Below are 143,642 nucleotides of genomic sequence, written 5' to 3'. Positions count from 1 at the left end.
ATAGAACTTGGATGGGACTCCACCAAGGAACAAAATGTGTTTGAAGGGACTCCCAAAACCACCAATTGGGTATTTCTAGTCTAAGGAAATCCTATGGAATTTTTGGGGTCGCCATACATTTGTAGACGACATGAAGGCACCAGATCCTATCTCATTTGGAAGCTAAGCAGGGCCAACCTTGGATAGGATGGGAGTCCACCAAGGAACACCGAGGCTACAATGAGGAACAATGGCTACAAACTACAGGAAAAGTGAACTTGGATGGGAGTCTACCAAGGAATACCGAGACTAGGACGTGGAACAATGGGTTCAAACTACAGGAAAAGTGATCCACCTGAACATTAGAAAGAACTTCCTGACTGTGAGAGCTGTTCATCAGTGGAACTATCTTCCTTGGAGTGTGGTGGAGACTCATTCTTGGGCAGCTTCTAAACAGAGGTTGAATGGCCATCTTTTGGGGGTGCTTTGAATGTGATTTTCTTGCTTCTTGGCAGAATGGGGTTGGACTGGATGGCCCACGAGGTCTCTTCCAACTCTATGATTCTATGAATGCCTTCACTTGGGTGGTGGGCACTCAAGTGGGCACTAACCAAGGACTTGGATCTGAGGCTGGCACCGAATACAAGAGGAAGTGGCTGGTCAAAACAACTCTTTGCCTAGGAAATGTCCATTAAACATTGTTAACAACTATCTTTTTCCTGAGTTGGACTTCAACTCCCACCATTCCTAACAGCCGGAACTCCGGGAGTTGTAGTTTCACCAAGCCTTTTAGCCTTTTCACCTGAACTACAGTGTATAGGATTTCGTAGTATTGAGCCAGGGCAGTTCAAGGGTCAAGCTGTGTTATGTACTTTCATAGTGTCCACATAGAGAGGGCATTTCCAAGGCGTCCCTCTCGCCCAGTGCCTCCCAGTCTCCTCCAGGTTGCTGCGCATTGCTCAGAGCCACCTGCACAATGGAGGAGAGAGGCGCTTCCTTGCAAGCGCGGCGGTTCTGTCCTTCCCGGGTTGTGTTTAATGATTCCTGACGTCTCGTCAGCCATATTGCGAAGTTCTTCCCCGGCAAGAGAGGAACAGATTGTCTCCCTGACAGCCGAGGGGGAAGGGAGCGGAGAGGGAAATGGCACCACGTCCCCAAAGACGGGTTGTTTGCAACTTCCCTTTCCATTCAGGCTCCCATTTGTTCCTGCGTTCATTTATTCTCCCAATTTGGGAATGAAAGCTAGATGCAAGGGATGCATCCACACGGGTGAATCAGTGAATCGATGCAGGTTGGCACCACTTGATGTGCCACGGCTCAGTGCTACGGAATACCGAGAGATGTAGTTTGAACAAGGCCTTTTAATCCTGCAAAGATGACCATAAAAATGGATTGTTTTTGTGGGGTTTTGTTTGGGTCTCTGACCCTTTGGAAAGGCCCAGGAATGGATGGATAGAAGCAATGATGCTCCTCTAAGCTTTGCCTTTGTTCTGAAAATAGTCCAGAGAAAGAGAAAAAGGCTCCGCTTCCCGGACTTTGCTTGCCACCTTGAGGCCAAGGGAAGAAAACCAGCCATATGATTCCTATATAGTACTTTAAATGCCTTGGCTGCAACTGTGCAGCCCTGGGAGATGTAGTTTGCAGAGACATCAATGCTATCCAGCAGAGAATTCTAAATACATCCCTGCAATTCTACTAATCTATATAAATAAAAATGTAATGTTCGTTTGTGGGATTGACATAACTCAAAAACCACTGGACGAATTGACACCAAATTTGGACACAAGACACCTAACAACCCAATGTATGTCCTTCACTAAATTGATTTTGTCATTTGGGAGTTGCTGTTGCTGGGATTTATAGTTCACCTACAATCGAAGAGCATTCTGAACCCCACCAACGATGGAATTGAACCAAACTTGGTACACAGTTGCCCCATGACCAACAGAAAATGCAGGAAGGGTTTGGTGGGCAGTGTCCTTTGGTTTTGGAGTTGTCGTTCACCTACATCCAGAGAGCACTGTGGACTCAAACAATGATGGATCTGGACCAAACTACACAAATACTCAATATGCCCAAATGTGAACACTGGTGGAGTTCGAGGAAAATCGAATCTTGACATTTGGGAGTTGTAGTTGCTGGGATTTGTAGTTCACCTACAATCACAGAGCATTCCTAACCCCACCAACGATAGAATTGGGCCAAAACTCCCACACAGAACAGCCATGTGGGCCACAGCAACGCGTAGCAGGGGACGGCTAGTCTATATAAATAAAAATGTAATGTTCGTTTGTGGGATTAACATAACTAAAAAATCACTGGACAAATTGACACCAAATTTGGACACAAGACATGTAATAATCCAAGGAGTGACTGGACGAATTTGGACACTATATCCCTAACAAACCAATGAGTGACCATTACTCATAAAACAGCGGAAAGGACTTTAAACCCCAAAAAATCTAAATGATGAAAATCTAAATGATGATACAGAAAAAAAGGGAAGGAAGAGGGAGGGAAGGAAGGGGAGAAAGGAAGGAAGGGAGGAAGGAAGAGAAAGAGGGAGGGGAAGAAGGAAGGAAAGAGAAGGAAGCATGGAAGTAAAGATCGAAGGAAGGGAAGAGGTAGAGAAGGAAGAAAGGAGAGAAAGCAGAAGGAAAAGAAAGTAAGAAGGAAGGACAAGGAAAGGAAAAAGAAAAGGAAGGAAAGAAAGAAAGAGAGCGAAGGAAGGAGGGAAAGAAGGAGAGAAAAAGGGAGGGAAGGAAAGAAGGAAAAAGAGAAGGGAGGATGGAAGCAAAAAGCGAAGGAAGGAAAGAGGTAGAGAAGAAAGAAAGAGAAGAGGGAGGGAAGGAAAGAGAAGGAAGGATGGAAGCAAAAAGCAATGGAAGGAAGGAAAGAGGGAGAGAATGAAGAAAGGAAGGAAAGTAGAAGGAAAAGAAGAGGAGGGAGGAAGGAAAGAGGTAGAGAAGGAAGGAAGGAGAGAAGGGAAGAAGAAAAGGGGGAAGAGGGAGAGAAGGTTGGCCACAGCAACGCGTGGCGGGCACAGCTAGTCTATATAAATAAAAATGTAATGTTCGTTTGTGGGATTAACAGAACTCAAAAACCACTGGACGAATTGACACCAAATTTGGACACAAGACATGTAATAATCCAAGGAGAGACCATCACTAAAAAAAAAATGATTTTGTCATTTGGGAGTTGTAGTTGCTGGGATTTATAGTTCACCTACAATCAAATGATATTCTGAGCTTGACCAACGATGGAATTGAACCAAACTTGGCACACAGGAATTCTATGTGCCAATTTTGGGTATTTGTACAAAATTTGGTCCAGTGAATGAAAATACATCCTGCATATCAGATACGAGGGTTGAATGAAAAGTAATGCCTCCACCTTCGTAACTCCTCAACAGATGGCAGTACTGGTATGTGGCAGGTACTAGCTTGTTCAGTAGACTCTCCTCTACAGTTCCAGGGGGGAAACCTTTACCTTTACCTGAACAGAAGGTAGACTGATGGTTGGGAACTCACCCCAACCCGGGCTTGAACTGTTGACATTTTGAGTGGCAAGATTTTCTGCAGCTGGTGGTTTAACCTGCGGTACTAAAGACTGGGAGAGGAAGAAGGAAGAGGTCAGAATTCAGTTCTAGAGTTTTCATTTTGACCCAACACAAAGACTGAATACTGCCATCCGTCCATCACCCTCCAAGAAGAGATCTACGCTCATCTGCTAAAATCATCCTTATCGGAAATCTTTCTTTTTCATTTTGCTTCTTTTTGGGGTTGAGAGACGCACGCCATCTCCGAATCAAGCACATTGGAGACATCCAACACACACAAAGTCAGCTTTCCGTGCCTGATCGTTTTCCCCCCTCCACAAAACATTATTATTTGCCAAGAAGAGTTAAATCTCTCTCCGAAGTGATGGGCTCACCCCCCGCCGGGTAGCAGACGGCACCCCCTTGCCCTTCCTGATTGGCATTGCGTTGCCCCCAGGTTTCGTGAAAAGAATAAAACCCTCTCCAAATGAAGATATAATCCAATTACGGCACTTGGAACAACATGGGGAGCTATTTGGCGCTAATGGGACTCAGCGCGTTTCCCCTTTGGCAACCCTCTTTTTTTCTCTCTCTGGTTTTCTGCTCCTCCTTTTCCTTTGCCTTTTCTTCCATGACCTGTTCCATGAGAGAAAGAAGGAGGAGGAGGAGAGGAGAAAGTTTGACTCTAGTCTACTTGACCGCCTGTGTAGGATTTCCGCCTCTGTCTGCAAGAAGTTCCTTCCAAGTTGTGAGGTCAGGAGAGGCCCACTCTGGAGACAGATGCTCTCGTGTCAGGAGCCTTTCGAGCCTTCTTCCAAGAGATCTCACACTCTTCCCCACCTTCGCTCTTTCCCTCTGCAACCAGGTCAAGCTATAGCCTCAGGGACTCGACATCTGATGTCCACAGTTGGCAACAGAGACAGCTGCTGCTCACACTGGATTATTGCAGAGGGAAGGAGCCCCCCGTTTTGTCTGGCGTTCCTTCCTGTCAACAAGACAGGTTCAGGGGGAGAGAGGGAAACCGGTGTAGACAATAATCCCCAATGACAGGTTTCAACAAGGTCACGGCCCTGGCGTGGTGGCAAAGTTTGAAGCCCAAATATGACCATGGCATGCCTTGGATTCCAAAGGATTGGCTTCAGATGGACATTGGCATCTTTCTCTTACCCCCCCCCCCCCCAAGGGATATAGGATTGAGCAGTTTTGCGGCATCTGTATTCTCCTGGGGTTGCTCTGAGATTACTGCACAGGTGCATCCCTTGCAAAGTGGTAGAGGGACTGATGCATCATGGCTTAAATGCACCAATGTGCATCGGTTTGTGTCCAGACACTGGATCAGATGTGCTAGACCATAACGGGAGGACTCAATGAGTATCACAAGACACCAAGGTGTCTCCGAAGACTTCAATGAGCATTGGAAGATTCCAATACAAATCACAAGTGTCCAATGAGCATCAAAAGAACCCAGTGCAAATCACAAGTGTTCAATGTTCACCAGAAGACCCCAGTGCAAATCACAAATGTCCAATGTGCATCAGAAGACCCAGTGCAAATCACAAGTGTCCAATGTGCATCAGAAGACCCAGTGCAAATCACAAGTGTCCAATGAGCACCAGAAGACCCCAGTGCAAATCACAAGTGTCCAATAAGTATCAAAAGAACCCAATGCAAATCACAAGTGTCCAATGTGCTCCAGAAGACCCCAATGCAAATCACAAGTGTCCAATGTGCACCAGAAGACCCCACTGCAAATCACAAATGTCCAATGAGCATCAGAAGACCCCACTGCAAATCACAAATGTCCAATGAGCATCAAAAGAACCCAGTGCAAATCACAAGTGTCCAATGTGCACCAGAAGACCCCAGTGCAAATCACAAGTGTCCGGTGAGCGTCAGGAGACCCAGTGCAAATCACAAATGTCCAATGAGCATCAGAAGACCTCAGTGCAAATCACAAGTGTCCAAAGTGCACCAGAAGACCCCAGTGCAAATCACAAGTGTCCAATGAGTATCAAAAGAACCCAATGCAAATCACAAGTGTCCAATGTGCACCAGAAGACCCCACTGCAAATCACAAATGTCCAGTGAGCATCAGAAGACCCAACTGCAAATCACAAATGTCCAATGAGCATCAAAAGAACCCAGTGCAAATCACAAGTGTCCAATGAGTATCAAAAGAACCCAATGCAAATCACAAGTGTCCAATGTGCACCAGAAGATCCTAGTGCAAATCACAAGTGTCCAATGAGTATCAGAAGACCCTGGACAAATCACAAGTGTCCAATGTGCACCAGAAGACTCCAGTGCAAATCACAAGTGTCCAATGAACATCAGAAGACCCCAGTGCAAATCACAAGTGTCCAATGAGCATCAAAAGAACCCAGTGCAAATCACAAGTGTCCAATGTGCACCGGAAGACCCCAATGGACATCAGAAGTGTCCAGCGAGCAACTGAAGATCCCAGTGTAAATCAGAAGTGTCCAATGTGCATCAGAAGTGTCCAGTGAGCATCAGAAGATCCCAATGCAAATCAGAGGTATCCAATGGGCATGAGAAGACCCCGGTGGACATCAGTAGTGTCCTGTGAGCACCAGAAGATCCCAATGTAAATCAGAAGTGTCCAATGTGAATCAAAGACCTCAGTGGTCTTTTGATTCACATTGGACACTTCTGATTTACATTCACTTCTGATTCAATGGATATAGGAATAACTGAAATTGAAGAGGGCTGAGAGGCACTGTATCGGACTTTCCCTCCTGGTATCCAAATATGTGGGACATGCATTTGATCGAGACACCAGGGCTTCAAAACCCCTCCAAGGTGACCTCCCGGCCTAGGCCTTTTGAACGTCTCCGCTCTGGCTAAGCAAGCCTTGGCTTCTTGGTTCAGTGATTCCTCACCAAGGCATTACCGGCTCAGTTGAGCCATTTCGGAAATTGTTACAAGGCCAGGAGTTTAAAAAGCAAGTGTTCTCCGGACGCCCAGGCCATCGCTGGACACTAACAGCCGACGCAATGGCTTGTATGGCGCAGGGAAGCAGCTTGGCGCAAGGACGGCGAGCAGGTTGAACGGCCGGCTTTTATGGCGATGGCTCTGCCGGGGATGCGAGGAGCAGACAGTGGCTTCATTAGAGTCCATTTTCTTTTGGCTCAGGCTCTTGGCCGGCGAGAGCTTTGTCGGTGCCAAGCATAGTTAAGGCAGGAAAGAGCTGGAGCAAAGGCCCTTTCGGCCAAGTATGCATTGAGTTTGATGCTCAGAGTGCATCTCTTCTTGCGCCCTTGGCAAAGGAACTAGCAAAGCTGGAAAGCCGTTTCCCAAAACTTCTTCGAGCCAAATCATACAAGGCACGGGAGATTGGTGAAGTCCATAAAAACCTCCTTAAGAGCCAGTCTGATTCGTTGTTAATGAGAAGGAGGGAAGTCCAGCTTGAGAAAGCGTAACTCCATTCCTTCGCACTTTTTTGGACGCAGCCTCGTTGACCTGGAAAATGCCTGGCCGACTCCAATGCGATGGCAGGAGAGGAGCAAGCCTGCAAATCAGAGATGACAGCGGATCGGAGGCCAATATGGTGACCAGCTGTCTCTTCTTCTTCTTCGTGGGAAGAGGAGGGCACCCACCTCGGGACAGATCCAGACCAAAGAGGCGGAAAGGGAGAAGAACGTGGAAAGGCTGGTGTGGGTGAAAAGGGGTCAGATTATTTCCTTTTCTTGGGTTTCGCCTATAGAATCATAGAGTTGGAAGAGACCTCATGGGCCATCCAGTCCAACCCCATCCTGCCAAGAAGCAGGATAATCGTATTCAAAGCACCCCCAACAGAGGCCATCCAGCTTCTGTTTCAAAGCCTCCAAAGAAGGAGTCTCTACCACACTCTGGGGCAGAGAGTTCCACTACTGAACAGCTCTCACAGTCAGGAAGTTCTTCCTAATGTTCAGGTAGAATCTCTTTTCCTGTTGTTTGTAGCCATTGTTCCTCATCGTAGCCTCGGTGTTCGTTGGTCGACTCCCATCCTATCCAGAACTGGTTCTACTTAGCTTCCAAATGAGATAGGATCTGGTGCCTTCAAGCCATCTACAGATGTATGGCATGGTGTTCCTTGGTGGACTCCTGCCCAAGTCCTATCCAGAACTTGTCCTACTTAGCTTCCAAATGTGATAGGATCTGGTGCTTTCGAGTTGCCTACAGATGTAGGCAACTTAGATCAGAAATGCCCAAGAGATGGTTTTGGGAGTCCCTTCAAACGCATTTTGTTCCTTGGTGGACTCCCATCCAAGGTTGGCCCTGCTTAGCTTCCAAATGAGATAGGATCTGGTGCCTTCAAGCCATCTACAGATGTATGGCGACCCCAAAAATTCCATAGGACTTGCTTAAACCAGATATACCCAAGAGGTGGTTTTGAGAGTCTCCTCAAATAAAGCATGGTGTTCATTGGTGGACTCCTGCCCAAGTCCTATCCAGAACTGGTCCTACTTAGCTTCCAAATGAGATAGGATCTGGTGCCTTCACGCAGTCTACAGAATTATGGCAACCCCAAAAATTCTATAGGATTTCCTTAAACTAGATATACCCAAGAGTTGGTTTTGGGAGTCTCTTCAAATAAAGCATGGTGTTCCTTGGTGGACTCCTGCCCAAGTCCTATCCAAGGTTGGCCCTGCTTATCTTCCAAAGGAGATAGGATCTGGTGTCTTTAAGCCGTCTACAGATGTATGGCAACCCCAAAAATTCCATAGGATTTCATTAAACCAGATATACCCAAGAGGTGGTTTTGGGAGTCTCTTCAAACACATGTTCCTTGGTGGACTCCCATCCAAGTTCACTTTTCCTGTAGTTTGTAGCCATTGTTCCGCATCCTAGTCTCGCTGTTCCTTGGAGGACTCCCATCCTATCCAAGGTTGGCCCTGCTTAGCTTCTAAAAGAGATAGGATCTGGTGCCTTCAAGTTGTCTACAAATGTATGGCGACCCCAAAAATTCCATAGGATTTCCTTAAACCAGATATACCTAAGAGGTGGTTTTGAGAGTCTCTTCAAACACATGTTGTTCCTTGGTGGACTCCCATCCTATACAAGGTTGGCCCTGCTTAGCTTCCAAATGAGATAGGATTCGGTGCCTTCAAGCCATCTACAGATGTATGGCGACCCCAAAAATTCCATAGGATTTCATTAAACCAGATGTACCCAAGAGGTGGTTTTGGGAGTCTCTTCAAATAAAGCATGGTGTTCCTTGGTGAACTCCTGCCCAAGTTCTATCTAGAAGTGGTCCTCCTTAGCTTCCAAATGAGATAGGATCTGGTGCCTTCAAGTTGCCTACAGATGTATGGCGACCCCACAAATTCTATAGAATTTCCTTAGATCAGGAATACCCAAGAGAAGTTTTGGTTTTTGGAGTCCCTTCAAATGCATGTTGCTCCTTGGTGGACTCCCATCCAAGTTCACTTTTCCTGTAGTTTGAAACCATTGTTCCATCACATCCTAGTCTCCAGGGTAGCAGAAAACAAGCCTATTCCCTCCACCCTATGACTTCCCCTCACATATTTATACATGGCCATCATGTCTCCTCTCAGCCTTCTCTTCTGAAGACTAAGCATGCCCAGCTCTTTAAGCTGTTCCTCATAGGGTTTGTTCTCCAGACCCTTGATCATTTTGGTCACCTTCCTCTGGACACATTCCAACTTGTCAACATCTCCCTTCAATTGTGTTGCCCAAAATTGGACACAGTATTCCAGATGTTGTCTAACCAAGGTGTAATAGAGCATGGGGAGCATGACTTCCCTAGATCTAGACACTAGGCTCCTATTGATCCCATTGGGTTTTTTTGCTGTTGCATGACATTGTTGGCTCACGTTTAATTTGTTGTCCACGAGGACTCCAAGATCTTTTTCACATGTACTGCTCTCGAACCAGGCATCCCCCTTTTCATATTTTCTGCCTAAGTGGAGTGCCTAAGTGGAAAAAAAAACACCAAAGTCAACCCCACTGATTTAGTGGGTCCACCCAAGTCTTTATCTTGGGGCCAGAAACTCAGTGCTCCAAACCCACGGATGAGCCGTCGACAAGTTACTTTCCTGAAGGCTCTCAGAGCAGCTGGCCTGTATTGCATTTCCCTTCCTCGCTTGACAGGCGGGCAATGCAGGTGGTTTTCTGCATGACTTGTGATCATCGGGACTTCTAATGAATCCGACGGCTGCTCTGCCCGGCGTCATCCAATCGGGAAAGCTTGCACCAAGCAGGCTGGCACAGGAATTATTAATGTTCTGGAGAGCGGACAGCCGGTTGGGTGGGTTCGCCGAGGGGGAGAGGGCGCAGCAAGTGAAGGTATGGTTACCATGCGCTGCAATGGAAAACTGAAAAGCTGGTTAGCAGCCTTGCAAGCTGGCCTTTGCTTTGGTGGGCAAGGTCGCTGGGAGGCATGGCGGGCAAAGGAAGAGGAAAGCATGCAAGGCCTCGCCATGTCTAGCATAACATGGAATGTTATGTTCATAATATCCTGGTATGATTTAGGAAAAAATGGTCAGGTATGTATATGATCATGGGGAGGGGCAATACTACGCCGTGTCCTCCACAAATGCCCAACACCCATGGAAACACCATTCCATCCAAGATTTTATGTGTTTCCTCCACCACAGACATTCCAGTGTTTCTTACTCTCTCCATTGGTGTTGAATTTTGCATTTGCTGGGCCTTTTCTTGCCCTGGTGAAGGGAGTTGGACTGAATGGCCTTGAGGCAGCATTTCTCAACCTGGGGGTCGGGATCCCGGGGGGGGGGGGTCATGAGGGGGTGTCAGAAGAGTCACCAAAGACCACCAGAAAACACAATATTGTCTGTTGGTCCTGTGGGTTCTGTGTGAGAAGTTTGGCCCAATTCTGTCGTTGACGGGGTTCAGAATACTCTTTCATTGTAGGTGAACTATAAATCTCAGTATCTACAACTACCAAATGTCAAGGTCTATTTACCCCCAAATTCCATCTGTGTTCATATGTGGGCCCATGGAGTATTTGTGCCAGGTTTGGTCCAGATCCTTCATTGTTTGAGTCCACAGTACTTTCTGGATGTTGGTGAACTACAACTCCCAAATTCAAGGTCAATGCCCACCAAACCCTTCTAGTGTTTTCTGCTGGTCATGGGAGTTCAGTGTGCCAAGTTTGGTTCAATTGCATCATTGGTGCAGTTCAGAATGCCCTTTGATTGTAGGTGAACTATCAATCCCAGCAACTACAACTCCCAAATGACAAAATCATTGTTTTTGAGTGATGGTCACTCCTTGGGTTAGTAGGCATCTTGTGACTGTATTTGGCAGCAATTCATCCAGCGGATTTTGAGTTTATGATGTCACTCAAAATGAACAGAACATTTATATATATATATAGATCAGTGGAATTTCATGGACCTCACAACCTCTGAGGATGCTTGCCATAGATGCAGGTGAAATGTCAGAAGAGAATGCTTCTAGAACATGGCCATGTAGCCCAAAAAACCTTCAACAATCATTGTATGGTGGCAAAATTCAACTATGGTCAATCTCTTTTACAGGGATGGAACTTCTCAATACGTTGCCAGCTCAGCTCATGTAAGTAGACCTTGGATCACTCCTGATTTTGAAGGGAGAGAGTGCATTCACGTACGGCAATCTGTATGTCCAAAAACGGCCCTCGGACCCAGCGTGCTTCCCCATCCCCTTAATCGAGCCAATTAATCCATCAACAAGTTGCCACCCTGATCATTATCCTTTTTATTTATGGCCTGCCTTGGGTGCAGAAGGCCCCATTGTTCCTTCCTCCTCGGCGTCATTATCTCAGCCACATTTTTTAATTCCCCATTGCAAGTCCTTTCAATTAGCCGAGCGCAAATATACCCGGCTGGCTTGATGTGTTCATTAGCAAACGAAGCTCGAGTGACGGCTTCAAGGTTCTCCAAGGTGGTGGTAAGGAGAACTTGAGGAAATAACTGGGACCGATGGTGGACGACGAGTCCGATCCAAAGTGAGTGCAAAGTTTTCTCTTCTCTTAAATCCAGATGGTGAGAATGGTCGGATTTCGAGGAAATTTGTGGGTTGTGTACAAGAACCTCCTTAGCAGCTTCAGGAGGTTTTGTGCCCTCAACGAATGTGCAGAGTTGACATTAGTGTGACTACAGTCGGGATGCTTTGTGTTGATATGTGCACACAAAGACACTTTGGAGACGCAAGACAGAGAGTGAGGGTGTGTGTTCAGGCTAAAATCCGGAGCCGTCGCCGTCCGGCCATCTGCCTAGGTGGAATTGCAAGAGCTCAGCATTTGCGGGAGACTCTAGAGACGGCTCCGGAGGCACTTTGCTCCTCATGACTAATGTGCCGAGGCCGACTTTAGAAGGCCAGGGCACTCCCCAGGGCGCCTTTCCCCAAACTTACGAATGCTGAGCCACATATTTTCCTTCTCGTCCTTTTTTTGGTTCGAAAAAGCAAACGTGACGGAAAGCTTGGGAACCGAAGAATTCACCCGTTTCCAAAACAAGCACCAATAAACAGGCCAAACGTGAGACACATGTTCCATGTACATCCATATGAGTATATTTTGATCCTTAGTTAATAGTTTGATTCCAAAATGACATGTTTTCTCTGCCGGATTGTTGTGTTTATGTGCCTCCAAGTCCTTTCCGACCGACGGCGACTCTATTGCCTTCCTTTGAGGCTGAGAAAGTGTGACTTATTGAAAGTCACTCCGTGGGTTTCCGAAGCTGAACAAAGAATCGAACCCTGGTCTCCGGAGTCATAGAATCCTAGAGTTGGAAGAGACCTTGTGGATCATCCAGTCCAACCCCCTGCCAAGGAGCAGGAACATTGCATTCAAAGCACCCCCAACAGATGGCCATCCAGTCTCTGTTTAAAAGTGTCATAGTCCAACATGAATTTTCTAGCATTCAGCAGCTATGGAAGCTTATGCTAGAAACCTCCTACTCAGGGCCCTTCCGCACAGTCATATAATCCAGAATATCAAGGCAGAAAATCACACAATATCTGCTTTGAACTGAGTTATCTGAGTCCACACTCTGATAATGTGGGGTTTTCTGACTTGATATTCTAGGGTATAGGGCTGTGTGGAAGGGCCCTCGGTTGATTACAAAGTTTTAGGAAATGTCAGACGGTGCTTATTGTAAGTCAGAGCACAGTCCAGAGTGACTCCCAGGTATTTGGGTGTTCAACCACTTCAAAGCTTCCTGCTTGAGCGGTGATGGCACGATTGTCAGCATAGATTAAACTCTCTGTCCCTTTTGGAAGTGGCCGCTCATTTGTGTAAATGCTGAACATTGATGTTGCATGCTTCAGAGAGCTTCTGTTCAACCATTTCAAAGCTCCCTGCTTGGGTGGTGATAGCACGATCATCAGCATAGATGAAACTCTGAAGTAAAGATTAAGTACTTTGGCCACATAATAGGCAGTAAGAGCACCTAAAGCTTCAGAGAACTTCTGTTCAACCATTTCAGAGCTCCCTGCTGGAGTGGTGATGGCACGATCGTCAGCATAGATGAAACTCTTTCTCCCTTTTGGAAGTGGCCGATCATTTGTGTAAATGCTGAACATTGATGGAGCAAGCTTCGAAGAACTTCTGTTCAACCACTTCAAAGCTCCCTGCTTGGGCGGTGATGGCACGATCGTCAGCATAGATGAAACTCTCTGTCCCTTCTGGCAGTGGCTGATCATTTGTGTAAATGCTGAACATTGATGGAGCAAGCTTCGGAGAGCTTCTGTTCAACCATTTCAAAGCTCCCTGCTTGAGCTGTGATGGCACGATCGTCAGCGTAAATTAAACTCTCCATCCCTTCTGGCAGTGGCTGATCATTTGTGTAAATGCTGAACTTTGATGGTGCATGCTTCGGAGAGTTTCTGTTCAACCACTTCAAAGCTCCCTGCTTGAGTGGTGATGGCACGATCGTCAGCATAGATGAAACTCTCTCTGTCCCTCTGGCAGTGGCTGATCATTTGTGTAAATGCTGAACATTGATGGAGCAAGCTTTGGAGAGCTTCTGTTCAACCATTTCGAAGCTCCCTGCTTGAGCGGTGATGGCACGATCATCAGCATAGATAAAATGCTCTGTCCCTTCTGACAGCAGCCGATCATTTGTGTAAATGCTGAACATAGATGGCGCATGCTTCAGAGAGCTTCTGTTCAACCATTTCAAAGCTCCCTGCTGGAGTGGTGATGGCACAATCGTCAGCATAGATGAATCTCTCTGTCCCTTCTGGCAGTGACCGATCATTTGTGTAAATGCTGAACATTGATGGAGCAAGCTTTGGAGAGCTTCTGTTCAACCATTTTGAAGCTCCCTGCTTGAGCGGTGATGGCACAATCGTCAGCATAGATGAAACTCTCTGTCCCTTCTGGCAGTGGTTGATCATTTGTGTAAATGCTGAACATTGCTTCCCTGAGGCAAGCTATTCTTCTATCTTTGCCATCTGCTTCTCAAAAAAATAGTTTTACCTGAACCACCTTGACTTAATGCTTTGGAATCCTGGGAATTGTAGTTTGCCGAGCCATTTGGAAGCTCTCTTTGGTGTCTGCCGGTTAAGCAACGGCCAGTCCACCTAATAGTAGATTTGTGGGCCTTTTTTCAGTTTCAGCACGACAACCTTTTGTGCATCTTGAGTGTGTCCCCCAATGTACCCTTTCCCTTCAGAAGCAACCTGCCTTCTCAAATTGACCTCCAGCAAATGCAATTTGCAACGGCTCTCTCACGCCATCTACCGTCTGCGCTCGACTAGGAATATTCACACCATTGGCCTTAAAGGAAACAATTCCTCAAACCTGGAAAGACAGGCCTTGCTTTCCTCACGTTGTGGTGACCCTCAACCATCACATTATTTTCATTGCTACTTCATATCTGTAGTTTGGCCACCGTTATGAATCGTGGTGTAAATATTTGATATGCAGGTTGTATTTTCATTCACTGGTTTGGGGGGGGGGGGCGGATTGATTTTGTCATTTGGGAGTTGTAGTAGCTGGGATTTATAGTTCACCTTCAATCAAAGAGCATTCCGAACTCCACCAATGATGGAATTGAACCAAACTTGGCACACAGAACCCCCACGACCAACAGAAAATACTGGAAGGGTTTGGTGGACATTGACCGTGAGTTTGAGAGTTGTAGTTCACCTACATCCAGAGAGCACTGTGGACTCTTATAGTGATGGATCTGGACCAAACTTGGCACAAATATTCCATATGCCCAAATGTGAACACTGGTGGAGTTTGGGAAGAATAAACCTTGACATTTGGGAGTTGTAGTTTCTGGGATTTATAGTTCACCAACAATCAAAGAGCATTCTGAACCCCACCAATAATATAATTACTGTGTTTTCTGATGGTCTTTGGTGACTCCTCTGACCTCCCAGGGGTCCCAATCCGCAGGTTGAGAAATGCTGACCTAAGGAATATTTCATGGGGTACATAATATTTCTGTTTCTGTTGTTGTTAGATATTTAGCAATGCTAGAAACTCGAGAACCTGAGGAATATTTCTGTTTCTGTTGTTGTTGTTGTTGTTGTTGTGAAGTCGATAGGGACTTTAGAAGGGTCTACCTCAGGAGGAGAGACCCTGCGGCCCCACCAAAGAGGGATCGCTACGTTGGTGAGCAAAGAGAAGCCTAATTTTAAGAAATTTATTTCCCCTAAGTTCCCAAAAATAATCTCACCAAAGATGAAGAAAGCACCACCGAGATGATTTATTAGCGATTCAGCTGAAAAGGATGCAAAGTGGCAATCATTCGCCAAGCTAAGCATACATGTATACAAATAAATGCCATTTTTATAGAAAAAACAGAGTGTGGGGTTTGAATCTCCCACCCCCTGCCCCCCGATCCGCCCGCCTGGCTTGAAGGTGATTGGCTGGTGCCTCAACAGCTGGGAGGAGGCTTGTCTGCCCCTCGAATGCCTGGGCCAATCACAGGGCTTCTGCCGCCTTGGCGCGTCGATGAATCAGGAGGGAGGGAGGTGGGACAAGGGAATACAATGCATTATTGAATGGATTATGGAACTCAGGAAATGTCCATGTGGCTCAGCAAGTCCTAAATGGCTTTCAAGCGAAACCTGTCTATTGTGTTGTGGTTGATCTGAGATAAGCATTGACTACTTAATCTGGGTTTTCCTCTTGCGGTCAAACAGGGGCACAAAAGGGGAAACTTTGGTGAATGTCTTCAATGGAAAGGCTTGAAAGGAAACAGGTCAGAGGAAGGAAGGTCCATAAAGGGAAATATATCCATGAGGGGGAAAGAGAGTCTCTTGTTTGTGAGATGGGGGACCATCACGAGCCCAAGTGTGTCTCAGATGGAAAAAATCAAATACTTTTGTGGCATGATTTTCAGTAATAAATTGGTTACCTTCTGCTATAAACATATGAAAATAGGGCATAAAGCCTTGATTAAATGACACCAAGGCTTAACCCTTATTATCCAGCCTGGTGTCCTTGCCCTTAGCAAAACTATAAGTTACTATCTCTAATTGGGGGGGGGGGGGTCATGTTCAACTTCAGTTGTTGTTGTTGTTATTATATATTTAGCAATGCTAGAAACTCGAGAACCTGAGGAATATTTCTGTTGTTGTCAGATATTTAGCAATGCTAGAACTTGAGAACCTGAGGAATATTTCTGTTTCTGTTGTTGTTACTGGATTTTCAGATTTCATGGGGTACAGATGATGATGGTGTTGTTGTTGTTGTTGTTGTTGATGATGATGATGATTGCCAATATTGGCAAAAGGGCTTGAAATAGCTGTCTAGACAAAGCCTGTCCTTGTCCTTGCCAGGCCTTTAGAAAACCCACTATATAATCTTTCCTTTCTTCATTTCGGAAAGCTGTTTCTCAAACAGCCCCACAAAAAAACGAATTTCCTCCAGTCCCCAAAATGAGCTCATGATTGTAAATTAAAGTGTAATTAGCCTTTATGCTTTTTATATTCATTAACTCTCCTCCGCTAATGATGCGGAGGCTTAGCGAGTGTGAAAAGGCCCCGGCGTTATGGAAAAATTAGAAAGGAAAAAAACCCACATCCAGGAAATAAAACGGCGATTTAGATAATGGCCGGAATGTATGGCTCGCGACTTCGCTCGTAATTACACCAACGCTCCATTTAAACTTGGAAACGTGGACGGATGTTGATGAAACCCCCCCTCCAATCCCCCCCCCCCCCAAACCTGATATGGATCGGTTTGGTTAAACGCTCCGCTGGCAAGAGACGGGCTCATCTGTCAATCCACACCTGCGCCGTGCAGGTGTGAGTGCGAATCCAGGCAAAGGAAACGTGGAAATCCACCTCAACATTACAAAGAACGTCCTGATGGCAAGAACTCTTCCATCACGGAATCTGCAGCCTCCGAGTCCATTGAAGGTTTTCCGACAGGGACTGGATGGCCATCTGTCGGGAGGGATCAAATGGTGCCTCCCTGCCTGGCAAGGAAAACATTGAACGGGATGCCCCTTGGTGTCTCTTCCAATACTATGAACCTGTGATGGTGTCGCCTTCTCCGGATAGCAGGATGGCCATCTTTCGGGAGGAATTGGATTGTGTTTTCCTTTGTGGCAGTTGGAGACTGGATGTCCTTTGAGGTATCCAACTCTAGGAACTTTCAAGATGGAACCAACCAAGATACAGTGAGTGGTAGTGGAGTCCCCCTTCCCTGGAGGTTGGATGGCCATCTTCAGGAGGGATCGGATGGTGCCTTCCTTTGTGGCAGAAAGAAGGGGATTGGACTGGATGGCTCTGGCGGTCCTTCTCATTCCAATCCATCCATCCATCTATCTATCTATCTATCTATCTATCTATCTATCTATCTATCTATCTATCTGCTTATCTGTCTATCTATCTATCTATCTATCTATCTATCTATCTGTCTATCTATATCTATGTCTGGATGGCCATCTGTTGGGAAGGATCGGATGGTGCCTTCCTTTGTAGCAGAAAGAAAGGGGCTGGGCTGGATGGCTCTGGGGGTCCTTCTTATTCCTCTCTCTCTCTCTCTCTCTTTCTCTCTCTCTCTCTCTCTCTCTCATATCTATCTATATCTATTGCTGAATGGCCATCTGTTGAGGGGGATCGGATGGTGGCAGTAAGAAGGGCATCAGACTGGATGGCTCTGGAGGTCCTTCCCATTCATATCTATCTATCTATCTATCTATCTATCTATCTATCTATCTATCTATATCTATGGCTGGATGGCCATCTGTTGGGAAGGGCTGAATGGTGCCTTCCTTTATGGCAGAAAGAAGGTGGTTGAACTGGATAGCTCTGGGGGTCCTTCTCATTCCTCTCTGTCTGTCTGTCTGTCTGTCTATCTATCTATCTATCTATCTATCTATATTGCTGGATGGACATCTGTTGGGAGGGATTGGGTGGTGCCGTCCTTTGTGGCAGTAAGAAGAGCATCAGACTGGATGGCTCTGGAGGTCCTTCCCATTCATCTCTCTCTCTCTCTCTCTCTCTCTCTCTCTCTCTCTCTATGGCTGGATGGCCATCTGTTGGGAAGGATTGGATGGTGCATTCCTTTGTGGCAGAAAGAAGGGGATCTGACTAGATGGCTTTGGAGTCCTTCTCATTCCTGTCTGTCTGTCTATCTGTCTGTCTATCATATTGATGTCCATCTGTCGGGAAGGATCAGATTGTACCTTCCTTTAAGGCAGAAAGAAGGGGGCTAGATTGGATGGCTTTGGGGATCCTTCTCATCCCTATCTATCTATCTATCTATCTATCTATCTATCTATCTATCATATCTATGGCTGGATGGCCATCTTTTGGGAAGGATCGGATGGTGCCTTCCTTTGCAGCAGAAAGAAGGGGGCTGGACTGGATCGCTCTGGGGGTCCTTCTCATTCATATCTATCTCTGTCTATCTCTTTATCTGTGTGTCTATCATGTATATGGCTGGATGACCATCTGTTGGGACGGATCGGATGGTGCCTTCCTTTGACGGGTAGAAAGAAGGGGATTGGGCTGGATGGCTTTGGGGGTCCTTCTCATTCTTATCTATCTATCTATCTATCTATCTATCTATCTATCTATCTATCATGTCTATGGGTGAATGGCCATCTGTTGGGAGGGATCAGATGGTGCCTTCCCTCGTGTCAGAAGTGGGATGGACTGGATGTCCCTGTGGATCCCTTCCAACTCTGGACAAAGATGGAAACATTCCAGATGGAATACAATGACAGTAGTGAGATCTCATTTCCTGGAGGTTTTTCAACAGAGACCGGACAACCATCTGTCGGGAGGGGTTGGATCGTGTCTTCCAGGGGTTGGTCTGGATGGCCTTTGGGATGGAGGCCTTTGCTGCCATGTTCAGCGCTTTTGGAAGAGATTTTCCTCTCGGCTTGTGGATCCAAGTTTCCCGGCGCCCGCCTGTTGTACCCCAGGACTTTGGCGCTTGACCCCGGGGTCAGGGACCCCACCTGGGGAGCAGTCAACGGCCCAGCAAGGGCTGAGACGAGCAGGAGCCCTTAATGGCCGGCCTCATTACGGGGCGGTGGGGGTCCTCCTGAGTGATGAGCGGCCGCCCCTGCCCTCGCTTCCAGCCGCCGCTGCCAATCAAGGCCCCTGCCAGCCACAGACCGCTCCGCAGGGGAAGCGTAGATGGAAGAGGGGAAGAATCGGGAAGCAGATCGATGGCTGAAATAGGCAGGGAAGGCAGGTGAGCCTTCAAAGCTGCATCGGAGGCCAAACTGTAGAATTGGAAGGCCAGGCTGGGAGACAGCATCCGATCCCTCCCGACAGATGGCCATCAAAACTCTGCTGAAAGGCTTCCACAGAATCCTAGAGTTGCAAGGGACTGCAAAGGCTGTCCAATCCCTCCTGACAGATGGCCATCTAGCCTCTGCTTAAAGACTTCTGGAGAATACTAAAGGGGACTCTAAAGCCCATCCAATCCAACCCTATTTTGCCATGGAGGAAAACACACTATCCGATCCCTCCCGACAGATGGCCATCCCGCCTCTGCTTAAAGACTTCCATAGAATTCTAGAGTTCCAAGGGACTCCAGAGGTCATCCAGTCCAACTCTATTCTGCCATGGAGGAAAACACCATCCAATCCCTCCTGACAGATGGCCATCCCGCCTCTGCTTAAAGACTTCCTGAGAATCTTAGAGTCCTAGAGTTGAAAGGGATTTCAAAGGCCATCCAATCCAACCCCATTCTGCTATGTCTCGAAGACACCATCTGATCCCTCCTGACAGATGGCCATTCAACTTCTGCTTAAAGACTTCAAGAGTATCCTAGAGTTTATTTTGCTTATTATTTGATTTGCTTTGTTGTTGTGATGTTATACTTTCTATTGTATTGTGTTTGAGGCTTCGGCCTGTGTAAGCCGCATCGAGTCCTCCGGGAGATGCTAGCGGGGTACAAATAAAGTTAATAATAATAATAATAATAATAATAACCCCAAAGGCCATTCAATCCAACCCTATTCTGCCATGGAGGAAAACACACTATTCGATCCCTCCCGACAGATGGCCATCCAACCTCCGCTTAAAGACTTCTGGAGAATACCAAAGGGGACTCCAAAGGCCATCTAATCCAAACAGCATTGAGTTCCCCTTGGAGTAGATAAAGCGGGATATAAATAAATATAACAACAATAACAACAACAACCCTATTCTATTATGTATTGAAGACACAATCCAATCCCTCCCGACAGGTGGCCATCCAAACATCTGCTTATAAAGACTTCCACAGAACCCTAAAGCTAAAGGGGACTCTGAAGGCCATCCAATCCAACCCTATTCTGCTATGTATTGATGACACCATCTGATCCCTCCTGACAGATGGCCATCCAGCTTCTCCTTAAAGACTTCCGGAGTATCGTAGAGTTGAAAGGGACTCCAAAGGCCATCCAATCCAATCCTATTCTGCTATATATTGGAGACACCATCTGATCCTTCCCAACAGATGGCCATCCAAGCCTCTGTTTAAAGACTTCCACAGAATCCTGGAATTCAAAGAGACTCTAAAGGCCATCCAATCCAACCCTATTCTGCCATGGTGGAAAACACCATCTGATCTCTCCTGACAGATGACCATTCAGCTTCTGCTGGACATCTGGAGTATCATAGAGTTGAAAGGGACTCCAAAGGCCATCCAATCCAACCCTATTCTGCTATGTATTGAAGACACCATCCGATCCTTCCTGACAGATGGCCATCCAGCCTCTGCTTAGACTTCCTTATAATCCTAGTTGGCAAGGAGAGAGATCTCTTTCCCCATTTCCTTGGATAACAAGCAAGAAATAGGAGGAAGAATGTGAAATACTACTAAAATGCCTGCTAAAAGGAATGCTTTTGGGGTGCTTTCCCGATCAAGGACCCCCTCTTCTCCCCCACATTAAAAAAATAAAAATCCACGCTTCCAGGTATGAGACTTAATGGACGGCACAATAAGACCGGGAGACAATTAGAATTTCTGCCTCATTATCATGGTAATCTTATCAGTGGGATAATGAGGTATTAATGGAGATTTAATGTGTCTCTCATAACACAATCCCTTGGAGAAAACACATACGGAAATGGCGGTAAATCCACTTAATGATGGAAAAGGTCCCCAAACGCCGTCTTCCGGGGGATGAAAAATGCCGAAAACGAGGCTCAAGGTCAACGGATGGAAGGGAGGACGAGGAGGAAGGCGAGGGAAAAGGTGTTTTTTTTTTCTCCCCCAAATAAAAATGGCTTTTTTGGGAAAGGTCAGAAAATGTGAATTAGAACAACACAGTTTCTAAAGGAAACCTTGGATGGCCATCTGTTGGGAGGGCTTCGATTGTGTCTCTTGCCTGGCAGAATTGGGTTGGACTGAATGGCCTTTGGAGGTCCCTCCCAACTCAATAATTATATGATTCTAGATGTAAATGCCATAAATGTACAATTCCAAATGCCATTGCTTTTAGCAATTAGACAAAACAGCCATAGCTAGGCATATGTTTGCATTGAGAGTGTATTAAGGCAGTTTGGCCACTAGATGTCACTGTTGGCATGCAAACTCAAGTCAGTCTTGGCCTATATATAGTGTTTGATTTTACTGTTATTGATACTGTTTATTTTGTTATTATATATATATAGAGAGAGAGAGAGAGAGAAAGAGAGAGAGAGAGTTATGATGTATTTCTCTGTGAACACTAGTGAAGTTTGGTGAAAATAGACCTTGACCTTTGGGAGTTGTAGTTACTGGGATTTATAGTTCACCTACAATCAAAGAGTATTCTGAACTCCACTAACAACAGAATTGGGCACCCAGAACCCCCATGACCAACAGAAAATACTGTGTTTTCTGGTGGTCTTTGGTGACCCCTCTGATGCCCCCTCACGACCCCCCCAGGGGTCCCGACCCCCAGGTTGAGAAACGCTGGCATACAGGGAGCGTACAACTCCCCCATTATTTATTTATTTAAAAGTTTTGTATACCGACCTTCTCACCTCTCTTAAGGGACTCAGACCGGTTTCCAACCATAATATCACATACAGTCAATAAAACATCATAATTCATGTTACAATAAAACATTAAAACAGCAGCTACATTCAATAAATACAATGGTCAGTCGTCACACTAAAATCGGTGTTCATCATCCTCCATCCATATCTCAGGGTGTCGGCTCACTCGTCGAATGCCTGTCTCCATAACCACATCTTCACCTGCTTCCTGAATGTCAGGATAGAAGGGGCGGTTCTGATCTCCAGTGGGAGAGAGTTCCACTGGCTTCCATTACGTTAGCTCCACTGGCTTCCAATCTGCTACTGAGCACAATTCCAAATGCTGACTTTAGCCTATAAAGCTCTAAACAGTCCTGGCCCAGCTTATCTGTCCAAACGTGAACCACCATGGAGTTAAAGATCTGGGGAGGCCCTGCTCTTGGGTCCCGCCTCCCTCGCAGGCTCGACTGGTAGGGACGAGAGACAGGGCCTTCACAGTGGTGGCCCCTCAACTGTGGAACTCCCTCCCCAGTGATGTTAGATCACTCCCTCCCATCTGACCTTCTGCAAGAGAGTGAAAACGTGGCTTTGTGACCTAGCCTTTAAAGAACTAGTGCAATAGATGGATTTATATGAAATGACCATTGGAACGGCTCGGATTACGCTTGCGGTTTACATGTTTAACTCTTAATGTATTGCTTTTAAATGTTTTAATTGTTTTAATGTACTTATGAATTCTATTTTTATGTTTATTTAAGTGTACTTTGTGTTTTAGGGCATCGAATTGTTGCCTAGGTTGTAAAGCTGCCTTGAGTCTCATCCGGGGTGAGAAAGGCGGGGTAGGAATGTTGTAAATAAATAAATAAATCAATCCCAGCAACTACAAGGGGTCGCAGCATTAGGAAGGTTGAGAAACACCGCTCTATGACGAACAGCCATCAGGACTTCCTCCTTCCTTTTGGTCACTGGGCGTTTTCTGATCTTTTTCTTTATGGTGTCGTAAAATACCTTCCCCGCTCGTTTTAGCGGTACTTAATTTCTCTACTTGCAGCTCTACGCTGTTTCTGAACCCGCTTAGGTAAACAGTAAGCCGGGCTGACAGTTGGGAGCTTACGCCAACCTGGGGCTTCAAACTGGCAACCTTTCAGTTTGCAGATCTTATCATTGCTGGTGATTTAACAGCTGTGCTAAATCCCGACCCTATCGCGGCATTAGGAAGGTTGCTCTATGACAAAGAGCCATCAGGACTTCCTCATTCCTTTCGGTTATTGGGCGTTTTCTGATCTTTTTCTTTATGGTGTCGTAAAATACCTTCCCCGCTCGTTTTAGCGGTACTTAATTTCTCTACTTGCAGCTCTATGCTGTTTCTGAACCTGCTTAGGTAAACAGTAAGCTGGGCTGACATTTGGGAGCTTTTGCCGACCTGGGGCTTCAAACTGGCAACCTTTCGGTTCGCAGATCTTATAATTGCTGGTGATTTAACAGCTGTGCTAAAGCCCGGCTCAATCGAAGAGATAAAAGTGAGATATAATAATAATAATAATAATATAATTATAATATATAATAATTATAATAATAATAATAATAGAAGGAGGAGGAGGAGGAGAATTGAGTGTACTATGTGATCCTCGATCAAGGAAGACCCATAAAAACACAAAGAACTCAAAACCCCGGCGTATGTATTTTTTTTAATATGAATAATCAAAATATATATTACAGTTTCTGGTTTCAGTGGGGAGACAAAAAATTTCCGTCGAGAGGGAGGAGGAGGTTTGTACAATATACACAGTGTTTTCGGAAGGGAAGAAGAAGAACAAAAAAAAAGATAGCAAGGTATAGATGCATTTTTTTATATTATTAGAACTTTTCGATCCGTCCCGCTTTATAATAAACCCTATTAATGTGCGATCGATGACGACGCCCTTTCCCCCCCTAAACTAAATGCAGAAAAGCCTCCGTGAAAAAAAGCGTTCCAGTTTTTAGTTTCCCGGTAAATACTTTTTTAATAAATACTCGGCCCCGTTTCCCGCTTCCCAAAACAAAACAAAACTTAGCTTAAACTTCCCATAAAGGCCAAAGCCTGGATCCAATGGGGTCTGATACGGAGAGACAAAACAAAAAATAATAATATATAGATGTCGATATGGATGGAGACAAAGGTCCGGCGATTCCCAACATCCTTTTAACAACATGGTCCCTTTTTTTTCTGATTGATGGGAAAGAGGATATATTTTCCTTCAAAATGAGAAGACGACGAAACAATGACGCGCCCCCTAAATTGCTATCAGGATTAGTCTAATTAGTGAAGTCTAATTAGTTGTGTTTTTCTTTAAAATGCCTGGACTCTGTACACTATTTACACCCGGAAGTCTTTTTGCGTCTGGAAGGAAGGGAAAGGAAAGAAAGGAAGGAAGACCGGCAGCATTACATTCTTCGAGGTCCCTTTTTTCCCCCCCGTTTCCTCCAATCACTTGCGCTCGTCAATGGTCTTGATGAACTCCACGGCCGCCGTGAACTGCATCCACCAATAGGACTCCTCTCCGGTCAGGCAGTTGGCGTAGAAGCTGCTGATGTATTGGACCGTGGACAGCAAGCATGGCGGGTTGGCCTGGGCACAAGGAGGCAGAAAGGATTAGCTGCCGACCCCTAGGTATGTATATAGGTGCAGTTCCCAGATGCAACCACAAGAGGGCAGCATATAATTATATATAAATATTATATAATATATAATTATTATATATTCAGAAAGGATTAGCTACTGGTCCCTAGGTATATATAAATGCAGTTCTCAGATGCAACAAGAGGACAGCGTATAATCAGAAAGGATTAGCTACTGACCCCTAGGTATAATTAGATGCAGTTCTCAGATGCAACCATAAGAGGGCAGCATATAATCAGAAAGGATTTGCTCGTGACCCCTAGGTATACACACACACACACACACATATATATATATAGATGCAGTTCTCAGATGCAACCACAAGAGGGCAGCATATAATCAGAAAGGATTAGCTACTGACCCCTAAGTGTGTGTGTGTGTGTGTGTGTATATATATATATATATATATATATATGCAGTTCTCAGATGCAACCACAAGAAGGCAGCATATAATCAGAAAGGATTAGCTACTGACCCCTTGGTGTGCGTGTGTGTGTGTGTATGTATAGATAGATAGATAGATAGATAGATGCAGTTCTCAGATGCAACCCCAAGAGGGCAGCATATAATCGGAAAGAATTAGCTACTGACCCCTAAGTATATATATATATATATATATATAGATGCAGTTCTCAGATGCAACCACAAGAGGACAGCATATAATGTATTCAGTGCTTATATGCAACCACATGGCCAGTAGGCATGTTTGTATTTATCCAGTGCTCAGGTGCAACCACAAGAGAGCAGTATAGAGATAAATCTGGCAAATCCTGAGGCTCAGAACACAACGCTGACTGCCACCATCTGTACCTCCCGCAGCCCTGCCCAACGCCCTCTGTGCAAAAGCCTTCACCTTTATGAGCACGAACACCAGGACCGGGACGAAGTCGTCTGCCCCGGGGACTGAGTCCTCATTCGCCAGGCTCAGCAGGTTCATGATGGTGGAGCACATCCGCAGGACACACTGCAGCTTGTCCCGGGGCGTCTTGTAGGCGCTGATGGTGCGGATCTCAGACTGTGCCGAGGGCCAGGGGGCTTCGCGGAGGTAGACCTGCGGGGAAAGGAAGAGCAGACCTGGCAGCTACAAAAAAGGGCTTTGGAAGTGTTGGGGAAACCTCAGAGATGAACAACACAAACACAGTAACATAGGGTGTGTTTGTGAGGCAGATATGATAAAGAGCTCTGGGCAAGGTGCATACTCTCAGCCTCAAGAGGAAGGCCCTAAAAAATCTGAGAGAGCCCAGTATGCCTATAACTTAATAGGTCTCAGTGAGGTTTCTGTGGAAGAAAGGTCTCAGTGTGAGGTAGGCCTCACTGTTAATTCACCTCAGTGTGAGAGAGGCCTCAGTGGGAGAAATGCCTCAGTGTTAGGAGGCCTCAGTATGAGAAGGCCTGGTGTGAGAAGCTTTGGTGAGAGGAAGTACCAGGTTGAAGGCCACTGTGTGTGAAACGCTACTGTGTGTAAAACTACTGTGTAAAACTGTGTAATTTCAGTGTATATGCATGAGAAAGAAGCCCAGGTTGGAAGCAAAGAAGGAAGTAAAAAGAACTTTATTTACGTGCTGGGTCATGCTGCTGCTAATAACTTACTCTGCTGTGCTTTCATGGGGAGGGTCTTTTGTAAGCCCACTCGCCCAAAAGAAAAGGCCAGTGTGATTCTAGGCTGCACCATTAGTAGTCTAGTGTCACGACTGGGGAAAGCCATAGCACCGCTCTCTTCTGCTTTGATTAGACCTCACCTGGGATAATATTATAAGAACTGAGACATGGATTTGCCCTCAAAGAGGCCAGAGAGCTTACCTCCGGGATCTGAAGCGCTTTATGGTTGGCCGTCACAACTTTCGATAACCTCTGGATGTGATCATGGAGGAGCCTGGGAGGGAGGAACGTGAGCGTTAAGTGAGGCAAGGAGAGGAAATCGTCTTCTGAGTTTCCAAGGGAATCCAACTCACTGATCCCGCAGGATGTCCCCATCCTGGTTGGGGTAGAAGGCCAGCTTGAAGATGCGGTTCATGACGCTGCGCTCGATGGCCAGCTGGGCGTCCTGCAGCTGCTCTTCGCTAGCGTTCTGCCAGATGACGTCCTGCGCCATCGCCCCGTACAGGAACTGCAGGAAGTCCTCCACTTGGGCCGTCTTGTCGTCGGCCGCCGTCAGCTTCTGGAAGTCTTTGTGGATGGAAATAATGTAATTTGTACCTTATCATAATCCCACCGCATGTGTATAAAGGCTCCAATTTCCCCCACATTTATGCCAAACATAGTTTAGATGTGCTTTCTGTCATATGGCCAAGTTGATGTGGGGTTTGATGCCATTTTGTCCACATTTTTCCGTTGTGTTTCCTTACTCTTTAGTTGTTGGATTTTTTAATTGTATTCATCTAATTTGGTTCTCATTATGATTTAATTCCTCTTTCTATACCTCGATCAGTATATGTTTCAAACTATATTGTTTCTCTTTTACGAGTCCTCTTTTTTCCGTCCTTAGGAAGAATTTCCTGATGGTAAGAGGAATAGGTTTCCCCCCAGTCTAATGGAATCTCCTTCACTGGAGGTTTGGAAACAGAAAGAAGGGGGTTGGACTCGATAGCTCTCAGGGTCCTTCCCATTCCTATCTATCGATTTACGTATCTATCTATCTATCTATCTATCTATCTATCTATCTGATCTACGGCTGGATGACCATCTGTTGAGAGGGATCAGATTGTGTCATCCTTTGGGATGGAAAGAAGGGGGCTGGACCGGATGGCTCTGGGGTCCTTTTCATTCATATCTATCTGAACCGCTCCAAGTTGCCTCGGAGAAAGAAAGAAAGAAAGAAAGAAAGAAAGAAAGAAAGAAAGAAAATATATCCATCTATCCTATCTATGGCTGAATGGCCATCTGTCAGGAGAGATTAGGTGGTGCCTTTCTGGCAGAAAGAAGGGGGCTGGGCTGAATGGCTCTGGGGTCCTTCTCATTCCAATTTATCAATATATCCAGCTATCATATTCATGGCTGGATGGCCATCTGTTGGGAGAAATCAGGTGGTGCCTTTGTGGCAGAAAGAAGCGGGCTGAGCTGGATGGCTCTGGGGGGTCCTTCTCCTTCCTATCTATCTTTCTATCATATCAATGACTGGGTGGCCATCTATTGGGAGAGATCGGGTGGTGCCTTTGTGGCAGAAAGAAGGGGGCTGAGCTGAATGGCTCTGGGGTCTTTCTCATTCCTATCTATCTATATATCCATCTATTCTATCAATGGCTGAATGGCCATCTGTTGGGTGAGATCGGGTGGTGCCTTTGCGGCAGAAAGAAGGGGGCTGAGCTGGATGGCTCTGGGGGTCCATCTATCTATCTATCTTTATATTAATCATATCTATGGCTGGATGGACATCCGTCAGGAGCGATTGGATGGTGTCTTCCCATATGACAGAATGGAGTTGGACTTGATGGCTCTTGGGATCTCTTCCAACTAGGGGCTAGATGGCCATCTGCCTGGAGGGGTCCGGGCTGTGTCTTCCTCCAAAGAAGTTGGATTGGATGACCTTTTGGGGTCCCTTCCAACTTGAGAATTTCCTGGAAGTTTGTAAACAAAGACCGATTGGGAGGGGATCTGATGGTGCCTTCCCATATGACAAAACGGGGACGGACTAGATTGCCCTTGGAGGTCCCTTCCGACTCTAAGATTCTCCCCATTCACAGGTGAAGCTGATTTTACAGTCTTATCTTTTCCTTGTTGCAGAGAACGGACACTTCCCATGCAAATCTCCTTCACCCACATATATTGCACAGGGACTTTTACAAAGCAACGTGGGCACCGTCACCTTGAATGAACTCCCGTATCTTGGACTCTTTGCTCTCCAGCAGCAGGCGCACGCAGACGGTGGTGAAGTAGCGGTTGGCCACCTCTTTGTCCCGCAAGACGCGCTGCAACAGCCTTTCCAGGTGGGCCTGGGTGGTCTGCAGACCCTGGCGGCAGCGGGTCAGGTACGCAATGTATGGGGCTCTTTTCCTGGAGGAAAAGAAGGCATATTGGGCATATTATGGCATGCAGAGGGCTGCAAACTGAATCTAGACCAGGCGTGGGCAAGCTTGGGCCCTCCGGGTGTTTTGGAGTTCAACTCCCACAATTCCTAACAGCCGGTAGGCTGTTAGGAATTGTGGGAGTTGAAGTCCAAAACACCCGGAGGGCCCAAGTTTGCCCATAATGCCACATAGTTGACGCCTGCAAACAATCACAATCAAAGGTCTCACCTGTAATCCTCAGCAATGGAGGCCAACAGTTTGCAGCAAGTCCGGTTGTCGAAGCGGCCGACACAACGCATGGTCTCCTGGAGCTGGGCCATCAGGTTCTTGTCCTGGAGGTTGATGGCTTCGGCCAGCTGGACTTTTAGGAAGCACACGATTTCATTGTCTGGTTGGGAGACCCAGAGGAGACAAGATGGCGTGATTATGACACAAATGGAGTCCCAAACTCAAGTAAACTCAACTCAGCTTTTCCCTCTGTCTCTATAATGACAGTGAGAAGGAACGGAATTCATGACCATTCTTCCTTACTAATTCAGACAAGGGAAAGGCGTTATTATTTACCTTCGGGGTCGGTGTGGTCCGGAAGCCCGTTGCGCGTTGAGTGGGACAACATTGGGAAGGCCACGGAGTCGGCCGAACACAGCGCGAGGCGTAGCTTCTTCTTGGCATCCCTGCCAGGAAACAAAGGCTGAGCGGGAATCCGAACCTGTCCAAATTGGACACGTTGGACTTCTTCCCCACAAAAGTTTCCCTCTCCCAGGAGTCTAAGGCCATGTCACATGGATGAGGAAGTTACCGGTAGGAAAAGGCTGAATCCTGCGGCTGAGCAGCCTGGCTGGCCGAGTCCGGAAGGTCATCTGCAGAGATGTTTTGCAAGGCGTCCTCCCGGGGGGAGTCGTGGATGCTCTCTCCGTCTCCGATGGCATCTAAACACATCCGACACAGGGTTAGCACTCCAAGATTACATGTTTACACAGATTACATGTGTTGCCTGGGTTTGCATTTTGTCTTGTGGCTCTTCCTTTCCTCATACATATATGTTATATTATATTATACTATATATTATATATTTATATTACATGTAATATTATGAGAGTTGAATGAAAAGTAATGCCTCCACCTTCGTAACTCAACAGATGGCAGTACTGGTATGCGGCAGGTACTGGCTTGTTCAGTAGACTCTCCTCTACAGTTCCATTTTGGCGAGAAGCCTTAGCATTGAATGGTTGTGTTGTTAAAGTGCGAAGTAGGGAACCCTGTGCAGACTGTTGGTCAATGCAACTTAAGATATGTTCAGTCATTGAATTCTTGACAGCAGAAGGTGTCACCCCAAAGGAGATTCATCAGAGAATGCAAGCTGCTAATGGTGATTGTGTTGATGTGAATACTGTGCGTCGTTGGGCGAGTAAGTTTAAAGATGTTGAGGTGACACCTTCTGCTGTCAAGAATTCAATGACTGCATGTTGCTTAAGTCGCATTGATCGACCATCTGTGCAGGGTTTCATACTTTGCAACGCAACCGTTCAATGCTTAGGCTTCCCGCCAAAATGGAACTGTAGAGGAGAGTCTACTAACAAGCCAGTACCTGCCACATACCTGTTGAGGAGTTACGAAGGTGGAGGAATTACTTTTCATTCAACCCTCGTACTAATAATAGTACAATATAATGGTATAGTACAATATAGTAATATTTAATACTGATATTGTACTATGCTAATAATATAATGTGTGTGTGTGTGTGTGGCTTACAATATATATATATTGTAAGCCGCTCTGAGTCCCTTTCGGGGTGAGAAGGACGGCACATAAATGTCGTAAATAAATAAGTAAATAAGAAATAAATATAGAGGAGGCATGGACAAACTTTGACCCTCTGGGTGTTTTGGACTTCAACTCCCACAATTCCCAACTGTTAGGAATTGTGGGAGTTGAAGTCCAAAAACACCCAGAGGGCTGCAGTTTGCCTCTGCTTGATATAGAGAGAAAATGTTTTGATCTGCCTTTGATTGTTCCTGGTGCATTGAAAGACAGAGGCTCCCACCTGTGTTGTCGTAGCTCACAACGGGGCCCTCGCTGGTACAGGTGCGCTTGATGGCGTTCCGGTATTTGTCCAAGATGTCCTCTGCCGCTTGGGCCTGAGCGCTCAGGCGGGGACCGGAATCATCTGAAACGTAAAGCAAGAAGCTCAGAGGTAGGGAAAGTGTTTTTCATTTATCTACAAAGCTTATAACCTCCCTTCCTTCCTGCGCTCAAAATGCAAAATCACCCTTTTAGCTTCTCAACCATTCTCCACAATTTTTTGCTTCCTGTGTTTCAGATACTGATTTTATTGCATTTGTAAAGTAACAGCCCATATCCATTTCTTTAAGACTAAGAGAGTGAAGTCCCAGTTGATATTATCAAAAGCTTTTTCTGCATCTAGAAATATCAATGCCAGTTCTTTTCTTTTTTTCCAATATTTTTATTAGGATTTTTTTAAACATACGTTTCTTTTGGAGGAGGGGATTATGAGTGTTGGTCATTCCTTGGGTTGGTAGGCATCTTGTGGCCAAATCTGGTGTCATTTTGTCCAGTGGCTTTTGAGTTATGAGGTCCCCACTAACGAACGGAATATTTTAAATCAGTGGTTCTCAACTTGGGGTCCCCAGATGTTTTTGGCCTACAATTCCCAGAAATCACAGCCAGTTTAGCAGCTGTTAGGATTTCTGGGAGTTGAAGGCCAAAAACATCTGGGGACCCCAGGTTGAGAACCACTGTTTTAAATGAATGAGAGACATTAAAATGTCTATGTTCCAACTTACGTTTCTTTTTTTTGGGGGGGGGGGGATTATGAGTGATGGTCACTCCTTGGGTTGGTAGGCATCTTGTGGCCAAATTTGGTGTCATTTTGTCCAGTGTTTTTTTGAGTTATGAGGTCCCCACTAACAAACAGAGCATTTTTATACGAATGAGACTTTAAAATGACCCTGTTCCAATTTACATACAAATTCAACTTAAGTACAAAACTATGGAACCAATATTGTTTGTAACTTGTCTGCTCAGGCGCAGAAACTACCACATCTGCGATTCACAGTTGACCACGATGGGAAAAGAGGGAAGGAATCTGCACTTGCCATACGGATTGAAGCATCAGTTACGTACCTTGAAGAGAACCAAATCTATCAGGCACGAAATCATCTCTGTCCTTGTCTTGTTTCTCTTTTTTCCTAAATGGGATCGGAGCTGCGATCAAAGAGAAGTTGTATTGAGTCACATTTGAACGAAAAAGCAGAACTTCCCTACAACTTAGTTCCTAAATGAATATACGAGATGGAGCAAGAAAACAAATCCCAAAGAGGATATTAAAAGAGAAATATAATATTTGGCATAACACTACTTTTCCTTTTGGAAAGGGGTTGGAAATCACCTCCCAAAATATCAGGAAGTTGAGAGTTCACAGAACATTGACCCCCTTAGAAAACAGAAATTTTTATTTTATTTATTTATTTACGTCATTTTTATCCCGCCCATTTCAGCCCGAAGGTGACTCAGTTAGATGCCGTATATATATATACATACATATCTCAGTTAAAAGCAATTAAATTACATCATAAATACATATAAAAACCATAGAAGCAATAAAAAACTGTATAAATAAACTGAGAAAAGGCAGAAGTCCAAGTTGCATGCGAAGACAAGTAGCGGGAAACATAACATTTCACCTTTGGGCATTGCTGAAACAAAACGTTTCCTCCACCAGGGTTTGTTCCGATCCGATTTTTCATCATCGCTATCCTTCCGGTCCTCCATCTGTTGGAAAGAAAAGCACAACATAGAAAGGACTTTAGACCTGTTTATTACAAAAACCAACTGAGTGTAATGGGACTTACTCAGAGTCAAGTGTGCAATCCTATCAATTCAAATATCATCATGTTGTGCCCACCTCAAGCCAGAAAGTGAGGCAGGTAACTACAAATAGAATTATTATTGTAATTGTGAAAAATCACTTGTTGATTGTGGGATTTCTAGTGGGATTTCGAGATTTCCTCATGGTGTTCACTCTTTGGTTCCCAACATGGGGTAATTTGATTTTTAAGGGGAGCAATTTATGAAAATTATATACATATAATATTTATAATATTACTAGCTGTCCCCTGCCATGTGTTGCTGTGGCCCAGTCTATGTATATGTGTTTTGTGCATGTGTATATTTGTGTATATGTGTGTGTTTGCATGCACGTGTGTGTGTGTGTGTGTGTGTATATATATATATATATATATATATATATATATATATATGGTTCTGCGTATTTGTTGTAATGTATTTTTTCATTTTTTGGCTTTTAAAGTCTCTTCCGCTGTGTTTTTTAGTGTTTTTATGAGTGATGGTCACTTGTTGACCTGATAGGTGTATTGTGTCCAAATTTGGTGTCAATTCATCCAATGATTTTTGAATTATGTTAATTCCACAAATGAACATTACATTTTTCTTTATATAGATAATGTAATGCAATATAATACTAGTACTACTACTACTAATAATATATTATAATTATATATTTATATTACATGTGACGTTACTAATATTACAATATAATGGTATAGTACAATATAGTAATATTTAATACTGATATTGTACTCTGCTAATAATATAATATAATATAATATGATATGATATGATATGATATAATGTGTGTGTGTGTGTGTGTGTGTGTGTGTGTGTGTGTGTATAGTAAGCCACTCTGAGTCCCCTTCAGGGTGAGAAGGGTGGCATATAGGTAGGTATATGTAGATGCAGTTCTCAGATGCAACCACAAGAGGGCAGCATATAATCAGAAAGGATTAGCTACTTGTCCCTAGGTGTGTGTGTGTCTGGGGGTCCCTTCCAACTCTAGGATTCTATAATTCCAGGTTAGGCTGGATGGTCATCGATTGGGGGTGCTTTAATTGTGCATTTTCTGCCTAGCAGAATGGGGTTGGACTGGTTGGCCCTTGGGGTCCCTTCCAATTCTAGGATTCTATATTTCTATGATAGGCTGGATGGTCATCTATTGGGGATGCTTTAATTGTGCTTTTTCTGCCTGGCAGAATGGGGTTGGACTGGATGGCCCTTGGGGTCCCTTCCAACTCTAGGATTCTATAATTCCATGATAGGCTGGATGGTCATCTATTGAGGGTGCTTTAATTGTGCTTTTTCCGCCTGGCAGAATGGGGTTGGACTGGATGACCTCTGGGCTCCCTTCCATAATAACAGATTTCCTCCCACCCTATGATTCTCAGTTGGCTTTAGGGACATCTGGGATTCCTTCCACGAAGACTCATTCTCACCTCACTCCGGCAGGAATCTTTGCTTGGCGAGGAGGAAGAGGACTGTGGGGTCGCGATCAAGGCAGGGCCACCAATGCCAACGGGCGCGGGGAAGTCCCTCTCCCCCTCGTTGCCGGCCCTGCGGTTCCAGCCGGGGTCGCTCATGGGCCTGCGGGCTGACGAGACGATGTCCGAACTGCGGCTCCGCACCAGCCTCTCCGGGTACGAGTAGCGCTGCTTGAAGGCCTCGGCGTCCAGGAGGAGGGCGGCATGGGAGCCGAAGTTGGGCAGCCGGGCCTCGTTGCCCCCTGGCGCCCCTTCCAGGATGGGGGGGTCCGGAGGTGGGTGTGAGGGCCGTGCGTAGTGCACCTTGGGCCGCACCACTGATGGGAAAAGAGCCACTGTGTTGCCGCCGTGCTGCTATATAGTTCAGGCATTGGCCTGGAGGGCCAAAGTTGGCACATGCCCGCCTTATATCGGACCACGTGGATACCTACCTTCATGAGAAGATAAAGGATCGAACATGGCCAGCAATGAATCTGCCTGGGACGGAGGGGAGGTCAGATGGGCAGCATCTGGAACACAAGAGCCGCACGTCATTTTACGAGGGTTGAATGAAAAGTAATGCCTCCACCTTCGTAACTCCTCCACAGATGGCAGTACTGGTATGCGGGAGGTACTGGCTTGTTCAGTAGACTCTCCTCCACTGTTTCATTTTAGCATGAAGCCTTAGCATTGAATGGTTGTGTTGTGAGTGAGAAGTAAGTCGCATTGACCGACCATCTGTGCAGGGTTCCATACTTCACACTTTAGCAACACAACCGTTCAATGCTAAGGCTTCCTGCCAAAATGGAACTGTAGAGGATAGTCTACTGAACAAGCCAGTACCTGCCGCATATCTTGCTTAAGTCTCATTGACCAGCTGTCTGAGCAGGGTTCCACACTTCGCACTTTAACAACACAACCGGTCAATGCTAAGGCTTCCTGCCAAAATGGAACTGTAGGAGAGAGTCTACTGAACAAGCCAGTACCTGCCACATACACTGCTTAAGTCGCATTGACCGACTGTCTGCACAGGGTTCCATACTTTGCACTTTAGCAACACAACCGTTCAATGCTAAGGCTTCCCACCAAAATGGAACTGTAGAGGAGAGTCTACTGAACAAGCCAGTACCTCCTGCATACCAGTACTGCCATCTGTTTAGGAGCTATGAAGGTGGAGGCATTACTTTTCATTCAACCCTCATATATTATTTTATATTATTTTATAATATTATTTTATATTACATGTCATATTACTAATAATATCACAATATAATCGTACAGCACAATATAGTAATATATAATACTGATATTGTGCTATTCTAATAATATAATATATTGTATGTATATATATCTTGTAAGCCGCTCTGAGTCCCTTTCGGGGTGAGAAGGGCGGCATATAAATGTCGTAAATAAATAAATAAAGTCAGAACGTTTCCAAGCCCAAAGCACAATATGTCAGGATTCAGATGATGACTCTGATGCCCTTTATTTATTTACTTCATTTATATACTGCTGTTCTCAGTCCTTGGGCGACTCAAAGTGGTTTGACATCACTTTAGAGCTGCGGTTCTACCAGGTACTGCAATCCTCATAATCCATTACCATTGGCCACGCTGGCTGAGGACAGAGGCGTCGGGAAAGTCTGATTCCCTGATCCCTTCTTAAGCAATATATTTGGCGCCTTACTGTGAGCGGTTTCGTCCATATCGGGGCTGGTGACCGAATCTTTCCCCCCAAAGTCGGAGCTGCACTCGGAGCGGAGGTCTTCGATCTTGTTTGGGATGTCTTCGGAGGTTGCGCTGATCCCTTGGGAAGAGACAAATGGTCACCGAATTAAACAATGTCGGGAATGTAAGTACCTTGGGAAAATATTTTGGCTGAGATTAACCCTGCTGTTATTGACAAGGTGTCTCTTTTTCCCTGGCAGCACAGAAAATCTGGGCAAGATTAAGGACTGATGTTGGGAATGCTTTTGCCTAACTATCGTGTGGTTGCTTAGATTCAAAAGTTCTCTAGTCTTCAATAATATTGCATTTTGAGTCCTGAAGAGTTCCAGTTCTGATGACATGGTCTGCAGCCCCTCCCATAGGTATAAGGATAACTGCACACCAATACACACATATACTATACAATACCCAATCTGAATTATATCCAAATAACTAATGGAGGCTTGAAGAAGGTTGCTATCTCCAACCCAGAATGGAAATGGAGGATAGAAACCCAAAGAAGGAGCGACTGGGAGCCAGACTTACCTGACACGACGCTGAGGCCCGGGGTGCTGGGCCGGGAGCTCACTTCCCGAACGTCGGTGTCGTCCGAAGTGCTTCCCACCCCGGAGCAGCTCTCCAGTTCCTGAAGCCTCTCCTCCTGCTTCAAGTCCGGAGCTTCTAAGACCCAGCGGGGAGGCAAGACACAAACCACAAGTCATCCTTTTTCTAACTTAAACTCAAAGAGTTTTCGAAGCTATTGTTGCACTCTAGGCCAGGACCACCTTTCCACCCAACACCACACAGTCTAGTATTAGCTAACGACAGCGGTTTATTTACAAAAGCATATACAAAAGGAAAAATTTGAATTTCCCAAAAAGCAGCTATGAAATATTAATAGCAATCGTCCAAATACACAAAGATTAATAGTCCAAAATAGCAAGGTATAGGAAATCTATGGAGTCAAGATAGTAAGGTACATGACATCCATGAAGTCAAGAGCTTAAGCATAAATCCATCGGCATGAATACAAAAACATTTCCACGACAAAACTCAAACAGGAATAATGGCAAGCTTGAGAGCTGAACTTGAACTTGATTTTGAGGTAACGTTGTCTGTTCTGGAGAGCCCAGGAAAACAACACTTAATTTAAGCTCAAACCTGACCAAACAGACATGAGATTGGTGGGTTGTTGTAGGTTTTTTGGGCTATATGGCCATGTTCTAGAAGCATTATCTCCTGATGTTTTGCCTGCATCTATGGCACGCATCCTCACAACCTCTGAGGATGCTTGCCATAGATGCAGGCAAAATGTCAGGAGAGAATGCTTCTAGAACACGGCCATATAGTCCGAAAAACCTACAACAACCCAGTGATTCCAGCCATGAAAGCCTTCAACAAGATATGAGATCATCCCTACAGCAGCTGGGTTTAAAGAATTGCTTCTCACCGCGTCTTTCTGACCTTCTAATTAACCTTTCCTTTGCTCTCTCCGAGCAGAGGCCTAATCTCATATCGTGCGGTGACTTCCCATCTTCTGAAGGCTAAGAAGGCCAATTCTCAAGAGAAATGGAATCTCAAAAATTGTCTATCTCTTCTGCAGCTACCGGCCCATCTCTCTGATCTACGTCCTGCATTTCTATGTTTCATCCTAATCAGACATAGGCTCAGTGAAAAATCCATCATTCGCAGAACCCCCAGCATCTTGCTGCTGAGCCACAACACATATCTGCAGACAAACCCTTCCAGGTCTGGATAACACCAAAATAAAACTTTCTGAATTGTCCTTCTCCTCTGTGGGGGATTTCACAGCAACATTAAAAAGCAAAATGGAATTATTTTATGAAATGTCCAAATGCTAATAACATAGGTGCATAGGACAGGGGCGCTGGGATTTCTGAGTTAGTTTCACTGTCCTCTACTGCTATTCTATGACACACTTCTAGAATTCTTCCTATTGGGACTATTAAACAAACAGATACCAAAACAAGAAAGAATCTTCCTTTATATGACAACTGCAGCAAAAATTGAATACGCAAAATTAGGGAAACAACCAAAGATACCAACATCATCAGATTGGACTACAAATGTTTTTGAAATGGCTGAAATGGATAAATTAGCTTTGGCTCTACAAAAAACAAACATATATCCATAAACCAGAAAACAGAAGCTTCTTCCAAGGCAAACCCTTACAGGAACAAAGACACCAACCAGATCAGGCAACTTGAAAGCATAAACAGGAAAATCATCCTGAAAGCAATGTTGTCCCCTCTGAGAGGCTTGAAGCCAAACCACTTAATTTAAGCCCATCCAAGCACCCATGACATCATGCCGAACACACCTGGACTTCACAGTCTTCCCATGGCTTCTGTGAGAACATTTAACTTGTTTGTGTCTTACTCCCTCTGTTCTCAGACCTAATCTAATTTCTCTGGAACTTTCACTTTCCCCTGTTGTCTGGAAACCAGCATCGGAAATCACATCTTCCTCTACCTGAAATTCTCTCCAATCTGACACAGACTCCTCGATTTGGAACCCATCATCCCCCTCATCCTCGGACACATCCTGTGCTACAACACCCTACCTTCTTTATTCTTCTCTCTTCCCCTGACTTTCCCAATTCCCCAATGGAAATATTTTAAAAGCCATTAAAAAGAAAGACTCAAACTTCCTTAGAAGGCTGCGTTTACAATTCCGCCCACATTAGGGAAGCATATAAACGGTGCCTTAAGCTGAGGCTGCCCACCTGAATCGCTGGGCAACACTTCAACGCTCCAGGCTTCGCTGGTGGTTTCAGAGATGGTTGAACCCGTGCAAGGGTCAAAGAGCACCGACCCGGAACCCGGGAGGCACAATAAGGTCCCCAGCATGTTCTCCGCCGCAGCACCTAGAAAGAGGAACCAAAGAAGGAACTGTCAAAGGCAAAGAGATATAAAAGGGAGATCGATCCCACATTCCTCCATCCATCCATCAGAGGTGTTATTGAGGTTGTCGACTCCAGAATTGAGCTTATGGCCTTTTGGAAGCTTCTCAAACTGAGAATTGTGAGACTCCAAAACACCAGGAGGGCCAAGGTTTGCCCATGCCTGGGTTAAAGCCAATTACTGTGCGATTCATGCCTCAAAATATCATCGCAATGGCAAAACCACTTCCTTTTTTCAGACCTTCTTTCTAAGAAGCATAGAAGAAAAGAATGTTTTTTATTGCACCCAGAAGTAACCTGCGATTTCCTGCAAGCGGTCCTCGTCGATGTTCGGGTCGAAGTCGCTCCCCAGGACGTCGGTGCTCCAGGTCTCGCTTACAGTTTCCGAAATGTCCCGGTCTTCCGTCAACCCCATCATGTCCCGGATCTCAAATTTGCGCAGTTTGTCGTCGAGATTATCCTGGGTGGTAGCTGTTAGGGGAAAAAGACGGTGGTTTGATAAAACCCTCTTTGTGAGCCTTGAATGGAATCCACAATCTATTAACAGCTGGAATTTAAACTATATCCGCGTTAACGCGCTGGAGTTTCATCCCAAACCATTTACTCTGCCCTAAGCCTCTGGAAAAAGTGGAATTGACACCAGAAGCTGTGCAACCGCACTATGCAGAGCGATCCAGGATTGCAGCCATATTGTAACAAACCAATCAATTACTTTATGTAACATGATTTTTGCTCTTAGGTTAAAACGTCATTTCCTAATTGGTTCTATCATAAAATCATGGGAAAAAGTTTATTAAACTGCAATAACGTTGTTTCGTGCAGCACATTTTGCTCTAGTTTTTCAAAGAATATCTCATAGAGTCTAGATCAATTCAACATAGGGTTGTTGTGAGTTTTCTGGGCTGTCTGGCCATGTTTCAGAACCACTCTCTTGTTGTTGTTGTTGTTATGGGATTTTCAGCAATGCTAGAAACTTGGGAACCTAGAGAATATTTCATAAGGTAAATAATTTTTCTGTTGTTGCTGTTGGATTTTCAACAATGCTAGTTGCTGTGAGTTTTCCAGACTGTCTGGCCATGTTCCAGAAGGATTCTCTTGTTGTTGTTGTTATTATGGAATTTTCCACAATGCTAGAAACTTGGGAACCTAGAGAATATTTCGTAAGTAAATATTTTTTCTGTTGTTGCTGTTGGATTTTCAACAATGCTAGTTGCTGTGAGTTTTCCAGACTGTCTGGCCATGTTCCAGAAGCATTCTCTTGTTGTTGTTGTTATTATGGGATTTTCCACAATGCTAGAAACTTGAGAACCTAAAGAATATTTCATGGGGTAAATAATTTTTCTGTTGTTCCTGTTGGATTTTCAACAATGCTAGTTGCTGTGAGTTTTCCAGACTGTATGGCCATGTTTCAGAAGCATTCTCTTGTTGTTGTTATTGTTGTTGTGGGATTTTCAGCAATGCTAGAAATTTGAGAACCTAGAGAATATTTCATGGGGTAAATAATTTTTCTGTTGTTGCTGTTGCATTTTCAACAATGCTAGTTGCTGTGAGTTTTCCGGACTGTATGGCCATGTTCCAGAAGCATTCTTTTGTTGTTGTTGTTATGGGATTTTCCACAATTCGAGAAATTTGAGAACCTAAAGAATATTTCATGGGGTAAATAATTTTTCTGTTGTTGCTGTTGGATTTTCGACAGTGTTAGTTGCTGTGAGTTTTCCGGACTGTGTGGCCATGTCTCCAGAAGCATTCTCTTGTTGTTGATGTTGTTGTTGTTGTTGGATTTTCAGCAATGCTAGAAACTAGAGAATATTTCATGGGGTAAATAATGTTTCTGTTGTTGCTGTTGCATTTTCAACAATGCTAGTTGCTGTGAGTTTTCCAGACTGTATGGCCATTTTTCAGAAGCCTTCGACAACACAATTCAACATAAGAATCATAGATTAGAAGAGACCATGTGTGCCATTCAGTCCAACCCCTACCAAGAAGCAGGAAAATCATATTTTGTGACAGCCACAACAACAAAGTTTCTGGGATATAACAACTATTCTCAAAGTAAACAGAAAATAACACTTTCAAAACTAGGAATGGAAGATTTTTCAAATTTTGTGACATTTTGTGACATTCTATGGTCACCAACCTTGTTCGTGTTCGAGCAGTTGCAGGGCTTCCACCCCGTTGCTCCCCGAAGGGCCGGCTCCCAATTCGGAGACAGACTCCCCTTCCAAATCCAAAGAGGACACGGAATTGGAGCGGTTCGACGGACCTGCCGGGGAAGAGATTGTGCCGTTGCTCGAGGATCAAAAACAAGGCCCAATAACAGCAAAGGAAAGCAAAGATCAAATAAAAATAAAGGTGACAGCACGCATACACGCACACACACACACACACACACACAAGGGTTGCTTTTAACAAATTATCGGCCGATGGAATGCGCGGATTATATCACAGCTGGGATTAAATGAGAAATCAAAAAGGCCCGCTACAATGAGCAAAAAGAAGCTCCTTTGAAAACACGGTCTGACAGGCAAGATACTCAAGCGACCCTTCTTCACCTTCAGATATTCCTTCCAGATTATCACTGCAGAGGGAAAAGCGCAAGGTTTTATCAGGTTTACCGTGGAGCTTGGTTTCGTCAACAGGGACGTCTCCTTGCCCGCCCTCAGCAAGCTGCAGGTTTAAAACCTAGGGAAGAGGGGAGAAAAAAGAAGAAAGAAAACAATGCAGTCTGCCATCCACATTCACCAGGTTCTGGGACACAAGATCCCCCCAAAAACACTAGCAACAACAACAACAACAACTATTTAGAGTTGCTGTTAGTCTTCCGGGCTGTATGGTCATGTTCCAGAAGCCTTCTCTCCTGATGTTTCGCCCACATCTATGGCAGGAATCCTCAAGAGCTTGTGAGGTCTGCTGGAAACTATTCAAGTGGGGTTTATATATCTGTGGAATAATGTCCAGGGTGGAAGAAAGAACTCTTGCCTGTTGGAGGCAAATGTTGCCATTGGCCAGCTTGATTAGCCTAGAATGGACTTGCAGCTTCAAAGCAATTCACACATAAGCAATGGCAAAAGTCAATGCCAGTACAAACAATTACAATTGGCCTTGTAGCTTCAAAGCCTGGCTGCTTCCTGCCTGAGGGAATCCTTTGTTGGGAGCTGTTAGCTAGCCCTGACTGTTTCCTGTTTGGATTTCCACTGTTTTCTGTTTCCAGAGAGGAAACAATCAGGGCCAGCTAACAACTCCCAACAAAGGATTCCCCAGGCAGGAAGAAGCCAGGCTTTGAAGCTACAAGGCCAATTGTAATTGTTTGCATTGGCATTGAATTTTGCCATTGCTTATATGTGAATTGCTTTAAGTCCACCTCAGGGTGAGAAAAGCAGTATACAAATACTATAAATAAATAAATAAATAAATAAATAAATAAATGCTAATCAAGGTGGTCAGTTGCACCATTCACACTTGCCTCAAACAGACAAGAGTCCTTTCTTCCACCCTGGACATTATTCCAGAGATATATAAACCTCACCTGTTTAGTTTTCAAAAGGATAGAAACTAGACACAGCCTCTGTGGACGCCTGCCATAGATGTGGGCGAAATGTCAGGAGAAAATGCTTCTGGAACATGGCCTTACAGCCCAGAAAACTCACAGCAGCCCAGCAAATCCGGCCACGGAAGCCTTCAACAGCGATGTATTTAGTATTTCTTATTAGTGTTTAATATTTATTATCAATACTTAATATTTGGAGCCCCCGGTGGCGCAGTGGGTTAAACCCCTGTGCCGGCAGGACTGAAGACCGACAGGTCACAGGTTCGAATCCGGGGAGAGGCGGATGAGCTCCCTCTATCAGCTCCAGCTCCTCATATGGGGACATGAGAGAAGCCTCCCACAAGGATGATAAAAACATCCAATCATCCGGGCGTCCCCTGAGCAACATCCTTGCAGACGGCCAATTCTCACACACCAGAAGTGACTTGCAGTTTCTCAAGTCACTCCTGACACGACAAAAAAAAACCCTTAATATTTATTTTCTCTTGCTATATTTTTATATAACAATTATTTTTAATTTAATTATTTTTAATATTTTTATTAGCATTTAATATTTTTATTAGTATTTATTAATATTTTATTATTTTTAATAATATTTATTAGGAGTTGTATATTATTATTATACTTTCCCACAGCCGTTTGCTCCCCAATACTGTGAAACTTTAGGACTTCTATCCTATTGCCAATTACCTCATTTTCCGACATCATTCCCGGTGTGATTTGGGGTCCGGTCCCAAGTGAAATGACCAAGACTTCCTCCGGCTGGACCTCCTGTATCGTCTCTTGGGACAAGCCATCGTGGTCAAAGTGCTGGTCAGCTTGCATATTTGACCGGCTCCGACTGCGGGTGGCTGGAAGATGTTTTTAAAATATATATATATATATCAATGTATGAATGACACTTAATATTTGGATACTTTCTGGAGAGAGGAAGCAAAGACAGACCGCACAAAGAGCACATGCATGGCAAGGAGACGGCAAAACAACAGAAGCTGTGCAGGACCAGAGCGATGACACACATTATTGGTCGGAAACAAATGCGATGTTTTGTGTTGGAAGGGGATTGCCTTAAATTAGTAAGTCCCTGCCAAAGGTCTAATGGCCAGAAGCTTCAAAAATGTATAGGCCAGAAGAAGTTTCACTGATGGGGTTGTGTCACCTCTCAGAGGAAGAAGAAACATACTTGCAAAGATTCATCTATCTATCTATCTATCTATCTATCTATCTACGTATGTATCTATAAGTAAGGGATTCTACATGGCTGGACCAAACTTGAAACACAGACCGTTCATTGCCCAAATTTAAATATTTGACGGTTTTGAACATAAAAAACAATACTTTTTAGGCCCAAAGCGGAGAGAAAGAAAAGGAATGTATCAGATTGGCTTTTACTGGGTGAAGTGGCCCTCTGTCATGTGGTAGGAAAGAAAGGGAGTGAAGCGGATTGGCTGCTGTTTGGTGACATGTATATGAAAAGAAGGAAAGAAAAAGAAGGGAATGAAAGGAAGGAAGGGGATGAAAGAAAAAGGAGGGAAGGAAGAGAAAGGGAAGGGTGTAAAAATATGAGAGAAGCAAAGGATAAAAGGAAGAGAAAGGAATAGAAGAGGGAGGGGGGAGAGGAAGGGAAGAAAGAAATTGAAAAGGGAAAAGGAAGGAAAAGAAAGGGAAGAAAGGGACGAGGTTGGCATGAGAGGAGCAAAGGGAAAGGAAAGAAGGGAAAAGAAAGGAATAGAAGAGGGAGGGAAGGGGGGAAGAAGAAAATGAAAGCAAGAGAAGGGAAGAGGAAGGATAAAGAAAGGGAAGGGGTAGGTATGAGAGGAGCAAAAAAGAGAGAAAGGAATAGAAAAGGGAGGAAGGGGAGGGAAGAAAGAAAAGGCAAGCAAGAGAATGGAAGAGGAAAGGAGAGGGAGGAAGGAAAGAAGGGGAAAGGGAAGAAAGGGAAACAGAAAAGGAAAGGAAGGAAGGAAGAGAAAGGGAAGGGGGTAACAGTATGAGAGAAGCAAAGGGAAGAAAAAGAAAGAAGGGAAGAGAGAAAGGAATAGAAGAAGGAACAAGGGGGGAAGGGAAGAAAGAAAACGAAGGAAAGATAAAGAAAGAAGGAAGAAGGGGGAAGGAAAGAAGCAAGGAAGGAGAAAAAAGAAGGAAAGGGAGGAAGGGAGAAAGAAAAAGGAGGGAAGGGAGGGAAGAAAGAAAATGAAAGCAAGATAAAGGAACAGAAATAAGGAAGGAAGGAAAGGAGGAAAAAGGGAGGAAGGAGAAAGAAAAAGGAGGGAAGGAAAGAAGAGAAAGAGAACGGGATAAAGGTATGAGAGGAGCAAAGGAAAGAAAGAGAAAGGAAAAGAAGAGGGAGGGAAGAAAGAAAATGAAAGCAAGAGAAGGGAACAGAGAGTAGAAAAGAAGGAAGGAAGGAAGGAAGGAAGGAAGGAAGGAAGGAAGGAAGGGGGAAAAGGTGGAAGGAGAAACAAAAAGTAGGGAAGGAAGGAAGGAAGAGAAAGGGAAGGGGTAAAGGTATGAGAGGAGCAAAGGAAAGAAAGAGAAAGGAAGGAAGGAAGGAAGAGAAAGGAAAAGAAGAGGGAAGGGAGGGAGGGAGTGAAGAAAAAATGAAAGCAAGACAAGGGAACAGAAGGAAGGAAGGAAGGAAGGAAGGAAGGAAGGAAGGAAGGAAGGAAGGAAGGGGGAAAGGGAGGAAGGGGAAAGAAAAAGGAGGGAAGGAAGGAAGAGAAAGGGAAGGGGGTAAAGGTATGGAAGGAGCAAAGGGAAGAAAGAGTAAGAAGGGAAGAAAAAGTATGAGGGAAGGGGAGGAAGACGGGAGGGAGGAAAATGAAGGCAAGTCCAAGAAAGAGAATGGACAGAAGGAGAGGGAGGGATGGAAAGAAAAGAGAAATGAATGGGAAAAATAGCAGGAAAGCATATGAGGGAAAATAGGAAAGGAAGGAGGAAAGGGAAGACAAGAAGGAATGAAAGAGAGAAGGAGAAAAGGGAAGGGAGGAAGGTCCAAAGAAGAAGGAAGGAAGCGAAAGGGAAAAAAGTATGACGGGAGGGAAGAAACAGAATGGAAGAAGGGATGAAGGAAGAGAGGGAAGAAAAGAAAGGCAAGACCAAGAAAGAAAATGGAAAGGAAGGAAGGAAGACATAAAGGGAGTAGGGGGAAAGAAAAGAAGGGAAAGGAAGGGAAAGGATAGCAGGAAGATCTATGAGGGGAAAGAATAATAATAATAATAATAATAATAATAATACTTTATTTATACCCGCCACCATCTCCCCAAGGGACTCAGAGCGGCGTACATGAGGCCAAGCCCAACAACACATCAATAAAACAGGAAAACAATGAACAAAACAATACAGTGCAATACAAATTAATATAAATCACATATAAACAATAACACACAAGGATTTAAAAACCTACAGCCAGGCCAAATGTAATAGTTTAAAATTTAAAAAATAAACGCTGGGCATGAACAGAAGTAGGATATATCTGGTAGGAGGGTTTTAAAGAAGTGAGGGAGCGCAGTGCAACGCAATCCAATAGTTAAAGGGAAGAAGAAGGAAGGAAGGATGGAAAGAAAAGAGGGAGAAGGGAAATTGAGGAAGGAAGGAAAGAAAGTGCACATCCACTAGTACTCCAATCAACATCTAGTTGCATATGCCTAAGCCTTATTGTTTTTTGGTGCCTTGTAAGTCACACTCTTGACTATTTACTACTCTCCGAACTGAACAAAACATGCAGGCGAAGCGTGGCTGCACAGCGACACTAACAGAGCGGGAGGAGGAGAGGGTTTCTGCTACCCACCAAATGGGGTTACTAGGTTTATGTGAGCGGTCAGGTTGTTGGCGGAGGTTTCCCAGGCCGTCATGGCTGCCAACTGTTGTCCTGAGTTGACAGCGTTAAAGAGAAACAGAAGTCAGGCCGTCGGATGAAACAAAACACTGTCCGGTTGTAAAATATATATATATACATAAACATATGCAGAGGCAAAGGGAGACATAAGCCAGGAGGAATGGTTGGACACTGGAAATATCTAGCTTCAAAACAACACGGCAAGTCTGCCACAGTGCAACACATCCAAAGATGGAGTTTTTGCGCCTATGCAGACTTTATGTGGTGCTGGGCGGTTACCAAAATATCACTACATTTGTTTTTTAGTCTCACATTAAACATGCAAGGACCTGCACGGCGGGTTTGTTTTGATTCCGGCCCGATCCCTTGCAGCTGACTGCTCAGGCAAAAGGGTCCTCCGTGTGTTCTCAAATAATATGCTGCGTTCAGGGTGGTTCGTAACATATTATTTGAAAACACAATCACCAAGTCAGAATACACAGAAAAGCCACTGAAATCCACAAGCACGTGGACAATTTCAACAGAAAAGAGGAATCCATGAAAACCTGCCTACCAATATTTAAAAACTCTAAAATCAGGACAGTAAATAAAGAACAACACTCAGAAAACAGTGGAATTCCAGGCATGAAACAATCAGGGCCAGCTAACACCTCCCAACCAACAATCCCCACAGGCAGCAACCAGCCAGGCTTTGAAGCTGCAATGCTATTCAGTTCTAATCAAGGTAGCCAATTGCAACATTCACGCTTGCCTCAAACATACAAGAGTTCTTTCTCCCACCCTGGATGTCATTCCACAGATATATAAACCCCACTTGCCTAGTTTCCAACAGACCTCTCAACCTCTGAGGATGCCTGCCATAGATGTGGGTGAAGCATCAGAAGAGAATGCTTCTGGAACATGGCCGTACAGCCCGGAAAACTCAGAGCAACCCAGATACACAATATTTCACTTTACAGATATAGCTCTTGCTTTTGTGCAACCAAACTTAAGATCAATTCAGGGGGTGCTGTGGTTTTAGCTGTGAATATGGCCATTTGTTGGGGTGCTTGATTGTGCCTCCCAGCATGGCAGGGGGTTGGATGAGATGGCCCACGTCGTCTCTTCTAACGCTATTATCATTACTATTATTATGACTGGATGGCCATTGGTTGGGGTGCTTTGATGGTGCTTTTCCTGCATGGCAGGCGGTTGGACTAGATGGCCCATGTGGCCTTTTCCAACTCTATCATCATCATCATTATAACTGGATGGCCATCTGTTGGGGGTGATTTGATTGTGCTTTTCCTGCATGGCAGGGGGTTGGACTGGACGGCCCATGTGGTCTCTTCCAACTCTATCATCATAACCATCATCACAATTGGGTGGCCATCTGTTGGGGGTGCTTTGATGGTGCTTTTCCTGAATGGCAGGCGGTTGGACTAGATGCCCCATGTGGCCTTTTCCAACGCTATCGTCATCCTAACTGGATGGCCATTTATCAGGGGTGCTTTGATTGTGCTTTTCCTGCATGGCAGGCGGTTGGACTAGACAGCCCATGTGGCCTTTTCCAACTCTATCATCATTATAACTGGGTGGCCATCTGTTGGGGATGCTTGGATTGTGCCTTTCCTGCATGGGAGGGGGTTGGACTAGATGGCCCATGTGGTCTCTTCCAACTCTATCATCATCATCACCATCACCATCATTATAACTGGGTAGCCATCTGTTGGGAGTACTTTGATTATGCTTTTCCTGCATGGCAGGGGGTTGGAATAGATGACCCATGTAGTCTCTTCCAACTCTATAATTCTATGATTCGATGTTAAACTGCTTTGAGTCCCCTTTGGGGGAGATCAAATGGGGTGTAAACAAACATCAGCATAATAATAATAGTTATTATTATTATTATTATTATTATTAAGACTGTGCAAAGACTCTGCCATAAGCCGGTAAAGGTGTTCAAAGTGGTAATCAGCACACTGGGTGCAGTGCCTAAAGACCTTGGCCTGCACTTAAACACAATCTGCGTTGACAAAATGACCATCTGCTAGTTGCAAAAGGCCACCCTACTCAGATCTGCATGAATCATTCGCCAATACATCACACAGTCCTAGACACTCCGACGTGTGATCCAATACAACAGCCAGCAGAGTGATCTTGTCTGCTGTAGACTCATCTTGTTGTGTTTCAAATAATCATAATAACAGCAACATCAACAACAACTTTAGTTACTTGGCCTTGAATCCCAAACTTTGAAGGAAGCAGGAGATACCGCATCATTTGACCATTACATTTTTTGGAAAACCACAAAGAGTAGAGAGCATCCCCCATAAACAAAGACCAGTGCATCCTCACCTATAGGCAAGCGGTTCTTTTTGTTGGCCGGGGTGGTTGCGGGAGAGAGCTGCGGGGTGTTGTACGGCGTCATTTCGAGGCTGCTGCTCTTGCCCGGCTTGTTCTGGGGCAGGTTCAGAAGAAGGCTCTCCAGGGCCATGCGGTCCTCCTTCAGCTGGTCCCCGGACATCACATTCCGCATAAAGCTGACCTAAGAAGAAGGATGTCATTTTTGGAAAACAACGGCCACAAGCACACCCTGTTTGCCTTCCTGCGGCAATGACAGACAGCCTGGGAAACCTACTAGGGTCGTAAGTTGTCCGTACGTCATGTAAACCACGGTTCTGCTCAGCCCTTCCAGAAGGTTCACCGACGACATGGGAGGGGTCTCCACGGCACGGCCACCGATGACGACATCCAGGAAAGCGGCCACACAGCCCTATAAAATGGAATCAATATTACTGTAATATTGTAGAGTACAATATAGTAATATATAATACCAATATTGTGCTACACTAAAAATATATTATATATACATACAACATTGATATTGTTAATATTGTTAATATTATATTGCATTACATTAAAACGTTATTATCAATATTATTATGAAATACAAAACAATAATATAATAACATATAATAATAATAATATATAATAATATTTTAATGTAAAAATTTGATGGTATATGAGGTCGACTATGATACATACACAACTCTTCCTAGTCACAGCAAGAGTATTTCTATGGCTATTATTTCAAGCCCACGGGGAAAAAGAAAACATGAAGCATATAATAATAATAATAATAATAATAATAATAATAAACTTTATACCCCGCCACCATCTCCCCAATAACATAACAACAACATAACACAAAAGCATGAAATAAAAATCGCAATAGGATAAGTAAAGCATAAAAATACAACAACAATAATAATAATGCAAAATAATACAGAGAAAAATCATATGGAGAGAGAAAGGGGAGGCATATATAAAGAGACACTTGCGACAATCTTGGCTCTTACTTTGTCAAATTTACCCAGGTGGCTCTTGGTGCGGGGGTCTCCTTCTTCTGAACTGGTCATGGCCAGCTGCTGCAGAAGTCTCCCAACCTACAATGGGGAAACAGAGATAGAATGTGACACTAACACACACAATAGGAAAAGACACTTGAATTTATACACCTACTAGCTGTCCTCTGCCATGTGTTGCTGTCAGCTGCATTAAGATCACTACTGACCGAAAAGTCATGAGTTTGAAGCCAGCCCAGGTCGGAGTGAGTGTCCGACCAATTTGTGTAGCTTGCTGTCGACCTCTGCAGCCCAAAAGACAGATGCATCTCTCAAGTAGGAAATTTAGGTACTGCTTATGCGAGGAGGCAAATTTAACTAATTTATGAGACCATAACAATCTCCAGCACGCATGCAAAGAATGAGGAAGTACTTCATCAGTGTCACAAATGGATGATAAAGTGACAGCTCCCCTGGTGGCCAGAATACCCTCATGAAAAAGCTGGAATATTAATAGCCTCTGTGTGTCTGTCTACATATGTTATGTGTCTATGGCATTGAATGTTTGCCATGTATATGTACATTGTAATCTGCCCTGAGTCCCCTGCACGGTGAGGAGCGCAGAATATAAATACAGTAAATAAAATAAAATAAATAATACATGTGTGTATGTATGTGTGTATATGTATGCGTGTATTTGTGTGTGCTTGTGTATGTATGTGTGCATGTGTATATGTATATAAGTGTATGTGTATACGTTTATATGGTTTATTTTGTGGGGTTTTAAATCCGTTCTCCTGGATTTCTTGTGTGTGTTTTAGGGGTGATGGAAACTTGGACTGTTAGGTGTATTGTGTCAAAATTTTGTGTCAATTCATCCAGTGGTTTCTGCATTATGTTTTCCCACAAACAAACATTACATTTATATATACAGATAGATTTTGAAGTGACCATCATACCTGCATCAGGTTAAACCGCGCCACTTCATTGATGGGAGCATCCGAAATAATCCCATACTGCTCGGGATTGACAACCGCTGGGCAAATGAAGCAGGCCAGGAGGAGGTCCGTGCACATGGCCCTCACTTCCCCGACGTCCAGCCTGTCAACGCAGGAGAGGGTCTTGTACATCTGGGACACGATCCAACGCAGGCTGTGGGGGAAGCAGTAGGTGTTCTGCTTGAGGTAGCCAATGAACTTGTTGACCAGGGCCACCAGCTTGGCCTCGTTGGCCTCCACCATCTCCTGGACCTTCTGCCGGAAGCGCTCGGTGCCCTTCTCCCCAAAGAGCTTCTCCTGCTGGGCCGGGGAGAAGCGCTCGGTCAGCTTGTGGGGGTCGGTCTCCAGGTGGTCTTCATCCTCCACCAGCAGCTGCATGATGGGCTCGTGCAGAGTGGCCGTGAGGAAGAGCTTGGCCGAGAAGAGCCCCTCCGAGAAGAGCTTGAAGAGGATGCTGAAGGCGCAGGTGCCTCTCCGCAGCAGCCGCCGGGGGTTGTCGCTCTCCTTGAGCTCAAACTCAATCAGGTAGCGCAAGACCTGGAGGAGGTAGCTTTCGTCTTCCGGCATGATGCAGTTGCCGTAGATGGAGGTGAAAACGGTATGAATGACGCTCTGGGTGTTCTCCTGGTTGAGCTTCTCGCCAGCCACCAGGCAGGAGGCGATGAGGCGCGGGTTCTCGCGCAGGCGGTTGAGGAACTCCCCATAGGCCGTCTCTTGGAAGCCCAACTGCTTGTAGCCATCCACAAACTGCGTGTCTTCCAAGACTTTTGCATGTTGGCAACATTCAGCCGGGGAGGCTTCGGCGCTGAAGGAAAACAAAATAACGGAGCCTTTAATCGCAACTGAAATGTGGTATTCGCAGAGTTAGTTCACATGACAAACCCAAAGAAAAGCATGTCAAGTACCCCCATATTTACTCAAATCTAATGCTCAACTTTAGAGAAATCACACTGTTTAGCTGGTATCGCACCACCTGATATCCTCTGGAAAGTAGCAACCAGCAATGAATGGACCAAGGCACCAGGACTGTGGAGCAGCAGGCTGGGAATCAGCTGCATTAAGATCACTACTGACCGAAAGGTCATGAGTTCGAAGCCAACCCGGGTTGGAGTGAGCTTCCGACCAATTTGTGTAGCTCTCTGTCGACCATTGCAGCCCAAAAGACAGTTGCATCTGTCGAGTAGGAAATTTAGGTACCGCTTATGCATGGAGGCAAATTTAACTAATTGACGAGGCCATAAAAATCTCCAGCAAACATGCAAAGAATGAGGAAGTACTTCAGCAGTGTCACAAATGGTCAGTGAAGGGACAGCTCCCCTGGAGGCCAGAATAGCCTCAAGAAAAAGCTGGAATGTTAAATAGCCTCTATGTGTCTGTCTATCTATGTTGTGTTTCTATGGCATTGAATGTTTGCCATGTATATGTACATTGTAATCCGCCCTGAGTCCCCTGCGGGGTGAGAAGGCTGGAATATAAATACTGTAAATAAAATAAATAAATAAAGCTAAATTACCTTCCCAAAATTAAAATGTACATTAGATTTGCATATTATGTCAAGCTGCTATGAGTCCCCTTTGGGGAGATAAAGCAGGGTATTAATAACAATAATGTAATCTTAGTTTATAATAATTATAATATTAATATACTTTATTTATATTCCACTCTATCTCCCCCAAGGGGATTACATAATACATACGTGGGGTTGCCTTTGGAGACGGTCCGGAAGCTTCAACTAGTCCAACGAACGGCAGCCAGGTTGTTAACAGGAGTGGCGCTCAGGGAGCACTGGCTGCCAGTTTGCTACCGGGCTCAATTCAAAGTGCTGGCTTTGGCCTATAAAGCTCTAAAAGGTTCTGGCCCCACTTACCTGTCCGGACATATCTCCCCTTATGAACCACTGAGTACTTTAAGATCATCTGGGGAGCCCTGCTCTCGGTCCCGCCTTCGTCACAAACACGTTTCACGGGGACGAAAGATAGGGCCTTCTCAGTGGTGGCCCTTCAGCTATGGAACACCCTCCCTAGGGAGATCAGATCTGCTCCCTCCCTCTTGACGTTTCGGAGGCAAGTTAAAACGTGGCTGTTCGAGCAAGCGTTTACAAATACAGAGTAGCTAATATAGGAAATCGAATGACCTGACAATGTAAGTGGACAATGCTTGAGAATAATGAGACGCTGATTATGTTGTTTTTACTGCTTTTGTGATGTTTTATACTGTTTAATGTTTTTTATCTATATTATGTTTTATGTATATTGATTTGTTGGAAACCGCCTTGAGTTGCCAACTGGCTGAAAAAGGCGGTATACAAATACAGTAAATAAATAAATAAACACCGAGAACTGAGAAGCCCTGGCCTTTGAGCGCTCCAGCTGGAGGTCAGCTGTGACCAGCAGTGCTGTAGAATTTGAAGAGGCACGAATGGAGGGCGAAAGAGAGAAACATGCCAAGAGGAAGGCGTGTCAAGCCAACCGCCTTCCATCTGGAAACCAATGCCTCGACTGCAGGAGAACATGCAGGTCAAGTATAGGGCTCCACAGTCACCTACGGACCCACCAGTACACTGATCTTGGAAGACTATCCTACTCAGACAACGAGGGATCACCTAAGTAAGTAAGTCCATGGACGCCTGATTTTGCTGGCATGTTTTCAAGGGGCGCCTTTTACCTCCCCACCGAAGCATTCCATCTCCTGTGTCAAATGTTTTGTCCGACTTGTATTATTATAGCTATGGTGTATTATCTATTCACAGCTTCCCTATCTATTTTAGAGGAGGAGGGAAGGCATTTCGAAGGCCCCGTTTATTACCTTGTTATGATGAGTCGGTCCAAGTTAATCCTCTGCTGCTTGGAGATCCATGCCGTGCGGTACAGCTTTTCCGCCGTCTTCAGCACTTCCGCATTCAGCCGCTGGATAAGTTGCTTTTCCGAATTCACATACAGCCGTTCCTGCTTGAGGTGATGCGCCAACGTGTGGATGTCCAGCTTCACCATCTTTGAGGAGGGGCAGCAGGACGGTGGGTCGCTCACTGCAAACGGAAAGAAAGGGAAGATTGACTGTTGCATTTCCTTCCAAAGATTCACTGAACTCACCCTTCTTCACCTTCGACAGAGGATAGAAAATTATTTATCCCACCATTAGTGGCAATTGATCCTGTTTAGTTTTCTTTCAATGCATCTGGAAAGCCCCATTCTATCTATCACCATTTTAAAACCTATGTTCAGTTTTAATGGTGAGGAATGTTACAATAATAATAATAATTACTATTATTATTAATACCCCGCTACCATCTCCCCAAGGGGTTCGGTGCGGCTTACATGAGGCCGACCCCATAGAACAACCATAATAAAATCAATAACAAAACATCAATACAAAACAATCAAAATAAATCTCATAAACAAAAAATCTATATAAATAAAAATGTAATTTTAGTTTGTGGTATTAACAGAACTCAAATAGCACTGGACGAATTGACACCAAATTTGGACACAAGACACCTAGCAACCCAATGTATGTCCTTCATTCAAAAAATTGATTTTGTCATTTGGGAGTTGTAGTTGCTGGGATTTATAGTTCACCTACAATCAAAGAGCATTCTGAACCCCACCAACGATGGAACTGAACCAAACTTGTCACACAGTTCTCCCATGACCAACAGAAAATACTGGATGGGTTTGGTGGGCAGTGTCCTTTGGTTTTGGAGTTGTAGTTCACTACATCCAGAGATCACTGTGGACTCAAACAATGATGGATCTGGACCAAATTCTACATAAATACTCAATATGCCCAAATGTGAGCACTGGTGGAGTTTGGGGAAAATAGAATCTTGACATTCAAGAGTTGTAGTTGCTGGGATTTATAGTTCACCTACAATCACAGAGCATTCTGAACCCTACCAATGAGAGAATTGGGCCAAACCTCCCACACAGAACCCCCATGTGGGCCACAGCAACGCGTGGCAGGGGACGGCTAGTAAACAATAAACAGCAACAGTAACAACAAGCATTTAAGAACCATGGCTGGGCCAAATGTGATAATTAAAAATTAAAAAATAATGCTGGGCATGAACAAGGTAATATACTGGGATAGAATTTTCGGCGAGAGATGAGGCCAGCAAACAATCCTAAATCAATGATAAAGTGCATTTAGAGGACCTATTGCGGAGAGTATTTCCTTATTCTGGGAAGGCACATGGAGCAACCACGTTTTCAGGCTCCTCCTAAAGACTGCCAAAGTTGGCATGCCTGATGTCCTTGGGCAGTGAGTTCCAGAGTCGAGGGGCCACCACCGAGAGGGCCCTCTCCCTCGTCCCAACCAATCGCGCCTGCGATGGAGGTGGGAGCGCGAGCAGGGCCTCCCCAGATGATCGAAGGGATCGTGTGGGTTCATACACAGAAATGCGGTCACGCAGGTAGGCGGGTCCCAAACCGTTCAGGGCTTTGTAGGTATTATTGTTTTGTTGGAGTATATTCTTCTTCTTTCTTGAAGGGTAAACCACTTTGTTTATTTCTTTTTTAAAAGGAAAGCTAAATTCAGGTATTAAACTAAAACTAAACTCATTAAGTCAGAAAACCTACAGGAACAGAGGTTTCTAGCATATGAATTCCCCCCTTTTGAATTCCTTCCTGTTTCAGTACCTGAAACAAGTACGCCTTTCAAAAGCGAAAACCGCTATCTTTCGGTTAGTCGGCCAAAGACTTTGCCCCATGCTTTCAAAGAGGCCCTGTTTTGGAACAAGAACGGCATGCAAATGCTTACTGTCTATTTTCCCACCGCCATGTTTTGAGCTTCACAAAGGAACAATTTAGGTTTTCCAAAAAAAGAAAAAAAAGAAAACCATTTGCATTTTACGGCTATTCACACCATACGCATTTGCACAACGCAGTGTGGGATGATTTTATTCATTTCAATAGAGGTTACAAACCACTTCCACAATTTGTTTTGGTCTTCATCTCTTAGCAGTATGAGCCACGAGGCCAAAGATTTATTTTAAAAATGTTGGTATATGTCATACACCAGAGAGGAACACCTCTCACCTTAAATAACACACCAGCTTGGTAAAATCAGCAAGCAGTTTATTGTAGAATATATATAGGCAAAGCAATTTAAAAAATCGCAAAACAGTAAAAGTTCAACATCCAAAATAGTCCATAAGCTTCAAAGAGAAACAAGATCCATTAGTACAGGGGTCCTCAAACTAAGGCCCGGGGCCGGATACGGCCCTCTAAGGTCATTCACCCAGCCCTCACTCAGGGTCAACCTAAGTCTGAAATGACTTGAAAGCACACAACAACAACAACAACAACAATCCTATCTCATCAGCCAAAAGCAGGGCCACACTTCCCATTGAAATACTAATAAGTTTATATTTGTTAAAATTGTTCCTCATTTTAATTATTGTATTGTTTTTAAGTGTCTTTTGCATTACAAATAAGATATATGCAGTGTGTATAGGAATTAATTCATGTTTTTTTCAAATTATAATCCGGCTCTCCAACAGTTTGAGGGACTGTGGCCTGGCCCTCTGTTTAAGAAGTTTGTGGACCCCTGCATTAGTATATGGAAATCCATGAAGCAAGGCACTTGAAACCATGAAACAAAACAGCAGGAAAATTCCATAGGCAAAAGTTAGGCTTGGCAAAAACTTGGTACATGAAACTCAGAGCACTTGGAAGCAAGATCATGATAAATAACAACATTGACTCATCTGAGGCAACTATCTCCCATGAATCATTATAAACCTTTTCCAGTACCCAAAACTTCTTTCTTTCCCACCAGATAATGGTTTGTTTTTTTTTTTTTTTTGTTGTAGAGGAACTGAACGCCTCAGTCTCTGAAAGCTCTGCCTGTTTTACTCACGGGAGCTGGTTACAGAGAGCGGTCATCACCTATAAAGCCCTAAACGGTTCGGGACCTGCTTATCTTCACGATTGCATCTTCCCCTATGAACCAGTGTGTACCTTGAGATCTTCTGGGGAGGCACTGCTCTCTCTCCCCCTGCCGTCACATGCACGGTTGGTGAGGACGAGGGAGAGAGCCTTCTCGGTGGTGGCCCCCTGGCTCTAGAACTCCCTCCCTAGGGAGATCAGACAGACTCCCAACTTGTCCTCCTTTCGGAGTCAACTAAAAACCTGGATGTTCCGGTGCGCTTTTGACTGAGCAGCTCACCAGTAACTTTCTTGTCCCTACTTGAAGTTCTGCACTTACACCGGCCCACATTTTACACTGGCATACGTCCTACCTCAACATGTCTTTGACAGTATTTCCTGCCCAGTTTACTGTATTGTTGCACTTTCCTGCACTCCTGTAAAAATGTATTGCATTCATTGAATCTGTACCTCAGCTATGTTTCTTTCAGCCGTACTGTTTTTATATTGCTTTCAATTGTGTTGTTATTTGTTTTATCTGATGTTTTAATTGGTTAAAGTGTTCTACATGTGTGTTTTAATTGTAATCTTGGGCGTGTCCCTTGTAAGCCGCCTTGAATCTTCTAGGGAAGATGGTTGCCGGGGTATAAAAATAAAATAATACTTTTTCTCTTTTCCTCTGTTTTTCTCTGTTTTCCTTTTTCTATTTTTCTCTTCCCACTTTCCTATCATCTCATCACAAATGTTTCCACCCACTTTCACTGTAAATATCACAAGAAAACGCACAATAATAATAATAATAATAATAATATTTACTAAAACTTTGCTTTCTGTCCAGGGTTTCACTATCTTCTCCCTCATTAACTCCTGCACCTGATAACTCAATCTCAGCATCATTTTCAGACAGTTGTTCTGAGAAAAGCGGTGAAAGGTCTCTCCCAGGAATGTGGCCTTGCTCAGGCCTCTCTTCTGAACTTAACTCAGACCTGAACAAACTCTCATCCCCAGACCCATCATCAGGAACACCACCCCTATTCCCATCATGAACATCAACATGAACATCACACACTAACACAACAGTACAACAGAGAGAGCTAAGGGATCCCAACCCAATTTACAGGATGTAGAACATGTTGAGGTGCCTTTGTTGCCTTGAATCAAAAATGCCTTTTCAAGTCCTAGTTTGGGTGCTGTCATCTTTCTCCCTTCCCTTGCATTTTAACCTATGTTTATCTCCCCTTTTTACCTGCAGGCTCCATGTCCGACTTCAGAATAGCAAGACCAATCCTGGCCAAAAAGCCACTGCTAAATAAATCGCAGATGCATGGAGACACTTAGAAAAAACTTTCTGCATGAATAAAAGCGATACTTGAATTCAGTGAAATGGGAAGCCTCCAGCGAAACCTGCTTTCAAGAGATGACTGTGCGTCAGTCTCACTTTCACCACTGTCTAAGCAGAAACCAAAAGTACAGCACACTTTTCCTCTGGAAGGCCCTCATGTCAACATGAATCACCGCTATGAAAGTCAATGGACGTCCCTTCCTTCCTTCATCTGGAGGAAATCTGACACATCATTGACATGATGTACTGGGAAAACTGTTGTTGACCCATACTCTTTGTTTTTAAGAGACAGAGGCTTTTCTTCTCATGTAACCCACCTAGTTTCCATCCTAAGCTCTGCAAAAACGAGCTTCCCCCTCTCACTTCTCTGCATGCAATTCCTGGCTTAAATGTCAGGCTAATATATCCATTTTGACAGTTCTGCGTGAAAAAAGGATGTTTTCGCTGCAACACATCAAAAGGGATTTCTGTATTTAGAAATCAAAGTGGCAAAATGGGACAGCTCTGGTTTGTCAGACTCTCTCCCTTTGTCAATCCAATGGAAGCAAAATTGGCTGGTGGTTTATATAGACACAGTGAAGGCATTTGGGAGTTGTAGTTGCTGGGATTTATAGTACACCTACAATCAAAGTGCATTCTGAACTCCACCAATGATGGAATTGAACCAAACTTGGCACACAGTTCTCCCATGACCAACAGAAAATACTGGAAGGGTTTGGTGGGCAGTGTCCTTTGGTTTTGGAATTGTAGTTCACCTACTGTGGACTCAAACAATGATAGATCTGGACCAATCTCTACATGAATACTCAATATGCCCAAATGTGAACACTGGTAGAGTTTGGGGGAAATAAAATCTTGACATTTGGGAGTTGTAGTTGCTGGGATTTATAGTTCACCTACAATCACAGAGCATTCTGAACCCCATCAACAATAGAATTGGGCCAAACCTCCCACACAGAACCCCCATGTGGGCCACAGCAAAATCACTGGACGAATTGACACCAAATTTGGACACAATACATCTATCAGGCAAACGAAGCACAATGGAGGACCTTCTTGCAGCAACACCAGAAGCACTCCAAGGGGCCAGCTACTGGTCAAAGGACGTTTAATCAACTACCAAACTCACAAATTTTGTATGTTGTCTGTTTGTTTGCTTTGTTCTGTTAGTAATGTAATATAATTGACTGGTTGCCCTGACACGACAAATAAATAAAATAAATAAATAGGCAAACGAGTGACCATCACTCACAAACACACTGAAAAACACAGCAGAAGAAACTAACAAAGCCAAAAAACAAAAATTTCATTACAACGTATGCGCAAAACCACATATATATATGCAAACACACATATACACAATTATATTCACACACAAAACAGATATACACAGACTGGGCCACAGCAACGTGTGGCAGGGGACGGCTAGTCTATATAAATAAAAATGTAATGTTCATTTGTGGGATTAACAGAACTCAAAAACCATTGGACGAATTGACACTAAATTTGGACACAAGACACTTAACAACCCAATGTATGTCCTTCACTCAAAAAAAAAATGATTTTGTCATTTGGGAGTTGTAGTTGCTGGGATTTATAGTTCACCTACAATCAAAGAGCATTCTGAACTCCACCAATGATGGAACTGAACCAATCTTGGGACACAGAACTCCCATGACCAACAGAAAATACTAGAAGGGTTTGGTGAGCATTGACCTTGAGTCTGGGAGTTGTAGTTTACCTACATCCAGAGAGCACTGTGGACTCAAACAATGATGGATCTGGACCAAACTTGGCACGAATATTCCATTGGGTTGTTAGGTGTCTTGTGTCCAAATTTAGTGTCAATTCATCCAGTGGTTTTTGAGTTCTGTTAATCCCACAAACGAACATTACATTTTTATTTATATAGATATGTGTGTGTATGTTTTGGATAGCATAGGCTAGGGTTAACACTTCTGTGACATTTGTTTTGTTGCCTGTGCCTCTGTTCAGAAGATTTCACCTCACTTTGTGTCCCTGTGATAGTGTGGATTTTGAACATTTGCCTTGTTGTGGGAACACATTTTCCCCATGATAATAACTCTTCCAGGATATCTAATCCTTCCAAGGGGAAGATTTCCATCACTTCCTGTTCTTAACTTTGAGTCAGATGTCTGTAACTTGGCAAGTGCCCGTAAATGCCTGCAATACACTCACATTCATCCCTTGTTATCTTTTCCTCCTATACATTCCAGTGTTTGCTATCAGATCTTATAACATTGGAAAAAAAACAGTCTTCAGACAAGACATACAAAGTCAAAGATAAGGAGAAAGTAGTTCATGATTTTCCTGCAGAACAGCAAAACATTCTGACTTCCGATTTATGACTCTTAAAGAGGTCACACACAAAATAAACAGAAATGCCCTCCAATTTTTGTTATCTGGCTTGATCTAAAGGTAGGATGGCCCATTTCCTCATCTAAGGCCCTTGCAGTGTGACTTAGGCCCCTTCTATACTGCCATGTAAAATCCAGATTATCTGCTTTGAACTGGATTATATGGCTGTGTAGACTCATATAATCCAGTTCAGAGAACATCATGTGGATTATCTGTTTTGGCAGATAGAATCACACGACTGGAAGGGCCGCCCAGCTCATCCATTCTGCCAAACAGGAAGACACAATCCAAGCCCTCCCAACAGATGGCCATCCCCTCTCCTCCAGAGAAGAAGACTCCATCTTTCCTTCCACAAGAAACATCTCAAAGGCCCTATCTATACTACCATGTAATCCTGTTACTAAATCCAGATTACATGCTTTGAACTGGATTCTATGGCAGTCTCCAAAGCATATAATCAGGATTCAGACAATGGATGATAATACAGTGAAGACTCATATAACCCAATTCAAAGCAGATAATCAGGATTCAGATTCTGGATGATATGGCAGTTTAGACTCATAAATAATTATGAAATAGGAAGAATTAACACAGAATGGCTAGACAATGCTGCTGGATAATTATTTTAACAGGACGACACTGGTAATTATATGTTTTTAATGGTTTAATATGGTATTTATAATATTAGGTTGAATGGATGATATAGAAGTGTAGACTCATATAACCCAGCTGAAAGCACACAGTGTAGACTCAACCCAGTTCAAAACACATAGGATTCAAAAACTGGATGATATAGCAGTGTAGACTCATATAACCCAGTTCAAAGCACATAGGATTCAGAACCTGGATGATATAGCAGTGTAGACTCATATAACCCAGTTCAAAGCACATAGGATTCAGAAACTGGATGATATAGCAGTGTAGACTCATATAACCCAGCTCAAAGCACATAGGATTCAGAAACTGGATGATATAGCAGTGTGGACTCATATAACCCAGTTCAAAGCACACAGGATTCAGAAACTGGATAATATAGCTGTGTAGACTCATATAACCCAGCTCAAAGCACGTAGGATTCATAAACTGGATGATATAGCAGTGTAGACTCATATAACTCAGTTCAAAGCACATAGGATTCAGAAACTGGATGATATAGCAGTGTAGACTCATATAACCCAGCTCAAAACACATAGGATTCAGAAACTGGATGATATAGCACTGTAGACTCATATAACCCAGCTCAAAACACATAGGATTCAGAAACTTGATAATATAGCAGTGCAGACTCATATCACCCAATTCAAGACACACAAGATTCAGAAACTGCATTATATGGCAGTGTAGACTCATATAACCCAATTCAAAGCACACAGGATTCAGAAACTGGATGATACAGCACTGTAGACTCATATAACCCAGTTCAAGGCACATAGAATTCAGAAACTGGATGATATAGCACTGTAGACTCATATCACCCAATTCAAGACACACAAGATTCAGAAACTGCATTATATGGCAGTGTAGACTCATATAACCCAATTCAAAGCACACAGGATTCAGAAACTGGATGATATAGCACTGTAGACTCATATCACCCAGTTCAAGGCACATAGGATTCAGAAACTGCATTATATGGCAGTGTAGACTCATATAACCCAATTCAAAGCACACAGGATTCAGAAACTGGATGATATAGCACTGTAGACTCATATCACCCAATTCAAGACACACAAGATTCAGAAACTGCACTATATGGCAGTGTAGACTCATATAACCCAATTCAAAGCACACAGGATTCAGAAACTGGATGATATAGCACTGTAGACTCATATAACCCAGTTCAAGGCACATAGGATTCAGAAACTGCATTATATGGCAGCGTAGACTCATATAACCCAATTCAAAGCACACAGGATTCAGAAACTGGATGATATAGCACTGTAGACTCATATCACCCAGTTCAAGGCACATAGGATTCAGAAACTGCATTATATGGCAGCGTAGACTCATATAACCCAATTCAAAGCACACAGGATTCAGAAACTGGATGATATAGCACTGTAGACTCATATCACCCAGTTCAAGGCACATAGGATTCAGAAACTGCATTATATGGCAGTGTAGACTCATATAACCCAGCTCAAAGTACATAGGATTCAGATAAAGCAGTGTAGACTCATATAATCCAGTTCAAGGAACATAGGATTCAGAAACTGCATTATATGACAGTGTAGACTCATATAACCCAGCTCAAAGTACATAGGATTCAGATAAAGCAGTGTAGATTCATATAACCCAGTTCAAGGCACATAGGATTCAGAAACTGCATTATATGGCAGTGTAGACTCATATAACCCAGCTCAAAGTACATAGGATTCAGATAAAGCAGTGTAGATTCATATAACCCAGTTCAAGGCACATAGGATTCAGAAACTGCATTATATGGCAGTGTAGACTCATATAATTCAGTTCAAAGCACATACAATTCAGAAACTGGATGATATAGCACTGTAGACTCATATCACCCAGTTCAAGGCACATAGGATTCAGAAACTGCATTATATGGCAGTGTAGACTCATATAACCCAGCTCAAAGTACATAGGATTCAGATAAAGCAGTGTAGACTCATATAATCCAGTTCAAGGAACATAGGATTCAGAAACTGCATTATATGGCAGTGTAGACTCATATAACCCAGCTCAAAGTACATAGGATTCAGATAAAGCAGTGTAGATTCATATAACCCAGTTCAAGGCACATTGGATTCAGAAACTGCATTATATGGCAGTGTAGACTCATATAATTCAGTTCAAAGCACATACAATTCAGAAACTGGATGATATAGCAGTGTAGACTCATATAACCCAGCTCAAAATATCCAGGGGCCCTTCCACCCAGAATGTCAAGGCAGATAATCCTCAATATCTGCTTTGAACCGGGTTATCCGAGTCCACACTGCTATATAACGCAGTTCAACACTGATAATGTGGGATTTTATTCAGGTGTGTGGAAGGGGCACAGAAATAAGGGTCAAACGACAATTCCCAGGCTTCCCTTGCTTGTAGATCAGGCCTGGGCCAACTTGGGTCCTCCAGGTGTTTTGGACTACAACTCCCACAATTCCTAACAGCCGGTAGGCTGTTAGGAATTGTGGGAGTTGTAGTCCAAAACACCTGGAGGGCCCAAGTTGGCCCAGGCCTGGTATAAATACCCAACTAAAGGCCGAGGCCTAGCTGCCTCAGTGAAGGGACCCACCTGCGAGGCGAGGCCTCCGCTTCCGCCGCTTCTTCTCTTCTGGGCCTTGAGCCCCGCCCCTACCCTGGCCACGCCCCCTTACGCACTCCGCTGCGCATGCGTCGGGACGGCGGCCGAAGAGGGGGAAGAGGGCGGGGCTTGGCTTTCGCTGGTTCCAAGGAGGGAGAGGGAGAGGCGCATGCGCGGGACTTTGCAGCCAACCCAACGCGTTTCTGACAAGTTTGTCCTTCCAGAAGGTGGCCGTTGTTTAGAGATGGATGGGAGTTGGAGTCCAAAACAGCTGGAGGGCCCAAGTTGGCCCAGGCCTGATCTAGATAAATAGAAGATAAATGGATAGATAGATAGATGAATGGAGTGGGTGGAAGATAGATAGATAGATAGATAGATAGATAGGTAGGTAGGTAGATAGATAGATAGATAGATGGATGGATAAATAATAATAATTTATTTATTTCTATTTATATAAATAGATGGATGGATGGGTCATAATAATAAGACTTGATAGATAGATGGATGAATAATAATAATAATAATAATAATAATTTATTTAAATGTATATAGATGGGTAATAATACTTTATAGATGGATGGATGAGTAATATTTATTTATTCATTCATATTTATATAAATGGATGGATGGGTCATAATAATAAGACTTGATAGATGGATGGATGGAAGATAGATGGATGAAGTGATGGATGGATGGAAGGAAGATTCATAATAATAATAATAATATATTTAAATTATAGGTGGATCGGTAATAATAATAAGATTTTATAGATTGATGGGTGGAAGATAGATGGTTGGATGAATAATAATTATTTATATTTATATACATAGATCAATGGATAGATGGATGGATGGGTCATAAGACTTGATAGATAGATGGTTGGATGGAAGATAGATGGATGGATTGTTCGATGGATAGATGGATGAATTGATGAATGGATGGAGGATGAATGCTAATAATAATTTATTTGAATTTGTATAGATGGACGGTAATAATAATAAGACTTTATAGATGGATAGATGGATAAATAATTATTATTTAGTTATATTTATATAAATAGATGGATGGATAAATGGATGGATGGGTCATGGATAGATAGATAGATAGATGAATTGATTGATGGATGGAAGATGGATTAATAAAAATAATAATTTCTTTAAATTATAGATGGAACAGTAATAATAAGACTTTATAGATGGATGGATGGATAATAATTATTTCTATACAAATAGATGGATGGATAGATGGGTCATAATAATAAGATAAATAGCTGGATGGAAGATGGATTGTTAGATTAATTGATGGATGGATCGATGAATAATATAGATGGATCGGTAATAATAATAAGACTTTATACATGGATGGAAGACAGATGGATGGATGAATAATAATTATTTATTTATATTTATATAAATAGATGGATGGATAAATGGGTCATAATAATATGACTTGATCGATGGATGGATGGATGGATGGAAGATGGATGGATGGTTAGATGGATGAATAATAATAACTTATTTAAATTTATATAGATGGATCTGTAATAATAATAAGACGTCATTTATAGATAGATGGATGGAAGAAGAAGAACTTTATTTTTCTACCCCGCCTCCATCTCCCCAAAGGGACCCGGGGCAACTAACCCTAACATACAATTAAAACAAGGCAAATAAAAAATTAAAACAATGTATAACTGACATTAAAAAAACAAGACATCATAAGCAACAACCAGAAATACTCTCAAGTCTCATTTTGGGGAGGACTGGTGTACAGACATGTTAGAGGATAGGCTGGCCAAAGGTAGATAGAACATATCGCAGCAAAGGAATAGAGTAATTATAATAGGATTATTTTAATTTAAGGTGCAGTAATGAAATACAGGAACTTGATTCAAGGCCATGGTTAAGGACCATGTTTGATGGATGGATGGATGGATGGATAGGTGGATAGATGGATGGAAGATAGAAGGGGGGTGGATAGATACATGAATGGAAGATAGATAGGTGGATGAGTGATAATAATTTATTTATATAGATGGAAGGATAACAATAATAAGACTTTAACCCCAGGACTGTAATTCTCAAAACCTTTAATGACTGCTAAATCAATTTATCTCATGGGCATCTATTTCCAAAAGTTGGGAGTGATTATTTCAACTTCTTGTGTTAGGACTTCTTGTTCTAGTTCATATTTCTGTAGCTTCATCCCACTTCATATATGTTTTCCTGATTAAATCTTAATAAATCAAAGGATTTTATGCTCAGTTAACTCTAGAACGGTGAGGTCCTTTGCCTGCGTTAATATCAGGAAGCTTGAGGAAAGGATATGGTGCAATACTGAGAAAGACAAATGGTGACTCACAAAGCCAAGATGATTGTCAACTGAATTTCTGGAGGAAAAGAAGTACAAGCAGTTGATAGAATGGTTTTATATATATATATACACACACACGTATATGCACACATATACACATATGCATAATAAATGTAATACAATATGATATATCAATATCTATCTATATATATATGTATACAGGGTGAGGCAGTATAACTTCATTTTTTAAAATGCGCGCCATTCAGTCAGTTGAAGACGTAGCGGAGCGCTAGTAGTCTTGTTCGAGAGGCGGGAGTATAAAGTTTTGTCCTGACACAGTTCATTCGCCATCATGCGTTGGAACAGTGAGGAGCGTGCTTTTGCCGTTGAGGCCTACTTTTCGAGCAGATTTGGAGTGGCCGGCCCGCTCTCCAGATTTGGCCCCTTGTGATTTTTTTCTATGGGTTTTTTTGAAATCCTGTGTTTATGTGAACCGTCCAAGGACCCTACAAGATTTGAAGACCAACATCCAGGAAGAAATTGCCAACACAACTCCTGCTATGATTGAGAGTCATGACAAACGCCAGAAATCAGGTTACTTAGTGTATGGAGAATGGGGGACGTCACCTACCTAATTTGATCTTCAAAACTACGTAAAACAAAACTTTTGGTATGTGCCTACATTATAAAAAAAATCAGATTCATACAATGGGTTTTATTAAGTTTTGAAAAAAGGAAGTTATGCTGCCTCACCCTGTATATCGGTATTAATATATATTATACATGTATAGCTAATATATAATAAACCACAATATATACACTCCATATGTGTATATGCGTGTGTCTATATAAACACATATAAAATGTCATATATAATATATATAATACAAAAATATATAATGTACATACATGTATATATAACAAACCACTATATATACATTATACACACATATATACACAAACTCTATATATGGGTTTATCATGAAAATTTAAATATATTATGGTTTAATATAGGGAAATAGTTGTATTTGTATATATTGATACATAGATGTATAGCGTAATATATATGCATGCACTTATATATATACATATAAGTTTAACAGTATATACTTTCATCACACATGATATATAAATACCGATAATGGTATGTGTGTGTGTGTGTAGATATATATATATATATATATATATATATTAGCTTATTATATGAAAAGTTAAATGTATGTAATGGTTTTGTTATAAGGTTTATTTGTATAACACAACACAGATACATATATGTAGTGTTAAAGTTGTATCTCTGTGTTGTTTTGTATAACATGAAACATTATTATTAATATATATAATGGTTTATTATATGAAAAGTTACACGTGTATATATATGTGTGTGTGTGTGTATTTATATATGTGTATATATTTTGTGTGTGTGTGTGTGTGTGTGTGTATATATATATATATATATCCAGGTTTCATGGGGCCATCAGGTCCCATGCGTGTTATGAAAGTCTTTTGCGAAGATGAGTGACCCATTAAGGTGGGTCGGGCACTCACAATGCCCATGTCCATTGTGTTCTACACATATCATTGTCCAAAGTGATGGAATTAGTAAATCCAATCATGGGAAGTCAAAACTTTATTATAAAGTAGTACATCCAATTGCAGCTTTGCTTACTTAGGCTATTCCTCGTTGTCCAAGTAGGATAGTCTTCCAGAATCAGTGTACTTACTTTACTTATTTACTTACTTACTTATTTAGGCGATCCCTCATAGTCCGAGGATGATGGTCCTTCAAGTTCGTTGTCCTGGCGGTGGGTCCGTAGGTGGCTGTGGAGCCCTATTCTTGATCTGCATCTTCTTCCGCAGAGAGGGCATTGGTTTCCAGGTGGTCTCTGTCGGGGTTGGCCTGACGCGTCTTCCTCTTGGCACGTTTCTCTCTTTCGCCCTCTATTCGTGCTTCTTCAAATTCTGCAGCACTTCTGGCCGCAGCTGACCTCCAGTCGGAGCACTCAAGGGCCAGGGCTTCCCAGTTCTCAGTGTCTATTCCACAGTTTTTGAGGTTGGCTTTGAGCCCGTCTTTAAATCTCTTTTCCTGTCCACCAACATTCCGTTTTCCATTCTTGAGTTCGGAGTAGAGCAACCGCTTTGGGAGACAGTGGTCGGGCATTCAGACAAGGGGGCCAGTCCAGCTGAGTTGATGGCGGAGGACCATCGCTTCAATGCTGGTGGTCTTTGCATCTTCCAGCACGCTGACATTGTCCGCTTGTCTACCCAAGAGATTTGCAGGATTTTCCAGAGGCAGCGCTGATGGAATTGTTCCAGGAGCTGAGTGTGACATCTGTAGACAGTCCACGTTTCGCAGGCATATAACAGGGTTTGGAGGACAATAGCTTTATAGACAAGCACCTTGGTCTCTGTATGGATGTCCCAGACCTGAAACACTCTCTGCTTCATTTGGAAAAATGCTGCCCTTGCAGAGCTCAGGCGGTGTTGTATTTCTGTGTCAATGTTGACTTGGATGGAGAGGTGGCTGCCAAGGGAGTGCAAATAATAATAATAATAATAATAAACTTTATTTATACGCCGCCACCATCTCCCCCAACGGGGACTTGGGGCGGCTTACATGAGGCCAGAACTTCCTGACTGTGAGAGCCGTTCAGCAGTGGAACTCTCTGCCCCAGAGTGTGGTGGAGGCTCCTTCTTTGGAAGCTTTTAAACAGAGGCTGGATGGCCATCTGTCAGGGGTGATTTGAATGCAACATTCCTGCTTCTTGGCAGGGGGTTGGACTGGATGGCCCATGAGGTCTCTTCCAACTCTTTGATTCTATGATTCTAGGCGCAAATAGTCCTATATGCAATTTTATCTGTATGGTCTCAAAATGTATAAGGAAATCACTTTCTCAGGCTTCAAAAAGCCTTGGCGCCTGGCTAGGCCTGGTAACCATGGCAACTTCCAGAAGGATTCATCCTAAGCCTTTTCAACGCCGTGTCACCTCCCAGCCAATGGGCTCTTTCCGCTTGGCCACAGCGCGGGCTGTGATTGGTCCGCGGGGCCGGTTGGGTGGACCAATCAGTAGCGCGGAGGTTAAGCGGAAAGAAGGTAAGGCAAAGAAGAAAAGGGGAGAAAGGCCCGACGGCGAAGCACGCGACGGGTGCGTGACGTCACTACGCAAGCGGACCAATCGGGGCCGGCCAGCTAGGAAGGAAGCAACCAATCGGGAAGCTCCAGCGAGGAAAAACCGACCAACCACAGCCATCCACGCAAGGGAGCGGGCGACTATATAAGGCCGCACGAGCGGCTGGGCCTAGACACTCTTGAGAAGCCTGAGAGGAAGGAATTTAGTTTGTCGCGTGTTAGAAACGTCGTTACCAGTGTGGACGGCTGTAGCTGATTAATAGAGGTGAGCCTCTTAACGAACCACGCCTTGTTACTAATTGTGGTAAACTATTAAATGCTATTATTCCTATATATATCCATTTATGTATATATGTAACTTGCTAGTTGTAGTTTAAGCCTGGAGTCTTAACATGAATGAATTATCTCTCTGTATATGTTTATATATATCTATATGTGTGTATATATAGACATATATATAGTGTATATATGCTATTATGTATTCATAGCTGTTGCAAATAGTTGTATGTGTGTATTAGTAATCTATAAGCCTATCCAACGTTAATTAATTATGTATCTATATATATATTGGCATACGAATAGGAATATGAGTTAACCCTATCATAGAGTATGAGCTAAGCCTATCATCTCAACTCCTATGTGAATCTATATATATTTCTATAGGAATAGTGTATAACCTTGTAAGCCTATCATCTCAACACTAATAAACTGTGAATTCCTATATATTTCTATAGGAATAGTATATAATCTATAAGCCTATCATTGAACATTAATGTGTGTAAATATAATAGTATAGTAATATATTTATAGATGCTGAAAAATGTTTTTATTAGCAAGTGTATAATCTATGAGCCTAAAATCTAAATATTGATAAACTATCTATATATATATAGTTATAATGTATAATCTATAAGTTTTTCTAAACATTAATAAATGATGTCTTTGTAAATATAATAGTTTGTATCTATATATATATATTTCTATATAGTAATATTGTATGTTTATTGATGTTAGAAATAGTACTTGTGTGTATTAGTGATAGTGTATAATCTATAAGCCTATCATCTAAACATTAATAAATGTGTGTTTATCTCCTTATATATATTTCTATATAATATTACATTATAAATGTTGCAAATAGTAGTTGTATGTGTATTAGTAAAGGCATATAATCTAAACAGGTTGAGAACCACTTCTCTAAATACTAATAATACATGGTTTATTTTATGTCTAAAGCATTGCATAAATTTGTCCATTTGTGGAGGGAAGAAACACACCTCCAGGTTAAGATGTTGTAAAGGAATGCTTTTGAGTTGGAAAGATTGGCTTTTTGCAAGAAACTTGCCCAGAGGTCTGGAGGAGGCTCTTTTCCAAATCATATGGTTACACTTTGGGAGATAGGGCCCAAGTCTCAATGTAAGACTTAGCAAAATAAAAATCACGTCTGCTCTGAGTCAGTTTTCAACCTGTGTGGCATTGTATGGGCACAGACCATTGCAAAGGTTTCATGGAATTATCAATCAGAGTTGGAAAGAGACGTCGAAGAATTCCCTCTTCTGCCAGGCAGGAAAAGCACAATCAAAACACCCCCAACAGATGGCCATCCAGCCTCTTCAAGGAAGGAACCTTTATTAGATACTGAGATAGAGAGTTCCACTGCTGAACAGCTCTTACAGTCAGGAAGTTCTTCTAAGGTTCAGGTGGAATCTCCTTCCCTGTCATTTGAATCTTTCTACCTCACCTTCCTAGTGAATTTATGCCCCAAAGATGAGCTATTTTTGATACCTAAAGGTTTAGTTTAAGGACCAAATTTGAGGTGCTTTGTAGAGGGACTCCCAAGGCTATACATCTGTGCATTCTCCCATCTTTAAACCAGGATTGCAGGAGCATCTTTCAGGTTTAATATAGCTGCAAAGTCAAATATAGTTGGACAGTGATGGTCCATTCACCTCTGATCACTTCTAACCGTGAAATATCTGAACCAGAAATGGGCATGTGTTCACTTCTAGTCCTATTTTGGGGAGCACTTTCTAATGTCAAAGGTACTGTTCCCTTCATTTGATGGGCTTTGTGCAGCAAATACCCAGTCCCCAAAAAGTTGGTGGTTTTGCCCCATCTATAACAATGTATTTCTGAATAGGACTTGAACTATATGGCCCTTGGGAGCCTATTCCAATTGTTCAACAATCTATGATGTGATGAATGTGTGTCCTTTCCAAGTCGCCTGCTGATCATGACACCTCCATAAATTTCAGAGCACTTCCTCAGAGCCTGCACCATCTGGTATTCCTTGGCAGTTTCCCATCTAAATATTAATCTGATCCAGTTCTGCTCTCAAGGTGTTTAGGGCCTTGTCTGTTAATGGAATGTTTATTTTTTGACTTTGCTCATAATAAGGATAAAAAACAAAACAAATGTGTAAGTGTGAGTAAGCTGTTAAGTCTGTTATAAAAGGATGCCAGAACCATAGAGTGAGAGTGTGTGTTCCTTTTAGTTTTGGACTGCAATTCCCATCAGGTCCAGGAGGTCTACTTGGGGTCGATGGGAGCTGCAGTCCAGCAAAGGTTGGAGGGCTACTTGTTTCTAATCTGTGGTCATGAAAAAAATAGCACTGGCCAATATGCATTTTGGTGCCTTAAACGATAGCCTTGTTTCTGGGTATATTTGTCCTGCTGGTTCCAAAAATGGGACCAGTTTCCCCTCATCCGCTCTAATTTTTGAAATGCAGAACATGCCATCTACCATCTGCTTGCCCATAATAAATCATGATAGTCATATCTAAGAAACTAGAGCTGATGAGGTCTATACAATGCCATTTTCTGAATTAGCACCCCCAAATAATCCTAAAATAGATGTTAAAAAAAGACGCCAATTAAAAAAATAGTTGAACTGTGTTGTACTAGGCCTTCCTTCTATTTAGTGTATTCACAGAATGCATTAGAACATTTTCATATTTTGTTATGAATGCTCTTTTCAAAATGGGGAAATCAAGGGCTGATGAATCCATTTCCTTTGAGTTGCTTCAAGTCTTAACTGAGTTGATGAAATCTGGTGCAGTGTGGATTTGTGACATATTCCTTTTTACTTTCTGCTAGAACATAGGATATGATTTTTATGAAAATGTCACTATTGTAGTGGTTAAGATTGGCCTAGTTTTCCTACTGACATTGTTTCCCTTCCTACAGATTTTTTCTGTTGTGGGAGGCACGTATACTAGAACAACATGAAGTACAACATGCTTGTTTGCCTGCTGCTTGTGGGCAGCGTGCTCGCTCAAGATGAGGACAAGAAGGAAGAGGTGGGCACCGTGGTTGGCATTGATCTTGGAACCACATACTCCTGGTATGTAAAAAAAGGAACCTGTTTGGTCTTGTTTCTGATTTTATGTGTTCAAGCATTTATAAACTGATGCAAAAGGGAGATAAGAGGGCTGTGTCTTGGAATAAAAAAGTACTGGAATTATTACTCTGGAGGAGGCATCATACCTTGCATTGGTTATGTTAATTACTCTTTTTCTGCCCACAGTGTTGGCGTTTTCAAGAACGGTCGCGTGGAGATCATTGCCAATGACCAGGGCAACCGGATTACTCCCTCCTATGTGGCCTTCACTCCAGAAGGAGAGCGCCTCATAGGTGATGCAGCCAAGAACCAGCTGACTTCCAATCCTGAGAACACTGTCTTTGATGCCAAGCGTCTCATTGGAAGAACTTGGAATGATCCTTCTGTGCAGCAGGATGTCAAATACCTGCCTTTCAAGGTAAGTCATTTTAGTCACAGTCTTTATAACATGTAAAGTGTATTATAAATCCTTTTAGCTCAGACTTTCTTGGCACTACTCATCTGAAAAACAGGACTAGCCAAGTTTAATTAATGACTGAATGGGACTCGCTAAAGCATAAGTTATCTATTACGTGGGCATAGCACTGCCTTGTTTTAGTTTTAAATCTATATTTAATTGTACAAGTATTTTGTATTTGTGACAAATATTTAATTACTTGTTACATTTTGTATTTGACATATTTTTCATATTTTTATTTTAATTGCAGTTTCCTTATTTCTATATACCTAAATCAGTAGGAAGGGGCTGCAGGTCATCTGACTGACTCAGTGGCAGTTTAGAATGTTCAGATTTAAAACAGGATGGCAGTTAGGGAATGTCGATTGAGGAATGACTGTTAGAGAAGTGTGCTGTGCCTTGAATGAGCTTGAGTAAAGAAGTCTGTCAGGATGCAGAAGCTCATGTTACGAAATTAGAAACAGGCTTGTGTTTTATTTGAAAGTAAACTCTTTTTAGAGAGCTGTGTAAAGTAACATAATTTGTGAAGAAACTGTTACAGATTATAAATTAAAGATACAAACTTTCTGAAATGTTACTTAATCCTTGACAAGAAATGTGTCTGTATTATTGTCTGCTGAAAGCATAAAACAGAAACAAAATATCTACATGCCCAGGGATCATCCATTACTAAATAAACTTTGCTAACCTGATTAGATTATGATCCTAACAGTTCATGATCCATAATCCCCAATAAACCTAGCTGTGCTTGAGCAGCATCTCTCAATATGGAAGCTTTTAGATGTCAAGGCAATTGAAACCAAAACATCGAGGAGATCCAGTTTATTACCTTTGTGTGAAATTTTCATAGTAATAATTTTGGTTGATTCAAAAGGTTGGCCTGTAACAATAAACCCAGATTTTACCTAGTTACAATACTCCACTTTTCTCTGAACAGGTCCTTGAAAAGAAAGCCAAGCCCCATATTCAGGTTGATATTGGAGGAGGGCAGATGAAGACCTTTGCCCCAGAAGAAATTTCTGCCATGGTTTTGACCAAGATGAAGGAGACAGCAGAGGCCTACTTGGGAAAGAAGGTAAGGTTCAAAGATGCAGGTCTCGAAATGGTCTTTTTACAGCTGTTGTGAATGCATTTAAAAGTCAAGCTGTTCTATCTAGTCCACTTTACTACAGGGCTTAGCAGCAGGACTTTAGATGAATGTCTTGCCTGGTCCTGACCTTATAAATCGGATTAGACCTGGGATCTTTTCTATGTAAAATATGCCCTTGTATTAAGCTGTGGTCTCTTTCTAAGACGCTTGACTTGTTTGCTTTACAAGAGAGGCCTGTACTTTGTTGATTTGGCAGGAAATGTTGATGCTAAAAAATACCTTGGCTGGTCAAAAGGTGCCGCTTTGCTAATCCTATTTCTACTTTCGCTTTTTGCTTTCCAGGTTACTCATGCTGTTGTGACTGTGCCAGCTTACTTCAATGATGCCCAGCGGCAAGCCACAAAAGATGCTGGGACCATTGCTGGATTGAATGTCATGAGAATCATCAATGAACCGTAAGTATACTCCCTGGTGATCTGAAGATGCTTTGGGGATATTCGAAGGTCTATGAATCCAAGTGTTGTAATGCTTCCTCCTCCTCCCTCAGTACCGCTGCCGCTATTGCATATGGGCTGGACAAAAGGGAAGGCGAGAAGAACATCCTGGTCTTCGACTTGGGGGGCGGGACCTTTGACGTCTCCCTCCTCACCATCGACAACGGTGTCTTTGAGGTGGTGGCCACCAATGGTGATACTCACCTCGGGGGAGAGGACTTTGACCAGCGTGTGATGGAGCATTTCATCAAGCTGTACAAGAAGAAGGCCGGGAAGGATGTGCGGAAGGACAACCGGGCCGTGCAGAAGCTGCGCCGTGAGGTGGAGAAGGCGAAGCGGGCCCTGTCCTCCCAGCACCAGTCCAGGATTGAGATTGAGTCCTTCTTTGAGGGGGAAGACTTCTCTGAGACCTTGACCAGGGCCAAGTTTGAAGAGCTGAACATGGTAGGTGCTCAGAGCTGTGTGGGTAACGATCTTGGCATTTTGAAAAATATGCTAGACATCAAGCTCACAGAAATGTCAGACATAGCAGATATTAGTCACATTACATAGACTTGCTGGTTCATGCCTGGGTTGAATTAATACAATATATTATATTATATATTAATAAAATATAGTATATTGCATATAAATATAATATTTATAATATAATGTAATACAATACTAGTAATAATACAATATTATAATTATGTATTTACATTACATGTAATATTACTAATAATATTACAATATAATGGTATAATGCAATATAGTGATATATAATACTGATATTGAACTATGCTAATAATATAATATATTGTATGAAAATATATATTGTAAGCCGCTCTGAGTCCCCTTCGGGGTGAGAAAGGCGGCATATAAATGCTGCAAATAAATAAATTGAATGATAATGGGAATTGCATTTATGGCTCTAAAGTTAAGGCAAGAGCATTTTAAAGTTCAGATTGTGTCCACAAGCCTTGTATCTAAAATCAATCTAGCAGGTGTCCAGCATTCGGAGGGCCACAAAAAGTGACATGAAGGGCTGGATTTGGCCCACAGCTTGACACGTGCCTTGCTGTCATTTTTTTTGTTGCGGCTTGTTGCTGGCATGCTATGCACCTACTAATACTTTATTGTGGCTTCTAGGACCTCTTCCGTTCCACCATGAAGCCTGTCCAGAAGGTCCTGGAAGATGCGGACCTGAAGAAGACTGACATTGATGAGATTGTGCTTGTGGGCGGCTCCACTCGGATCCCCAAGATCCAGCAGCTCGTGAAGGAGTTCTTCAATGGCAAGGAGCCATCGCGAGGCATCAACCCTGATGAAGCCGTAGCGTACGGTGCTGCTGTCCAGGCTGGAGTGCTGTCTGGGGACCAGGACACTGGTAGGTTGAATGTCGTGAAATAGTCGCTTGATTTAGGTTGAGAAGTTTTTATTAGACCTGACACTTGATGTGAATTGTTTATTGTATTAGCCATAAAATATACAACCTTTAAAAGTACAATAAGCACTTTCCAATATAAATATTAAAACATGTTCCATATACTGGCTCTTTAAAATTATAGTAGTAGTAGTGACATGTTAACAATTACAAATGTCTGATTTGTATCATTCCAAAATATCTCCGTGTGTCTGTAGGGCGGTAGCAAATGTTACCCATAGAGATGGAAGTTTCATGTATCACTGACTGACCTCCCCCTCTTCATTAGGTGATCTGGTGCTGCTCGATGTGTGTCCTCTGACCTTGGGCATTGAGACAGTTGGTGGTGTGATGACTAAGCTGATCCCCAGGAACACTGTTGTCCCCACCAAGAAATCCCAGATCTTTTCGACGGCTTCCGATAACCAGCCAACTGTCACTATCAAAGTCTGTGAAGGTAAGCAGTCTTATTGACATACTTGGCAAGCTTTGTGGCCATTGGAAGGGACAATAAACCCAGCAATGTAGCCAAATTCTCAGAATGCCTTAACCTTTTTTGTGGGATATAGTATGGTCTTAAATGGTGGGTCTGGACTTCAAATGGGGGTGTACCCTTAATTCAGTGTTGGGGTCACACAAAATAATGGCAACAGGGAAATGTTTCTGAATAATAATAATAATAATAATAATAATGTTATTTATATACCGCTCCATCTCCCCGAGCGGTTCCCAAGTAACTACAAAACATAGAGTAAAAACAACATAACCATAAAATTAACAAAATGTAAGCATAAAAATTGTCACCATAGCACACATAGATTAAAAAAGAATCCTGTCTGTTCAAGGCAATTAAAAATTTAAAAGGCCGGGCCAAGATTTGTTCAAGCCCAAAAATTTGAATGCTACTGTTCAGACAGATCTGTAACAGGCAGAGTTTACAATGGCCTCTGCAGAAGATGCTTTAGCTGTACTATTTTATTTACTTATTTATTTACTACATTTATATTTACTTCATTTATTTATTATTATTTACTACTTTTATTTATATACTTTCTGGGTTTGTTTTTTTTTTTGGTTTTTTTTTTTTTTTAAATGCAATACAACTATTTTGGTTCGCTCCTGACACAATAAATAAATATTTATATACCGCCCCTTTCAGCCCGCAGGTGACTCAGGGCAGTTTACAGTCAGTATTAGACATAAAATACAATTGAAACAGTCAATTTAAGTATAAAACCAAATAAAACAATATCAATAAAAGCATATCAATTACATACAAAGGAACCGCCAGCTTTGCAAATACTGGCTTAGAATCAAATATTTTAATTCTCAGGTTGAAATATCAAATGGGTTTCCTGTCAACTGGAGCGGAATATTCTGAGCCGTGTCTTTTTTCCCTTTGCAGGAGAGCGTCCTCTCACCAAGGACAACCACCTCCTGGGCACCTTTGACCTGACGGGCATCCCTCCAGCCCCCCGTGGCGTCCCCCAGATCGAGGTCACTTTTGAGATCGACGTCAACGGCATCCTGCGAGTCACCGCCGAGGACAAGGGCACCGGCAACAAGAACAAGATCACCATCACCAACGACCAGAACCGCTTGACACCCGAGGAGATTGAGCGGATGGTCAACGACGCTGAGAAGTTTGCCGAGGAGGACAAGAAGCTGAAGGAGCGCATCGACTCCCGGAACGAGCTGGAGAGCTACGCCTACTCCTTGAAGAACCAGATTGGGGACAAGGAGAAGCTGGGAGGCAAGCTCTCGGCGGAGGACAAGGAGATCATGGAGAAGGCCGTGGAGGAGAAGATCGAGTGGCTGGAGAGCCACCAGGATGCCGACATCGAAGACTTCAAGGCCCAGAAGAAAGCCCTGGAGGAGGTGGTGCAGCCCATCGTGACCAAGTTGTACGGTGGAGCAGGCCCTCCTCCTGGTGAGGAAGAAGAAGCCGGTGCCGGAGAGAGGGATGAGTTGTAGGCTGCCGTTGGGCCGAGCCTTGACACTGTAAATACTGGACTTGGAACTTTTGTTTAAACTTATTGAACTCGAGATCAGGAATGTGATCGGAATCTTCACTTGAGTGGAGTTGGCCATTGCTAGCCCAAAGTGGCTGTTTACTGCTTTTCATTAGCAGCTGGTAAATGTCAGGAGGGAGGGAGGGGGGCACGGAGGGGGAATCGTTGTTGTCAAAACCATTTTATTTAACAATTCGGGTCGTGTGCGTTCTGTGGGGAAATTTTCTACCCTCCAAGTGGCAACAATAAATTTGTTACTTACACTGGACCCCCTCGGCCTTGTTCATGCTCACTAGTTCTTGCTGTTGGCTCCAGGAGGAGGATGTAGCTTCATAATTTTGCCTGCCCTTTCTAATCCAGATTAACTGGCTCTTCTAGTGACACAGGAGGTTGTGAATAGGTTACTTTAGAATTAGAAGTAGTTTGGAAGTGACCCATCTTATCTAATGGGGCAGAAATGCCTCCAGAGGTCTCAATGAGCACAAAATGTTTCTATCCTGCTCTATAAGAGACTCAGCAGCTTGCAGTAAAACTAATATGTTTGCCTTAAAGCAACAGAATGCAATTCTGTGTTGCTGTGAGTTTTCTGGGCTATAGCCGTGTTCCAGAAGCATTCTCTTCTGACCTTTCGCCTCCATCTAAGGCAGGCATCCTCAGAGGTGTTGGAAACAAGGCAAATGAGGTTTATATATCTGGAATGTCCAAAGTGAAAGATAGAACTCTTGTCTGTCAGAAGCAAGTGTGAATGTTGCAATTGGCCACCTTGATTAGCAATGAATAAAGACAGGAAACAATCAGGGCCAGCTAACACCTTCCAACAAAGATTCCTCCAGGCAGGAATCAGACAGGCTTTGAAACAGCAAGGCTATTTGATGCTAATCAAGGTGAGCAATCACAGCAACCAAGTGATTCTGGCCATGAAAGCCTTCGACAACACATAGAATGCAATTCCAGGTACACAAAAGCTGCAGAGGGCAATTTCTGTTGCTTCAACTATTTTCATGTGACGAAACTCCGATAACCCTACTGTCCCAAAATGATCAAGACTCAAATTGACATCTCTTGTTTGTATTTATTTACTTCCTGGTCACTTCCTGCACAGGCATTGCAGGTAACAACCTTGGCATTGGAAACTTGCGTCCCACTTTCTGAAATGTATAGCCCTCCCAATCCAAAATGCAATTTGGCCGAGGAATGGAAGCAAGCTTGGGTTTACATAGTCCTGAATGTTGCAGCCTCATTGCTTAAGTGCTGCTATCTACCTTCAAATATATATATGTATGTATGTATTATTCCAGGACGCTCACAACACAGTCCCCATAAATTTCCCCTTTAATGTCCATCCCCCCAAATATTAGACACAAATGAGTCGGTCCTGAGTTTCCAGGAGATGGTGCTTCCCATGGAATGATGCACATGGAATGGTCCAGGCGTCCGGCAGGCAAAGCTGTCTTGAACTCCAGCTGTGTCCAGTGGCCTTTCTCTGCAACGTTGAAACAAAACGTTCTTGAAGGCTTTGCATAATACAGTCAGCTCCACAATTTTAGATTTGAAAAGTCAGAATCTAGATCCTCCAATGCTTAACTCCAGACGATGAAAGGGCAAGCCAAAATGACTATTGAAAGTTTTAAAGTTTGATGCTTTAAGGCAAACTCACCGATGTGATACTTGTACATCGTGTCCAGTGCTCCCGTTGGGTCCATCCCGCCGAAAATGTACAAATGGTCCCGAAAAGCCACGGCTGAATGGGCCGCCCGACCTCCAGGAATGGATCCAGTGCTCGGCAGGCTCTCCCATTTCATCTCAGCTGCGAGCAAATAAATAATCTGTTTGAAGCAAGACATCTATGGCAAAGGACTGCATCTGCCCTGGAATGAATGCAGATCGTCCCTGCTTTGAACTCAAATGCTGTGGATTTGGTAGTTTTACAAGGTCTTTTGCCTTTGCTGCTGAAGAATTGGGGGTCGCGCAAACTACAATTCTCAGGATCTCATAGCATTGAGCCATGACAGTTCAAGTAGCATTAAATAGCATTCCTTCTACAGTGTAGAAAAAAATAAATATAATTTGTTCTGCAGTGTAAATGCACCTCTTGTCCTTACAAGCAATAATAATGGATTCTGATTTGTAAATGCATCCTTAGTCTTCACAAATAATAAAAGTAATAATATTGATGTGGCAGGGTAAATACACCCATAGTCCTAATAAAAAGAATAACAATAAAATAATATATTCTGCAGGATAAATACACCCTTAATAAAAACAGATTGCCCATTGTGGTCCCTGTGAATTGCACATATGGTATTGCCTGCGCTTGCGCAGACAGTTCGGAATCTTCTAGAAAATTTGGGCACTTTTAGGCGGTAGCCCCGCCCACTCTCCCTTGAGAGTATATATAGCCAGTGGGAGGGGCTACTGCCTCAGATCCTTTCATCTGCTGCCATTGCAGCAGCTAGGAATCTCTCTCATTTTTCATCTTTGAAGAAATACACCCTTAATAATAATAGATTCTGCAGAGTAAATGTACCCCTGGTCACTACTACTACTACTACTACTACTAATAATAATAATAATAGATTCTGTAGGGTAAATACCCCTGGTCCATAGTACTACTGTTAGTAGTAGCACTATTACTAATAATAGATTCTGCAGGGTTAATGCATCCCTGGTCCGTAATACTACTACTACTACTACTAACAATAACAATAGATTCTGCAGAATAAATGCACCCCTAGTCCTTACTACCACTACTACTAATAATAATAATAATAGATTCTGTAGGGTAAATAGACCCTTGATCCATAGTACTACTACTAGTAGCATTACTACTAATAATAGATTTTGCACAGTAAATGCACCCCTAGTCCTTACTACTACTACTGCTGCTGCTAATAATACTTAATAAATAATAATAATAATAATAATAATAATAATAATAGATTCTGTAGGGTAAATACACCCCTGGTCCATAGTACTACTACTAGTAGCACTGCTACTAATAATAGATTCTGCAGGGTTAATGCATCCCTGGTCCTTACTACTACTACTACTGCTACTAACAATAACATTAATAACAATAGATTCTGCAGAATAAATGCACCCCTAGTAACTACTACTACTACTACTACTACTAATAATAATAATAGATTAAATTATAGGGTAAATACAACCCTGGTCCATAGTACTACTACTACTAGTAGCACTACTACTAATAATAGATTCTGAAGTGTAAATGCACCCTGGTCACTACTACTACTACTGCTACTAATAATAATAATAATAATAATAATAATAATAATAATAATGGATTCTGCAGAATAAATGCACCCTTCGTCCTTCCAAATTACTATAATGCTTGAGTTGACAGTGTAAATGCACCCGTAGTCCATAAGATTTCAGAGCTGGAATGAAAAAGGGTCGAAAAATCCAAACCCATTTGCGCTTACTTATATCAATGGAGAAGAGGTCGCCGTAAAACGTGTCGCTGGCCAAGCCGCCGTGGATGAAGAGTCGGCTCCCGACGGCCACCATTGCATGGCCATGCCGAGGCGTGGGAGCCTGGCCCGAAACCTCCGGTTGGAGCCATGTCAACGTGGCTACGTGGGATGAGAAACACTGGGGTGAGATGGGAGAAAAGTCCTCCCAAAATCCAATCAGATTGTTGTCAATTGAAGCTTCGAGTTGGAGGGGACACCAAAGGGCATGCAAGTCCAACAACCCCCTTCTGCCAGGCAGGAAGGCACAATCCGATCCCTCCCGACAGATGCCATTCAGTCTGTACTTTGAAGCAGTCGAAAATCACAGGATGTGTTTTGACAAAATAAACAAGTCTCTACTTAAAAGCTCATAGATCTCTTCCAACTCTAGGGACCTCTTTTACTTCCCAAGAACCAAAACTCAAGAGCTAACCTGAGTCAAATATGTGAAGCTGCTGGTCTTGAACAGGGTCCGCTCCTTTGTCGCCGCCTCCAAAGACATACAAACGGTCCCCGATGGCCGCTGTGGACGTGTGAAAGGTCCGAATGGATGGAGGAGTCCCGCTTACCTCCGGCTTCTCCCATGTGCCAGTCTCTAAGGAGGAAAGCAGACAAACCATTGTTTGGTCAGTGGATTTTGGAAGGAACTACAGCCGTCCTTCCACATTATAATATAATATAATATAATATAATATAATATAATATAATATAATATTGTATATACATATAATATTTATAATATTATAATGTAATATAAAATAATACTAATAATATATTTTAATTATATAGTTTATATTACATGTAATATTACTAATAATATTAAAATATAATGATATAGTACAATATAGTAATATATAATACTGATATTGTACTCTCTTCACTCTGGCCTAGAGCGGCACTTGGTGCTGGTGGAGGGGTCCCCAAATATCCCACACTGCCTCAGGATATATCAATATCATAGGTATATGCTTAAAAGGCCCATGGGGATCTTAGTTATGATCCAAAGCAGTTTTTATTTATTTATGTATTTATGATATTTAAATACCGCTCTTCTCACCCCGAAGGGGACTCAGAGTGGCTTACATGATATATATACATACAATATATTATATTATTAGCCTAGTACAATATCAGTATTATTTATTACTATATTTTACTATATCTTTATATTATAATATTATTAGTAATATTACATGTAATATACAATATTTAATTATAATATATTATTAGTATTATATTGAATTAGATCATAATATAAATATTATATTATATTGTATATAATATAAATATTATATGTATATACAATATATTACATTATTAGCATAGCACAGAAGACAAGCTTTTTTTAAATACTGCTTTTACAGATGCATTCAACAATGTTGTGCCCCACCTTGAGGAGAGGGAGGTAAGAAATAAATTATTATTATTTATTAGAAATGGAGCCCCTGGTGTCACAGCAGATTAAACTGCTGAGCTGCTGACCAAAAGGTAGGTGGTTTGAATTGGGGGAGCTGGGGAAGCTCCCACTGTTAGCCCTAGTTCCTGCTGACCTAGCAGTTTGAAAATATGCGGCGGGAAGGTAATGGTGTTTCATGCAGTCATGCCAGCCACAGTCATTGAATCCTTGACAGCAGAAGGTGTCACCCCAAAAGAGATTCATCAGAGAATGCAAGCTGCTTGTGGTGGTTGTGTTGATGTGAGTACTGTGCGTTGTTGGGTGAGTAAGTTTAAAGGAGAGGGAGGTAAGAAATAAATTATTATTATTATTTATTAGAAATGGAGCCCCTGGTGTTGAGGTGACATCTTCTGCTGTCAAGAATTCAATGACTGCACATTGCTTAAGTCGTATTGACTGACCATCTGCGCAGGGTTCCATACTTTGCACTTTAACAACACAACAGTTCAATGCTAAGGCTTCCCGCCAAAATGGAACTGTAGAGGAGAGTCTACTGGACAAGCCAGTACCTGCCACATACCAGTACTGCCATCTATTGAGAAGTTACGAAGGTGGAGACATTACTTTTCATTCAACCTTCGTAGAAAACAAGAAATACTTACGAAGGTCCAAGACCTGCAGGCAATTCCGGTTGCCACCTTCGCTGGCTCCTCCGAAGACCCAGAGCTTTGTGGGCTGGCTTTCGGGAATGAAGGCAGCCTGTTCGTATCGGGGCAAAAGGCCTGACCACTTTGGGGCGCTCCACTTGTGCGCATCTGTTGGGAGACAAACAGGTGAGAAAGCACCACTTGGTCCAAGTAATAATAATAATAATAATAATAATAATAATAATAATCTTTATTTGTACCCCGCCACCATCTCCCCAGTGGGGACTCGAAACAGCTTACATGGGGCCAAGCCCGGACAACATATTACAGCAGAATGAAACCAAATACATAAACAAAAAACGTCTACACCGGGGAGTTAATGCGGTTTGATCCCTCACCGAGGTCAAGGGTATAGGAGTCGGAGAAGCTGCCGTTCGGGTCGGCCCCTCCGACGATGAGGACGGTGCCTTTCTTGTTGTTCGGGAGGTGAAACGAGACATGGCCGACGCGGGGGCAAGGGCCCTCCCCAAAGGGAACCAGGGAGTACCTACAAATAGAATAATAATAATAATTTAATGGGTTGCTGTGAGTTTTGCAGGCCATGTTCCAGAAGCATTCTCTCCTGACATTTCACCCACAGCTCGGAATATCTATATCTGGAATGGGTCAACTTCGGCCCTCCCTCCAGGTGTTCTGGACTTCAATTCCCACAATTCCTAACAGCGAATTGTGGGTATTGAAGTCCAAAACACCTGGAGGGAGAGCCGAAGTTGACCCATTCCTTATCTACACTGCTGAGTTAACCCAGTTTCATACCACTTGAACCACCCTGGCCCTATATTCTAGGACTTTGGTGAGACAAACATATTTCATTAAAACATTAAAACATATTTCATTAAAACACGCATTCATTCCCCCATCTGCATTCACACGTGCACCGCAGACCCGTGTTTACAGCGCACCAGCTGGCTACTTCCGGTTTGCTCCCAGGCTTCAGCTCTTCCAGCGCCGCTGGCGACATTGATGCAAAGGGGGCGGGGTTTGGTGCTGTCGCCACGCCTTCTTCGTCGTTGCTAGGAGATTTTAAGCCCCGCCTCCAGGCTGCTGCAGTCGACCTGCCACCTTTTTCGCCAAGAACCAATCCAAACGCCTCTGCGCATGCGCGGAAGCCGAACACAGAGAGACCGAAAAGGCCTTCGGAGACGGAAGGAATGTTTCCGCGCATGCGTAGAGACGCGAACGAAAAGAAGCGCGAACGAAAAGGACCATTGAGAAGAAAGAGGGTTTTCTGCGCATGCGCAAAGGGCGGAAATATAGAGCGACAAAGGGAAGCGGAAGGGTGTCTTCTGCGCCTGCGAAGGGGAGGCCCTTCGGAGGTGGAGAGGGTGTCTGCTGAGCCTGCGCAGAAGCTGGGCACAAACCCTCTGAGTGGAAAGAGGGCTTCCTCTGCGCATGCGTACAGGGAGGAAATACAAAGGGAAGCGCCATCGGAAAACGGAGGTGTCTTCCGCGCCTGCGCAGAAGCTGGGCACAAACCCTCTGAGAGGAAAGAGGGCTTCCTCTGCGCATGCGTAAAGGGCCGGAATACAAAGGGAAGCCCCTTCGCAAACGGAGAGGGTGTCTTCTGCGCCTGCGCAGAAGCGGCGAAGGGGAGGCCCTTCGGAGGCGGAGAGGGAGTCTTCTGCGCCTGCGCAGAGTCTGGGCACAAAGCGGGAGAAGGAAAGGGCCTTTGAGAGGAAAGAGGGCTTCTTCGGCGCATGCGTAGAGCCGACAGAGGAGGAGAGGGCGCCTTCTGCGCCTGCGCAGAGGCCGGGACGCTCAGGAGCGGATGTCCTCTGACACAATCCGGAAGTGGCCGCTCTCGCTTCCTGTCCCTTGACTCTCCTATGCCCCTTCTTCCTTCCGCTTTCCAAAATGGCGCCGCTGGACTTGGATAAGTATGTGGAGATCGCACGGCTCTGCAAATACCTGCCCGAGAACGACCTCAAGGTGAGGCCTGGAGGAGGAAGAGGGCCCGAAGCCTATTACACTAGGCCTGGGCCAAGTTGGGCCTTCCCTCCAGGTGTTTTGGACTCCAACTCCCACAATTCCTAACAGCCGGTAGGCTGTTAGGAATTGTGGGAATTGAAGTCCAAAACACCTGGAGGGAAGGCTTAAGTTGACCCAGGCCAGGTTTAGATGGAGATATAGAGAAGTCATGCACTGTGTGTATTGTATATAAACACTAAATTCATTCCATTGATCTGTTCTATTCTATCCATCCTTTGATCTATTCTATTGAGGGGTTGAGAGGAGACACGAGGGTTTTGGACACGAGGGCCATGTACAAATATGTGAAAGGATGTTACAAGGAAGAGGGAGCAAGAAATGATCTTTCAGTTGAGGTGTTTCAAGCTTTAAAGGTTACAAGAAGCACTTCGAACTGGGCTTGGAGATGGTATGGTTTTACTTCTGTTGGCACAATGTGGTCATTTCAGCCATTACTAGCCAGAAATGTTCCTGTGTTTTTATTTGCAATTATGTTGTTCACAATATGGAGAGCTCTTGTATTAAAACGATGTCCTCGTTCTAGCGCTTATGTGACTACGTGTGTGACCTGCTCTTAGAAGAATCAAATGTGCAGCCGGTTTCTACCCCAGTTACAGTCTGTGGCGACATCCATGGACAGGTGAGATTTCTCACGCATTTACATACTGTGGAGAATTTGATGGTATTTTCCTCTTCCATATAGTGGTTTTGGCTTTCTAAGCAATAGTTGCTATAGCTTAACGTGATCGGTACACTGGGTGCAGTGCCTAAAGACCTTGACCTGCATTTAAAAACAATCAGCGCTGGCAAAATTACCATCTGTCAGCTGCAAACGGCTGCCCTACTCAGATATGCACTCATTATTTGTTCATACATCACACAGTCTTAGACGCTTGAGAAGTGTCTGACATGTGTTCCAGTACAAAAGCCAGCATGGTGATCTTGTTTATTGTGTACTAATGTATATTATTATTATTATTATTATTATTATTATTATTATTAATGACATTTATATGCCGTCCTTCTAACCCCGAAGGGGACTCAGAGCAGCTTACAAGATATATATACATACAATATATTATGTTATTAGCATAGTACAATATCAGTATTATTTATTACTATATTGTACTATACCATTATATTGTAATATTATTAATAATAGAACATTAAGATCGTCTGGGGAGGCCCTGCTCTCGATCCCGCCTACGTCACAGGCTCGCTTGGCGGGGACGAGAGACAGGGCCTTCTCAGTGGTGGCCCCTCGGCTATGGAATGCCTTACCGGCAAACATCAGACAGGCACCTTCGTTGCTGACGTTTCGGAGAATGGTTAAGACCTGGCTTTATGAACAAGCGTTTGGTTAAGCAGTGCAACCAATCAAAGGAAGACGGTAAATGGAACATAGGAATGGCAGAATGATTATGAGAACGGATCTGATTCAACTGAGGCGTTATGTTATGTTTGTTTTGTTGATTTGTCTTGTTTGATTGTTAATTGTTGTGGATTGATGCTGTTGATCCTCCTTTTTGCATTGTTATGTTTTAATTGCACTGACACTGTTTGATAATTGTACCATGTAATTGTACCATTGAGTCGCCTGTTTGGGCTGAAAAATGCGGTATAGAAATAAAGCAAATAAATAAATAAATAAATAAATAATAAATAATATTACATGTAATAGAAAATATATAATTATTATAATAATATTATTAGTAGTATTATATTGCATTACATTATTAAAAATGATGATGATGCACTTTATTTATATTCCACCCATCTCCCCGAGGGGACTCAAGAGCAGATAACAGCATTTACAGCAGACATTGGCCAACGTTCAATGCCTTACAGTCCCATACAATAAGAGACACAAACACAGACATGGCAAAGGATTGTCCTTTCTCATTTCCGGTTTCTGGAGGTGTAGTGCTCTGTTCTGCCTCTGGGGGAGGTGTTCTCTATTTGCAAGCCGAGGAGCCTGTGTTGTCACCTCCTGGTCATGTGGCCTGCAAGACTGCTGTCTTTTCCTGCTGTAGCAGTACTTATTTATCTATTTACCTTTGTATGTTTTTGAAGTGCTAAGTTGACAGGAGCTAGGGCTAACAGCAAGAGCTCACCCCATTCCATGAATTCGAACTGCCAACCTTTAGGTCAACAATTTAGCAGCACAAGGGTTTAACCCATTGTGCCACTTTGGCCCCATTAATAAACATTACAATATAATTAAATATAGGAGTAATAACAATTAATAATTCAAAACAATACAGCAATAAACACTATTAAAATTCATAAATACCAACCAGCACCCTCTGCTTTGATATAATCTTTAACATTGTCTTCTTTTTTTGCCTTTCAGTTTTATGATTTATGTGAATTGTTCAGAACTGGAGGCCAAGTTCCCGACACAAACTACATATTTATGGTGTGTATAAATAGAAATCTGAAAATGTATACATTTACTAATGTCATAACATTGCAACTTAATCTTCAAGGTAGCTGTTTCTTTTGTTTTGCTACTCAGCGTGTCTCGCCTCTTTATGATGTTGTTTGTTTGTTTGTAGCCTAATGAGGGCTAGTGGGGAAGGAAATAAACAATTAGATCCTTGTCAATAATCATTTTTTAAATTTACATTTCGCTTTCTATGTTATAGTTACTGGACGGTGTGCACTAAACTGTTGTTTTAATTGCAGGGAGATTTTGTAGACAGGGGCTATTACAGCCTTGAGACGTTTACTTACCTTCTGGCCCTGAAAGCGAAATGGCCCGATCGCATCACACTCCTTCGGGGAAATCACGAAAGTAGGCAGATAACACAAGTGTATGGATTTTATGGTAAGTTTGCAATCAACATAAACATTGACATGAATTGACTTTATTTCAGTGTAGAAGAGCTACATGCTTTCTGTAACTGACTTTGAAATTATGACAAACCATTTTAATTTTTCCTTCTCTCTGCATTAGATGAGTGCCAAACCAAATATGGCAACGCTAACGCTTGGCGGTATTGCACCAAAGTGTTTGACATGCTCACAGTAGCAGCAGTAAGTTTTTTTTTTTTAAATTATTTTGGTATATGCTGCTCTCAAGTGCTTTCTAACTTATTGCAGCTCTTAAGGCAAAGATGTCATGGATATATTGCAAGATCAGTTCAGAAGGGGTTCATTTATTTATTTCCAATATTTCTATCCCACCCTTCTCAACCCCCGAGGAGGGACTCAGGGTTCGCTGTGGTTTTCCTTTGAGGCTGAGAGAGTGTGATTTCCCCATGGCCAGTCAATGGGTTTCCATTACATGAGTGGGAATGTGAGCCCTGGCCTCAAAGGCGTCCTAATCCAACAGTAAAACCACCACAATTTATTGAAACACTTTGCTTTTTAGTACATTTTTTGATAATGTAAACTGACATTGAATGTTGCCAGCTCTTCATTTCTCTTGACAGGCCTCCAGATGTGTCTGTAAGATTAATTTTAATCCCATTAGACCAGTGTTTCTCAACCTGGGGGTCGGGACCCTGGGGGGGGGGTCACCGAAGACCATCAGAAAACACAGTATTTTCTCTTGCTCACCTGGGTTACGTGTGGAAAGTTAGGTCCAATTCTATTGTTGGTGGGGTTCAGAATGCTCTTTGCTTGTAGGTGAACTATAAATCCCAGCAACTACAACTCCCAAATGCCAAGGTCTATTTTCCCCAAACTCCACTAGTGTTCACATTTGGGCATATTGGGTATTTCTGCCAAGTTTGGTCCAGATCCATCATTGTTTGAGTCCACAGATGTAGATGAACTACAACTCCCAAACTCAAGATCCATGCCCACCTAACCCTGCTAGTATTTTCTGATGGTCATGGGAGTCCTGTGTGCCAAGATTGGTTCAGTTCCATCCTTGGTGATCAGAATGTTCTTTGATTGTAGATGAACTATAAATCCCAGCAAGTACAACTCTCAAATGATAAAACCAGTCCCTCCCCCAACCCCATTAGTATTCAGATTTGAGCATATTGGGTATTTGTGCCAGATTTAGTCCAGTGAATGAAAATATATCCTGCATATCGGATATTTACATTGCGATTCATAACAGTAGGAAAATTACATCTATGAAGTAACAATGAAAATAATTTTATGGTTGGGGGTCACCACAACATGAGGAACTGTATCAAGGGGTCGCGGCATTAGGAAGGTTGAGAGACACTGCCTTAGACTTTATTGCTCTCCCAACATCCTTTACAAACCGTGAGTTTTCCCCAAATGTCACTTGAGTTCCAGGTTTAGAGGACTAATAAAATATTATTCTTCTGTTTTTCTCCTGAAGTTAATAGATGAGCAGATTCTTTGTGTCCACGGAGGCCTGTCTCCAGACATCAAAACACTTGATCAGATCCGAACTATTGAACGCAATCAGGAAATACCACATAAAGGAGCTTTCTGTGACCTGGTTTGGTCAGACCCAGAAGACGTCGACACGTGGGCCATTAGTCCCCGAGGGGCCGGCTGGCTGTTTGGGGCCAAAGTCACCAACGAGGTAAGAAAATAAAAAATATAGCTCCTGCTTACAAAATGGTCAATCAGTCAGGTTTGCGCTGGTTAACAGTTCTGACCCCAAGTCAAAATAGTAGTTGGAGAAAGTATGGCAAATATGTAGGGGAATAAAGATTGTCAATGTGGATATTTATTTATTTATTTACGACATTGTTATGCTGCCCTTCTCACCCCGAAGGGGACTCAGAGCGGCTTACGAGATATATATACATACAATATATTATATTATTAGCATAGCACAATATCAGTATTAAATAATACTATATTGTACGATACCATTATATTCTAATATTATTAGTAATATTACATGTAATATAAATATATCATTATAATATATTATTCTTAGTATTATATTGCATTACATTATAATATTATAAATATTATATGTATATACAATTATATTACAATAATATTATATTAGCATAGCGGAATATCAGTATTAAATATTACTATATTGTCTGATACCATTATATTCTAATATTATTAGTACTATTACATGTAATATAAATACATAATTATAATATGTTATTCTTAGTATTATATTGCATTACATTATAATATTATAAATATATGTATATACAATTATATTACAATAATTTTATATTATTCGCATAGCACAATATCAGTATTAAATATTACTATATTGTACGATACCATTATATTGTCATATTATTAGTGATACTACATGTAATATAACTATATAATTATAATATATTATTCTTAGTATTATATTGCATTACATTATAATATTATAAATATATGTATTTACAATAATATTGGGAAAATCAGGGACATAGTTAGGGTTCCATGCTAAAGCAAAGCAAATGTTAGGTTTTCACAGGAAAATTAAGCACCCAGAAAAAGCAAGGAAAGGGTAAGGGTTCTGCAGAAAAAGCAATGAAAGAGTTAGGACTCTGCGGGAAAAGCAAGGAAAGAATTAGGGTTCTGCGGAAAAAACAAGGAAAGAGTTAGGGTTCTGTGGGAAAATCAGGGAAAGAGTTAGGGTTCTGCAGAAAAAGCAAGGAAAGAGATAGGGGTTGTGCAGGGAAAGAGTCAGGGTTCTGTGGGAAAAGCAGGGAAAGAGTTAGGGTTCTGCAGGGAAAGCAGGGAAAGATTTACGATTTTGCAGGAAAAGTAAGGAAAGCATTAGCATTCTGTGGGAAAGGCAAGGAAAGAGTTAGGGTTCCGTGGGGAAAGCAGGGCAAAAGTGTGGGCTCTGTGGGAAAAGCAGGGACACAAGGTCTTCCTAAAGTTTCCATGACCAAAATAGTTTGGGAACTGCTGGTCTGATGTCCTACCACAATGGAGTTTAGTGAACAAGGAAGCCCTGTAAAGAAAGAAAGCTGAGAACGTACCTCTGGGATCATGTCCGTCACCTGATGACTTTCCATTGCTGCAATTTCCCATGGTCTCTGCCACAAGTCTTTTCAAATCCTTCCAGTTTGTGCACATCAACAACCTAAAGCTCATCTGCCGGGCCCACCAGCTGGTCCACGAAGGCTACAAGTTCATGTTCGATGAGAAGCTGGTGACGGTGTGGTCGGCCCCCAACTACTGCTACCGCTGCGGCAACATCGCCTCCATCATGGTCTTCAAGGACGTCAACACGCGAGAGCCCAAGCTCTTCCGCGCCGTCCCCGACTCCGAGCGCGTCATCCCCCCGAGGACCACCACGCCGTATTTCCTCTGAGACCCTCCTCCCATATTTCCCTTCTTCTCTTTCTGTGTGACATACTTTTTATTGAGCACTTTGCTGCTGAAATGCTGCCTCTTGCCTTGTTCTTTTTTATTTTTAAATTATATCTAAATGTGTTGTACATTGTCGTCAGTGACGCGTCTCTTTTCGACCTCCCTCTGCGCAGAATAACAAAAAGCTATTTCCCTTTCCAAGAGTGCTCAGAGCACTTCGCTGTTTTATAATGCTTCTCGATTTCTCTCCATTTTGTTCTGTTTTGATTTCCCTCCCTTTTCCAATAAAATACAAACCGAGCCAGAACTAGTCCGATCTCCTTATTCCACGCGAATATTTATCTTGAGGATAGAGTTTTAAAGAAATTTCAGCAGCAAAGTGGTATTTATGTGCGGCAATGGGACTTTCTAAGTCCATCTAGATATATACGAGGGAACGGTCGTGCTTTATATTTTGCTTTGAGCAGATAGAAATAAGTGGGTTTGAAAAAAGGATGTCGCTTATTTCGTTTTTCCTGTCCCTCGAAGACTTGTTTTTTTTTATGTTTTAGGGTTCCAAGAAAAAGCAAAACACGCTACAGGTATTTGGATTTGTACATTAAAATAATTGCTCTGATTTTTCTCTCAGATACCTTGTATTTTTAATAAAGTCGTATCCAGAAACCCGTGCCTCTGGGTTAAAACGTTGGAAATAAAAACATATGTTGTTGATGGGAATGTCATGGCTTTTCATTTCAAAATTGAGCCATTATTATTATTGTTATTATTAACAAAGATGTATTATTGTTGTTATTATTAACAAAGATATATATTACTTAATACTGGGAAAGGGAAACGCTGCACATTACAAGTGGTGAACCTGACTCAGCACACAGACCAGGGCAAATGCTTGATGTGTCCACTGGAGGGTGGCAAAGGATTACACGTAAAAGTCCTGGGCAGATAGATGGCTATAAAGCTTCAATGGAGGGTCAGAATACCGGGGGGGGGGGGGGGGGGGCGCAAAGCTCGATGTGGAGGCGGGCAAAGGATTGCACATAGGAGTCCTAGGCCAATAGGTGCCTCTGAGGGTTGAATGGAGGAGCCGCTCTCAAACGTAAGTTCTAGGTCTGGATAAGGATTCCACTGTATATAGGCTTCAGGGATACATTCAATAAGAAAAATCATACAAACACAGTAAGCATTTAGTCATGAGGCTCTATGTAGACTGAAGACAATAATGAAGATGGAGCACCACTCTCAAAACAATCTTCATGGAAAAAATCCAAATCAAGTCCAGTGAAAGCACTGCTTCTCAAAATAAGTCTTCAAAGGAAAAGTCCAAATAGCATTCAACAGGGGTGCCCGGGTATTTTTGTACCCTGTTTCGGGGAAAGCAATCCCCTTCCTCAGGAGTTGATAAAGTCAGCAACTCTAGACTCTTATCAATAATAAGAGCCTAGAGTTACTATATTACTCTTATCTATAATAAGAGTAATATAGATATGTCCACTGGTCACCTTATATCTATTTATATATTATTATTTCAGGTTGTTATTCTATATACATAGATGTATATATGCACACATAGTGACCAGAGGACTTATTATTATTATTATTATTATTATTATGTCCACTGGTCACCTTATATCTATGTATTATTTCACGTTCTTATTAATTATATAGTGAGCAGAGGGCTCTATTATTATTATTATTATTATTATTATTATTATTATTATTACTATAATTACTACCATATGCCAGCAAATATGGAAAACACAAGAATGGCCATCAGACTGGAAAAAATCAACTTATATCCCCATACCAAAAAAGGGAAATGCGAAAGACTGCTCAAACTTCCGTACAGTGGCCCTTATTTCTCATCATGCCAGTAAGGTAATGCTCAAGATCCTGCAAGGAAGACTCCAGCAATACATGGAGCGAGAGTTGCCAGATGTTCAAGCTGGGTTTAGAAAAGGCAGAGGAACGAGAGACCAGATTGCCAATATCCGCTGGATAATGGAGAAAGGCAGGGAGTTTCAGAAAAACATCTACTTCTGCTTCATTGACTATTCTAAAGCCTTTGACTGTGTGGATCATAATAAATTGTGGCAAGTTCTTGGTGGGATGGGCATCCCAAGCCCCCTTCCCTCTCTCCTGATGAATCTGTACAAGGACCAAGTAGCAACATTCAGAACTGACCACGGAACAACAGACTGGTTCAAGATTGGGAAAGGCGTTCGGCAAGGCTGCATCCTCTCACCCAACCTTTTTAACTTGTATGCAGAACACATCCTGCGATGTGCGGGGCTGGATGAATGCAAGGCTGGGGTGAAAATTGCTGGAAGAAACATTAACAACCTCAGATATGCAGATGACACCACTCTGATGGCCGAAAGCGAGGAGGAGCTGAGGAGCCTTCTAATCAAGGTGAAAGAAGAAAGCGCAAAAGCCGGGTTGCAGCTAAACATCAAAAAAACCAAGATTATGGCAACAAGAATGATTGACAACTGGGAAATAGAGGGAGAAAATGTGGAGGCTGCGACAGACTTTGTATTTCTAGGTGCAAAGATTACTGCAGATGCAGACTGTGGCCAGGAAATCAGAAGACGCTTACTTCTTGGGAGGAGAGCAATGTCCAATCTCGATAAAATAGTAAAGAGTAGAGACATCAGACTGGCAACAAAGATCCGCCTAGTCAAAGCCATGGTCTTCCCTGTAGTCACCTACGGATGTGAGAGCTGGACCTTAGGGAAGGCTGAGCGAAGGAAGAGAGATGCTTTTGAACTGTGGTGCTGGAGGAAAGTGCTGAGAGTGCCTTGGACTGCGAGAAGATCCAACTAGTCCATCCTCCAGGAAATAAAGCCCGACTGCTCATTGGAGGGAAGGAGACTAGAGACAAAGTTGAAGTACTTTGGCCACATCATGAGGAGACAGGAAAGCCTAGAGAAGACAGTTATGCTGGGGAAGGTGGAAGGTGAAAGGAAGAGGGGCCGACCAAGGGCAAGATGGATGGATGGCATCCTTGAAGTGACTGGACTGACCTTGAAGGAGCTGGGGGTGGTGACGGCCGACAGGGAGCTCTGGCGTGGGCTGGTCCATGAGGTCACGAAGAGTCAGAGGCGACTGAACGAATAAACAACAACAACAACATAATTACTACTTTACTATAAATATACTAATATAATATATATTACTATTATATCATATTATTAATATTACTAATATTGTGATTATTAAGTTCTCTGGTCACCATATATATATATATATATTCCTATTATATCATATTAATATTATGATTATTAAGTTCTCTGTTCATATATATATAATTATTACTATTATATTAATATTACTAATATCATTATTAAGTTCTCTGGTCACCATATATATATTATATTACTATTATATTATATTATTAATATTACTAATATTGTGATTATTATTAAGTTCTCTGGTCACCATATATATAATATTACTATTATATTATATCATATTATTAATATTATTATGATTATTAAGTTCTCTGGTCACCATATATATATATATATATATATATATATATATATATAAAATTATTACTAATATATAATGTCATATTAATATTACTAATATTATGATTATTAAGTTCTCTGGTCACCATATATATATAATATTACAATTATATCATATTAATATTACTAATATTGTGATTATTATTAAGTTCTCTGGTCACCATATATATATATATATATTACTATTATATTATTAATATTAGTAATATTATCATTATTAAGTTCTCTGGTCACCATATATATATATATATAACTATTATATCATATTATTAATATGATTATTAAGCTCTGTTCGTATGTGTGTATATATATATATATTATTATTACTATTATATCATATTATTAATATTACTAATATGATTATTAAGTTCTCTGGTCACCATATATATATTACTATTATATTATATTATATTATATTATAACGGTGCTCCGTGCAGTCATGCCGGCCACATGACCTTGGAGGTGTCTATGGATAACGCTGGCTCTTCGGCTTAGAAATGGAGATGAGCATCAACCCCCAGAGTTAAACATGACTGGACTTAATGTCAGGGGACTAACTTTACCTTTTATTATATTATTTATATTACTAATATTATGATTATTATTAAGTTCTCTGGTCACCATATATATATATTCCTATTATATCATATTATTATGATTATTAAGTTCTCTGTTCATATATATATAAATTATTATTATTATAAAATTATTATTATTACTATTGTATTATATCATATTAATATTGCTAATATTAAAGTTATTATGAGTAATGATAGTAATAGTTCACTGTAGTAAATATTCACCAACCTGCCTTAGAAATGAGAAGCAAGTGGTTGGATTAGGCAAGGCGTGCTGAGGTCACGTGGCTGGGAAGCCCCACCCACTTCTCCCCAGGCTTTGGCCGCGCCCATCCTTTCCCGATTGGCTCTCCCTCTCGCCCCCTCCCCGGCGGGCGGGGTTTCCGTTTCCGGGGAGAATCACCACAGAAGGTCGGTGGCAGCCGAGAGGGAAGGAGGTGCCGCTTTCTCCTCCTCGTCTTCCCTCAGAGGGAAAGGCCTTCCCGAGCAGGCCCCTGGCCATGGCGCGGAACTCGCTCTCCTCTCGCTTCCGGCGCCTCGACATCGACCAGTTCGACGAGAACCGCTTCGTGGAGGAGGCCGACGGGGCCGAGGCCGGGAGCGGGGCCTTGGGGGCGGCCGAGGACGAAGGCGGAGGAGGGCTGCGCGCCGAGGTGGAGGCCGCCCTCAGGCAATATCCTTCTTCCCTTTGGGAGCCGGGTAGAATCGGGCAGGGATGGGCCAAGTTGGTACCTCAGGGTGTTTTGGACTTCAACTCCCACAATTCCTGGCCTCAGCCCTCTTCTTTTTCCCCTTCAGCCACCATGTATATTATATATCAATATGGTGACCAGGGAACTTAATAATAGCCGTAATATTAGTAATATTAATAATTAGAATATGATATAATATAATATAATAGTATTGGTATAATTATTATAATAGCAATTATCGTAATAATATTAGAGCCCTCTGCTCACTATATAATTAATAAGAACCTGAAATAATAAATAGATATAAGTGACCAGTGGACATAATAATAATAATAATAATAAGTCCTCTTGTCACTATGTTTGTATATATACAGCTATGTATATATAATAACAACCTGAAGTAATAATATATAAATAGATATAAGGTGACCACTGGACATAATAATAAGTCACTATATACATATATACACACACACATCTATCTGTATATAAGAACTACCTGAAATAATAATATATAAATAGATATAAGGAGACCAGTGGACATCATAATAATAATGATGATGAGTCCTCTGGTCACTATACACACACACACACACACACACATATCTATCTGTATATAAGAACTACCAGAAATAATAATATACAAATAGATATAAGGTGACCAGTGGACATAATAATAATAAGTCCTCTGGTCACTATGTGTGTATATATACATCTATGTATATAATAACAACCTGAAATAATATATAAATAGATATAAGGTGACCAGTGGACATAATAATAAGTCTTCTGGTCACTCTCTATATACGCACACACACACATACACACACACACACACATCTATCTATATAATAACTACCTGAAATAATAATATATAAATAGTTATGAGCTGACCAGTGGACATAATAATAATAATAATGTCTTCTGGTCACTCTGTCTCTATACACACACATACACACATATCTATCTATATAATAACCTGAAATAATAATATATAAATAGATATAAGGTGACCAGTGGACAGAAGAAGAAGAAGAAGAAAGAAGTAGTAGTCGTCATCGTCGTCTTCTGGTCACTATATATACACACACACACACACACACATCTATCTATATATAATAACTACCTGAAATCATAATATATAAATATATATAAGGTGACCACTGAGCATAAAAATAATAATGAGAACAATGGAATAGACTCATAGAAGCCTAAAGTTGGAAGGGACCCCTCGGCCATCTAGTCCAACCCCCAGCCAGGCAGGAAAAGCACAATCAAAACACCCCTGACAGATGGCCATCCAGCCCCTGTTTCAAAGTTCCCAAGGAAGGAGCTTCTACCAGACTCGGAGGCAGAGAGTTCCACTGTTGAACAGCTCTTACACTCAGGAAGTTCTTCCTAATGTTCAGGTGGAATATCCTCTCCTGTCATTTGAACCCATTGCGTCCACAAGCCTGCTCCCTCTTCCTCAGGACACGCTTTCACATGTTTATCCATGGTTCTCATGTCTCCTCTCAGCCTTCTCTTCTGCAGGATAAACAGACCCAGCTCTTTGGGACACTCCTCATAGGGATTATTCATGGTCTCCAGATCCTTTTAGTTGCCTTCCTCTGGACACCTTCCAGCTTGTCAATATCTCTCTTTAATTGTGGTGCCTAGAATTGTACACAGTGTGATTCCAGGGAAAGAGGTTTAACCAAAGCTGAATAGAGAGGCAGTATGACTTCCCTTCATGTCCTCTGTTTTGTGTGTTTTAGTATGTATTTTGTAGAGGCGCCTTTTGTTGTTTAACTTTTGCGGAAGTACATTTTCCTGTGTGTATTTGTACTGTTGTTGTTTTTGCTGCGTTATGTATTTATTTTAATGATTCTTAACTGGGAATGTTTTAAAATACGATTTCTATTTAATCTTGTTTTCATGTTGGTATATTTGTGTATTTTAAATGGCTATGCTGGAGCTTTTATTTGCTGAGTTCCCTTTGGGGGAAATAAAGTGGGGTAATAATAATAATAATAATAATTCACACCATCAGAGATTTGTAGTTTCTCAATTTGCTTCACACACGATATAATAATAATAATAATAATTATTATTATTATTATTATTTAATTATTTTGTAATAATAATAAATCTTTATATCCCACCTTTCTCCCTCACGTGACCCAAAGTGGCTTACAATATATTAAAATAATGTAAACAACAATCCATATACATTGATAATAAGTATAAAATGTCATAAAATAAGCAGTTTAAAATAATAATATACATTCATATTCTTGCAACCTGGCTCAAGCCACGAGGAGAGGTGGGTAAGAAATAAAATTATTATTATTACAATAGAGTCTCGTTTATCTAACCTTTGCTCACCTAACGTTCTGTATTATCCAACGCAGTCTACCCCTTACCCGCAGAAGCGGCACCTATTGATCTACTCACATTTTTGAACTGCTAGGTTGGCAGGAGCTGAGGCTAACAGCTAGAGCTTTTCTTTTCTACATTTATTTATTTATTTATTTTATTTTAACTATTTTGAGTGTGGGGCAAAGTTTTTGTGCATTGAACCATCAAAAAGCAAAGGTGTCTCTTAGCCAATCATTTGGACAGTTTTGGATGAGGCATGCTCAACCTTTTTTGAAGAGGTTTTGACCTTGGAGAGCAGCCATCGAGTATTACATTCACAAGGGAAATGAATGGGCTGAATCACTGTTAAGCAACTTCCACTTTTTCTTGAAATACAAGTGGAGGATCCCTCCTTTGGAAAGCTGAAATGCTCCAAAACCACCCTCAGGGTTGGCTGAGCTAATGGCTCCTTTGCTTTGTAATGGTTTAATGTCCACAAACTTGGTTCCATGCACAAAATGTATAAAATTACCTTTGAGCTATGTTTACAAGTTGTCTATGAAGCCTAAGATCTCATGTTTGGACTTGGGTCTCATCTCCAAGACAACACATATGTATGTTCAGATATTCCAAAATTCCCTGGTGATGCAGCAGGTTAAACCGCTGAACTTGCTGTTTGAAAAGTTGGTGGTTTGAATCTGGGGAGTGGGGTGAGCTCCTGCTGTTAGCCCCAGCTTCTGCCAACACTAGCATTTTGAAAACATGCAAATGTGAGTAGGTCAACAGGTACCGCTTGGGGCAGCATGCAGTCATGCTGGCCACATCACCTTGGAGGTGTCTATGGACAACGCCGGCTCTTTGGCTTCAAAATGGAGGTGAGCACCACCCCCAGAGTGGGACACAACTAGACTTAATGTCAGGGGAAACCCTTACCGTTACTTTACTATGGTCTCAAACATTTTAGATAAGAGATATTCAAGGTAGTCTCCCAGGATACCTAGGCCTGCTAAGCAGCAGGGGAGATTTGCCCATGCTGTGCGCAAATGGATACGATCAAGGAAGGTGAAGAATGCGTAAAAGGCAAGGTGAGGTTGCTGGGCAAGTCCCTGTGGCATGAAGTTAGCTCCACCTTTCCGTGTTAGCAATGACAAGGGTTGCGAAGCACGTCTCTTGTCATGCAGAATCAGGTTTGGCAAGAAAGCACTTGTCTTACCAGATTCAAAGAGCGCGAGTGACAAAAGTGAGTTTCCTTTTGTAGGCAGGGACTCCACATTGTCTGTAACTAGGGATTTCATCTTATTTATTGTGTCAGAAGAGAATTGAGAATACAATTATAATGCATAAAAAACCACAAAGTAAGTTAAAAACTTGGCATTATGCTAAATTTCCTTTGACCAGAAGCTGGCCATTTCAAGTGCCTCTGGTGTTGCTGTAAGGAGGTCCTCCATTGTGCTTGTGGCAGGGCTCAGGTTGCATTGTAGTAAGTGGTCAGTGGTTTGCTCTTTTCCACACTCGCATGTCGTGGACTCCACTTTGTAGCCCCATTTCTGAAGATTGGCTCTGCACCTTGTGGTGCCAGAGCACAGCCTGTTTAACCTGCTGCACCACCAGGGAATTTTGAAATATCTGAGCATACATATGTGTTCCGGGTCACCCAGCCTTCTATGTGCCCAGGAGGGAGTTTCTAATCCATTCTCAGACACTGAGTGAGGTTCCTGGTTTTAGCCTGCCACTTTTAGACTCTTGCTTGCTGAGGTGTTTCTGTAAGTGTCTCTCTAGATCTATTTCTTGATGTAAGGTGTTGGCATGCTGGCTGATATCCGAACAGAGGATGGGTTGGAGATGTCACTGCTTTGGTCCTTTCATGTCTACTTCCCAGCAGACATCAGGTAGTGCAATACTGGCTAAACAGTATAATTTCTCCAGTGGTGTCGGGCGTAGACATCCAGTGATAATGTGGCATGTCTCATTGAGAGCCACATCCACTGTTTTAACTTGGTGAGATGTGTTCCACACTGGGAATGTGTAGCAAAGCGCAAGGGTGGATGTCTTCATGGTGTCTGGTTGTGATCCCTGGGTTGTGCCAGTCAGCTTTCGTATGGTATTATTTCTAGCATCCACTTTTTGCTTGATAATCAAGCAATGCTTCTTGTAAACTCCATTGGAAAGCTCCCTGTTTGAGCGGTGATGGCACAATTGTCAGCATAGATGAAACTCTCTCACCCTTCTAGCAGTGGCTGATCGTTTGTGTAAGTGTTGAACGTTGATGGAGCAAGCTTTGGAGAGCTTCTGTTCAACCATTTCAAAGCTCCCTGCTTGAGCGGTGATGGCATGATCATCAGCATAGATGAAACTCCCTGTCTCTTCTGGCAGTGGCTGATCATTTGTGTAAATGTTGAACATTGCTGGAGCAAACACACTCCCCTGAGGCAGGCCGATCTTCAGAACTAGGGGCTAAGCTGTAATGTAGAGTAGGAAGTACTATGTGGAGGTTGGTGGAGGGATTTTGCATTGTAGCAACTGGATTTTCTTGCCAACCAGAAAGGTATTGAAATGCAACCAGAACAGACTTGATTCAACCATGTCTTCCCAGAGTGATTTAATACATTATTAGTGTGACCTCACCCTCCTTAAAGTTCCTAGGAGGCATCAGACATGGTTTTGAAAGAAAGGAAGTCTGGTATGTTACACACACAGAGTTCTTTCCATATTTATGGAGACTTTCCTACGCTGAGCTCTTTGCTGCTGGGTGAATGCTGTGTGACAAGTTGCCTTGGGCTGCCAGTGTTTGTATCTAGTTAAAGCAACTCTATAGTTTCCCCAGGGTAAGCAATATACGGCAAAAGAATAAGTGGGAGCAGTTGTACATGGCTTAGAATAGCAGAATTGGGAGTCAAAATGGTGAATGTGATCTGCGTTTTTAATTCTGTGTATTAGTGTACATGTTCAAAATAATGTGGACTCTCCAAGCTGCTGCATCTTTCCTCTGTGATAAAATCTTGAATATGAAGCAGGCAAACAAAGTTATAAATTAACATCACACACAGAGGCCACTTTTCACTTAGTTGTTACCTTACTCACCTCCCTATAAGGCTCTGTGCAAAAAGAGACACTAGAAGCATCAAAGGCAGCTTGATTTTTTACCACACTTGCAATTCACAACTTCATATTTACATCAGACAACAAGGTTTAATAAAACCGAAGTGTCTTAAATAGAGCATAACTCTGGGAGCTAGAGTTTTCTGCAATGCAGAGATCCTGTAGCAGTTGTCCCAGGGGTTACACAACAGATAAGTCCTTTTCACCTCCAGGTAGTGATGTTCGAAAAGCACAGTATAGAAATTCTCTTAGTGAATATAAACAAGACAATTTGAGCTGGGAAAATGAATGAAAGCAAACCATTTTGAGTTATGGCTGCAGGAAGAAAGCCTCCTCTATGCTTATGTTGGTTTTCCATAACTTCTCTGAGAGACCAGCATGGTTCCTTGTGAATATATTGAGCACATGTATGTGTGTGTATAATTCTGCAACTTGTGCAATGGAAGGCAGGGTTTTGTGTGTGTGTGGTTCAACTATCTCCATGGCTCATCTTCAGTGTATTTTTAAAAGGTGCCGGTTACTGTAACTAGGAAGCAAGAGCACCACCTACCAATTTGAACTGTCATTCATTTGCTGAACAGAATGAATTTTTGGTCTCCCTCCTGGGTTGTAATGGTGAATTACAAGTGTGGTACAAAGGTGTTGGCATATACACACACACACTCCACATTCTGAAACCTGACAAAACGGGTGAATCAGACTTCTGAACATGAGTACTTGCTCATAGTTTGGTTTTCATGGCAACTTTGCTTTTTTTGAGGGGAAAATAGTACGAGAAACCTTGAAGGATCTATTGCAGGCGTGGGCAAACTTTCTAACTTGGAGGCAGCATGCTAGCACTCCCTGCTAAATGGACTGGCTTCCCGGTGATGGGAGGAAGGAAAGAGAAAAGGGGGGACAAAAGGGAGGAAAGAAGGAAGGAAAAAGAGAAGGAAGAGAAGGAGGAAGAGAAGGATTGGGGGAAGGAAGGGAAAGATATAGGAAAGACAGAAGGAAAGAAGGAAAAAGAGGGAGAGAAGGAAGAAAGGATGAAAGGGAGGAAGGGAAGACAAAAGGGAAGGAAGGATGAAAGGGAAGGAGGAAGGAAAAAGAGAAGGGAGGAAGAGAAGGATGGAAGGAAGGGAAATATATAGGGAAGGGAAGAATGAGAAAGAGAGGGAAGAAAGGATGAAATATATAGGAAAGAGAAGGAAAGACAAGGGAAGAATGAGAAATAGGGAAGAAAGGATAAAAGGGAGGAGGGGAAAGATGGAGGGAGGGAAGGGAAGACAAAAGGAAAGGATGAAAGGGAAGGAGGAAGGGAGGGTGAAAGGAAGGGAAAGATATAGGAAAAGGGAAGGAGGGAAAGACAGAAGGGAGGGAGAGAGGGAAGGAAGGAGGAAGGGAAGGATAAAGAGGGAAGGAGGGGGGAAAGAGTGAAGGAAGGATGAAAGGGAAGGAAGAAGGAAAAAGAAGGGAGGAAGAGAAAGATGGAAAGAAGGGAAAGATATAGGAAAGGAGGAAAGACAAAAGGGAAGAATGAAAAAGAGGGAAGAAAGGATGAAAGGGAGGAAGGGAAGGATGGAAGGAGAAAGAGGGAAGGGAAGGATGGAAGGAGAAAGAGGGAAGGGAAGACAAAAGGGAAGGAAGGATGAAAGGGAAGGAGGAAGGAAAAAGAGAAGGGAGGGAAAGATATTGAAAAGAGAAGGAAGGGAAGACAGAAGAGAGGGAAGAAGGAGAAAGAGGGAGAGAGGGAAGAAAAGGAGGCAGGGGAGGATAAAAAGAGAAGGAGGGGGAAAAGAGGGAAGGAAGGGAAGTCAAAAGGGAAGGAAAGATGAAAGAGAAGGATGGAAGGAAAAAAGGAAGGCTAAAGGAAAGAAAAGGGGAGGGAGGGAGGTAAAAGAGGAAGGAAGGATAGGATGGTGAGAGAGAGGAGGGCCTGAGAAAAGAGCCCAAGGGGCCGCATCCTGCCCCTGGGCCTGAGGTTGCCCATATCTGCTCCATTGCCAGTTGAATCAGTGTTTGGAGGAGACATATGTCAGGCCCTCGAGGTCCATAGCTAGTCTCCCTTTTCTCTTTTGTCATTGGAAGTCTAAAGTTAGTGCTGACAGTGATTTTGCTGCATTGTGCTTGTCGACCTCATTCTTTTAGTTCCTTAACTTGCTTTGCAGCACAGGTGACATGCTCAGAGCCTTCCATGCCGCCTTGCAGAATTCTCCTGTTAATACGAAGAACCAAGCAGCAAAGGTAGGTGGGAAACCTATGTGATGATTTGGCTGCAAATATGACAGAATTTCTACAAATTTAATTCCTTGTTGCCTATGTCAGTCCCCCTTGTGTGAGGATGCCCTTCTATCAGAAGGAGTAATTAATGAAACTTCCTCCTTGAGGTGTGCAGTCTGTATTACTTACTTACTTAATTACTTAGACGATCCCTTGTTGTCTGAGTTTGATGGCCTTCCAACTGTAGTGTCTTAGCGGTGGGTACGTAGGTGACTGTAGAGCCCTATTCTTGACCCACATGTTTTTCTGCAATGAGGGCATCGATTTCCATGTGGAAAGCAGTCCTGGTCAAAGGTTTTTAGAATGGCTTGTAAGTCTTCTGAATGTGCACAGACTATGTTATCATCGGCATATTGGAGTTCTATAACAGAACTCCAAGATGGAGAAATTGACTTTTGGATCCAGGCGTCTTATAATTAAGTCAGTTCCCCCATGTATCCAAAGCTATCTCGACCTCGTTCCACTGTTCTGTTGTGTCTTTTCAGGAGCGAGCCCAGGAAGTGGTTTTGAAGGTCCTGACCTCTTTTAAAGGCAGCGAGATCGAGCAGGCAGTCAACTCCTTAGACAGCAATGGTATTGACTTGTTAATGAAATACATTTATAAAGGATTTGAAAAACCGACGGACAATAGCAGTGCAATACTACTTCAGTGGCATGAAAAGGTATGCCAGCGTTCTCTGCTTTGGATTGAATATAGTTGAACAGATTGTATATCTGGCAGCTTCTTGAAGCATAACCTCTCTGTGTTGTTGAAGGCTTACATGGCCGGAATCACTGGGTTGCTGTGCTGTATGGCCATGTTCCAGAAGCATTACTTGCTGGACAAGTGGGCTTATTAACAAAATACTCTCCTCATGAATGTATAGCAGAGTAACTTATTAGCAGCAGCCTGACCCAGCACTAGTAGCACAAAGTGATTATTACACACACATACCAATGTTATCTCTTCCACAGGCTTTTCTTTGTAGCAAAATCATATGGTTGCACTATTTACAAAAAAAAAAAAAAAGGTTTCCATAACACAAACAAAGTTCTTTACACATCCTTTTTTACTTCCACGGTGGGCTTTTTTTTCGTGCAGATAAACAGTTTTGCTCTCACAGAGCCTCTTCTCACATCAAAGTTACACAGGAGCTTCACATAGGAGCTGTTTACACACAGCAGCCTTCACACTGAAGCTTCACATATTATGGCCTTCAGCCTGGGGCTTCTCTCACCGAAGCATCTCACCCCACGCGTACTCATACTGAGGCCTACTGACACTGAGGCCCACTCACACTGCGGCCTTTCTCCCACTGAGGCCTTCTCACACTGTGGGCTATCTCAGACTGAGGTTTTTCTCCCACTTAGGCCTTCTTACACTGAGGGCTATCTCACACTGAGGCCTTTCTCCCACTGAGGCCTTCTCACACTGAGGGCTATCTCAGACTGAGGCCTTTCTCGCACTGAGGCCCTTTTCCCACAGAGACCTCGCATAGACTGAGGACTATTAAGCTACAGGCACAGCTGCTTATATTGAACTGCAGTTTTTGCGGAGTCATTGCATCTATTTAACCCGGTAGGCTGTTAGGAATTGTGTGAGTTGAAGTACAAAACACCTGGAGGGCCAAAGTTTGCCCATGCCAATTCTAGAGTCTATACATTACTTTCTGTAGTGTTGAAGCTTGGTAAACAAAGCTGCAATGGTTTCCTGCTTTGTGAACATGCAAATCCATGTTCTAGCATGACTACAGCCAGGTTAGTGAAGTGATTCAAGTTTCTGGCTGCAAGTATGAAGGCTCCATGTTTTAATATTTCCCAGCCAAATAATGAAACTCTCAGTCACCTCACTTGTATAAAAGTTGTGCATGAGATAAAGGGGTTCAAGCTTTGCGCTTGCCTTCCTTTCTATAAGTGGAGAGTGGAAAATACGACTAATACAACTGAAGTCAGCCCTTAAGTAATAGCACAACATAAGGTGTTTACTTGTCCTTCTGTCAATGGCCTTCCCATCCTTAGCAGTCCAGAAATGGTCTCTTACTGGACTTTCAAAGATGCAGCTTTCCTTGTCAAAGTATCTTTCAGTGGGTGGCTTGGTGAGGACATGTTCTCATGACAACATAAAAGGGTTCTTTTTCTTGCTTGCTCTCCTGTTTGCCATGGAAACAGCAATTTGTGGCTGGTAGGGGGTGGTAGTTGGGGTGGGTGGGCTGCAAAATATGACGCCTGGCTTCCCACATCGTAGGAGGAAGAGTTGACACCGCTCATTCTCCCACCAGCAAGGCATTCCAGGTTTAATTTGGTACAGGTCTTAAGCTGGACCTTTCTAGAAGTATAGATGTACAGAAGGAAAGGCCACTGCTGTGGTTTTGTTCTGTTTTGAAGCCAGCCCAAAGTGATAAAAAGAACAAAAACACACAGAGCAATGTGATCTCTTCCTTAGGAGGATTTTCTTTGTAGCAAAATAGTATAGTTGCACTATTTACAAGAACAAGATTTCCACAACACAAATAAAATCCTTTATACTTCCTTCTTTGCTTCCATGCTGGGCTTCTTTCTCACACAGATAAACAGTTTCACTCTCACAGAGCCTCCTCTCACAACGAACTTATACTGGAGCTTCACACAGTAGTATTTTACACAGCAGCCTTTATACTGGAGCTTTACACATAAGGCTTTACACACGAGGCCTTCAACCTTGGGGCTTGTTTCACTGAAGCTTCATACACCAGACCTTCTCACACTCGGCCTTCTCATAGACTAAGGCCTACCTCAGACTGTGAGGCCTACCCCACACAGAGGCTTCTCTCACAGACTAAGGCCTACCTCAGACTGTGAGGCCTACCCCACACAGAGGCTTCTCTCACAGACTAAGGCCTACCCTACACTGTGAAGCCTTTTCTCACAGACCGAGGCCTTTCTCCCACTGAGGTTTGCCTCAGACTGACGGTTACTAAGCTACAGGCACACCTGCTTATATTGAACTGCAGCTTTTGCTGAGTCATTGCATCAATTTAACCCTTTCAGTGCTTCATTTTTTGTAATTAATAATACTTAATTCATTTTTAATATTTCTGGCATGTATTTGGCTGAAGGCGGTTTCAAGTAGTTTTGTTTTAGTAGGTTTGTGGAGTTTGGTCCTGACTACTTTTTCCCCTTTGACACACAAACATGCTTTATTCAAAATAGAACATTGTGCCTCACTGCCTTCCTTCGGTTTTCTTCTTTTAGGTGGTTTGGAACATAGGCAAGATGGGAAGAAATATTAATAATTCTCCTTTGTTCTTTTTTTGAGTTGTTTATGCTGGAATTTCTCCAGAATTTGCCTAAGTTGAGGAGAGTTGAGGTTCAAATGCTATTGTCAAGACATTTCACGTACTAAATGGAGCTGATTTGGGGAGGAAGCTGACTGCTGTCTTCTTTCTTTCCCCACTTCTAGGCCTTTGCCGTAGGTGGACTAGGATCCATAGTCAGAGTTCTTACCGCACGAAAAACTGTTTAACAAGCCTGCGTTCACTTGAGTCGTCGAGAGACACCCGAGAACTCTTGTTTGGAGCCGGCGGGAGAGAGCCGGCGACTCCGACACTTTTTTTGTCCATCCTTCGAAGGAACCACAATCTACTGAAAACGCTTCCGAGTCTCGGAGCAAAAAAAGGTCCTATTAAACCACGAAGGGTGGGAGGGGGAAGGATTTATGTATTTGTGTTTTCCGACTATCAAGATATTCGAGAGCCGGGAGAAGGGGGCTCCCTGCAACCTGTGCTGCAAAGGGAATTGGGGCTGGTTTTGTGTGTCTGTGGGCGGCCTAGTCTCTGGGACGGCTACTCCTTAGCCCACTGTGTGCGTGCGTGTGTTTGTGCGAGTGCGAGAGAGACTTTAATTTAAATTTATCCCATGTCTGTGGGGCGGGGAGGGGGTGAGGTAGCTGTGGCGGGCTCAGAAGCAACAGGAAGTTGGTTGGAGGGCTTGGCGGAAGGCCTTTTCTTATGCAAGAGGGCTTTTTTGTACATAGGTCAGGATCGCTGGGCTCGGTGTGGAGTTGGTTTTCATGTAAAGTGCCTGCTGCTCTATCAAAAATAAAGTTCTTGGATGGTTAGAATAAACCAGCCATGGGCTTTGGCTTCCTTGGGTTCTTCCTTGGGTTTTCCTTGTTGGAAATTGGGAAGAAAGTGGGGTGCAGTTTGGCACAAGAAGCATTCCTTCCAGGAAACCCGGAGCCCAGTTCCTCCTTAACTATTACAGTAAGTAAACAGTAAGAAGAAATATGACATTGGATTCCCTGCATCTCAACTGATCCTTAAGTTGGCTCTAGTTTACTAAGTCCCTTTCATAAGAGACTAGTCCAGGATCCAAGCGTGGCTAACTAAATGTCTCTGAGAAGGCCCCAAGTAGGACCAGTTGCGATTGACATTTAAAATGTGCTGAAACTAGAGTCAGCCCTCCATGTTGGATAGGGTTGAAGGCCCCCTGTGAATGTGGGAAAGATAAATTTTAAAAAGCTATTTTTTTCCAGAGAGAACAGTTTTCTAGGAACCTCTAGATCAGGTAGGAATAAACCCAGGCCCGAGGGTCAAATGCGGCCCTTTAGGCTCTTTTCTCAGGCCCTCCTGTCTCTCACCAACCGATCGTTCCTTCTCTTTCCTTCCTCCTTCCCTTCCACTCTATCGTCCTTCCTTCCCTCTTTCTCTTTCTCCTTCCTCCCTTCATTTTTCCTTCTTTCCCCCCTTCCCTCTATTCCTTTCTACCCTTTCATTTTCCTTTTTCCTCCCTCTCTCCCTTTCTTCATTCTTCCTTTCCTCACTTCCTTCCCTCTCTTCTTCTTCCTCCATCCTTCCCTTCCTCTTTTCATCTTTCCTTCCTTTCCTCTTTCCTCCTTCCTTTCCTCTCTTCCTTTTACTTTCTCCTTCCATCCTTCCCTTCCTCCCTTTCATCTTTCCTTCCTCCTTTCCTCCCTTCTCTCCTTCGTCCTTCCTTCCTCCTTTTCTTCTTCCCTCCCTCCCTCCCTTCCCTCTATTTCCTTCCACCCTTTCATCTTCTCTTTTTCCTCCCTCCCTCCCCCCCTTCCTTCCAGATTCCTAGCTGCTGCAATGGCGGTGGACGAAAGGATCTGAGGCAGTAGCCCCTCCCACTGGCTATATATACTCTCAAGGGGAGAGTGGGTGGGACTACTGCCTAAAAGTGTCTAATAAGTTTTCTAGAAGATTCCGAACTGTCTGCGCAGGTGCAGGAAATACCATATGTGTGAATTCACAGGGACCACAATGGGGAACTCTTCCTCTTCTTCCCTTCCTTCCCTCTTTCCTCCTATCTTTCTTCTCTTCCCCTTACTTTCTCCTTCCATCCTTCCCTTCCTTCCTTCTTTCTTTCCTTCCTCCTTTCCTCCCTCTTTCTTCTTCCCTTCTCTCCTTCCCTTACACCCTTTCTTCCTTTCCTCTGGCCCACCATTTTGGGAATTGCAGTTCATCCCCATTCTTATGCATTCTCTAATGAGAGCATTCATAAAAAAAACACCAACAGGAAATAGATCTACAAATCACCTAGCTGACATGACCTAACACCCCAAAACAAACAATGCCATTTTCAAATAACCCGGGCACCGCCGCCTCCCCAAGATGGTATGCAATGTAGGCAACAGGCAAGAAGGTATAATAACTCAGCCTTAAGGTTTAATCCAAAACGTATTGCACCACAAATTATCTTCCTAGGGGCCATTGCATAATACAGTCCCTTTGCACACTGAAGGAGTTGGCTCGCCAAGTGTGCCCAAAGGCCGCCTTTGAATATATATATATATAGTTATATACATAACGCCACAGGTGGTTGGTTTGTGTTTTGATTTTTTTACAGGAAGAGAAAGTGCATTAGTTGCGGCGATGAATGAATATACACACCTCATTCTTGCTCTTGGGAAGCTTCCCAAGGTTTCAATACTGTTGCTTAGCAATATGCAGTTTCCTATATTACACGGCTTTCTGTACAGTATGTAAGCGTTGCTAAATCCCTGCAGTTTGTAGGTGCAGAGGTGGTTGTTGTTTTGGTTATTCAGTTAGAAAATGAGCCATTTAGCTTCAGAGTTAGTACTCAAAACTGTTTTCAAAACAGAGATAGAATAAGTGACCTCTTGGTCTACGACTGGCAAATTTGTGGGAGTCTATGTCCGAATTCTGGTTCGAAATTTAATGTAATCGTGCCCGTCGGATTAAGAGTGGCAATACAAAAGAGCAGTCTTGCTTGAGTGAAATTGACTTGAGCATATGTTTGCAAAAATCAGGTCAGCAGCCCTCCCATTCATTCCTTTGGGGAAAATCCAGTTACAGAAGTGCTTTAAGAGTCCTTGTCTCCTAGCTTTATAGCTGCCACCCACTTCCCAGCCTGAACGCTTACTCGAATACACTACTTTTAAAAGGCAAGAGTCATAAAGACAATTTAAAATTGCTTTTTTCTGTAAGAAAAATAAAAGCTGGTCAGCTCTGTAAAAAGTTGTGCTTTCCCAGCTGGAGGTTCAAGGACGCCTGTTTCCAGAGAGGTTGGAATTGCCAGCAGGCAAGAGGAGAGGACATCGCCATCGCTTCCCGTTTCCAGGGAATGACACCAATGCAGCAGGTTGTGTCCCATATCTAACCGTGACCCTCACCACAAAGCCGTGGGACTCCTGCGATCCTCAAAGGTGGGACATTCTTTGTAAACATGCCCCCCTCCCAACGTTTTCATATAAAATACTGTGGTGAAAGCAGTTAAGACCTCGGTGGATGCAGCATCCTTGTGTGTAGAAAACCAAAATAGAAGCAGGTTGAGGCAGGTTCAGGAGCACATCCTCGGGGCCTCTTATAACCAGGGGGTCCTTGGATTTGAAATGGAAGGCCGGATGCTGCCCCTGGGAGGCGGCTTGGACCCAAACCAAGACATCTGGAAAGGGAAGAAGCACAAAAGTCTCAACGCAAGGCACAAAAAGCGACAGTAGCAACGAATCCCTAATCTGCCCTTCCTTTATTTATTACTGTATATACTCGAGTATACGCCAAACCAAATATGCCGCATTTCCCCAAAAATAAGACACTGTCTTATATTTATTTTTCCTCAAAAAGACATACAATGGCTTATTTTCAGGGGATGTCTTATTTTTATTACATATGGTAAAACAATCTGCATTTATGGGATATCTTCAGGTCTCAGTAGCAGACTGCTTGCTGAAGCTTTTTTCCCTATGACCTGGTGTTTGTGTGGGGTGAGAGAGACCCACAGACTGTTGCCGATCAGTGCTGGGGAGCAACAGATGTACTGGTGTTTGTGTGGCGTGAAAGAGACCCACAGACTGTTGCTGGTTGGTGCTGGGGGAGAGAGACCCACAGTGCTGAATAAACTGGCAGCCACAGCTTTACTTCTTCCCCCTGAGGACACACAATACTTAAAGTAGAGCATACTGCTCCTCACTTCACTGAGACTTTTACATTCGCTTTCTATGTCTCCCTCTATGCCTCAGCTTGCAGCACGCACAGAATGACCGGGACTTGACGGGGGAGCCGACCTGCTGAAGCTTTTTCCCTATCCCCTGATATTTGTGTAGGGTGAGAGAGACCCACAGACTGTTGCTGATCAGTGCTGTGGAGCAGCAGCTTTAGTGGTGTTTGTGGGGGGTGAGAGAGACCCACAGACTGTTGCTGCTCAGTGCTGGGGGTGGGAAGAGACCCACCGTGCTGAATAAACTGGCAGCCACAGCTTTACTTCTTTCCCCTGAGGACACACTATACCTAAACCAGAGCATCCTGCTCCTCATTTCACTGAGGAGACTTTTACATTCGCTTTCTATGTCTCCCTCTATGCCTCAGCTTGCAGCACGCACAAAATGACCGGGACATGACAGGAAGCCGACCTTGGGCTCAGTAGCAGACTGCTTGCTGAAGCTTTTTCCCTATCACCTAATATTTGTGTAGGATGAGAGAGACCCACAGACTGTTGCTGATCGGTGCTGTGCAGCAGCAGCTTTAGTGGTGTTTGTGGGGGGTGAAAGAGACCAACAGACTGGTGCTGGGGGGTGGGGGAGAGAACTACAGTGCTGAGTAAAGTGGCAACCACAGCTTTACTTCTTCCCCCTGAGGATACACAATAAAACAGAGCATACTGCTCCTCACTTCACTGAGGAGACTTTTACGTTCGCTTTCTATGTCTCCCTCTATGTCTAAGTTTGCAGCACGCACAGTGGAACTCTCTTCCCCAGAATATGGTGGGGCTCCATCTTTGGAGGCTTTGAAACAGAGGTTGGATGGCCATCTGTTGGGGTTGCTTTGAATGTGATTTTCTTTCTTCTTGGCAGAATGGGGTTGGACTGGATGGCCCACGAGATCTATTCCAACTCTAGGATTCTATGATTTTAGATGGCCAGCCAGTCTCTGTGGGAAAACCTCCAGAAAAGAAGATTCGGGGGGTAGCGCATTCCACTGTCAACTTAACTGTTGAAAAGGTGAAATAGTGACTGATTCACACATTCAAGCCATCACTTGGCAGTGCGATTCTCAATAAATGGAAAGGCACGTGTGGCTCCACTTTGAAGAGTTTAAAGCCTTTACCTTGTACTCCAGCGTTTCCTTGAGCATGTTTTCCTCTTCTTGAGAGAAGCCAAGCAACACCGAGACAGCTTTGATGAGCTGGAATGCCTGCAAAGCAACCGCAGGTGTGACAGTGGGCTGTGTGGGGAGCATCAAACTCTTCTAACCCATAAGAAAAGTAAAGTTGAGATCTATCGTTGATCCACACTCCCGCTCCTTTATTATTTACCTTTATCCCAGCTAATGTACTTTATTTATATTCCTCTCTATCTCCCCAAGGGGACTCAGAGCAGAGCACAGGGTTCATATATGTCATGCATTCAGTGCCTTTATACAAAAGACAGTCAGTACATAAACAGAGGCAAGGCTTCCCTCTTTTCATCCCTGGCATCTGGAGGCTGTGCTCGACTCGGCCATAGGAAGGTGCAGTTGTTTCATTTTTCCATGCCGAGGAGCCTGTTCTCCATGGACGCCTTCCTGATTGAATTGCCGGCATGTTTTTTCAGGGACGCCTTTGATCTCACCACCAAAGCAGTACTTGTTTATCTACTCACATTGCTGTTTTCGAACTGCTAGGTAAACAGAAGCTAGGGCTGACGGTGGGATCTCACCCTGGTCCGCAGCTTGAACTGCAGAAGATCTTCTGTAGCTGGTGGTTTAACCCTCTGTGCTAGTTGCGGCTCCACAACTAATAATAAACATGAGCCCCCGATGAGTTAAACCACTGAGCTGCTGAACTTACTAACTAAATGGTCACAGGTTCGAATCTGGGGAGCAGGGTGAGCTCCCACTGTTAGCCCCAGCTTCTGCCAACCTATCAGTTCAAAAAGATGCAAATGTGAGTAGATCAATAGGTACTGCTTCAGTGGGAAGGTAACGGCGCTCTATGCAGTCATGCTGGCCACATGACCTTGGAGTTGTCTATGGACAATGCCGGCTCTTTGGCTTAGAAATGGAGATGAGCACCAACCCCCAGAGTCAGACACAACGAGACTTAATGTCAGGGAAAAACCTTTACCTAATAATAAACATTAAACAACGCAGAAGCCCCTTATCTTACCTCTGATTCCCTGCAGGACATAAATTTCAGGACCACGTGCTTTAAGTACTCAAAGTTTATCTCTCGGGAGTCGTTCAGATCTGAATTGTTTGTCACAGTCAAGGCCGGAACAGGTGCTTCGGGGACCTCGGCCTCAGGCTTGATTTTCTAAAATAAGGAGATTAATAAGCCAGGCGAAACAATCACTTGCCAAACCTCTCTTAAGTCGTCTTGGGGAATAAAAAACTCTTCCCAAAAAAATCAATAAATTCAAACAGTCTCATAGTTTCATCTTGCGAAAGGTGTTCCTAAACTCTCCATCTTTGATCCTAGCACATTCCGCACCAATGGATTGATCAACCAGCATAAATTATGTAAATGTATTTACTAAATTTATATTCTGTTCCTCCACCACATGGTGCTCAAGATGGCTGGCTGCAAACATGCAAATGAGATGCAAAGCAAACGAATATAAAAAGGAGTTAGGCAGGGAGACAACGGCAACTAATGGCAGCTTATTTATGAGTCGGCTGGTGGGCCAAAGTGATGGCTTCTAAAATACTAGAATTGCCCCACTCTCAAGCAAATCCCTCAAAAGTCTTTTCAAGTCCTAAAGAGCTTCCCATGGATACATAAACCTCACTTGCCTAGTTTCCAACAAACCTCATAACCTCTGAAGATGCCTGCCATAGATGTAGGCGAAACATCAGGAGAGAATGCTTCTGGAACATGGCTATACAGCTCGGAAAAACTCACAGCCACACATAAGACTCCAGTGGCTAGCAATGTTTTTGGATACAAGTCAAAGTGCCTATATAGACTTGTCCACAGCTGCCAACCAATGATTCCCCCAAGCAGGAAGCAGCCAGGCCTTGAAGCTGCCAGGCTATTCATTGCTAACCAAGCAGGCCAATTGCAACATCCGCACTTGCCTCCAACAGACAAAGAGTTTTTTCTCCCACCCTGGACATTATTCTACAGATATATAAACCCCACTTGCCTAGTTTCCAACAGACCTCACAACCTCTGAGGATGCCTGCCATAGATGTGGGTGAAATGTCAGGAGAAAATGCTTCTGGAGCATGGCTAGACAGCTTGAAAAACTCACAGCAACCCAGTGATTCCAGTCATGAAAGCCTTCGACAATACAGTGCGCGGTTTCTTAAATGAATGGCAGATAAAAGACTTGGGGAATGTCCTCCACTTACCAACTCTTTCTGCAAGGTCTTCTTGAGTTCCGTCATTCTCTGCTGGAGCTGCTTTATCATCTAAAAATGGAGACAGGAGAGACCTGAGTCCACCTTCCCATAACATCCGTTGAACATCCTTGCATAACCATTTCCAAAGGACAGAGAGGCATCAGGTATTAAAATATCACCTTCCAAGGGCAACTGATGCAAAGAAGCATAAACATACAGTATTTTCCCAAAGAGAGCAAGGAGGACATGGCTGCTTAACGAATTGTCTCGTTCACAGGGTGAAGGTCCCCAAAACAACTCCTTACCTTATTCTTCTCAGCAATTTGCTGTTCCAGGTCTCGGTTCTCCTTCTGGAGCTGGACGACATCGGCGGCGTCCACCTCCCCGTTAGTCTCTGCTTCTCCCCCTTCGGAGGCGTGCAAGTGGTTTTTCAAGGCTGCAGATGCCTGGCAAAAGGGATCGTACTTGGAAGATGTGTCGTTTTAATAATAATAATAATAATAAACGTTATTTATACCCCGCCAACATCTTCCCCAAGGGGGCTCGGGACGGCTTACATGAGGCCAAGCCCAGCAATATAACAATGCAAATACACAACCTAAAAACACAACAATAAAATATATTGTGCAATTTCACAGGGACCAGGAGTGAGACCCATGTGTGCGATTTCACAGGGACCATGAAGAAGAAAGGCGCGCATCCCAGCTCAGGGCCACTCACTTGCTTCTCGCTGGCCGTCAGCCACTCCTGCTGTTCCTGCAGCTGGGCTTGCAATGCGCTCCTCTGCTCTTCTGCCTCGGCTTCCCGCTCTGCGGCCTGGTGCTGGCAAAGCTTGAGACTGGACTGCAACTGTTGGACCTGCAGCACAAGCGCATCGTGGCCTAGAAGAAAGGAAAGTCATGCTTGCTTACCTGTAACCATGTTTCTTTGGTGATCTGTGAAATTTGCACATATGGTGAGAGGGGGAAAGCTGCTGGTACTGATGGGCATGCTGTGTGTTGATTTTGACTCACATTTTGTAATTTAAAATACCTAGTTAATTTTTAATATTTCTAACAAATTTCAACAGAAAGGAGGAAACTATGAAAATGAACAAAATGTAGCTACCAATATTTAAAAAAATTCTAAAACTGGGATTGTAAACAAATAGCAACACTCAAAAAACGGGAATTCCAGACAACAACTATTTATATAAATAAAAATGTAATGTTCGTTTGTGGGATTAACATAACTCAAAAACCACTGGATGAATTGACACCAAATTTGGACACAAGACATCTAACAACCCAATGTATGTCCTTCACTCAAAAAAAAAAAAACCTGATTTTGTCATTTGGGAGTTGTAGTTGCTGGGTTTGGAGTTGTAGTTCACCTACATCCAGAGGTGGACACAAACAATGATGGATCTGGACCAAACTCAACACGAATACTCAATATGCCCAAATGTGAACACTGGTGGAGTCTGGGGGAAATAGAATCTTGACATTTGGGAGTTGTAGTTGCTGGGATTTATAGTTCACCTACAATCACAAAGCATTCTGAACCCCACCAACAATAGAATTGAGCCAAACCTCCCACACAGAACCCCCATGTGGGCCACAGCAACGCGTGGCAGGGGACGGCTAGTAAATAATAATAATAATAATAACAATAATAATAAACTTTATACTCCGCCACCATCTCCCCAAAGGGGACTTGGGGCAGCTTACATGAGGTCAAACCTGGTAATACATTACAGCAAAATAAATGCAAAATGACAAAAATAACATCACAATAAAATAAGTAAAAACATAAAAGTACAATGAAACAGTGCAAAGTAACAAAATGAAAAATCAAATGCAATGGGTGAGCCAAATGTACGACATAAAACGATAAAACTCTGGACAAGAATCAATCAGGGCCAGCCAACACCTCCCAACAAAGGATTCCCCCAGGCAGGAAGCAGCCAGGCTTTGAAGCTGCAAGGCTATTCAATGCTAATCAAGCTGGCCAATTGTAACATTCACATTTGCCTCCAACAGGCAACTCTGGACATTATTCCACTAGGATATAAACCAATGGCTTCAAGACTCAAGATTTAATATCTGTCAAATTTCTCACCTTGCCTTAAGCACGCCAGCTCTTCCTCCTCTTTCAAAAGCCGGTCTGCTTTTTCCACAATTAGCAGATCTTTCTCATGTAATGATGATGTCAAATCTGCAACCTAAGAGCAAGAAAATAAATACGTCACAGTGTGACTACCAGTCCTTGCTTTCAAATCTAGTCTCAGTTGAATATATTAAACTGGTTATTACTATGTTCCAGTGCTTCAAGACCTTGGCCTGTACTTGAAAGCCAAAGAGCCGCCGTTGTCCATAGACACCTCCAAGTTAATGTGGCCAGCATAACTGCATGGAGCACCATTACCTTCCTGCCATTTGCATATTTTCACACTACTAGGTTGGCAGAAGCTGGGGCTGACAGCGGGAGCTCACCCCGCTTCCTGGATTCGAACCTTAGCATCAAGAGTCAGCACTGAGTCCAGGAGAACACCCAGACTGCGGACCCATGTCCTCAGAGGGAATGCAACTCCTTTGAGCACAGGTTGCCACCCTAGACCCCTATCGGCCCCGCAACTGACCAGGAGGACCTCACTCTTGTGTTAATTAAGCCTCAGCTTTTTGGCCCTCATCCAGTCAATCACAGCTGCCAAGCACTGGTCCAGGAATGGGTTGGAAAAGAGTAGTAGTGTGACATCTGCAGAAAGATGACATCCAACTTTTTTGAGTGTTGCTCTCCCAGCGGTTTCATGTAGACGTTGAAAAGCATGTGGGACAGAATAGAGCCTTCTGGGACCCCACAGGACAATGGCCAGGAGTCCGAGCAGGTGTCACCCAGCATCACCATCTGGGTACGATCCTCCAGGAAGGAGCAGAGCCACTGCAGCGCAGTGTCCCCAAGACTCATTCTGGAGAGCCAACCCAAAAGGATACAGCAGTCAATGTTATCAAAAGCTGCTGAGATGTCCAAAAGAACCAGCAGGGACACACTGCCCCTGTCTAGTCCTCTGTGGAGTCATCCACCAAGGCGACCAAAGGTGTCCCCGTTCCGTGGCCAGCCTAAAACCAGACTGCGAGGGATCAAGATCATCAGTTTCATCCAAGAACCCCTGGAGCTGAAAAGCCACCACCCGTAGTCCTTCACCTGTTGTTGCAGTTCCTTCTGTGTCTCCTCCTGGGTTTGGGCCATTTCAGCACTCCTGCTCAGTTCTGCCTGCAAAAGAGAAGCAATCCTGAGATGTAGGATGGGCGAGAGACCGTCACCCTCACCAACGTTTCCCATTCATTTCTATCTCTGTCTTGGAGTTTTGCAGTTGGATGGCTCGAGAGCAGTACGTGTGAAAGGAGAGTAAGTCAGAAATTCAGCAAACAGACCAGGTCAGAGTGGAGAAAGTCAGAGAGTGATAGACAGTCCAGTTTAGTCAGTCAGGCAGTCCAAAAAAGCTAGTCACACAAACAAAGGTTCTCAGCTGCTAACGGAGCAGCGGATGGAGAGAACTGAGGCAGTGGCGCCACCCACCTGCTACTTATACTCGCAAGGGGAGAGTGAGCGGGGCCAACCGCCAAAGTTTTTCAAATCTATCTAGAAGGTTCTGGAGCTGTCTGCTCAGGCGCAGAAACTACCATATGTGCGTATTCACAGTTGACCATGATGGGAAATGTGTCCAATTCTGGGCACCACAACTGAAGAGAGATATTGACAAACTGGAATGTGTCCAGAGCAGGGCGACTAAAATGATCAAGGGTCTGGAGAACAAACCCTATGAGGAGCGGGTTAAAGAGCTGGGCATGTTTAGCCTGCAGAGGAGAAGGCAGACATGATAGCTATGTATAAATATGTGAGAGGAAGTCAAAGGGAGGAGAGCGAACTTGTTTTCTGCTGCCCTGGGGACTAGGACACAGAACAATGGCTTCAAATGACAAGAAAGGAGATTCCATCTGAACATGAGGAAGAACTTCCTGACTGTGAGAGCTGTTCAGCAGTGGAACTCTCTGCCCCGGAGTGTGGTGGAGGCCCCTTCTTTGGCAGCTTTGAAACAGAGGCTGGATGGCCATTTGTCGGGGGTGCTTTGTATGCGATTGTCCTGCTTCTTGGCAGAATGGGGTTGGACTGGATGGCCCATGAGGTCTCTTCCAACTCTATGATTTTATGATTCCCATGTATCATATCTGGGCTTGACCAGAAGCTCGCCTCCCATTTCCTTGGAGAGGATGACAAATAAACATTCAGAGTGTTGACTCCAGGTCTCGAGACCCCAAGGCCTGTCCCCATACCTTTAGTCTCTCCAGTTCAGACTCTTGCGTCGTCATTAACTTTTCTGCATCCTTACATCTGATGTTAAGTTCTTCGTTTTCACTCTCTAATTGCCTCTAAGGGAAGGAGGATATAAATACAAGACTGTATTTAGATCTGGCGATTCCCATACTCCCTTCGATTCACCTTGCGATGCAATTACGCCAGCGACTCCGAGTCAGTTATCTATCAGTTTGCATAACTAATGCTTTGTTGACGTTGTCAAAGGCTTTCATGGCCGGGCCCGGAACACTCACAGCAACCCAGCTTTGTTGTCTGTTGTTCAATCTGAAAATCTAAATACTTTTCAAAGGTTCTATTCTGATCCATATCTGTCTTAATGGCTAAACAGATAGGTTTGCACTGTTTTGAGTTCAATGCTGCCCTGACTTCTTATTGCCCAACCATCCTTATTTCCCTTACTTCAAATAGCTATTTCACAGAGGCATCGAGAGGCAATTTTGGGAGCGTTCCTGCCTCGAAATGGTTAATCATTTCCATATAGGCATGGAAAAACCAGTTACAAATACATTGCTGTGAGTTTTCTAGACCGTATGGCCATGTTCCAGAAGCATTCTCTCCTGACGTTTCACCCCCATCTATGGCAGGCATCCTCAGAGGTTGAGAGCAAAACGTCAGGCGAGAATGCTTCTAAAACATGGCTATACAGTCTAGAAAACTCACAGCAATGTAGTGATTCCGGCCACGGAAGCCTCTGACCAAACTTGGCACACCAGGACTTTGAGGGAATTTACCTCCATTTAGGGGAGTTGTAGTTCACCTACATCCAAAGAACCTCCATGACTGAATCAACCTACTGGAGGGGTTTGAGGGGACTGACTCACCATAGTGGGAGTTGTAGTTTACTCTACAGCCAGAGAGCACACTGAACCCCACCGAGGATGCATCTAGAGCAAACTTGCCCAACATAACAATTTTTTAAGTACTGATGGAGTTTTTCAGGGTTAACCTGGCATGATGGGAGTTGTAGTTCGCCCACAACCTTATGTATTTTGTACAAATAACCTGGGCAACGCCAGGTACGCAAGCTAGTGATATAATAAGATCTATTTGACAGTAAAATGTACTGCCACGGAGTCAGGTGGAGTCTCCTTCGCTGGAGGTTTTGAAACAGGCTGGATGGCCATCTGTCAGGAATGCTTTGATTGTGTCTTCCTGCCTGGCAGAATGGGATTGGACTGGATGGCTCTTGGGGTCTCTTCCAACTCTATATAGTTCTGTTCTAAGATTGTATATCTGAGCTAAGCAACAATGCATCTTTCGACACCCACATCCTCCTCCTTCAAGCTGCTCCTTGACAGTTTAATTCCCCTTTTGTGAAAAGGAGCGGGAATTCTGCTCTGGAGCGTCACTCACAATTCTGTGCTGGGAAGCCTCCCTTTCGGACTCCTGCATAGCCACGAGGGCCTCCGCCTTCTCCTCCAGCTCCGCCACTTGCTCAGCACAGTGATGCTGTGCGGTCGAAAGTTCTTCCTCCCATTTGATCCTTCCCAGCTCCAGGTCCCCTTGCTGTGAAAGGGCAATCGTATGACTGGTTTTAACTAGGTATTTTTAATACATCCTGTTTAAGTCCTGCCTTCATAAACATCTATAGCTTCCACTACGTAGGAGACACCAATGGCCCTCCCTCCAATGACATTGCAGGTTATAGCGAGCGTTGTAAACATGTCCAAGAGTCCTGCCAATGTCTTCCACAAACGCCATACCACCCACCATCCAAGTGAAGCATTTATATAAGGACAATTTCATCCTAGATTTTATGTGTTTCCTCCACCACAGACATCCCAGTGTTCCTTACTCTCTCCATTGGTGTGGAATATGCATGACCACACCCACTGCCTCTCCCTTAACCCTTTCTTATTCATTCCTATGGCACACAGCAAACAGAGATACGGATTAGCAACTGAACATACTGGAGGGGTGTGGGGAGAATTCACCATGATTTATAGGAGTTGTAAATCCTGGGATGTGTAGTTCACCTACAATCTAAGAGCACTCTGAACTCTACCAATGATGGACCTGGAACTAACTTGGCACATAGAATCCTCAAGACCAACACAAAATACTAGAGGTTTTTGGAGGTACATATAGGAGTTGTAGTTCACCAACATCAAAAGCAGACTATTAATCCAAAGAAGGATGGATCTGGACCAAACTTGGCATGCATACCCGATATCCCCACATTTGAATACTGGTGGGTTTTGAGGGGAATTGGTCTGGACAGTTTGGAGTTGGAGTTCACCTATTTCCAGAGCGCACTATGAACCCAAACAATGATGGATCTGGACCAAATTTAGCACGCATACCCAATATGTCCACATTTGAATACTGATAGGTTTTTTGGTGGGAGATTGGCCTTGACATTTTGGAGTTATAGGTACTTGGATTTACAGTTCACCTGCAATTAAGGAGCACTCTGAACTCCGTCAAAGATGGAATTGGACCAAATTTTGCACACAACTCCCATGACCAACAATATACACTGCAGGCCTTTGAGAGGAATTCACTTTGATTTGGGGGAGTTGTAGTTCACCTACACCCAGAGAGCACTGTGAACCCAAAACACCGATGGATCTAGACAACACTTGGCAAATATACCTGATGCGCTGAAATTTGATTACTGGAGGGGTTTAAGGGGAACAGACCTTCCTTTCTGGGAGATAGATAGATAGATAGATAGATAGATAGATTGATATTTATTTTATTTATTTATTTCGTGTACTTATACCCCGCCCTTCTCAACCCCCGAGGGGGGAATCAGGGCGGCTTACAAAAGGCACATCTTGGTGCCTACACAAATACAATAACATATAAAACCAGCAATTAAATGGTCAACAATTAAAAACACTTAAAAACAATATATCACACTGATAGAAAGATTGATTGATTGATAGATTTACTTACTTACTTACTTACACTATTTCTATCCTGCCTATATCAGCCCAAAGGCAACTCAGGGCGGCATAACCAGGGAAATAGTGACTTCCACTGATGATGGACCTGGACCAAACTTGCCACACAGAAACCCCACAATTAACTCAGCCTGCTGGAGGGATTTGAGGGGACTGACTCACCATAGTGGGAGTTGTAGTTCTCTCTGCAGCCAGAGAGCACACTGAACCCCACTGATGATGCATCCAGAGCAAACTTGCCCAACATAACAAAGTACTGATGGGAGTTTTTTGGGGTTAACCTGGCATGATGGGACTTGTAGTTCATCCACAACCTTATGCATTTGGTACAATTAATTTTTTTTCCAGATAACCCAGACAACAGCAGGGACCCAAGCTAGTTAACAATAATGGTGGCAAATGTATATTTAGCTGTAAAGCGTGCTCCTTCTGCTTTATATTCTGTCAAAACCCTGACCATGCTAACTCACCAACTGTTGGATGCGAAGCTCTCGTTCCTCTACCTCTTCTTTGCTTTTCGCTGCGGCCTCGTTGGCCAGCTGGAGAGCTTCTTCAAGATCTTTCAGCTGGAAAAGAAAGGTTTTCGTTTCTCAGTTCCTGAATTGAACTCTAGAGTTGGAAGAGATGCCAAGGGTCATCCAGGCCAACCCAATGGAGGAAGGCACCACTCAGTCCCTCCTGAGAGATGACCATTTAGCCTCTACTTAAAAATCTCCAAAGGAGATTTACAGTTCAGGGAAAGGGATGTATAGCTTTGCATGGCTATTACCTGTTGTGCGCCACTTTCCTGGAGACTGCGCACTCGCTCCTCCGTCTCGCTCAGGTGTGCCTGCCCTTCAGCCAGTTGGCCATTCAGCTGGTTGATCTAGGATGTAACACACACCACCTCTGAGCCTTGAGCTGAAACGCACAACCAGGAGAGTCACCTGGGCAACTTTCACCAGCTGCGTCGAGTGATACAGCCCTGGGTCAGCGTGCGTTGTCAGTAACCACCCCGATTTCCCTCCAAAGCCAAAATTGCAAATGTGGAGGGATATTTGCATTTCACATATCGCGACCTACCTGTGTCTCCAGCTGGCTCACACTCTCTGTGTGGCTGGTCCTTGCTGCCAAGAGCTGCTGCCGGGCATCTTCTAACCGCTGTTCCAGAGCACTTTTCTGGGAAATAGGGTAGGCTGCCATTATTTATCAGTACAGGGAGCCCCCAAGTTACAAACAAGATAGGTTTGTTCTCAAGTTGAATTGGTATGCAAGTACTCCAGCCAAATATCTATACACAAAAGTGCAAAATATGTATGTGTGTATGTGGCTGGGATGTCTAGTTACACAGACAAGACCAGGACCAAACTTCGCACAGAGAAGCCCCGTGACCACCTGAACATACTGCAGGAGTTTGTGGGAATTGATCTTGATTTTGGGAGTTGTAGTTCACCTTCATCCAGCGATACAGTGACCCTGACCAACAATGAACCAAGGCCACACTTGGCACAGAGAAGCCCCATGATCACCTGAACATACTGCAGGGGTTTGTGGGAATGGATCTTGATTCTGGGAGTTGTAGTTCACCTGCATCCAGCAATACAGTGACCCCGACCAACAATGAATCAAGGCCACACTTGGTACAGAGAACCCCCATGACCAACTGAACATACTGCAGGGGTATGGGGGTAATTCCCTTGGCCATTGGAAGTTGTAGTTCGCCTGCATCAAGAGAGCAATGAACACAGCTTTTCTCCTCCACTTCAAGAGCCACCTGACAGAACACAATGAACACTACCTCTGAGGATGCTTGCCATAGATGCAGGCGAAACGTCAGGAGAAAAATTGCCACCCAACACAGCCAAAGTTGGATCTGGGTCAAAATTTGCAGGCAGACTCAACATGGCCCACTGTGCATACAGGCAGGGTTTGGGAGTGATTATTTTGGCATATGGGAGTTGTAGTTCACCCGCATCAAGACAGCACTGAACGCAGTCAACGTCGGATCTGGACCAAACTTGGCACACAGCCCCAACATGGCCAACTGTGCATACAGGCGGGGTTTGGAGATGATTCCTTTGACATATGGGAGTTGTAGTTTGCCCGCATCAAGAGAGCACTGAATGCAGCTGACTTCGGATCTGGACCAAACTTGGCACACAGCCCCAACATGGCCAACTTTGAATACGGGTGGGATTTGGGGTGATTGGCCCACGATTTTGGGAATTCACCCACATCCTTATGCATTTTCTAATGGGAGCATTCATTAAAAACAACAGGAAAGACTGGCTTTTTTCTAAGAAATAGAGCTACCAACGACCAAACTAGATTCAAACTGAAAGAAAAAAGATTCCACCTAAATTTTAGGAAGGGCTTCCTGAGAGTAAGAGCTGTTTGACATTGGAACATGCTGCCTCAGAGAGTTACAGAGTCATCCTTTCTGGATACTATTCACAAGTCACATTTACCTCTCTGAGCAGGTCCCAAATATGTTCATCGCCAGAGAGGTTCCCTTCTAACCGCTTCTCCAAGATGGCCACTTTCTCCTGCAAGTGGCCCACAAGCTGGCTTTTCTCCTCCACTTCAAGAGCCACCTGACGGAACACACATACGAGTGTTATCTAACATGCAAACATCAGGAAGCATACACATTTATGAGCAATGTTGGTATCGTTTCTCTCCTTTTGGCAGAATCTGTGAGCTGTGGTTTTCCAGTTCAGCTTTTTCATTCTCTCTCTAATTATAATAATAACAATAATAATAATAATAATAATAATACTGTATTTATATCCTGCCACCATCTCCCCAAGGGGATTCAGGGCGGCTTATATGAGGCCAAGCCCTACAATACTGTACAGCAATGCTAATAACAACATACAACGACAATAAAATAAAAAATAAAATACAAAAAACAATATAAAAAGCACATCAAACAATATAAAATCACAATTAAACACTAAGTTACATTCCTTAACATAGGTAAAGGTTTCCTCTTGACATGAAGTCCAGTCATGTCTGACTCTGGGGAGTGGAGCTCATCTCCATTTCTAAGCCAAAGAGCCGGCGTTGTCTGTAGACACCTCCAAGGTCATGTGGGCAGCATGACTGCACGGAGCGCCATTACCTTCCCGCAGAAATGGTACCTATTGATCTATTCACATTTGCATATTTTCAAACTGCTAGGTTGACAGAAGCTGGCCCTAACAGTGGAAGCTCCCCCTGCTCCCCAGATTTGAACCACTGACCTTTCGGTCAGCAAGTTCAACAGGGTTTAACCCACTGTGCCACTGGGGGCTCCAATAACAATAACAATAATAATAGAGTAAAATAATAAATGTAATAAAGTATTACATTTATTATTTTACTCTATTATTATTGTAATAAAAAATGTAATAACAACAATAATAGGTAAAATAATAAGTGCAATAATAAAAATAGAGTAAAATAATAAATGCAATAATAATAATAAATACAGTAAAGTAATAGATGTAATAATAAAAATAATAAATACAATAATAAATACAATAATAATAAATACAGTAAAGTAATAGATGAAATAATAATAATAAATAAATGCAATAATAATAAATGACATATGGAGCCACTGGAGGCTTTTTTAAACCTCCTTGCAGGATTAGGCATTTCCAAACAAAAGAAAAGGGAAAGATCTGTGGTATTCAGAGCAGCGTCCAAATATTTACCAGAGGAAAAGTGGAATTTAAAATGGGCTGAAACGAACATTAAGTAATTATTTATTGTCTAGATATGTTTCAGCTTCCCTAGATACAAATGGCACGGCTCCAGCCCGAGTCTGTGTTCAAACACTAGAAGTCTCCTTTTGGGGGCCTTTTTTTCCTTTTCAGCATTTGGGAACACCAGTCCTTACCTTTTGCTTGTGCTGTTCGTACTCCACCTTCAGAGAGTCATGCTCTCCCTGTAAAGTTTCCAATTTCTTTTCACAACCACAGGCAGCGCCCTGAGCCTAGCAGATAGAAGAAAAAGATCCCTAAGCTTGACTTTCACAAAGTTTTAAGGACTTTGCCTCAAACCAAGATAAGTAAAAAACATTTTGACATTGTTCCAGAACTTGTACCAGAAGGGACAGAGAATTTAAGCTACGCTGACGATCATGCCATCACCGCTCAAGCAGGGAGCTTTGAAATGGTTGAACAGAAGCGCTCCAAAGCTTTAAGCACTCTCACTGCCTATTACAGGGAAAACCAGCTGATTCCTAATCCATCTAAAACACAGGCGTGCGCTTTTCACCTTAAAAACAGACAAGCATCTCGAGCTCTGAGGATGACCTGGGAAGGAATCCCACTGGAGGATTGCAGCACACCCAAATACCTGGGAGTCACTCTGGACTGTGCTCTGACCTACAAGAAGCACTGCCTGAATATCAAGCAAAAAGCGTGTGCTAGAAAACATATAGTACGAAATCTGACTGGCACAACCTGGGGACCACAACCAGACACAGCGAAGACATTTGCCCTTGCGCTTTGCTACTCTGATGCTGAGTACGCCAGTGTGGAATACATCTCATCATGTTAAAACAGTGGATGTGGCTCTTAATAAGACATACCAGATTATCACAGGATGTTTACGCCCTACACTGCTGGAGAAACTATGCTGTTTAGCCTGTATTGCACCACCTGATATCCGTTGGGAAGTAGCAGCCAATAATGCAAAGACCAAGGCAGTGACATCTCTGACCCATCCTCTGTTCCGATAACAGCCAGCACACCAATGTCTTAAATCAAGAAATAGTTTTCTAAGATCTACAGAGACACTCGCTGGAACACCTCAGCAAGCGAGAGTCCAAAAGTGGCAGACTCAAACCCAGAACCTCAATCAATGGCTGATACCAAATGAGAGACTCCCCCCTGGGCAACTTGGAAGGCGCTGAACAGACTGCGCTCTGGCACCACGAGATGCAGAGCCAACCTCAAAAAATGGGGCCACAAAGTGGAATCCACGACATGCGAGTGTGGAGAAGAGCAAACCACTGACCACCTGCTGCAATGCAACCTGCCACATGCACAATGGAGGACCTCCTTGCGGCAACACTAGAGGCCCTCCAAGTGGCCAGTTACTGGTCAAAGGACATTTAATCAACTACCAGGCTTGCAAACTCTGTTTTGTCTGTTTGTTAAAAAATTGTTAAAAATGTAATACAATTGTCTGGTTGATACTGACACGATAAATAAATTAGTTTGTGGTTTAAAAAAAAATTAATTAATTTTTTGTATACATTATAACTGTTTTCTCAATTAGCTTCTGACACAATAAATAAATCAATCAATCCCAGGACTGTTATTGTTATCCCATTGTTGATGCTGGATCAGTTCCCTCCGTATAGGATGGCCCGATCCATCCATTAAAGACAATTCTGTCATCCTTTTAAGCAAGATAGCTGCACTCTGAATGTTTAGATCTGTAGCCATGCTGCCTGGAAAGCACCAGAATATGGAAGACTTGTGTAGCATGCTGGTTGATAACGTGGCTTATCCGTGGACCATATTACTGGAATCCCTCCAAGATCTACCAACTGAATCAAATAGTTCTTCAGACCTATTTTAGAACAACAGTGTAGGGTATGTGTTGCTGGTTGTCAAGTGCTAGCATCTCTTGTCACTGGCTACTTCTGATGACATCAACCGTCAGGCAACATCTGCTGAGCCCTCCTTTTCTGGCCTGCAAAGCAGTGCCTCGCACCTCTCTACTTACCTTCTGTAGGTTTACTGATAATTGTTGGATGTAGCCTTGGAGTTCATGGCCTCGCTGTTCTAACACGGAGATCTTGCTTTCCGCGCTCTTCACTGCATCTCGGAGCTCGGCCCTAAATGAAAAGGGAGTTTCACCCAAAGTTTCACAACAAAGGATTCCCCCAGGCAGGAAGCAGCCAGGCTTTGAAGCTGCAAGGCTATTTAATGCTAATCATGGTGACCAATTGCAACATTCACACAGACAAAGAGTTATTTCTCCCACCCTGGACATTATTCCACAGGTATAAACCCAATTTTAGTTTCCGACAGACCTCACAACCTCTGAGGATGTCTGCCATCGATGTGGGCGAAACGTCAGGAGTTAATGCTTCTGGAACATGATAAGACAGCCCGGAAAACTCACAGCAGTGATTCCAGCCATTTTAAATGTTGAATTGTTTTTATAATTGTTTTAACTGTATTTCGATATTTGTTATAGCATCGAAACGCTGCCGACTGTGAACCGCCTTAAGTCATATACAAATAAGGTAAATAAATAATACATTAATTAATTAAAGCCTTAGAAAATACATTAGCAGGTTCTGTCCTATTATAAACAGCCTGAAACCTTCCTTTCTGGCCACTCTTGGAAACCCTTAATACCAGCTCCTCAATTTGGGGGTGAAGTGACCCATCCTCAGCCCTTCCCAATCTGCTTCCGTGTCTACCTTTCGGCCTGCAGGTCTGCATGTTGCTCTTTCAGATGCTGCAACTCTTCTGCCAGGTGTGAGGAGGACGCATGGGAGACCTGGAGCTCCTCTCGGGCCCTTGCCGCCTCTTGCTCCACCTGGGCCAGAAGCTCTTCTTTCTTCAAGAGCTGGAGATTTCAACAAGGAACAACAAGGTCGGAGTGCTCTTCAGGGAAACGGCTCAAAGCAGTGGTTCTCAACCTTCCTAATGCCGCGACCCCTTAATACAGTTCCTCATGTTGTGGTGACCCTCAAACATAACATTATTTTCATTGCTAACTGTAATTTTGCTACTGGTATGAATCGTAATGTCAATATCCGATCTGCAGGATGTATTTTCATTCACTGGACCAAATTTGGCACAATTACCTGATACACCCACATTTGAATACTGCTGGGGTTGGGTGGGATTGATTTTGTCATTTGGGAGTTGTCATTGCTGGGATTTATAGTTTACCTACAATCAAAGAGCATTCTGAACCCCACCAATGATGGAATTGAACCAAAACTGACACAAAGAAAATACTGGAAGGGTTTGGTGGGCCTTGACCTTGAGTTTTGGAGTTGTTGTTCACCTATATCTAGAGAGCACTATGGATTCAAACTATGATGGATTTGGACCAAACTTGGCACGGATACTCAATATGCCCAAATGTGATCACCGGTGGTGTTTGGGGAAAATAGACTTTGACATTTGGGAGCTGTAGTTGCTGGGATTTATAGTTCACCTACAATCAAAGAGCATTCTGAACTCCACCAATGGTGGAATTGAACCAAAATTGACACACAGAACTCCCATGACCAACAGAAAATAATAGAAGGGTTTTATGGGCATTGACCTTGAGCATTGTAGTTCACCTACATCCAGAGAGCACTGTGGACTCAAACAATGATGGATCTGGACCAAACCTGGCACGGATACTCAATATGACCAAATGTGATCACCGGTGGTGTTTGGGGAAAATAGACTTTGACATTTGGGAGCTGTAGTTGCTGGGATTTATAGTTCACCTACAATCAAAGAGCATTCTGAACTCCACCAATGGTGGAATTGAACCAAAATTGACACACAGAACTCCCATGACCAACAGAAAATAATAGAAGGGTTTGATGGGCATTGACCTTGAGCATTGTAGTTCACCTACATCCAGAGAGCACTGTGGACTCAAACAATGATGGATCTGGACCAAACCTGGCACGGATACTCAATATGCCCAAATGTGATCACCGGTGGTGTTTGGGGGAAAACAGACCTTGGCATTTGTAGTTGCTGGGATTTATAGTTCACCTACAATCAAAGAGCATTCTGAACCCCACCAATGATATAATAATAATAATAATAATAATAATAATATACATTCTGAAGATTAGACATTGACATTATAGTTATGAAGTAGCAACGGAAATAATTTTGGCCCAATTCTATCATTGGTGGGGTTCAGAATAATAATAATAATAATAATAATAATAATAATAATAATAATCTTTATTTATATCCCGCCACCATCTCCCCAATGGGGACTCGGGGCGGCTTACATGAGGCCAAGCCCAAACAACAAATTACAATAAAATAAGATACAAGTTACAATAAAATAAACAACATCGCAATAAAACACAGAACATATGACTACAATAAACAAAATACAAAAAAGCAGTAAACCAAACAAAATGACAATGAGCGGGCCGCATGTACATAAAATGATTTTAAAAACTCAGGGTGAGATAAAGAATTATTTGTGGGTGAGAACTCGTAGAGCAAATTTCCCACAGACAACCCCTACAAACAACAGAAAATACTGTGTTTTCTTATGGTCTTTGTTGACCCCTCTGACACCTCCTTTGTGATCCCCCCAGGGGTCCTGACTCCTAAGTTGAGAAACTCTGGCTCAAAATAATAATAATAATAATAATAATAATAATAATAATAATAATAATAATCCTTATTTATACCTCACCACCATCTCCCCAAGGGGGACTCAGGGCAGCTAACATGAGGACAAGCCCAAAGATACAACATAGCAAAATAAAATAAAATACAACAACAAAAATCCCATCACAATAAAATATATACAGTAGCAAATTAGAGTAAACAAAGCAAAGTAACATAATATAAAATTGAACATAATGGGTGGGCCACATGGACAGGGTAAAATTATAAAACCCTGGATGAGGTAGAAATAGAAGAAGTGTATTTGGGAGGAGACCAAAAGGATAAACAGTGGAAGGGGGGGGAGCTTCCACTGTGCTCTCTGGGTGTAGGTGAACTAGAACTCCCAAAACCCTCTTCTGGCACATGAGCATCGGCCACTCAACGACCCACCCAGCTGGAAGCTGATCTGTTTCTTCTCTTGGGAAACCTTACCATGTGCTTCACTTTTGCCAGCTCCTGCTGCTGAAAGCCTTCCAGCTCGTCAATCTCATCCCTTTTCTGGAAAAGGTTCAAACTCTGCTCTCTCATATCTTGCAGCTGGCCCAGAAGGAGCTTCTTCTCCTATGGAGACACAGGGAAAAAGAGCTGAGGGAACTTCGGTGAAAATACAGTCACATCAGATTGGACGGAGGAGGAGGAGATGCTCAGTAGTTCAAAGTAGTTCTTGTTGATAAAGAAGACCTCCCTTGACCCAACTGTATGCAACAACTACAGACCAATCTCCAACCTCCCATTTTTGGGCAAGGTTCTGGAGCGGATGGTTGCCTCGCAGCTTCAGGGATTCCTCGATTATACCAATTTGTGCACCAACTGCGACCTTACCTCATGAAGTCTGACTTGACCATGGTGGTCCATGCCTTAGTTACCTCTAGATTGGACTACCGTAATGCTCTCTACATGGGGCTACCCTTGAAGACGGCCTGGAAATTACAACTTGTCCAACGTTCAGCAGCCAGACTAATAACTGGGGCAACTTACAGGGAGCGGTCAACCCCCCTGTTTAAGGAGCTCAACTGGCTGCCATTTATTTTCCGGTCCCAATTCAAGGTGCAGGTTATCACCTATAAAGCCCTAAACGGTTTGGGACCCGCCTACCTTCGTGACCGTATCTCTCCCCATGAACCATCTCGGGCCCTCCGTTCTTCTGGGGAGGCCCTTCTTTCGCCCCTGCCAGTCTCACAGACTCGTCAGGTGAGTACAAGGGAGAGAGCTTTTTCCTCCGTGGCTTCCCAACTCTGGAAATCACTTCCTGGAGAGATTAGGAAAGCCCCTACCCTAGAAACCTTTAAAAAGAACCTTAAAACCTGGCTCTTCCGCTGCGCATTTGGTTAAAAACAAACATCATGGTTTAAAACAAGCTACTTTACCTTTTCAAGGTGAGACAGCTTCTCTTTCCATTCCTGAAAAAACGAGAAAAGGACAATTCAACACGGGTACACTTTCACCTGGAGGGACAGCAGATCACAGGAGCTGTCTTCATAGACCAGTCTGTAGCTTTTTCTCGGCTTCTCCGGAGAAAAACGTATAATACCACAAAGGACTAACACCTCACCCACTTAATAGGAAATCTGCTACAAAACAGGAGCTTTTTTGTTGAATTCCAGGGCCAGAGAAGCAGACGGTGAAAACAGAAGAACGGCCTGCCTCAGGGAGCATGCTTGCTCTGTTAATGTTCAACATTTACACAAATGACCAGCCACTGCCAGAAGGGACAGAGAGTTTCATCTATGCTGACAATAGCGCCATCACCGCTCAAGCAGGGAGCTTTGAAATGGCTGAACCGAAGCTCTCTGAAGCTTTAGGTGCTCCTTCCAGTATTTTCTGTTGGCCATGGGAGTTCTCTGTGCCAAGCTTGGTTCAATTTCATCATTGGTGGAGTTCAGAATGCTCTGATTGTAGGTGAGTTATAAATCCCAGCAACTACAATTCCCAAATGACAAAATCATTACCCCCACTAACCCCACCAGCATTCAAATGTGGGCATATAGGGGATACGATAACTCTGAGGCCCTTCTCCCACAGAGACCTCTCACAGACTGAGTCTTCTCTCCCACTGAGGCTTCTCACAGACTGAGGCTACTAAGTTGTTGAGTGTTTTTGTCTAAGTGGGTGAGAGTTTTTGTCTAAAGCGGATTTTCAGAAGTTGATTTCCGTTCAAAGCAGAAAGATACCATTGCATATTAATGTGCCTTACGCACATTACAAATACACCTTGCACATTTGGTGCCTTGGTCCAGTTGCATATACCTTGCACATTTGGATCAATTTCATCATTGGTGGAGTTCAGAAAGTTCTTTGATTATATGTAAACTATCAATCCCAGCAACTACAACTCCCAAGTGAGAAAATCAACCCCGCCCAACCCCACCAGTATTCAGATTTGGGCATATTGGGTATGTTTAACATCTACACAAATGACCAGCCACTGCCAGAAGGGACAGAGAGTTTCATCTATGCTGACGATAGCGCCATCACTGCTCAAGCAGGGAGCTTTGAAATGGCTCCCTGCCAAAATACATCCTGCAGATTAGATATTTACATTATAGTTATGAAGTAGCAACAAATATAATTTTATGGTTGGGGGTCACCACAACATGAGGGACTGTATTAAGGGGTCTCATCTTTACAAAGACTGAGAAACACTGCTTTAGAGCCTCTCGAGCAGCGTTTTGCCCAGGCTTGAAATTCAGTGAACTACAGCTTGGGCCTATGAATTTCATGGGGAGATTACCTGGTCCTTCTTCTCCAATGCCAAGGCCATTCCTTCCGCCATCTTGGCCGTGCTGGCCTGATGAGCCTCATTCTGCTCTTGGAGTTTTTTCACAAAGGCTGGAGAGAATAACACCGCAACTGAGCCATAGTGACACCTGCACAGCTTGGGAAACACTCTGTTTAAAGCCTCCTCAAAGAAAGCTACAGCTGCACTTAATATTAAGAAAATAAACCCCATTCAAAAGATTTACTCATTAATTTAATTCAAAGAGACTTTAATATAATTGGGACACATTGGAATGTTTACATCCAATATTGTTGGATCCCCTGGCTGGCTGAAAAAGAGCTTTACACATTGCATTTCCAAAGAGGGAAAGAAAAGTACGTACAGTCTTGATGCGTCTCTAAAGCGTTCTCAAGCTTCTCCTTAATCTTCTGCAGGTTTCGAACCTGTTCGGCATAATCTTGGGAGAAAGGAGGCGGCAGCACCAACCGGACGTGAACAGACAGTAGGAAAAATCAGGGAGGATGAGGGTTAGGAAAGAACAACAACAGCAACAATGGTAAATGAAGACAGCCAATGATTTCCTCGGTTTTGAAAATCATTTCAAAGCAGACAACCCTACCGCAACACTGAGCAAAACAAAACACTGCTAAAGATGAAGGTGGGAGGAGGGATGGACAATCGGGACTGTGGTGCAGCTGGCTGGAAGTCAGCTGCATTAAGAGTTCGAAGCCAGCCCGGGTCAGAGTGAGCTTCCAACCAATTCGTGTAGCTTGCTGTCAACCTTTGTAGCCCGAAAGACAGTTGCATCTGTCAAGTAGGAAATTTAGGTGCCGCGTATGCGGGGAGGCTAATTTAACTAATTTATGAGGCCATAAAAATCTCCAGCAAGCATGCAAAGAATGAGGAAGTACTTCATCAGTGTCCCCTGGTGGCCGGAATACCCTCATCAAAAAAGCTGGAATGCTAATAGCCTCTGAGTGCCTGTCTATACATATATTGCGTGTCTATGGCATTGAATGTTTGCCCTGCAGGGTGAAAAAGAAATCTGGTCAGTTAACGGGAATGGTATGGACTCAAGACTTATATTTTAAAGATAATTTATCATTATTTATTTATGCATTTATTCTTGTTGTCTGTTGTATATGTTTTGATTTTATTGCTGTATTATGTTGTCCGGGCTTGGCCCCATGTAAGCTGCTCCGAATCCCCATCGGGGAGATGGTGGCAGGGTAGAAATAAAGATTATTATTATTATTATTATTATTATTATTATTATTATTATTTACAACATTTATATGCCGCCCTTCTCACCCCGAAGGGAACTCAGAGCGGCTTACAAGGTATATATTAAGCATTGCTATATTACACCATACCACTATATTGTAATATTATTAGTAATATTACATGTAATATAAATATATAATTATAACATCATATTGTTATTATTATTATTATTATATTGCATTACATTATAATATTATAAATATTATATATACAATATATTAAATTATTAGAATAGCACAGGAGACAATTATGGTTATAAGTTTACATGGGTATGATGTTTTCATATTTGATAATAGTAACCCTTACCTGGAAAGAGCCTCTGTTCTTCCAGAAGTGTTTAAGATCTCTGGTTTTTAACTCTGAATATGTTTTAATGGATTTTAACTGTTTTAAATGCTGTTTATATTTAATTCCGTTTTAATGTTTGCATCTTTGCATATTTTAAATTGTATGAGCCCCCAGTGGCGCAGCAGGTTAAACCATTAAGCTGCTGAACTGCTGAATGGTTCAAATCCGGGGAGTGGGGTGAGCTCCTGCTGTTAGCCCCAGCTTCTGCCAAGCCAGCAGTTCAAAAATATGCAAATGTGAGTAGATCATTAGGTACCGCTCCTGCAGGAAGGTAACAGTGCTCCATGTAGTCATGCCGGCCACATGACCTTGGGGGTGTCTACGGACTAATGCTGGCTCTTCGGCTTAGTTATGGAGATGAGCACATATGGCATTTCCATATGCGAATTTAACAGATCACCACTTGAAGAAACACGGTTACAGGTAAGCAACCATTACTTTCAGCAGTGAAGACGGTTACAATACTAAAAACATATTTATACAGGAACATTGGAATGACCACCAGACGATTACTGCAATAATGTATTTTGAGCCAGAAACAGTTACAGAAACTCCTGCGCAACAAGCAACCTACCAGACAGCTTGACTTCCAGCTTCCGTATCTGGTCGTTTCTTCGCAACAGCTGAGAGGAGACGTCCTCTCTGGAGCTGCTTCCATCAGAAGGCTTGGGAGGTTAAGAGAAACATAGGAAGAGTCACAATAAGCCAGAAAAAGGACCAGCCCAACTGACTTATACAAGAAAATAGAGAAGCAAGTTCATGAATACAATCATAAACACTTCCACATCCGTAATATGGATCTGAATGTAAATTACTTGATGTAAATTAATGTTTCAAATTAACTACATGTTGTGGTCACCATTTTGCTTTAATACAGGAAGCTGCTCTGAGTTCCCTATTGAGAGAAAGGCTAACTAATTAGCTACATCTGCAATATTATTGATTGATTGATTACAGTATTGATATACCACCCTTCTCACCCCGAAGTGGATGGGGCGGATTTCTCACAAAATCTCTCCCCAACTTTCCCACGCAATCGCTGGGACCTACGATGCTTATTTCCTTCTCTGCTCTGTAGACCTTTGCTGATCTTTGTAACACCAGGTATTTTCTCCTGAGAACCTTCTGTATCACTTATCTCTTCGGACGACTCCTTATCTAATGTTGCAGTTTCTGGCTCCTCTGACTAACCTTGAATCCCTGCACTTTCCGAGTCAGATTTTTCAGAGATGGAAGCATGATTCCCCTGACTTGAATCTTCATCACTACGAGCCCCAGGAAATTCCACAGGCAATGGGATCTCTTCGGCCAACTCCTTATCTAATGTTGCAGTTTCTGGCTCCTCTGACTAAACTTGAATCTCTGCACTTTCCGAGTCAGATTTCTCAAAGACAGAAGCATCATTCCCCTGACTTGAATCTTCATCACTACGAGCCACAGGAAATTCCACAGGCAATGGGATCTCTTTAACCGACTCCTTATCTAATGTTGCAGTTTTCTGGCTCCTTTGACTAACCTTGAATCCCTGCACTTTCCGAGTCAGATTTCTCAAAGACAGAAGCATCATTCCTCTGACTCGAATCTTCATCACTATGAACCCCAGGAAATCCCCCAATCCTCTCTAAATCATCAGCCTCAGGAGTTTCAGACTGATCTCTAACAGCTCAATCACAATAAACTCCCTATTTTTACAGGAAATGAAACAGATTCTGAGACAAGTGCAGACAGGAAGACATGGAAGTGTAGTGGATTGTTTTTGGCATGCATTCGAAGCTTAAGAACAAAACAGATCGAGAATTGTGGACCTTCAAATAATTTTCAACGTATGGTTTTCATTTGAAATCATTTTCAACTAAAGTGACCCTATCATGATGCTTCCTGAGGCAAAGAGCATGTGACTCACCCATTGGGTGTCATGGCTGAATAGGGATTCAAAACCTAGTCTCCAGAATCGTAATCCAACGCTACAATGGCTGCTCTATGACCTGTTATTTTCACATGACTTTTCAATCCATGTATCAATGCCTCATTGCCGTACGTTATGGGGTCAACCCAACACCCAAACCCAGCCTTGGACACTTACGAAGTCGTCCCCCGAATCCGCTCCCATGGATGTGATGGACTCTTTGCTGACTGATCTGGGCATTCTGGCCACCCCTCGAGGAGCAGTTGCCGCTTCTTCGGCAATCTTTTTCTTCAGTTTGGCAAACATCTTCTCAAAGCCACGGCCAAGTCCACAAGGACACAAGTATAATGATGGTGTTGTGGAACTCTCCTTCCAAGCCAGATTGATCTTCCATCCAGTCAGTTCCTCTCCCTCAGGGGGCCCATGGTCCAGTAGAGCTTAAGAAATGAAAAGAACAGATAAATGTGATGCTTACATATGACAAGAGAGCTTAACGAACAGAGATCAGCCTACCCAGGATTGCACCGGGATTGTGTCAGCTGCATTAAGATCACTCTGACCAAAAGGTCATGAGTTCGAAGCCAGCCCAGGTTGGAGTGGGTTTCCAACCAATTGTGTGTAGCCTGTTGTCGACTTTTGCAACCCGAAAGACAGTTGCATCTGTCAAGTAGGAAAATTAGGTACCACCTTAAAGTGTGGGGAGGCTAAATTAACTGATTTATGAGGCCATAAAGAAGACTCCAGCAAAGCATTCCAGGGGGGAAGCATGCGGGGAATGCGGAAGTGCTTCATCAGCGTCACAGATGGACGATGAAAGCGACAGCTCCCCTGGAGGCCAGAAAAAGTTAAATAGCCTCTGTGAATGTCTGTATATGTTGTATGTTAAAATTGGCATTGAATGTTTGCCATATATGTGTACACTGTAATCTGCCCTGCGGGGTGAGAAGGGCAGAATATAAAAGCTGTAAATAAATAAATAGATAAATACCCACAGAGGACTACTTTAAGAACCATAACTTACCCTTGGAATAGTTTCAACTATTTTTTAATGCGAAGGAGGGAGAAGAGAAGAATGCTATAGGACTGATTAGATGTACAAAGTTATTTTGAATTAATTTGAATATAACTTATTCAAGCCATATGAAGTGCTCTTCATTGAATTTTTCTGTATTAATTAAACTTTCAGTTCAGCTGTTCTTTGGCAACTGAAATATTTTCCAGATGCAAACTGAATGCTATTTGGCAAACATATTTGTTTAAAGCATTCCCAACATTGCAGGCCAAACTATCAATTTAAGGCAGTACAAAAAATGCTTAAGATGCCGCATATACTTGAATATAAGCAGAGTTTTCAGCCTTTTTTGGGGCCTGAAAAAGCCTTCCTCGGCTTATATGCAAGTCAAGCCAGCAGTGGAGGCTGAAGCCGGCTGGCCTTCGCCTCCAAAGCCAACTGGGGGAATCCTTTGTTGGGAGGAGAAGCCATTGTAATGCACAAGTATGTGGACAATGTCAACAGAAAGGAGGAAGCCATGAAAATGAGCACAATCTGACGACCAGTTCTTTTCATCCGAAGCTGTCCGCTCAGGTGCAGAAATTACCATATGTGCAATTCACAAGGACATTTTGGCTACCAGTATTTTTAAAAAACGCTAAAATAAAGAACAATACTCAAAACAGGAGAATTCAAGACAAGAAACATCAGGGTTGGCTAATCACCTTCCAACAAAGGATTCCCACAGGCCGTAAGAAGCCAAACTTTGAAACTGCTATTATTATTATTTTTTTATTTATTTATTTATTAATCGAATTTATATACTGCCACTACCCGAAGGCTCGGAGCGGTTTACAACATACATATGCAATACATTACATTTAGAAACAAAGAAAAATTTCAATTAACCAGATTCAAATGCCAGCATAAATAAATAAGTTTTACAAGCTCTACGAAAAGATAGTAAATCTCGGAGAGCTCGTGTTTCCGCTGGCAAGGTATTCCACAGGTAAGGAGCCACCATCTATTATTGCTGTTATTATTCATATTTCTATTTGTGACCATCTTTTCAATCAGTACAGAGACCCAAAAGGACTCACAACCTTTAAAATGATTTTTAAAAACCCAAATATAATAGGTACAGTTCAAAGTATAAGAAGACAACGACCTTCTTCCAACTCACTCGACCGACCTAACACGATCGCTGCTATGAATTATTCACTAGGTTCCTTGGCAATACAATAGATATCAGATGCCACTCTGATCCTCAAAGAGCTTCACATTCATCCCCAGACTGTGACAGCAGTTTCCGAGGGGCACAAACACAGGGTTCGTATTACCCTTTCGGGCTCCCACCACGACAAATCAAGAATGTGGTGGACCAATAGGAGTGTAGTGCTGAGATCAAGGGAAGGCCAGGGATGATGGGAATTGCAGTATCTTCACTCACTTCTAGAAACCGCTGCGACACAAACAAATGATGCACCTGGACCACATTTGGCATACAACTCCCTATGACGCACTTTCTGTCCTGATGAGGGTTGGGGAAGGATGGATCACAGATAATGGGATTTGCAGTACCTTCACCCACTTCCACAGACCACTGTGACCCTCACAAATGATGGACCTGGACCAAACTTGGGACACAAAATCCCGCATGACCAACAGTACATACTGGAGAGGTTGGAGAGGAATGGCCCACCCACGTGGGAGTTGTAGTTCACCCTGCATTCAGAGCACTCTGAAGCCCCCCCCCCCCATAATTTTACATTCTCCTGAAAGACACTTTGTATCCCTTTCTGCAGATTGTATGCATGTATCCTTTCTCAATGGTGGGTTTGTGTCTATAATTTCATATACTTTTATGACACTCTGCTTAATCTATGTTTGCTCTTATTGCAATATTTGCATAAAACAGATTCAGCAGAGTGTCATAGAAGTAAGTCATAGAAGCTAACCCACCATGGAGAAATTGTAATTCACCTGAGGAAGACCTAGAGTCAAAACCGGCTGTTTTCTCCGTGCTCTTTGGGTCAACATATTGTTTTTACAAGCTGAAAGTTTATGCTTAGAACACACATTGTTTGATGTATTGTTGAATGCTTTCATGGCTGGAATCACTAGGTTGTTGTAGGTTTTTCGGGCTATATGGCCATGTTCTAGAAGCATTCTCTCCTGATGTTTCGCCTGCATCTATGGCAAGCATCCTCACTACCTCTGAGGATGCTTGCCATAGATACAGGCAAAACGTCAGGAGATAATGCTTCTAGAACATGGCCACAGAGCCAAAAAAAAACACAAGAACCCACATGGTTTGAGTTATTTATTTATTTATTTATTATTTGCACTTGTTAACCACCACTCTCAGCCCGAGGGCGACTCGTGGCGGTGTACAAAACATAGAACATAGAAAAGACAACAGTTTACAATAAATCAAGACCATAACATAACATCTTACGAATACACACTAATTAAACTAAAAATCCGCTTCGTCTTGTTTGGGGTCATAATCAATCTCATAGTCATAGTCCATTCCGGTGGTCATTCCAAAAACATAGCACTTAATTGAAGGCCTTTTCAAAGAGCCAGGTTTTCAGGCCCTTGCGGAAGGCCATGAGGGAAGGCGCCTGTCTGATTTCAGCAGGGAGGGAGTTCCATAGCCGGGGGGCCACCACCGAGAAGGCCCGCTCTCTCGTCCCCGCCAGGCGTGCCTGTGAGGCAGGCGGGACCGAGAGAAGGGCCTCCCCAGATGATCTCACGGTCCTCGTGGGCTCGTAGGCCGAGATGCGGTTCTCAAGGTATTTTGGGCCGGAACCGTTTAGGGCTTTGTAGGATAACACCAGCACCTTAAATTGGGCCCGGTAGCAAATCGGCAGCCAGTGGAGCTGGGACAGCAAGGGCGTTGTGTGCTCCCTGCGTCCCGCTCCGGTTAACAACATGGCTGCCGCACGCTGGACTAGCTGGAGCTTCCGGGCCGTCTTCAAGGGCAGCCCCACGTAGAGAGCGTTGCAGTAGTCGAGGCGGGATGTGACCAAAGCGTGTACCACCGTGGCCAAGTCAGACTTCCCAAGATACGGGCGCAGCTGGCGCACGAGCCGAAGCACGAGTTAGGAACTACTTTGTTATACAGAGCATTAGCATTGGGATTGTATATTTTGTACTATGTGTATTTCACTCAATATAAGTCTACACTGTTTATTTACTATTAATAGTGTATATCTTTGTGCTTGTGGACCAACACTGTTTTGGTTTTATATTGTAAAGTGGTCTTAAGTCACATCTGGGTTTGAGAAAAGCGGGATAGAAATATCATTCAACTAGCCATGCCCTGCCATGCGTCGCTGTGACTCAGTCTGTGTATATGTGTTTTGTGTGTGCGCATATATATGTGTGTATATGTGGTTTTGTGTGTTATGGATTTTTTATTTTTTGGCTTTTTAAGTCTCTTCCGCAGTGTTTTTCAGTGTTTTTATGAGTGACAGTCACTTGTTGATCTGTTAGGGGTGTAGTGTCCAAATTTGGAGGTGGGGTATAAAAATAAAGTAGTAGTAGTAGTTATTATTATTATTATTATTATTAGAAACACAACAAGATGAGTCCACAGCAGACAAGATTATCTGCTGTCTGTTGTATTGGATTACACATCGGACCCTTCCCAAGAGTCAGGACTGGGTGATGTATTGGTGAATAATGCGTGCAGATCACAGTAAGGTTGCATTCTGCAGCTGGCAGATAGTAATCTTGTCAGTGCTGATTGTGTTTAAGTGCAGGCCAAGGTCTTGAGGCACTGCACCCAGTGTGCCGATCACCACTGGGACCCCCTTGACTGGCTTGTGCCAGAGTCTTTGCAGTTCGATCTTTAAATCCTCATATTGTGTCAGCTTTTCCAGTTATTTCTCTTCAATCCTGCTGTCACCCGGGATTGCAACATCGATGATCCATACTTTGTTTTTTAACATGATCGTGAGGTCAGGAGTATTGTGCGCCACAACACTGTCTGAATTCGGAAGTCCCAGAGGAGTTTGACGTGTTCATTTCCTGTACATTTTTCCAGCTTGTGATAATAATAATAATAATAATAATAATAATAATAATAATAATATAATCGTCTGTCTGAATTTGGAAGTCCCAGAGTAGTTTGGTGTGTTCATTTTCTGTAAAATTTTCCGGCTTGTGATCATTATTTATTATTATTATAATATAATAATATTATGATAATCAACTACCAAACTCACAAATGATGTATTATGTCTGTTTGTTTGCTTTGTTCTGTTAGAAATGTAATATAATTGACTGGTTGCCCTGACACGACAAATAAATAAATATTATAATATTATTTTACTGACACAAAAGCACAGAATGTCACAGCAAACGAGATCTATATGCTGGATTTCATACCAAAAAGACCACAAGTCGAACACTTCCCAATGCAAGATACTCCACTTTGGAAGGAAAACGAAATGCAAAGATATAGAATGGGGGATGCCTGGCTCGAGAGCAGTACGTGTGGAAAAGATCTTGGAGTCCTCGTGGACAACAAGTTAAACATGAGCCAACAATGTGGTGTGGCGGCAAAAAAAGCCAATGGGATTTTGGCCTGCATCAATAGGAGTATAGTGTCTAGATCTAGGGAAGTAATGCTACCCCCCTATTCCGCTTTGGTTAGACCACACCTGGAATATTGTGTCCATTTCTGGGCACCACAATTCAAGAGAGATATCGACAAGCTGGAATGTGTCCAGAGGAGGGCGACTAAAATGATCAAGGGTCTGGAGAACAAGCCCTATGAGGAGCGGCTTAAGGAGTTGGGCATGTTTAGCCTGAAGAAGAGAAGGCTGAGAGGAGATATGATAGCCATGTATAAATATGTGAGAGGAAGCCACCGGGAGGAGGGAGCAAGCTTGTTTTCTGCTTCCTTGGAGACTAGGATGAGGAACAATGGCTTCAAACTCAAGAGAGGAGATTCCAACTGAACATGAGGAAGAACTTCCTGACTGTGAGAGCCGTTCAGCAGTGGAACTCTCTGCCCCGGAGTGTGGTGGAGGCTCCTTCTTTGAAAGCTTTTAAACAGAGGTTGGATGGCCATCTGTCAGGGGTGATTTGAATGCAATATTCCTGCTTCTTGGCAGAATGGGGTTGGACTGGATGGCCCATGAGGTCTCTTCCAACTCTTTGATTCTATGATTCTAGCACTGCGTGATGTATATTATTATTATTATTATTATTATTATTATTATTATTATTATTATATCTTCAAAGGCAGCCCCACATTGAGAGCGTTGCAGTAGTCCAGACGGATTATACAATTGTTTAACCTCTTCATTTAAAAAAAGAAAGGATTATAAGAATCTTGAAACAAGAGAAATAAGCAGAGGAACTTGTAAAGTGGGTTTTGGTTGACAGTAGCTAGCCTTCCTGATCAAGGCCTTGTTCTGGCACATCTACTTCAGGGCTGGGCCAACTTGGGCCTTCCCTCCAGGTGTTTTGGACTCCAACTCCCACAATTCCTCACAGCCTCAGGCCTTTAGGGACTACAACTTAGGGCCTGAGGCTGTGAGGAATTGTGGGAGTTGGAGTCCAAAACACCTGGAGGGAAGGCCCAAGTTGGCCCAGGCCTGAGGGGGGAAAGCAAAGGGCCTGAGGCTGTGAGGAATTGTGGGAGTTGTAGTCCCAAGTTGGAATGAAGGCCTAAGTTGGGCCAGGCCTGCTCCACTTGCCTTCCCTTGGCCTCCAAGCCGTCGCCATAGTGACTACCAGCAGTGTTACAGCCTCCCATCCCAGAATACCCTCCCTTTCCCTTCCAAACCAGAGGAATCTCTCTCTCTGTTTCAATTGCCCTCCGAGATTCCACTCACCAGCTGGTCCTCAACTGCAGTCTCGCTCCAATCGGAAGCGCCCACCGGCTGGCGGAAGTGACAGGGCAGGCGCTAACCGTTGCGCATGCGCGGGAGGGAAAGACAGGCAACGGCGATGCAAATGAGGAGGGCGTGGCGCAGTGCGGGACACGCCCCCTTTTGCCTGGCTGAGGCGTGAAGGGGCGGGGCGCTCCCGTATGGTGCTCCTTAAAGAGACAGGCGCCCTCTCTTTAAGATTGCGCTTTCAGAACCCTTGATTTAAAGGGACAGGAGCCCTCTGCACACAACAATCCAGAGCTCAATCCTAGTATTTGCATAAAATTCCATAAATAATGGCTCCACTACCATTTCCTTCCTTCCCTCCTTTCCATTCTTCCTACTGCTAGTAATATGATATCATAATTATATAATTATATATATTTATTATATTGCATAATATTGCATAATATAATAACAATAACAATATAATAACAACAAAATTATATTGCATGTAATTTATTATTAATTATATATATTTATTATATTCCATGTACTTTATTAT

The 143,642-nt window shown here is 43.1% G+C and overlaps 6 protein-coding genes across 12 annotated transcripts; 3 read left to right on the top strand and 3 right to left on the bottom strand.

Annotated features, from left to right (window-relative positions):
- Positions 1-23,591: 23,591 nt before the first annotated feature.
- GAPVD1 (GTPase activating protein and VPS9 domains 1) lies at positions 23,592-63,194 on the bottom strand. 6 transcript variants are annotated; one of them, XM_060757408.2, is made up of 27 exons: positions 63,098-63,194; positions 53,062-53,281; positions 50,218-51,061; positions 49,274-49,360; positions 48,553-48,687; positions 48,270-48,459; positions 45,885-45,965; positions 42,785-42,945; positions 41,100-41,229; positions 40,685-40,810; positions 38,845-39,018; positions 38,371-38,511; positions 36,171-36,305; positions 35,605-35,724; positions 34,371-34,448; positions 33,895-34,256; positions 32,290-32,377; positions 31,730-31,810; positions 30,630-30,752; positions 29,385-29,514; positions 29,150-29,259; positions 28,814-28,973; positions 28,384-28,571; positions 26,534-26,747; positions 26,382-26,454; positions 25,435-25,632; positions 23,592-24,530 (listed from the first exon to the last, which is right to left on the bottom strand). In XM_060757408.2, exons 2-27 carry the CDS (start codon positions 53,244-53,246, stop codon positions 24,390-24,392), a joined length of 4,455 nt encoding a protein of 1,484 aa, XP_060613391.2. In that variant the 5' UTR covers positions 53,247-53,281; positions 63,098-63,194; the 3' UTR covers positions 23,592-24,389. The 6 variants fall into 6 exon arrangements, with proteins under 6 accessions (XP_060613391.2, XP_060613392.2, XP_060613393.2 ...); XM_060757409.2 differs by having other exon boundaries at positions 36,171-36,302; positions 63,098-63,169; XM_060757410.2 differs by having other exon boundaries at positions 41,163-41,229; positions 63,098-63,169.
- A 5,505-nt stretch (positions 63,195-68,699) lies between these two features.
- HSPA5 (heat shock protein family A (Hsp70) member 5) lies at positions 68,700-77,608 on the top strand. Its single transcript, XM_060757414.2, has 9 exons — positions 68,700-68,811; positions 71,732-71,888; positions 72,072-72,303; positions 73,280-73,417; positions 73,775-73,887; positions 73,980-74,370; positions 75,055-75,292; positions 75,618-75,785; positions 76,734-77,608. The coding sequence occupies exons 2-9, from the start codon at positions 71,770-71,772 to the stop codon at positions 77,300-77,302; spliced, it is 1,968 nt and encodes a 655-aa protein (XP_060613397.2). The 5' UTR covers positions 68,700-68,811; positions 71,732-71,769; the 3' UTR covers positions 77,303-77,608.
- A 784-nt stretch (positions 77,609-78,392) lies between these two features.
- On the bottom strand, positions 78,393-84,141 carry RABEPK (Rab9 effector protein with kelch motifs). Its single transcript, XM_060757419.2, has 7 exons — positions 83,822-84,141; positions 83,258-83,406; positions 82,875-83,027; positions 81,250-81,411; positions 80,787-80,936; positions 78,998-79,147; positions 78,393-78,823 (listed from the first exon to the last, which is right to left on the bottom strand). Exons 1-7 carry the CDS (start codon positions 84,082-84,084, stop codon positions 78,630-78,632), a joined length of 1,221 nt encoding a protein of 406 aa, XP_060613402.2. The 5' UTR covers positions 84,085-84,141; the 3' UTR covers positions 78,393-78,629.
- Positions 84,142-84,433: 292 nt separating this feature from the next.
- PPP6C (protein phosphatase 6 catalytic subunit) lies at positions 84,434-91,820 on the top strand. The gene is made up of 7 exons (XM_060757420.2): positions 84,434-84,848; positions 85,432-85,527; positions 87,241-87,306; positions 87,576-87,717; positions 87,847-87,926; positions 89,194-89,403; positions 90,862-91,820. Exons 1-7 carry the CDS (start codon positions 84,774-84,776, stop codon positions 91,108-91,110), a joined length of 918 nt encoding a protein of 305 aa, XP_060613403.1. The 5' UTR covers positions 84,434-84,773; the 3' UTR covers positions 91,111-91,820.
- A 3,782-nt stretch (positions 91,821-95,602) lies between these two features.
- On the top strand, positions 95,603-107,703 carry ARPC5L (actin related protein 2/3 complex subunit 5 like). The gene is made up of 4 exons (XM_060757421.2): positions 95,603-95,890; positions 103,502-103,574; positions 104,096-104,272; positions 107,029-107,703. Exons 1-4 carry the CDS (start codon positions 95,718-95,720, stop codon positions 107,089-107,091), a joined length of 486 nt encoding a protein of 161 aa, XP_060613404.1. The 5' UTR covers positions 95,603-95,717; the 3' UTR covers positions 107,092-107,703.
- A 1,530-nt stretch (positions 107,704-109,233) lies between these two features.
- GOLGA1 (golgin A1) lies at positions 109,234-143,180 on the bottom strand. 2 transcript variants are annotated; one of them, XM_067471828.1, is made up of 24 exons: positions 143,102-143,180; positions 136,433-136,692; positions 134,924-135,014; positions 133,100-133,174; positions 132,730-132,827; positions 131,366-131,398; positions 130,431-130,559; positions 128,048-128,196; positions 127,342-127,453; positions 125,501-125,596; positions 124,083-124,208; positions 122,698-122,793; positions 122,405-122,500; positions 122,106-122,201; positions 120,080-120,232; positions 118,684-118,779; positions 117,554-117,622; positions 116,471-116,573; positions 115,091-115,251; positions 114,676-114,816; positions 114,380-114,439; positions 113,193-113,339; positions 112,154-112,240; positions 109,234-110,495 (listed from the first exon to the last, which is right to left on the bottom strand). In XM_067471828.1, exons 2-24 carry the CDS (start codon positions 136,559-136,561, stop codon positions 110,415-110,417), a joined length of 2,424 nt encoding a protein of 807 aa, XP_067327929.1. In that variant the 5' UTR covers positions 136,562-136,692; positions 143,102-143,180; the 3' UTR covers positions 109,234-110,414. The 2 variants fall into 2 exon arrangements, with proteins under 2 accessions (XP_067327929.1, XP_067327931.1); XM_067471830.1 differs by lacking the exon at positions 133,100-133,174.
- Between the last annotated feature and the right edge of the window lie 462 nt (positions 143,181-143,642).

Source organism: Anolis sagrei, chromosome 11, assembly GCF_037176765.1.
Source record: "Anolis sagrei isolate rAnoSag1 chromosome 11, rAnoSag1.mat, whole genome shotgun sequence".
Classification (NCBI taxonomy): domain Eukaryota; kingdom Metazoa; phylum Chordata; class Lepidosauria; order Squamata; family Dactyloidae; genus Anolis; species Anolis sagrei.
Note: the sequence above shows the minus strand (reverse complement) of the source record. Positions and strands in the feature narration are given on the sequence as shown.

What these genes read in the sequence shown, in the direction of transcription:
- HSPA5 (XM_060757414.2), top strand. Translation starts at nt 71,770, where the DNA reads ATGAAGTACAACATGCTTGTTTGCCTGCTGCTTGTGGGCAGCGTGCTC. An exon ending in ATGAGAATCATCAATGAACC is followed by an intron (nt 73,888 to 73,979) that starts GTAAGTATACTC and finishes CTCCTCCCTCAG; the next exon opens with TACCGCTGCCGCTATTGCAT. An exon ending in AGTTTGAAGAGCTGAACATG is followed by an intron (nt 74,371 to 75,054) that starts GTAGGTGCTCAG and finishes TGTGGCTTCTAG; the next exon opens with GACCTCTTCCGTTCCACCAT.
- GAPVD1 (XM_060757408.2), bottom strand. Translation starts at nt 53,246, where the DNA reads ATGGTGAAGCTGGACATCCACACGTTGGCGCATCACCTCAAGCAGGAA. An exon ending in GATTCAGCCTTTTCCTACCG is followed by an intron (nt 29,260 to 29,384) that starts GTAACTTCCTCA and finishes GTTTCCTGGCAG; the next exon opens with GGATGCCAAGAAGAAGCTAC. An exon ending in TGGTGTTCGTGCTCATAAAG is followed by an intron (nt 24,531 to 25,434) that starts GTGAAGGCTTTT and finishes CCTTGTGCCCAG; the next exon opens with GCCAACCCGCCATGCTTGCT.
- PPP6C (XM_060757420.2), top strand. Translation starts at nt 84,774, where the DNA reads ATGGCGCCGCTGGACTTGGATAAGTATGTGGAGATCGCACGGCTCTGC. An exon ending in ACACAAACTACATATTTATG is followed by an intron (nt 87,307 to 87,575) that starts GTGTGTATAAAT and finishes TTTTAATTGCAG; the next exon opens with GGAGATTTTGTAGACAGGGG. An exon ending in ACATGCTCACAGTAGCAGCA is followed by an intron (nt 87,927 to 89,193) that starts GTAAGTTTTTTT and finishes TTTCTCCTGAAG; the next exon opens with TTAATAGATGAGCAGATTCT.
- ARPC5L (XM_060757421.2), top strand. Translation starts at nt 95,718, where the DNA reads ATGGCGCGGAACTCGCTCTCCTCTCGCTTCCGGCGCCTCGACATCGAC. An exon ending in GTGGAGGCCGCCCTCAGGCA is followed by an intron (nt 95,891 to 103,501) that starts ATATCCTTCTTC and finishes GCTTTGCAGCAC; the next exon opens with AGGTGACATGCTCAGAGCCT. An exon ending in TACTTCAGTGGCATGAAAAG is followed by an intron (nt 104,273 to 107,028) that starts GTATGCCAGCGT and finishes CCCCACTTCTAG; the next exon opens with GCCTTTGCCGTAGGTGGACT.
- GOLGA1 (XM_067471828.1), bottom strand. Translation starts at nt 136,561, where the DNA reads ATGTTTGCCAAACTGAAGAAAAAGATTGCCGAAGAAGCGGCAACTGCT. An exon ending in AGGCTTCCCAGCACAGAATT is followed by an intron (nt 118,780 to 120,079) that starts GTGAGTGACGCT and finishes TCCTTCCCTTAG; the next exon opens with AGGCAATTAGAGAGTGAAAA. An exon ending in AGGAAACGCTGGAGTACAAG is followed by an intron (nt 110,496 to 112,153) that starts GTAAAGGCTTTA and finishes TTCCCTTTCCAG; the next exon opens with ATGTCTTGGTTTGGGTCCAA.
- RABEPK (XM_060757419.2), bottom strand. Translation starts at nt 84,084, where the DNA reads ATGCGCGGAAACATTCCTTCCGTCTCCGAAGGCCTTTTCGGTCTCTCT. An exon ending in AAACCGGAAGTAGCCAGCTG is followed by an intron (nt 83,407 to 83,821) that starts GTGCGCTGTAAA and finishes TTCTATTTGTAG; the next exon opens with GTACTCCCTGGTTCCCTTTG. An exon ending in CCTGCAGGTCTTGGACCTTC is followed by an intron (nt 81,412 to 82,874) that starts GTAAGTATTTCT and finishes TTTCCTCCTTAG; the next exon opens with AGACTGGCACATGGGAGAAG.